The sequence below is a fragment of the Astatotilapia calliptera genome, chromosome 10 (genome assembly GCF_964374335.1).
Source record: "Astatotilapia calliptera chromosome 10, fAstCal68.1, whole genome shotgun sequence".
Taxonomy (NCBI): domain Eukaryota; kingdom Metazoa; phylum Chordata; class Actinopteri; order Cichliformes; family Cichlidae; genus Astatotilapia; species Astatotilapia calliptera.
Genome location: NC_137431.1, coordinates 21,159,445 through 21,298,297, shown reverse-complemented (window position 1 = coordinate 21,298,297; position 138,853 = coordinate 21,159,445). Strand labels below are relative to the sequence as shown.

Genomic DNA, 138,853 nt, shown 5'->3' with positions numbered 1-138,853 from the left:
GGGTGTAGACACGGATAAGAGTGTGTGTCGAGAGTATTCACACCTGCTTGACTGCGTTATTGTGGTTTCAAGGGGTCAGGTTGTATAACCTTGTACCAGAATGCCACGTTACTTTAGGGGCAAAAAAAAATCAGGAGACCACGGAGATCGCGGAAATTCGGTTTTGAAAAAACACAATAAAGTCGCCATTTTTTAGTATAATAATATAATAACAACTCATAACAACACATTATTTTTTTTATCCTGCTGCTAAACTAATTTCCCCTTGTGGGACAATAAAGAAATTGAGCTGTAAGATTTCTGTTACTATTCAATTCAATGTTGTTTTTTCAGAGGTATCCGTCCAGTTTCTGTGGGATGCTTCCTTCTGTTTGTTTTGTTCACGCCATTTGCATCAAACTAAATATTACTAATATCTCTCAGAGTCAACAAAACCCATCAGAGCTGTGATTTACAGCAGGGTGTACTCGATAAACTGCAGCAGTGTGAAGCTGTAATAGTCAGAGTGAATGATTTCGCTCATTATTGGTTGTTTGAATGAAATGCTCATAAATTGAAGTGAAGCACAAATTTTGTGTGCACGTGTGTGTCATTGCAGGAAGGGTGTGTGCTAGTCCACATCAAAGGGTCTTCGTGTGACATGTTCTGGGAACATTTTGATTATGGTTAAATAAAAACATTCAATAACAGGGGAAGGGGGGTGCAAATGCTGCCAAACTCAAGAAAGATTGCACGTCTGTCGTGCTACAATGCGGCACATTTCGGCGTGAGTGTGTGACAAATTGGTAGTTTTGTCCTGCTCTTGTCATATCTGATGATGTTAATGGTGTTGGCAGTGGTCGTGGGAAAGCGGGCAGGCTCTCGGTTTGTCACATTCCATTTCACAGCGAGTCCGGTTTTTGGCAAGAGGGGTGGTCTCCCCGCCAGGTGATCTGTGGGGTTGTTCAGTTCAGTCTTCATGGTTTCTTTCTTCACTCGGCCTTTTTGTTAACCCGCTGTGCACCTCATATCATCCTTATTGTCCCTGAGTCTAAATGTACTGTTCCTGTCTTCAAACAGCCGGGAAATAAAAACACTGTCGTGTTTGAGAGGATGTAGAGCAAGCCGCGATGCAGTGTACACTCCAAATAGATCCGGCCCCACTTTGCAGGGAGCTGAACTTGGTGTTTGTTCAACTGCTGCACTCCACAGATTAACTGAAGTTGATATTTAAGGAGTGATGTGGATTATTTTGGCAATATTTTGCTATATAAATCCAGCAGTGGATTTCACAAACTAGTGAGCAGCATAGAGTGAAGACACAGCTTGACTCGGTATCACTATCAGCAGCAGTGGTTATTTGTCAACAGTGGCAGTCAAAACAAAGCCATGTGTTGCTCATGAGGATAGAATAAGGAGCAGCAACAGGTTGTAATGAGGTTAGCAGGTTTGTTACTACTTCAAATAATCCTCTTAGTCCTTGGAAGCACTTGCGCCAATGCTAAGTCAAGTAACAGGACTATTATCCCTGAAGCCTGTTGTAACCGGACCGTTGTTGGCCAGAGCTGCTGCTGGTCATAGTCCCCCAGCATAAAGAGCCTTTTAGTTTGGTCCTCAAAAAACAACAACCGTGCTCAAGCTTAGTTTTAAAAAAGCGATAACAAACACAGAAGTGATCTTGGCAACAAGATTCACGCATCATCTTTGGCTTTCCAGGGAAATGCTTGTGTTTTCACTTTAATAGCAGGAGCATGGGGGGGGGGGGGGGGGGGGGAAGGGAGGAAAAAAACCCTGCTGGTTATAACGTTAGTCTTTCATACAGGCGTGTGTGGGCTAGTGGAACATGCAGAGGGTACATTTGTGAGCCACACCTCCACACAACCTGCCCCACTTGCACAAACGGGCACCCTCGTGAAAACCACAAGGGAAAGATTAGCAACAAGCTGACGTGACAGAGGTGGCATCCGGGGCTATGGTGGCTTGCTTTAATAAGACCACCCTTAATTATGCTCAAACAGTAAGAGCGCATGTGTATGTGTGTCCTAAAAAGAAAAAAAATCATTCCCTTTTGCACGGTTGCCATTGTCCCCACCGAAGGGTCCCGTGTAGCGTTGGGTGAACCCCCGAGGAGATCTAAGGCCGGTCGGGCACAGTAGTTTGGTAATAAATGTTTATTGACAGGACACCGAGCACCTTAGATCTCAGTTCCTGGTGTGCGAGTGGAAAATGCTGCTGGAATGTCACACCAAGTGGGGAGCGGGAGCATTTCCACCATGTACCAGTTTCCCATCAGTCTTCAGAGGGGAGAGTGTTTATTATGGCAGTCATCAGGTGCTCTCTGTGTTGTTTTTATTTCATTGTTTGACAGTGTTTTGAGTTTTTTCTCCCAACACTTAACTGTACCAGACAGGATATTCTCTTTTGAAATAGTAAGCCTAAAAAGGCTTTGATAGTCCGTTTCTGTTGTTTTTGCAGTATTAATAGAATATTGTCATTGTGCTGAAACATCGTGGGAGCTGGGGAAAAGGAAAAAGACTAAAATTGGATCATAATGCCGCCACAGCTGAATGTACATTGCTTTCATTTTTATGAAATTGTACACCTGAAATAAGTTCTCAAGGCAGAAAGATAAAGAAGCACAAGCCTCAAAAGTCCACTGTACATGCCGTAGTTCTCGATTCTCTTTTTTTCTCGAGTCATATTTTTGATTTTTTTCTTTTGAGCATCTGCAGTTTTTCAGAAGCTTCCCATTGATGTCTGGGTTTTGTTTTCTTTTTTTCTTTTCTTTTAGTTTCTAGTGGTCACGTTCTAAGTATGGATTCAATTTCACTCTGAGAACTTCACCCTAAGCAGTAGAGATTTTAATACATTCATGATGTGAGCAGGGGACCTTTTTCCTATTTTTATAAATGTATTTTATCCCTGAAGCTCATTGGACAGACGGTGGAGGACAAAAACACTTAAACAGCACTGCTCAAAATGGTACTGTGTGGCCCTCCGTCTTCAGTTTTTTACACACTTAATAGGCATTAAAGGGCGTTTTTGATGTGGCCGTCCTCGCTGTGCCGCTGATTCAGTCCGATCTTTGCCGCTGGGTTAGGATTTCACATCTCCTCCTCCTCTTTACAGACTGATCTGTGAAGTAACTGAAAGGCCTGACATGGGAAAGAATCGGGTGTCGTTGCAGTAATAGCCTCAGACGCGTAGCTTTTAACGTTGCTCCGCCCTCAAAATCCTGACTTCAGCCCTTCTCTTGGAGAACCTGCAGATCAGTTGCACACCAAGAAAGAATGTTTCATTGATTGTTCTTTATTATTTATTCTTGATTATTGTTTGTCAAATCTTATAGTTTAAAGGTGCGGCCTGTGGGCCCAGTGTTGGACTTAAATTTGTCAAACCCTGCCCTAATGAGTTGTGTGAGCTTTTAATCACCAAGAAGCTCAATGTTTTTGTATTTTCTGTTCTTTTGGATAAGTAGATATGCCTCATGATGCAATATCCTTCACCTTGGTCCAGTATATTATTTTGTTGAAATGTTAATGATTAACCATACAAGTATAGTATTTTGTTGATAAGATAAAAGTTTACAGCGTTCTTATTGCTCTGAGCATGTTTTTGCCTCGTGGACCTGCATGTGCGTACAAGACTGTTTACTGTAAATAACAGAGAGTGAGTACATCTAACATGTAAAGTTTAATATTTCTCTGTAATCTCAGTGACGCTGCAGAAACCAGGTCCAAGGGGAAAAAAAGGGTGTAAAAACAACACGACGACATGATGCATTGAGCCATTTTAGACAAAACAAATGTGTGATTGCTACTTCCTGCAAGTCACACTCTGTCGTTCTGTCGCACACCCTTCTCGATTTGCAAATCTCTGGTCTCCGTGTAGCTTTTCTGTGGACATCTGACAGCTTTAACCCCACAAAGTGACACTTTACTTCTGAAAAGCTTGCATGAGTTAGCAGCACGACAGTGAGTCCTGGCTGCTGGCGATCAGTTTTATTTTGTTTTTAATCTCAGCAAGAGCTGCAAGACTGACATTTAGCATTTTGTTAGTGCTGCGTAAAGCCAAAACCAGTCTAACCAGTTTTTAAGCACATGGATTTCTCTCTTCTGCTTTCCATTTGGAGTAAAAGACATCTTATTTAGATAATCAAATTACTACTACTACTGCTGCTACTACTAATACAACTACTTTTACAAAGCAAGACTTCAGACTCAAACGGCAGTATGAGAACTTTGAATAATCTAAATAAGACTGAATGTAGTCAAGCAACATTTTGTGGGAGTGTTCAGGGTGTTGCTTGTACACACAGTGTATGTACCGACCAAAAGGTTGTTGAACCGCAGGCCTCGACCATCACTCACTTTTTTGACATGTACACGTGTCAGTAACCCCAGATTTTTAGTTACATTCACTCAGTTATTGACGTCATTCCTGCTTCTGCCAATAAAAACGTGTCCAGTCCCCCTCAGACAAACAGAAAAACAGTGTCTGTTTAGGTTACATGTTGCATAAAGTGTCCTTGGCGTGTTATGAAGCTGCTTTTGTGTGTCAAAGAAACTAGTGTAATGGTTATCTTTCACCCTGTGAGATCTTGGCAAACCAACCCACAACTGGCACAAAATGTGTTGCTGCTGTCCTTCGGGGTGGTTCATTGTGTTATTTTTCTCAATCAGATCACTGATAATGCATGTAACAGTGAAAACAGTGTATTACATTCTGATTAGTGAAACGGCACTGTCACGAGGTTGTGTTGGAACCTATGTAGTTGTAGTCCTCCGTTTGACCAACCCCCATCACCACTGCACACACTTTCCCAGGCGTTTCCCCGTCTAGCTCTAGCTGCTAGTTGACTCCTGGTATTTTCTCGCAGTAAGGGAGTGGTGAGGAATAAGGTTAGGTGTTGTATCAAAAGAATTTATTATTTTTTGGGGTGTGCACCATGGAAGGTTTATTTGTCCAGGCAAACTTGAGATTTGATTAAAGCCTAACAGTATAACGCTCGGATTTCTTTTGTCTTCATGGTTCCTTTGCGTCCCACTGTGTCTCGTGATGTGTAACTGTGCTTTAAAAGGTGGTAGTATTCCAGTGCAGTTTGCAACATCTCCGGGGCTACCTCGGTTCACTTGAAACACACCTAAAAACCTGCCGAGACATTGCATATGATACAATTTATTTTTGTAGCCCAGCTGGGAGCGATTGTGTTGCAAGATTTGATATATTCTCCGCCAGTTTGAACACTTTCCTGGAAAAAAAACAAAACAACTTTGCTACTTGGAAAAAGCGAGGTTTTCATAATCCCTCTGCAGCATGCCAAGCACAAGAAGCTGTAAGAAGCGTAAGCTCTGGCTCGTACTGAATAGCGCCCTGTTTTGAGCTCTTGTTTTCTTGTGTTTCCTCACAGGTAATCTGCTGCTGCTAAATTCTGTGACCACAGCCTTTGCTACTTCCTGATCTCTGTGTTGAAGCGACTGTGGCCTGGCTGATACGAACACAAAGGGAGCAATACTTGACGAGTAACTTACCCATCCATCTGTCCAAACTTCTCCCGTACCTGCCGGTCACACGTGTTCTGTTTAAGCTGTGTCAATCACACACACACGCACTCACACTAGAAGGATTTAAAACGCATAGCCTGCTTCTGCGCCCACACACAGTCACAGCAAACATGGCCAGCCATCTGTCCACCTTTGGCAAAATCCTGCTGCGTCGCAGGAAACTAGACTTGTCAAGTGTAGAGACCCAGTTCGCCCGCTGCTTGTCCACCCTGGACCTCATTGCCTTGGGAGTGGGCTCCACGCTGGGTGCTGGTGTCTACGTCCTCGCCGGTGAGGTCGCGCGAGAGAAGGCGGGACCCGCCATCGTGCTCTGCTTCCTCATCGCCGCTCTGTCCTCCATGCTGGCCGGCCTGTGCTACGCCGAATTTGGCGCCCGTGTCCCTAAGACGGGCTCCGCATACCTGTACAGCTACGTGACAGTCGGAGAAATCTGGGCCTTCATAACAGGATGGAATCTCATCTTGTCTTATGTCATAGGTGAGCCTCAGTTTCACTAGACTGAGATGTGCCGTAGAAATCCACACATTAGGAGTCATATCTTGTCACCATATTCTTAAATAATCTCTGGTATTTTTTTTTCCTTCTTTTAGGTACAGCCAGTGTGGCCCGGGCTTGGAGTTCAACCTTTGACAACCTGGTGGAACAAAAGATCTCGGGCTTCTTTAAAGCCTCCATGGCAATGACGGTGCCAGGCAAGGTGCTGGCAGAGTACCCGGACCTGTTCGCCCTCATCCTGGTGCTGCTGCTCACTGGTGAGTCTGCTTATTCTTAGTGCTATGAGGGGATAACTTGCTCAATAATAAGGACATTTTTGGGATATAAAAAAACTTGAGCAGTCCAATAACGGGCTATCCGCCTTCATTTTAACTGCTTTAAACTCATGAAGCTGTTTGAGCATCAGACCCTTACTGTTAGTAGCATTTTAATGCATACAAGTGTGTTTGTTCTTCCAAAGATGACCCACTGAAACCTCCAATATCGAGTACTTTTCTCATTTAAAATTAGGAAGTAGCCGATTGCGATCATTGCATCCAAATCATTGCACAACAGACAACAGTTTTCACACTAACATCACAGCTAGTGTGGCCTGCCAGTAGCAGTGTTAGAATGAATTGGTGTCGCTGACTGATGGTTTGTTGGAAGTGAAGTATGAAAATGTCCACCCACGTAGCAGGATGTGTTGTTGAAGCTTCTCTCTCTTGTCTCCGTCTACTTCTTGCCCTCAGGACTTCTGGCCTTTGGTGTGAGTGAGTCGGCTCTCGTGAACAAAATCTTCACTGGGATCAATCTGGTGGTTTTGGGGTTCGTTATTATCTCCGGGTTCGTTAAAGGGGACACTAATAACTGGCACCTCACAGAGAACGACTACAGGGAATTCATAAACAGCACCAATGGCAGCAGGGAGCTGAAGTGAGTGTTTGATGGCTGATTTACTTCTCTGATCCAATCCTCTTTTATTGTTTAACTTCATGTTTCTCCTCATCTGCCTCCCAGGTTGAAGGAGCAATACGGCACTGGTGGGTTTGCCCCATTTGGACTTAGCGGAGTTTTGTCCGGTGCAGCCACGTGCTTCTATGCCTTTGTGGGCTTTGACTGCATTGCCACAACAAGTAAGTAGTTTTGATGGTTATGAAGAGTGTTGCGTTACATAAAACTTTTCCTTTGTAAGGCCAGGAACTCTGGTGTGTGGGGAAAACCCCGCCCTTGGATAGTACACGCTAACATAATCAGCTTTTGTCAAGACGTTCAAGGGTTATTTAGGCGCGCCAGTGGGATCCCGCTCATCTTTCTCTTGCTTTGTGTTCCCTCAGGCGAAGAGGCAAAGAACCCCATGCGCTCCATACCTATTGGCATCGTGGCCTCGCTGCTCATCTGCTTTTTCGCCTACTTCGGCGTGTCTGCCGCTCTCACCATGATGATGCCGTACTACCAGCTGAACACTCAGAGTCCTCTGCCCGAGGCCTTCAGCTTTGTCGGCTGGGGTCCTGCTCGATACATCGTGGCTGTCGGTTCTCTCTGTGCTCTGTCCACCAGGTGAGGAAGGCATAACCCAAAACATCTAACATGTTTATGTTCACATGACTGTAAAATGTTAATGCAAACTTCCAATCCTCCCCCAGCCTCTTGGGCTCCATGTTCCCTATGCCCCGTGTTATTTACGCCATGGCAGAGGACGGGCTGCTGTTCCGATTTCTGTCTAAGATGAGCGCTCGCACAAAGACCCCTGTCCTGGCTACCATTGTTTCTGGTATTATTGCAGGTAAGATAAAGATACAACTTTCAGAGACATTTATGTTTGGGCATATTTCTCTTCATGTTTTGGACACGCAGATTTGTTTGTTTTGTTTCTTTGTTTGCTGTATCAATGTACAGATACTGCTGGTATCAATCTCCTGTTACCAGTAGTATCTGTTGCTAGTTTTCCAAGTTCACAGAGCTTCCTGCTGCCTCAGCTCTGTCTAGCAGCCTATCTCACAGGCTGACATGTCAAGATCAATACTAGTTTTGCAAATACTGATATTTTTGGTGCTTGCAGCTGTCTAAGATCTGGTCTTACTTCTCCTTCCAGCTCTGATGGCCTTTCTGTTCGACCTGGCAGCTCTGGTGGACCTCATGTCCATTGGAACCCTTTTGGCGTACTCTTTAGTGGCCATCTGCGTCCTCATTCTCAGGTAAGCACCTTTATTCTCCACCATCAAATTCACACAGAGGCTTGTGAAGTGGTAATCATGTGTTAAATACTCTGTAGCAGCTGATGCACTAATGCCATTGGCAAGCACCCATAAGTTTAAAAGCACAGTTATATCATAATCCGTGTCGATCCAAAGAACAAGGGTGAAGGCAAGGAAGCTTTACTGGCTCTCACTTGGCTGTGGGCTCATTTTCATAGTAGCAATAAACAGGAAGCAATATATTTAAAGTAACAGAAGCAGTTGTGTGTGACGTCTATGTTAAGTCTCTCATTCATGTTTCTAGGTATCAGCCAGGTACCCTAAATTCACCCAGCCAGCTGGAGAAGCTTATGGAGGAATCGGAGAAGATGCCTGTGAGTGGAGGGGAGAGTGGCGATGAATATGACATGGAGATGGATCAGAGGCCACTAAAAGAGACATTCAGCTTCAAGCTGCTCTTCTGCCCAAGTGGAAAGATCCCCACAGTCCTGTCTGGGAACATTGTCTACGCTACAACTGCTGTCATCTGTAAGTGTGTGAGCGAGAAGGCTAAAACAATAAAGTGTGATGAAATATATGCTTTCCTTTGGAGTTTTAGGGTGGTTTCACACCTGCTGTGTTCAGTCCATTAATGTGATCCAAACCTACTACCTAACAGAACGCCCCATAGCCACATATGCTTTGTATTCTCAATGCGGGAAGGTGCTACAGATATCTAAAAGTCTGTGCGGTCTAGCAGCTAGCTGTGAAATGAACATAAAGTTCTCCATGTTGTCTCATAGTCCGGAGCACGGACGCAATGAGCTGTCTGAACACTCACGTGGTTTGTAGTGATGCATTTTGGTTCGCTTGGAGTTTGCTGAGAATTCCTCTGTGTGAAAACAAACTAAATCGCATGGGAAAGCTACAAGCTTACAAACTCATCATCTGATTTAGATCAGAATAAACTAGGTGAAGTAACCGGTGTAAGTAACTTCATCTTCTGCTCTCCCTGCAGCGATTTTGATGACTGTCCTGTGCGTCATCCTGGCCAACTGTTTGCCGGAGCTGCTCGCTGGATATTCGGGTGTGGTGGTGCCGTGCGTTATTTTAGTTGTGCTCTGTGCCGTCTGCGTGATCATCATCTGGAGGCAGCCGGAGAGCAAAGAGGCGCTCACCTTCAAGGTAACTTTCCATTTTTTTGAAGCACAGGACGTTGTTGTTTCTGAGACTGACTGGACACCTTATCTGAGAAAGTGTCTTAAGTTTGGCCTCTGTCTCTTTAAGGTTCCTCTTCTTCCCTGGTTGCCCCTGTTCAGTGTTTTCGTCAACATCTACCTCATGATGCAGCTGGACTTGGGTACATGGTGCCGCTTCACCGTCTGGATGGCTTTGGGTACGTTCGAGCGCTACACATCCTGTCCTTCCTTCTGTTGCCTCACATTAATGTGCCCGTTTTATAACTTCCATCCGCCTCTTCTTCTTCTTCCCCCTTCAGGTTTTGCCATTTACTTCTTCTATGGCATTACAAACAGCAACGAAAGCGGCAACAAGCCACTCCCACGCAAATACGAGCTCCCCGTGGAGAACAATGCCCCAATTTACAAGGGTGCCCCCAACAGTGACGTGGAAGCAGGCAGTAGCCCTTGATGCAGACTGGCACAGACCTGGGGGAGCGTTGCAGAACTTCCACACTCATGTTTGGCCATGTGGTTACCGCCAAATGTTGCAGTGTAGGCGGCTTGGAACGCTGCCCTGGGTTTGAAGGAGGAGAGGCAAGAAAATGCGACACACATCTTACCTCTGATTTTTAGAGGCTGATTTAACTTGATGGTTAGACACGCGGAGCCACTTCTCACTACGTGCCCGTTCTAACCCATTTCTCCTTAGCCATAGCCCTCTGGAGACATTTCGCTGCCTATGAGAAAATGCTTCGAATTGACCCAACAAACATCTATGAGTTCATGTTTTCAGTTATCAGAAGCTGTAAACTGGAAGAATGTTACACTTCTCATGTTTGCTTCCTTTTCCGTTACTCCAACCCCCCCATCCGGCCACAAAGAACCACAGTGTAAATCACTATGACTTAAGCCAGTCAGTTTACAACTGTCAGCTACACTTCACGTTTTCTTTTCCTTTTTTTTTCCCTTTTTAGAAAGAAAAAATAAGCAGAAGGTGCAGACGCATCTGTCCGTTAACCATCTTTCTGTAGAGTTCACCTTCCCTGCTTGTTTGCATCGGTGCATTTAGGTCAGCAGCACGCGACGGATGCCATCTTACTCACTGTGCAGCTTTAAGGAGTTTGTAAAGACACTACCGCCCTTGTTTGCTCCAACCCCAACTCCCAGAGACCCACCTTACAGCATGTGTACACGAAATCATTGTGGAATCGGTTAAATGCGCCCGTTTTATGTTATTTTAGAAATTTTGGGGGGGGGGGGGCGGTTGCATGTAGACTGCATTTTTGCACATTTTGAGGCCTTTGATTTGAACCTGGTAAATACAGGTTGTAAACAAAGAAAGTAAAGTCAAGATAACAAAGGAAAGCAGGAGTTGTGAGATTTTTGTTTTGTCTTTCCTTCTGTTTTCTGGTATTTAGAGGAGGATACCCCATCATCTATCTGTTTGGTTACAAATGTCTATTTTCCCACCCAAGAGCTTTTTCCAATGCCATGGAAAGCTCTCTATGAATTTTAAATGATCCGCGTAGACTTCCTGACAGAACTGCACCTGTGTGCCTCTTACCTTCGTCGTCCGATCCTGTGATGGACAGATACTGCGAGTATTTTGGTGTCTGGGAGCTGGGGTTGTTTTCTGATAAAGGACCCATATCCAATCACTACTATAACACATTTTTTTATTTTTTTTATTTTGTCACCTTTCTTTTGCTTTCTACTTCCTTGTGAAAAATAAGTATTCTTGTTTCCTTTTTTTCACAAAGGTTCTTGTTTAGTTTCAATTGAAACTTGTTCTTGGCAGCTTTGTCTGTTGAGTACTCATCACATTTATTATTTTAAACTTTAATTTTACTGCATTTTTTTTCTTCCTTGGTATAAAATGTTAATATTTAAATGTTTCTAGTATTGTTTGCTTTCTCTTTTTTTTTTCCCTTTTCATATAAACTTTAATCAGTCAGTCTGCTTTTTAGATGTTAACGTATTTTAATCATTACATGTACAGTTTAGAGTGCCGTTCCCTGGGGGCTTTGTTTTATTTTGTTTGGTTGGGTTTTTTTGTTTGTCTTTGTTGAAAAAATGTCGTCAATCGTCACATGATTTTAATTGTACTTGCTGACCAAATGATCTAGTTTTTGGGACCCGCGCGTTTTCCAGAAGCAAGGAGTGACCCCTTAAAGCTGGTCTATAAATTATTTTTCAAACCTATCTTTGCCCATGTCAATAGTCAGTAACTTATTGTCAAAAGTATTTGTTTGTTGTTGTTTTTTTGGGGGGGGGTCCTAGTAAAGTGCTTTACTGTAGAGTGTACAGTATTTGTTTAAAACTGTATCTTTATTTGTATAATGCTGTAAATTATATGAATTGTTTCTCTAAAATATGACCAATTATAATTTGATACGGTGAGGGTTTGGAATGACACTTGAAGGCATTTTACGAATATTTGATGCTTGTGCTGCTGGAAGCCACATGGAGGGGAAAAAAATCCCTACTTTCTTCAGATAAGATGGTCCCAGCGGACGCTTTCCCATAAGACATGACAGAACTTGAAAATTAGTGGAGAGGGGAGTAGATTTGGATTTTTAGATGTTATTGAAGTATAAACTGGTGCCTGGAAAAATAAAAACCCATCTGTCAGCCTGTGGAAGGCGCTGCGGCTGCTAAGAGAGTCAGTACTTTCAGTGTAAACCCCGCTCTACATTTTAATGCTGCTTGCCGGAAATTCATTACCGGGAGTATTTTGTGACGCGGCCGTGCCTCGCGTCACTCTGTTCTTTACAGCCAGCTTCTGTGCCTTTCACAAAAGGAAAAACAATCATCCCCTCTCTCACTGCTGGATCATTAACAGCAGCAAAATATTTCTTTTATATCCTGTACATATCGCTGCCATGTATAAATGTAGCTGTATTTTCAGTGTTTGTTTGTTTTCGTTTTTAAAAAAAATAAAAGTGATTGATGATCACACCTGATTTAACGTCTCTGTCTTGTGCACTTCTTGGTTTTCGTAGAAAGATGTCCGTGTGAGTTGGCTGTGTTGGAGGCAACTGAAGCACATTTTTGTTTTTTTCCATGAGTCATCGGTGACTCGCGTAACTATGTCAACAATGCAGTCTTTATGAGTTATGCCAGGTGCCAACCCTTTTTAGGCAGTTTGACCAGCTTGGTAACTTTAGCCAATTAAATTCTTACTCTGTTAAATTCTCACTTTCGGCTCAAAAAGTTTAGACGGTTTGGTAAGAATTACCTCGTTGCATCATTAGATAATCACTGCAACCAAAAGAATTGACAATAAGACATTAACTGGACACTTTATTAGATACACCTCACTAGTATCAGGTTAGATCCCCTTTTACCTTCAGCACTGTCATAAGTATTCATGACATGGATTCAGCAGGTGGTGAGCACTGTTGTCTCACAGAAAGAAGGTCCTGGATTCAAATCCACCACCTCTCTGGGGTGTTTCTGTGAGGAGCTTCCTTGTTCTCACCGCACTTCAAAGACAATTTGCATTACCAAAACCAATTTGAGATGGTCTGAGCTTTGCTACGTGGTGCTTTGTAGCCATCAGACGCCAATAAATACTTACGCAGTATTGTTGCCTTGCAAACATCAGAGAAAACTGAAATATTAGGTATGATAATTCTGACAAGAAAAGCGAGGAATAAATAAAATGTAGAATAAATTCAAACTAGTTAGATACATCTAAAAATGAACACCAGGAAAAGATGCTTATAAAGGACAACAGTGAAATGAGACAGAAAAGGCTCATAAAAATATGTCTTTAAGAAGGATTTGTAAGAATGATGTATGACAGTGAGCTCATCACCTCAATAGTGAGATTGGGTTGGCTGTAGGTCAGGAAGTGGGCTCTGTATATGTGATACCCCGCTACTCCCGTCTGCATTTCAAAGTATGAACTCTAGTCCATCTGTGTGAGTGTGTGTGTACGACGTGCTTGGGTATAGAAATGGGTGAACGAGGCTTGTAGTAAAAACTGGATAAGCTTTGAGTGCTCAGAGTAAAGAAGCAGTCCATGTACCTAAGAATGGTCACCCTTGGTTCTCAGTTAAGACTGTGGGATGGCCAGCAGAGCCTCAGCTGAGCTTATGACTCGAAATACACTTTAAGAGTCAACTATAAAATATTTAATTAAATTCTAAAATTAACATTAACAGATAACCAATGAAGAAAAGCTAAAATGGGAATTAATAACCATTAATTCTGTTTTATCCATATTTAGGTGCAGGAAGCTCTGTGCCATGCTGAATTTAATGTCTTGGATACAGTCATTCAGTGCACTGACTTTAAGATTTTTACTGTGGTTAAAAGAAATGTATGAGTGAAAATGCTGTGCTATGCCCGCGGATGACATATACCAAGCTTCTTCCCGCAGGCGATACGGTCTCTCAATCACACCACCACACAGTCCTGACCCACACATACAGTTCTTACACACACACTGGACATTCTGGACATTGTTTTCACTTCATTACTTAAATCACGCTGCTGTTATTGTGTGTATATTTATTTATATTTCTTCATACATTCTTATATAGTTCTATATTGTGTATTTTGTTGTACAGTTATTTTATTTTCAACTTTAATTTATATATTTTATCTTATTCTTTCCCAGTTAAATTTACCCTTCATTCTAATTTGTGTTGTACAGTTATTTCCTTTTTAACCTTAATTTATATTCTATTCCTTCCTAGTAAAATTTACCCTTTTTAATTTTTCATATTTATTTCCTATCTTATTCATAGCCTTTTCCTTTTTTGTTTTCTTTAGGTCACGAGCAGTTGTCCAAGCATTTCACTGCATATCGTACTGTGTATGACTGTGTACGTGACAAATAAAAATTTGAATTTGAATTTTGAATTTGAAACCAAGGGTAACATGTACAAAGAAAGATGCCTGAGGACAGACCCCTGAGGTACCCCACACTTAACTTCCATTGATGGTGACATCACGTCCAAGTGACTACAGTAAAAGACCTTTCCTGTGAATAAGAATAAATCCACCTTAATATTGAACCAGAAATTTGAGATGCTTCAGAGAAATACAGCGATCCACAGTGTCAAACGCAGCACTCAAATCTAATAACACTAAAAGACAACTAATCAGCAGATCATTCAGCTCTCTGATTCCTTTCTGTTTAAAAAAGCAATCAACTGTTCAGCACCGATCATTTCTGATCTGTTGATCACATTTCTCCAGAAAAGGGTCCATGGTTGACATGAGCGGTTATTTGTGATACTGTTGCCATCCTACCAGCTTTAATAGCTCTCTGGCCGTTCTCCTCTGACCTTTGCTACTTAAAAAGGCATGCTCTCCCAGAGAGCTACCACTTACTGGACATTTCCTTTTCTTTGGATCATTCTCTGTAAACCCTAGAAATGGAAAATCCCAGCAAACTAGGAGATTCTGAAACACCAGCCTGTCTTTCTTCCCCATTCTGGTGTTCAGTTTCAACTTCAGCGGGTTGCCTTGAGCATGTCTACGTGCAAGTTGCTGCCACATGATTGGGCGATTGTTATCAAGCAACAAGAACAGGTGTACTTAATAAAGTTTCCAGTGAGTCGTCCTTACTTTAAGAGATTTAAATGCGACATTTTCCATCTTTTACTCCCCGGGAGGAATGTTTCGTTTTATTGCTTTGAAGTTGTGATAGATGTAGGGTTGCACTTACATTTTCCATACGACTGAATTTGAAAATCACAACAAAAATGTGGATTTTAACTTCTTTGTTTGTCTCACCTTCGGTAACAGGCTGAAAAAGAAAGAAAAAGGAACACATTTTGGAGAAGGAAGAGTCTTTTTTAAAATCTCTACACTATAAAAATGCATAAGAGCTGCTCCCTCCTCTCTTCTCGACACACTAAGGCTGCGCTCTAGTGGTCGCACACTGCAATGTGCCAATCTGGAAACAGTACAGCTATGAACCACTGTGGCAAAGCTGTGTGTAAGCTTGAAAACCTGCACAACAGCGAATCTCCAAAGAAAAACCTTTTCACTTCCAGGCATTTATTTCCAATGACGATCGAGGTGTATATAATGCCACAACAACATCAAACGACCAACCTTGTCAGGATTTGGTTACAAATAAATTATTCACACGTTTAGTGTAATGTGATATAAATGTGTTTCCCGCCACCTTACACTTCAGACGTCAGAGCTCAAAGGAATAACACACAGCTGAATGTATATGAAAGCCTGTTCGATGGTTAATGCCACCAAAAAAGTTAAATCTGTCAGTTTTTTTCCTTTGTGCTGTGTTTCACATGCAGTTTTGTTTTATTTTTCACATCTCTCATCCATTCTGCTCCTACAGTGAAACAGTTACCTACAATATATCAAAGATTAAAAGGAAAAAGCCCTTTCTGTCTTTGGAAATTTTCAATTAAATGGACTGAGTGTATAAATGAATTTTAAACAGACTCCAAAGACTCGTACTGAGTAAGTACTGAATGAATTAAGAAGCAGTTCATAGGAAGAAATAGTGTTAAATGTATGTGTCAAACAATAATATTGAAGGAATCTAAAAATAAAATAACTATAAATGTTACTTTATCCATTTCAAATGTATGTTCATTATCTCATTACACTGATTTTTTCCCAATAATATCCCTTTTCATTACTCACGGATGTACACGCTGCATGCATGATGAAACAGACACGGCTCAATGGTCTGGTTTTTTTCCATCCAGATGGTTGCTTGTTTTTTTCCACTGTATTCTAATACACGCGAGTCACACAGTGAGGTGAGCCGCACAGGCTGTGGGCTAGTCTGTTTCCTGTGTTTATTCACAGCACAAACCTCTGGGCGTTTGTTTAAGAGGGATGCTGTGAAAGCTACAGAGACGCCGTGAAATAAAATCTAATGTGGGATAAACTTAGATAAATTGGATTTTAAGGTCCCATCACTCAAAGTGTTTGGTGTCATTTTTCTGTCACAGGAACCAATTTCTGTTAAGCTTTAGCTGTCTGACAGATGGCCTCACGTTTGTCTCTTGAACATTTGGGTAACAGAGGAGTGCATAGTCGTCTCAAAGACTGCAAGGCGCCTGGTCCTGCAGCTTCAAAAAAAGAAAGAAGCACAGATCATCACCCCTCCACCACCGTGCTTCACAGCTGCTAAGAGTTGTTTGTGCTCACATGCTGTGGTTGGTTTGCTCAAAATGTGGAGCTGTGTATTATGGCCAAACATCACCACTTTGGTCTCGCCTGTAAAGGACATTGTCCCAGAAGTCTTGTGGTTTGTTCGGGTGCAGCTTTGCAAACTGAAGCTGTGCTGCCATGTTGTTTATAGTGAGACGAAGCTTTCTGCTGGAAACCCTTCCAAACAAACTATACTTGTTCAGTCTTTTTCTAAGCTTACTTTCATGAATTTTAACATTGATTTTTTTCTCTGAGCATTGTACAGTCTGACCCTGGGGTAGATTTGCTGTGGTCTCCATTCACCTAAATGTTTTGCACTTGTGAAAACATTCAGGTGGGATGACAGACTTCAAATTGTTTGTAATGCTCACAAGGAGGCCATCTGATTGTTGGACTTTTCTCTGTTTTCTCTGTATTATTGTCCTTACCTTATAAAATAAAGCACCTTGAGGCAACTGTTGTTGTGATTTGGTGCTATATCAATGAAATTGAATTGGAGTGATCTTATAACTCTTTCCAGGGCAGCAACAAGTGATTTTATAAGTTCATTGCTGATGCTTTTTGTCCTTGGCATTGTATTACCTTGTACCTGAATGCTCCAGATCTGCAAACTATCAAAACATGTGCTTTAATAGTGGTGCTTATACCAGCTGATGACCAATTAATCAGGGCATTTTAATGAGAACTCCTTGCTGCTACTTACCTTGTTATTCCTGTGGAAGCAGTAAATGTGTACTTTGCTTTTCCACACACTGCGTCTGCATTTTTGTTTAATGTTTGCTGATAAATAAATGTTTTTGGATTACCTGAGGTTGATTTTTTTGTTAGTTTTAGCCTCATTTTAGGGGCTTTAAGGGACTAGTTGATTTTTTAGTAACATCCTGACACACAAAACCTTAGAAATGAAAGGAAGCTTCACTTTCTTTTTACTGTGACTTTATATTTATTTCAAATTGAACACTATGGGGATCTATACAAAAGGCTTTTGGACAGTTTCTCACCTGTTCTCACCAGTAACCCAACACGGAGCAGTAAACGTGAACTGAGAACTTGCCATATCGATCAAGTCGTCAAGGCTAAAATAAGCAGCTACAGTAACGTTTTTCTTCCAGCAAAGAACAAATGTACCATTAATCATTTTCACAGTGCAAACTCGTTCCTCCGCGTTCAGGTGAACAAACGAGACATCTGAAACTTTGGTTCGCTTGGAGTTCACCGACCTCCACCTTCTTTATGCGTTAAGCCACTCAGATTTGTAGTGCAGGCGTACAATCAGTCGGCGAGGCTGCTGCCTCTTTCTGCCTCCTCTCTCCAGCCGAATATAGTCCACAACGGGCTGCGGTATATTCAGAGGCATTTCCAGAAAAAAGGAAGAGGCGTGGCTCAGTCGTGGCATCGCTGATTCATCAAATTAAAGTCACACAAGAGTATAAATACACTACACTGATAGTCTTTTATACATGTGCAGCTAGAGAAACGGAACTGGCCACTGGAGTATAACTGTACACATCAGGAAAGGCCAAAGGTGGAGTAAAGCTTAAGTGTCGGTAGCAGCTGCAAAGACAGCAGGATGACTAGAGTTACACGCATGCACACAGAAAGATGAAGTGGCAGGATGCTTCTTGTGCTTCTACACCTGTTGGGAACATCAACAAAGTGCCCCAAGTTTGAGCCTTAAACAGGCAATTGAATGTTAAAATAACGTCTATATGAATAAGTATGTAACTGAGCAGGGGAAACATTAAAGTCCCCTAAAACTGGCCTGAGAGCAGCCATGGCAAAAAAGATCTTGTACATATGGAGTCCACTGAAGTATTACCACCTCTCACCCTAACGTGCTGCAGCCGAATCAGCAGTAGCACTGCCGGCTGCTCTTGGTGACCTCCTCAGAGGAGTGGACGGTGTTGGGAACAAATCCGCTCTTGACGCCCTCCCAGCCGTCCTGGATCTTGATGTCCCCGTTGCGCACCAGCTCAAAGATGTCCTTCGTCAGATCCACAAACGCCTGGAGGAGGAATCACGAGCAGGCTCAGCAACAGAGATTATGTTTTATTCTGATCATTAATTCTTAAAATAACTGCAAAAATGTCAATATATGCTGCTTATAGCATATTAGGATTATGCATCTTTAAGTCTAAGAGAACCAACATTTTCATGAGGAGTTTTGCATTGAATATTTCAAATTGTTGTCACTTATTTCACCATCACTGCTTACTTTTAATAAAAGTACCTCTTTTTGTTTTAGACACCCTGCATGCAGACGGCAGAGAGAGACAGTCTTCTTCGTGCTCCTGTAGTTATTTATACCACCCATATTATTGTTGCAAAGCAGAACCTTTCTTATAATATCCCACTTTTTCAATTAAAAAAAAGATGAACTACATATGGAATAAAAACAAACAAAAACTACACCTTCTCCACATTGATGGCCTCCCGTGCAGAGGTCTCCACATAGCGCATCCCGTAGGCCCCCGCCAGCTTCTCCGCCTCCTGCTGAGTCACCTGACGCTGGGCTTCCAGGTCACACTTGTGGCCGACCAGCAGGAAGATGATGCTGTGCGGCTGGACGTGGCTCTGCGCCTCCTCCAGCCAGTTGTGGACGTTTTGAAAGGAGCGGCGGTTTGTGATGTCAAAGAGCAAGAGGCCACCCACTGAGTTGCGGTAGTAGGCTCTGGTGATTGACCTGCACAGAAAGAGGTGTGCAGGAATGCAGACGTGAATAACTGGCAGAAGACCACACCCACAGTGGAAAAAAAGGGTCCCCTACAAATGAACAAGTTGCATCTGTTTGAGTAGTTTTTGCTAAAAAAAAAACTACCGTTATACAATTTGTACCGATTTTTTGTTCTTTTCTTTCTTTTGCAGATGAATACAGGTGAACCTCTGTCCGTCCTTATTTCTGACACATTTGGTCACTGTCATGGCGGAAGACCCATCCATGACCCATCTTTGGTGTTTTGGCTGAGAGAAGGAGGTTCTCATCCAAGATTCTGGTCTTTAAATCAGTGACGTTGTCCTGTACCCTTAGCAGAAAAATGTTTCCACCTCTGTGCTTGCTAGTGGGGATGGTATTCTTTGAATCATACTCAACATCTCTCTTCATCCAAACACGAAGGGTAACGTTGATGCCAAAGACCACCTGATCACATCACTTTCTCCTAAGCCTTCTCTCAATCATTTGTTCACCGGCAAACTTAGCACGGGCCTGTAAACGTGACTTCTAAAGCAAATTTTTGTGAGGCTGCAAAAGGTCAGTCCATCATGACACAGTTCAGCGACATGCAAACCAATTATATAACATTCATTGAATGTGTTTTATCTGGATTTTGTATTGATATTCTGTGTCTCGACATTAAAAACTACAATAAAAATTAGAGACTGTTCATTTCTTTGTAAGTGAAAAAACTCACAAATTCAGCAGGGGATCAACTAATTATTTCCCCCATTTTTTTTTAATGTTTTCTTTTAAAAATACACTCTGATTTCCATGTTTACACAATATCAGCATGAATCAAAAAGCTGGCAGCTGGGAAGGTAGGCCATACTGTTATATACAACTCTTTCCAGCTTCTTCAACATGTGATTAGCATCAGGTTGAAAAAAATCTACTTTTTAATATTTTATTTGTATTTTGTGGACTGTTTTCATTTGGCTGCAAGTTTTAATATTTTATATCATTTAATTTACATATTTAAAAGTGACCCCTTTAAAAAAAAACATAGTCATGACTTCATGAATTGTTTTTTTTCCCCATGATTGCCAAATCATTAAAAATGTGAATTCTGAACCCAGTAAAGGATTAGACTGGAGATATTCTGGGTTTTTGGTTTGTTTGGTTTTTGTTTGTTTGTTTGTTTGTTTGTTTTTTAATTATTATTTTTCTTTCCAAACATGCAGAGCTACCCGCTGTGGCGACCACTTTTTGAATAAGGGAGCTGCCAAAAGTAGATTATTTTTATTTCGAGACCAGCAAAAGACCCAAACCAGCCTCAGGGAAACACAAGCTGGTGTACTGCCTGTGCCAGTCCTGAGCTGGATTAATGGAAGTGTTGCATCAGGAGGGGCAACCGGCATAAGATTTGTGCCAAATAAAACATGCGGATCCATCTGCTGCGGCGACCCCTTTGGGAAATAAAGGAGCAGCTGAAAGTCCCCCCCCCCCACTGTGATCCAATCCAACCAAAAGAGCAAAGTTTGTGGCTTCCCTATCCTCTCTCTGACTCTTATTAAGATATTAAAATGATCACAAATATAAACTTTAATTTTCAAATGAGGTTAAACAGCTTAATTACCCATCTGGTTGAGATAGTTTTCACCTAACAAACTTTTAGTTTAGTGTTAACAGCAGATGGACAGAGAACTCATGCAGTAATGTTAATGAAGGAAAATGTCAAAACATGTCATCTTAACGTGGCCTAACTGAGCTTTAATGCCCATCTGACGGAAGCATGTGTAGTGTGTGCTTTTGAAGTATGAGGAGAGTCTTGTTTATAGTCCAAAATCTAGTTTTTGTGGACACATGAGAAAGAAATCAGGAGTCTGTCTTTACCTGAACCTCTCCTGTCCTGCCGTGTCCCAGATCTGAAGTTTGATTCTTTTCCCCGGCTCGATCTCCACAAGACGGGAGAAGAAGTCCACCCCGACGGTCGGGTCTGACACCTGTGCGAAGCGGCCCTCAGTGAACCTCCGGATCAGGCATGACTTGCCGACTGTGGAGTCTCCGATGACTATCAGACGAAACTGGTAAAGCCATATAGTCTCCATTTCTCATTGAAATAAGTTCTGCAAGACAAAAAAAACCCCACTCACTTAGTCAGGGTCACCCACAGTAAGCCCAATACTGAGACTAAAACGAGACTCTTAAAAAGATGAAATGAGAATCCTCTCCTCACAAAACCAAATATTTTACATCATCTAATGGAAGGATTTTTGTAAATATAAAATCTAAAACATCAATTAAAATCCTGCTGTTCATGTCTTCAAATTTGGATCCTTCAAAGGGGATGGAAACAGCTGTAGATTAAACATCAGACTTTAAAGCTTCCACAAGCCTCTCCGTCTTTTTCAGAAAAAGAAGATCTGCTTAAATGAGTTTAAACAGATCAAACATTACATTTAATCCAGAGATTGTGCTGACTAGAAGGATATTTTTTGGGATTATGGCTTTCCTCTAAACATGGGAATAATAGGCTCATAGCGTCTCAGCAGTGGCCATGTGATTTACAGATGGGTGATCTAATTTGAAAGAGGGAGGGGGAGGCCACTCCTCTCCAACTCAATAAACAGTGGCATAGTCAGCCCCCATGTGGATAGCAGAGTGGTTGTTATAGAGCAATAACACACAATGAGGCCTTGAATAAAGCCAGAATTCAGGTTTAATATAGTTGCTTAAAAATCACCATAGATAGGAAGAAGGCGTCCTGTGCTACTAATGATGCAACGAACAAACTATATGGTTCTTTATTTAATTTTTTTTGTTTTGATCACAAGGCCCAACCCTCTTAGCTCAATGAGCATTCTCTACTTAGTTAATTATTTTTCTGGACAACAATTAAATCAAACAACTAATAAAGTGTGACCTACCTCAATTTCAGAGCTCAGTACTTGAAAAAAAGAAACCCCATATTGATGATTATGTTTCCAAAAAAGAAGAAAAAAATGACCCCTAATCTAGAACTGGTTCTGTTGTTGCTTACAGAAAACCCCAGGCGGTAACATACAGAGCATTAGCAGGGCCTCCGGTGCAGCATCGCTTTGTGAGCCGGTTTAAAGGGTGAAAACGGGGTGAGCGGTGTTTGGCCCGACAGGTGATCCGATCTGCTGGCTCATTACAGCGGGGCTGTTGATATTTCCGCGATGATCCGCTGATGAAATGGCAGCAGAACACAGCAGCAGCAGCATCGCACTCACGTCTCTTCCTCGCCCTCATCAGTACCATTACCGTAATGGCGCGCACAGCAGCGCAGCAGCAGATTCCCGGGGCGATGCATTCACGTGCTATACGGAAGAAAAAAAAAACGGTAAATAAGAAACGAACACACATGAGATTGTTTCATATCAGTACTTACTACTTACAAAAATATATTTATAATTTTTTCCCCTAGACCTCCAGGGTGACAGCGAATGATCAGCCAGTGGAAAACAACTAAACTTATTCTATTTGCTCTTGTACTATAAGTACAATATTTGCTGGAGTATTTTCATTTTAACCTACTATGTACTTCTATAAAGAAAATGTATTTTCTTTTGTTAAACTGCATTTCAGTACACTAAAAATAAGTATATGCAGTATAACCACTATTACTCTTCTGCACATGTCCAAAAATTGCCTCCTTAACTTTGCCTCCTCTTCTCTCCAGAGCACACCTCCACCTCTCCAGCCTCGCTTCCACCCTCTTCCTACTCTCACTACAGATTACAATGTTGTCTGCAAAACATCATAGTCCACCCCCACCCTGAACCCATCTGACTTTCCCACCAGTCCACCACCACTCTCCTCATACATGACCTGCACCACCCTCACATACCTCTGTTATCCCTGACTTCATCATGAAGTACCACATTCCAACTCCTTCTGTACTTCTCATATCAACACTCACAAAACAAAAATGGCACCTGCAGTGCTCTTTCTCAGCATGGAGCACTGATCGTTCTTAGGTAAAGACTAAAGCGCATTTGCACGTTTTATTTGATCTTATTCATTGATATTGAAAACTCCATTCAGTTCAGAAGTAAAGTCCAACACATTAGCCTGAAATCAAGTTTGGATTCTTTGATTTGCATTTGGTTTTCGGGTCCATTACAATAACGGTGCTGTCTGACTTTAGCCATGATGGACACTCCGTGCAATCACGATGTAGGGCTACAGAAATGATTTAGTCATGAAAACATTTATTGCTGCTTTTTAAATAGTAAAACAATCTAATATTTGCGAACTTCAGCTTAAATCGATCATTTTTTTCTAATTGAAAACATCCAAAGACGTCATCGATCCATTTTACACAACTTTCTGACATTTAAATGACAGATATTAATTTGTTATTTGCAGAGTCGCTTTATTCGAATATTTTAAAGACATCAGATGGAATTTAAAATGAAGCTTATGTTTACGAGGAGTGTGTGAACGCACCATGAGTTTTCTGCTGAAGTTTGCAGTTTGCTCTGAAGTAAGCGAACTCACGCTGTCCTTATTTTATTTAGACTGTTGGACTCCGGTGATAGCAGACGAGTGCGACCGCTTCTCGACGATAGAAGATCACGTGATAATATTTCGGTTCGCAGCAGGACGGAAGGGAATGCCTTTACTGTAGCTGCTCTGTGGTTTTGATGTGTCTCAGCATCCTTCGGAAAGTTTTCATAATATCACCGAGCCTGCAGCCATGCAGCAGGAGCTTCTTTTCAAAGTCCTGGTCATCGGAGACTTAGGAGTAGGGAAGACGTCCATAATCAAGCGGTATGTGCATCAGATCTTCTCCCAGCACTACCGAGCCACCATTGGGGTGGACTTCGCCCTGAAGGTGTTGCAGTGGGACAGTAACACTGTGATCCGGCTACAGCTGTGGGATATTGCAGGTCTGTCAAACTTTAACGACCCACTGGTTTAAGGCTTATATATATCAGGTGATACAACGGTGTTTGTGAGTGTGTGTGTGTGTGTGTGTGTGTGTGTGTGTGTGTGTGTGTGTGTGTGTGTGTGTGTGTGTGTGTGTGTGTGTGTTGGGGTTTTTGGGAACAAGAACCATTTGTTTCACCATCAGCAGCCGTGAAAGCTGCTTCTGGAAGGAAAGGCGCTTTGCAAATTCACTTGAGAGGATATTTAGAGGAGAGTTAGAACATAAATATCTTCATCTTAATCTAACTCAAGTCTTTTTGTAGTGTCATAAATAAGAGGATAGCACTTTTTTTATTTAAGAAGTGAAAGGCAGAAGAAAAACAAAGAAAAGAAAAGCAGATTTTCCACCCAGTAAGTGTGTGTGTGTGTGTGTGTGTGTGTGTTGGATGCCTGGGTCACTCCCTGCCGTTTGGTGCCTGGTTGAGGAATGTAGATCCCATGCTCATAATATCAGGCACATGATGGCAGTTGCTGGAGACTAAACACACACACAGAGCTCCATAACTGGCACTCATAAACCATGACGTGACTTGATTTAATTTGATGGACTTGAAAGCAGTCTTTGTATGTGCGTGTGTCTGATTGATGGTGTCTCATCCCAGGACAGGAGCGGTATGGGAACATGACTCGTGTCTATTACCGGGAGGCGGTGGGAGCACTGGTGGTGTTTGACGTGACGAGGGCCTCCACGTTCGACGCCGTGCTGAAGTGGAAGGATGACCTAGACTCCAAGGTCAGATGGCTGAACCTGCAGAAGCATAAAGCTGGGCTTTTCTGGCTTCACCGTCATTCTCTCTGTCTTTTTTTTTTTACCCACACGTGACTGATCGCATGGTGGTTAGTGCTGTTGCCTGAGTTCAATTCCACCATCGGGTCGGGGTCTTTTTGTGTGGAGTTTGCATGTTCTCCCTGTATTTGCGTGGGTTCTCTCTGGGTACTCCGGCTTCTGCCCACAGTCCAAAGACATGCACTTTGTGTGGATAGGTTAATTGAAAAATCTAAATTGCCCATAGGTGTGAATGTGCGAGTGAATGCGAATGGTTGTTTGTCTCTGTGTGTTAGCCCTGCGACAGACTGGCGACCTGTCCAGGGTGTACCTCGCCTCTCGCCCTATGACAGCTGGGATAGGCTCTAGCACCCCCATGACCCTGAAAAGGATAAGCGGAAGCAAATGGATGGATGGATGGTTGGTGACTGATCGCAACTAAAGAGAGAGAAAGAGTTTTTGGCCCCTCCATTCATCTGTTTTCTTAAATGTTTATGCAGTTCGGGGTCACGGAGGGGCTGGAGCCTATCCCAGCTGTCACTGGATGAAGGGCAGAGTGCACCCTGCACAGCTTGCCAGTCTATCACAGCACCCCACTGACTCAAAACCTCTGTTATTTTCTTTGCAGTATTTCAGTGTTTTTTCTCCTTCTCACAGGGATCCAGCAGCATTTCCCATAAAAGGCAAAAACCTCAGGTTGCTACATTTACCCACATGTTTTCTCCTTTTTACCCCTGCATCACTTCTAGTGTTGTTTTTGGGATCTTGCATTGGGAGCTATAGTTGCATTAGTGCAGTGAAAGTTGGAAAAAAAAGCCCAACAGATCACAATCGTGCTCTTGGTTGATATTCAGGTTGAAGGGTCCTCATTTTTATACAACAGAGGAGCAAACAAAGCAGAGCAGAGGCGACTCAGCAGATGATCTGAAAGACGATTTTGGGCAAATTTAAATCAGGTTTTTGCTTTTTTTTATGGGAGTAGTCATGCACATTTATGATTTCCTTTTGTATATGTGGAAAATTATCAGTCATTGTTCAAATGTAGATTAATGCCACAGGCTTTTGAAAAACCTTGCACTTTGATGTGCATGAAATGGCAGAAAATGAAGAAGCAGAACTTGAAAGGGAAATAAAATGTACAACTTATGTTTTGCAGACTGTTGCATGAAAAGCGCGTAAAGGGGAGCATTTTTGGACAGAGACATCATAAAAGATGTGAGAGGATTTCAGAGGGTGAACACGCACCTCTGAAAAAGCTTCCTGACACTTTAAAGCAGACAAAAACCACTCCATGATGAGAACAAGCGAAAATTAGCACTCTAGTCTCTTCAGCTCGTATAGTTGTCAGTAATACTTTGTTATTGGTTTGCTTTTGTGATAAAATGTCTTTACAGAGAGACTACAGGGCACACTGATATTTTTCTGTTTGTGTGCTTTAAGGTAAGACAGGGCCATTTAACAATTTATTTAAAAAATAATGTGATCCAGCTCAACTTTCTTCTGTCCAAAGGTGACACTGAACCATGGGAGGCCAGTTCCAGCTGTACTCTTGGCCAACAAGTCAGACCAGCTGGTTTCCCAGCAGCCCAAACTCGACGTCTTTTGTAGGGAGAACGGCTTCGTCGGATGGTTTGAGACTTCTGCAAAGGTGTGAGAGAGGAGACCCACGTGGCTTTTGATGCAATCTCTGCAACAAGCTGTAGATTTTCTTAGACAGATCGTTGAGTACACCAAAGATTTCTGTGCAAATTGTTAAAGCTTAGAGGTCTTTCTTTGACTACCCAAATGATAACTCTGTGCCATACAAGCAAGGCCCAAAATCGGGTTATATTTGCATATTTGGGGGGAAACTGGAGCAGTGTTATTTCAACAGAAGCTTCCTGTAAAAACAAACGATTCAAAAAATGTTTCATTCAAAGTCAGACAAGTTTATTTGCCGTCCTCTTGGGAGGCAAACAGAGGAATTCCAGCACTCTGGTGTGAACTAGACTCTTCTTTTTCTTCTCATTTAATGCCTTTCCAATGAGTTACACACAAGAGTGTGAGGTAAAGGCTGCGATGTAGTTACTGTACACAAAGGTTCATGTACATAAAGGGTGACTGACATGTGGGCAGTTTGAAAGAGAGCTGTAGATGTGTGACAAATGAAAGGAAAAGCCTGGACCGTTAAAGCCCTCAGTGAGGGGCTCTGATACAAAGTTATGCTGTGGGGGGCGTTTGGGTCCACAAATCAACACAACGCTGTCCTGATTGCCTTCATCCTACAATGAAACATGCTGCTCACACTTAGAAATCAAATAATATGACATCAGTCCCCTGCCAAGCATGCATTCCTAGTCCCAAAGAGTCTAGCTCTGCTCTAAATTAATGCGGTAATAGTAATTTTTTTTCTTGGCTAAATCACTATAGTAACCTATGGAGAATGCTTAACCTGGCCAGGAGCAATTTATGTGCAGCGTTTCAGTTTAAAATCAGCTGAAAGCGTCACATTTTCACTGATTCCAGTGCGCTTTAGGCGTTGTACAGATTCTGGGCTGAAGGAAAAAGGTTTATAAGTTGTACCTTACACCACTAAATGAGGCCCAGCTGTAAAGTCGAGTCGCATTCTCACAGGATTTTGCTGGCATTCAGTCGGTGATGCAGAAAATGAATGTTTACGCTCGGGCGTAGATGTGCCGCTATGTCTGATTTAAACTGCTGCGATGGCAGCTACTAGAACCCAAAATAGTAAACATTTATATTTGTTGGCTATTTATTTCTGAGAATACCTGTTAAACCAATGCAATTAATTGACTGCATCACTCTGAATAACCGCTGGTGTTTCAGAGCTTTAAGGTGCTGCCGTCACATTAGAAGTGAACGGCAGCACAGAGCGGTAATATAAATATAATAGAGTGAGATATTTTACCCCTTTGTGCGCTTTTGATGCTGGTTAATTCACAACATAAAGATAGCCTTATTTGCAGCAATGTTGCATTTTATTGCTATATTCTCTATAATTTTTAGAGATCACCTGTTCCTCTGATAATGTCTCTGATTGGAGGAGGCAGTGCTGAATTGCTCCACTGGAATAGGCTCTCTTACAGTATGTGAGGCTGAAGCAGAAAAACTGGGTTAACAGAGAAGGCGGGTAACCACTGCCATAATACTCGTTATCTCTGACTGGGAAAAGCCTGGATATTGAACTTTATTCACCGTAAACCTCTCAAAAAAATCTTTGGAGAACAACAAAATCAGATTGCTAAGAGAAGTAGCGATCCAGCTGTCATCAATCCAGCTGCCTACTCTAAGGTTGACCTAGATGTGTCAGACGGCTGCCCCTCCCTGAGCCTGGTTCTGCTGGAGGTTTCTTCCTGTTAAAGGGAGTTTTTCCTTCCCACTGTCGCCAAAGTGCTTGCATCTGGTTGTTGGGGTTTTCTCTATATTATTGTAGGGTCTTGACCTTACAATACAAAACAACTGCAAGCAACTGTTGTTGTGATTTAGTGCTATATAAATAAAACTGAATTGAATGTGTTGTCACTATATGAAAAGTAAGGAAAATTACAGCTTCTATAGGACTCATTCTGAGTTTAATATGAATGTGCGTCCATGGCAATCAATTCAGCTTCTCTTGAGATATTAAAATCTGTGTGTGTCCGCTGCACCGGTGTGGCTGTAAAGATTTCATCACAGCTGTCTTACTTTTTCTATTTTTTTTCTCACTCAGGAAAACACAAACATTGAGGAGGCAGCCCGCTGCTTGGTAGAGCACATTCTGAGAAACGAGGAGAGTCTAGTGACAGAGCGAGAACCTGGTTCGCTCATCCTGTCCGGATGCGCCACGACATCAAAGCAGCATCTTGGCTGCTCCTCGTGTTCAAAATGGTAATGTCTGACATCAACAGGCGACCAAGACGGGAAGGCCACGAGAAATGTTTGACTCAGGGACCGCTTTAAGAAAAATTCTGTCTCAGAGTGATAGATTTGATTTTAAAAACATCTTAAAAGTGTTTAAAGTCTTTGAAGTTCTGTGGGTATCAAAATGTGATTTTTATTACTTTATTTCTTTATCCATTTTTTTTGTCCCTCCACACAAACTTTAACAATCTTAGAAATCAAAACACTAAAAAAAAGAAAAAAAAAGTTGGTACATGCAGTTTTTATTATTGGCACTTTCTCGCTTCTTTAACTTGCTTTGAATCGACAGTGTGACACTGATATTTGAACTGACGGCTCTCTGTGGCACTTTCGTTCTGACGCTGATGTAACATGAAAAATAATTCCAAACTTTGATTTTTTTTTTTGCCTGCAGTGTGAACACAGACACGAAAACATGAATCTTCCTTGCGTTATTTGCACTTTTCCTCGGCCTACGTTTCTATCTGTGTTTAATCGCTCACTAAAAATGTCAACGTCATGAATACTGCATTGTGAGCTTGAGATACATAAAAGCAGCTGCTCAGCTTTGGATAACATATAGACTGGGAATTGGGAAAACAGCCTGACTCAGGGAGGGGCTTCATACTGTTCAACTCTGCTGCTTGAAGCACTAATACTGACCTCAACTCAGCTGGGACGAGAAGTCATATACAGTCTCTTTGCGTATGACTCGGTAGCATTAGCAGTTTATAGCAAGCACACTGTGTTGGCTATGTTTTTTTAATAGGATTTTCAAGAACCTACATCACTCTCTTTTGTATATGGATTTGAGTGAACATTTAATATTGGGTGGGCCACATGTGAGCGCCACACTCTTGGCTTCAGAAATAACTGCTGTATGGGAATGAAATCTCTTTGCAACAGCTATCGCCACCTAGTGGCTTCAGATAGAAGGCAGGTTTAAGATACTTTCCTACTGACTTAATTTTTCCAACCCCAAAATTAGCTCAATGTTTTATATTGCCTATGGGGGCATTTGGTCTAATATCCACTGCCAAGCCAATGGATGTGGTGCATCAACAGTGCCTCTATGATAAGGCCCAGATATTTGAGGAGATAAGCCCAGAGCAGAGGTGGGCAATTAATTTTCCCACAGGAATCACATGAGAAGCTGGAACTGCTATGGAGGGCCACACCAATCAGCTTGTTGAGATATGAAATTAATACTGAGCAGAATTCAGCTCATCTTATTGGTGTGGGTGCAGTTTATCATGTGGCCCCTGTGGGAAAATTAATTGCCCACTGGTGGCCTAGAGGAATAATAATAATAATAACAATCATAACAAAGAATTTAGCCAACAATAACACTAAGTGGGATTTTTTTTGCTTTGCACCAATCTCGTTGAATATATTTTCCTTCTACACTGCATCGTGAGCTGATGAAGTGGAAAATCTGTTCTGGCACAGTGCTGAAGAAACTAAACAAGAATCCTTTGCAGTCAGGAACAAACAGAGAAGTATCGGGGACCCTGGAGGGGAGACAGTTTAGCAGATATGGCCACTAAAAAGACCATTCAATTAGCTGATAAGATACTAAAGACTGTTTCTGAATTCATTAATTAGAAACAGCTGTAAGAATAAAACAATTAAGACATCTGCGGGTCCTCCAGTGCTCTGCCTCTTCCTGATATACTGACGGATATTCAGTCAGCTGCTAATTTACATGTGTTGTCTGTATTTTAAATGTGGTTTCAGTGAAGAATCTCATTTTTGAAGTATTTCACTCTTAACTTTCACCATAAACTCTTGGCTCTGTTGTTCAAATGGGACATTTTCTTCAGCTTTAAAATCAACTTCTTGTCAGTCCAATAAAAAAATGTGGTATGTGCTCCTCCACATCTGCACAGACGCTTTTGTTGAGCTTGTCTTGTGTGTTATTTGAAGGTCCATGTTTTCAAATTAGGCATCTGTTTTATATTTTTCTTCACTGCCTTTGATGTGCAATAGCACTTAAGCCCTTAAGAATAGAGGCATTTGTCTGCACCCTCTGTGGACCAGACTATGTGTATATAGACATGTACTTCTGCATATGTTTTAAATGATGATCATTCAGGATTTTTGCCTCAACTACATGTCACTTAAATCAACACTCCTTCAAATGAACAATAATACTGAAAGAATTATCCAATTATTCTGTAGCTATTCATACAATGCATTTAGCTTTACTTTAAAGCACGTTTCTCTTCCTACAGCTGCATGCTTCTGAGGATTTACAGTTGTTCTCTTGATGTCATTCTGAAATGAATAATCTTTAGGTTCTAGTTTGTTGGCAGGGAAAATTTGAGGTTGTTACTTTGCATTTTAAGGAAATGTTGATCAATATGTTTCAGTATTTTAGGCATTTTTTATACCAAGGTAAATAACTGAGCAGCAGATTAACTTTAAGATTGTGTATTTGTTGTACGGCTGTAGTCAAACGTTTACATTCAGCAATCATGGGCATGAATGTCATGGTAATTTGGGACTTTTAATGATTTCTTTGACCTGTTCTGTCCATGGTACAATGATTATGCAAGCATCCTCTACCAGACACTTTTGGTAGCCGTCAACGAGCTTCTGGCATAACTCTGGCGAGATATTTGACCACTCTTCTTGACAGAATTTGCAGACCTCGTTTAAATTGCTTGTTTTCCTGGCACAGGACTGGTCCATAGATTTTCTATTGGTGTGAGGTCGGGGCTTTGGGAAAGTCATTCAAGAAGGGATCATTGTCCTCAATTTGAAGCTGATCATTGTGATCATGTTGGAAAATTCGGAGGTAGCTCCCCTTCTCCATTAAACCATCCACTTTGCGCAGTGTACCTGTACCACTGGCAGCTAAGCAGCCCCAGAGAATTATGCTACCACCACCAGCTTGACAGCTGGTGCATTGTTCTTAGGTTTGAAATCCTCACCTCCTTTACTCCTCCAAACATACCTCTTTGTCATTGTGACCAAATAGCTCAACCTTGGTCTCCTCTGACCATCAAACTTTTTTCCAGAGGACGTTTGATTTGTCCATGTGAGCAGCTGAAAATTCAAATAGAGCTTGAAGGTGTAATTTTGGAGCAGGCACTTGCCTTGCTTGGTGCCTTCTCAGTCCAGTGATGTAAAACACACTTCACTGTGGACTGCGGCACTGCTGTTCCACAAGTTTCCAGCTCACAGTAAGCTTGCTAGTTCCTGGTTGAGGGTGACAGTTTGTGTCTTCTTCCAGATCCTGGCAAAGTGGAGATGGTGACACATAAAAACAACTTTTACTTATGTACAGTAGTTTGAACCAATGATTTTTGAATCCACAGAAATTAAAATAAATTGACAAAACAGGGACAGAGGTTCCTGCAGGGTTTAAATTTTAGCAGTGTGAATATTTTGTGGTCTAGAGAATATCTTCTAAAGCTTTCTGGATAACACAAGGAAATATGTTTTAAGCTATTTAAGTAATACCCTCCTGTGAGTTATTTTACCATTATGAGAACACTGTTTCATTCCAGGAACTACATTTCACTGTAACGGTGAAAAGATATTAAAGCAAAAACGATTACTTAAAGCCCCCTCATAGTATTAAGTTAAAAACTGGAGGTGGAATATTGGTGGGGAATTATTTACAATAAACGTCACCATCTGGTTTTCCTGGGATTTAAAAGCACAAACTAAAACACACGGGGTCAGAGGCACCTTTTCATAGGAGGTGTTACAGGAATAAAACATCTTTTTGTGTGTTGTTATTATTAGTGGTTTTTCCTCACTATGTGTCTACATTTCATTGGACAGCAGATAATCAGCGCGAGTTTGCACATCACACTCTTGTGCTGTCCGTATGCACTAAGGTGATAAACCAGCTGATGCTTTTCTCTCCTTGAAAAGCCTTCTGCTTTAAGATGCCCTCCCCGGACTCGAGAAGTGGTCCAATCGCCCTCGTTTCTCAGTCACCTGATTCATGTGCTGCCATTTTACACACAAGTTTGACTGACAAAATAAATAAATAAATCAGAATTGGCCTATCGGAAACCTCAGCAGAGAAATACACCCTTTTGTAAAGAAGATTAAAAAGACTGGGGATAAAAATCACAGCGGCTGAGGTTTCATGCAGCCAGCGCGGGGTGCTGTGTGCGAATCAGAGAGGCGCTTGCAGTCGGATCTGTGCACACGTTCAGAGGCGATACCGGGTGAAGAAGGAAAAGGGGAGGGAAAGGACAATGCTACAGCCCGTGTCTTTGAAAAATTAGTCTTCAGTCATGGTGATGCCGCATAGATTTCATAATCATCGCCGGCCGTCTTTCTATCACTGACATTGCTTTTTTGTGATTCAGCGCTCTGGCACGGACTCTGCGCCGGCATTTCACCCTCAGCAGCGTCTATTTCAGGGATACTGTAGATTATATTAATACACTGACCAGCTTTGGATGCAGGCCGCTCTGACAGGCTACACCGATTTTCTTCTTTTTTACAAGCAGGTTGATTATTTCTGCAGCTGGGCCACCCTGTTGCCCTGCGCTGGATTTTTGGATGCTTCTCTGGATGTGTGACCGTTTAACGCTTTATTTGGCCGCCGCATGAATTCTCCCACCGGATCCTGGTCCGTGTACGCTGCTGTCCTCCACCACCACCACCTGCTCCTCCTCTTCTCCCTCCTCTGGCCGATTCTCACAGAGGGCACTACCCTCCTCCTCCTCCTCTTCCCTGCCGCTAAAGACATTTTGATCGTCCTCCCCGGTTCCCCCCACCCGGACTCGACCATCACTCCTCCGCCTGCCTCCTCATCCTCCTCCTCCACCACCACCACCGCCGCCTCCTCCTCCTCCGTAACATGTCGGGACAGTCTTTGACCGACCGGATCGCCGCCGCACAGCACAGCATGACCGGGTCTGCCATCAGCAAAGCCGTCTGCAAGGCCACGACGCACGAAGTCAGCGGACCCAAGAAGAAACACCTTGACTGTAGGTTAAGCATACCATCACTGCTTACTGTATAGATAGGCAGCCTGCATGCATGCATGCATCAAGCGACCAGCATCTTTTTCCTCACAAAGGGTAGCTTGTATAAACAGCATTACGCTCCCCCCTCCCACCACCTCTCTCTCTCTCATCCGGCCCGCTTATGTTCACAGCTTCTTTAATTAGGCACCGTTACATTCCATTAGATTAAAACGTGATTTACGCAGCAGCCGAGCGCACACAGGCTCCACCACTGACCATCAGAGCAAGCGGAGATCTTCTTCGTCTCTCTTTTTTTTAATATAAGGCGAGAGGGGGGCAAGCCAGGCATTATCTGTGCATGTCATTCAGGGGAAATAGGCCACTCTGGTATAAGCTAATCATATTGCAACCAGTGTAGGCCTATCCATTATTAATGCCACTATCAGGAGCAGCAGCAGCACTGCTGGAGACTCTTCAGTACAGAATGTGCGTTATTGTGCAACATTTTTCTGCCATGCATTCTCGCTGATAAATGCGCTGCTGGTCAGTCCTAAAGGTGCTGAGGACCCTGTCAAGGTTTTAGGAAGAGCAGTGCACTTTTTCCACTCCCCAGCTAATTGTCTATGCAATCAGTAGCAATGATGCACACAGTGATAAAGAGGATTTCTCACATGTGGATTGCATCAGTGATTATTAGGTGGCTGTTAGGTTAGGTGGCTTTTCTGCCTCACTATAATTACTTGACATGATCAATAGAGAGCATGGGTGATCAATGGCACTGCCAGTCACACTCACATGCAGGCAGACAGACAGCAAGACAGCGAATCTGGAGGAAATGTGGATAAATCAGTCAGAGAGAGACCATGAGGCAAGTGGCCAAACAGCCAGTCATCCAGCTACACACCCACCCACCCAGTCAGTCGGTCGCCTGGCAAGTTTGGCAGTGGATTGGTCAGTCATGTCCACAGCAGAGGGTATCATTGTGGATTTTGGGCTCCCTTACAAGATATGCCACCAGGCATTTCAGTGTAATATATCTAAAGAGGGCTGCCTCACTAAAAAAAAAAAAAAGAAGAAGAAGAAGAAGCAGGAAACACCCAGTGGGGGCTCAGAAGCAGGTTTCTCTGAGCATTTACGATGAAGGAGCCCTTTTGTGACTCTAGAGCAGGGGTGGGCAATTCCAGGCCTCGAGGGCCGGTGTCCTGCAGGTTTTAGATCTCACCTTGGGTCAGCACACCTGAATCACACGATTAGTTCGTTACCAGGCCTCTGGAGAACTTCAAGACATGTTGAGGAGCTAATTTAGCCATTTAAATCAGCTGTGTTGGTTCAAGGACACATCTAAAACCTGCAGGGACACTGGCCCTCGAGGCCTGGAGTTGCCCACCCCTGCTCTAGAGTAATTCCTGCTGCTTTGATTTCATATTAATCTTACCTCGATGGTGGCAGGCGCTCAGTGTTAATTATTAAGTTTTTTAGAGGCTGATGTTTTACGCTATACACAGTTTCACACATCCTTGGAAAAATAAGTAGAAGAGAATCAAACCTACTGTAGGCTCCACGTTCAGTATCGCCGCAAGTGCATCAACAGACTGGCACCGGTGCTCGTTTGTTATTGTGCTCGCCACAGACGCCCCAGTTTTATGAGAACATTGGACTCCTGCAGATATTAAACGACAGAAGGTCATCCACCTTCAGCGCCTGCCACGAGTGGGTGTATCTCAGAAACTAGTAAATGTCACTTAACTCAAGGGTGAGAGCAGAAAATCTTAAAATAGAACCGGAGCATTTACATGACAAATGTCCATCTGTCAAGTGGATTATAAAACAGTTTTTGTCACGACTCACAAGGGCAGAGAAGTTTCTCTCAGAGTCGGTCAGTTTATTCTGGTGAAGGTGGTTTATTCTCCTTTTCCACATTGATACGACTCCTTTGTAGATTTGATTCACTCTCATGGATGTGTGAATCACATTTTTTAGTTAAATAAGCAATTTTGTACTGAAGCCATTCAGATGCAGCTGTTCTAATAGATGCCGCAATAAAATACTTTCTATTTCCAGCTAGAGAGCCTCTCTAAGCCAACATCCAGCACTCTCTCTCATCCGCATTAGGGCACACTTTTAAGGTTAAGGAGGCGATCCAGGAAGGAAGTGTGTTTGTCATCAGGCGGTCAGTGGGCCTGAGCCTTAATTTGACTGAGAGGACCTTGGTGGGGAAGTGAATAAAGAATGCAAAGAAAAGGCAGTGAACACAACTGCTCTCAAGGAGCTTCTGATGAGTCAGCTGTACAGGACTGCGTGCAATCACAGGTCTCTTTGTTCAACCATCAATGCATCTGAGACTCTTTTCTAACCAAACCTGCGTGGTAAACTCAGGTTATGAGAAAACGGCGGACATTTGGTTTGTATTTTCAGATAATGCAAAGCTTATTATAAAAGCTCTCTGCATGGAGGACACGAGCGAGTGGAGCAAACTCGGTGTGGCTAAAAGAATACAGAGCTGCCGGGAAGAAACTGTTCAGATTGGAAAGAAAGAATCTGTTAAAATAATCTGAGGTTAGTTTGATAAGCAGAGTTAAAATACACTCTAGTTGTTATTGAGCCACCACAGCAGGCACAGCATAGAATAAATGCTACGCACAATAAATCTATTCAGAGTGACCAAACCCAGGCCTCCTTTTTTTCCCCCCCTCTTACGGGGTCATGACCTTGCCGCTGTGGTAGGTGACTTCAGTGGCAAATGTTCATCTTTGATGACCCACAGCAAATAATGAGCATGACACACACACAAACACAGGGTAATGACATAGTAGAAGAGTAATCAGGCTAAAAATTACCTTCTGCCCCCAGAGCACAGTCAGCAGTGGTATTCACTGTATGATTTCTTTGCTTGTGCGTCACTGCTGAAATGCTGTAGCGTCACGTTGTAGATTTATTCAAAAAGAAGCTAATTGTGTCGAGAATAATTATCTGCCTTTTTTGCTCCGATGTTCTTCGCTTTTGGCCTCTCGGCTGGATTCAGTGAAAGGCAGCAGCGAGAAAGAGGAAGAAGTGACGACAGATGAGCAAAAATACAACGGATGACGGGGCTCAGCCGCACAGGCGGTCAAACAGAAGAGTAATATACATGAATCCCCCCCCCCTCCCCGCCACGCAAGGCTTTAAAACACATGGGAGGGAAAAAAAAGTTTTTATTGCATTTTAAAGTAAATCTCTCTTTATGAGCTCAAATCCCTTCAGTCATGCATACTTTAAAACTCTGCTCTTACATTTGATCCTAACCAGTATTACAGGTGTCTTAAATTTAGCGCCGTGTTGTCGTGTAATCGTGCAAACCTTTGCACGCTTGCAGCATAAATCTCACTTCTTTTTGTGTTCTTTATCTGCATTTTTTTTTCCTGTGTGGATTTCGGCTTATCGATAATCCCAGCTGGCAATCGTGCAATCAATACTTCATCATCATCATTGTCATCATCATCACATCCCTCTGGCTATTTGCACAGCCACACATCGATGGTTAAATCCCAGCTGATGAATTGTCACCCAAAGGAACAAATAGATTGGGACATGGAAATGTAGTAATTACCCTACTAAAAGTTAAATATCTCTAAACCTCCAGTGAATTAGTTAGTGGTTACTCACAGGCAGTGTAAAACTGAACACCTTTTGACCTTGTCTGCTGTTTAGTTACAGCTTGATATAGATGTTTGGGTTTTTTTATATTTATTTATTTCTGAATTTCCTAGGATCATCCTTCAAGCTCTGCTTTTGAGCTCAGCTACCTCTAAATATGAGGCAAATATGTGGTTATTTTTCCACTCTGTTGCCTCATCTTACATCGTTTTTATTCAAGTGTCACATAAAACTACTAGAAGCTCTAGTCCTTGCAGTTTAAAAGCCCATGAACATAAAAGCAAACATACAGGGTTTCAGAGAAATGGTCCTAATTTAGACATGGAATGCAAGAGGCACACATTAAGGATTTTAAAGGAGGAATTGAGGATTTTATTGTTGCGTATATATACATATATCTATTCAATATGCGTTAGTTTGGGAATTGTTTCTTGTGCCAATTTTATTGCTTCCTGTGCATGTTACATTTTCTGCTTTCAGATGTAGGGAGTGGACAGACCTTTGGCTTATATTTGGCCCTAAAGCAGGAGACCAAATGTCATGACATTAATGCAGCAGAGTTGAGAGTCTGACAGTCTTGGCTGCGTTCGTAATTCATTGTAGGCCAAGCTGGATGAGGTGACAACCTATAATCAATACTTTTACACTTATTATTGGCTGTGCTGTTCCTGCTGAGGCTTTCGCAGTCGAAACTAAAATAAAATAAGACCAAGCTGAGTTGGATCGAAACATCAGCTGCCGCTGGTCGCTGTTGCTTAGGGTGTGTTTCGACATGCAGTCAATGGTTAGTCAGGGTGCGAACCGGGACTCTTTGGTATCCAGCGTTTCAGTGGCTGCAGAAAACCTCATCAAGCTTTCAAAACAAAACACTGATAACCTCTGATCCTGCAAAAAAAAAAGAAAGAAAAAAAGAAGCAGATCTCAGAAACCAAACAGCTTTCTCAGTATCTCAGCACACAGATGCTCCCCCGTCTGCCTGTGACTACACTGGTTTTCTCTGATTGCACAAGGGACTCTTTAATTTAGTTCCTTTCATTATAATTGTGCGACACACTTTTGTTGCTGGTGTCTTGTTACCAAATTCAAGTGAAACCGCGGATCGTCCTGATTTCACACTTCTCATCTCATCTGGTAACATTTTAGATTCATTTCTTCTGTCTGTTTATCACTTTTGGTCCCAGTGTGTGTTTTACCAGGATTAGCTGAGACCCTGTTACCAGCTGGCCTTTAAGCAGCCTGCACAATCTGACTTTTAACAGCATCACTGAGAATTTGATGCAGATTGTTTATCCAGGAAAAAAATCTCCAGCTTGCTGATAAATGTCACTGAGCAAATAGCATGAGCTATATATTATGAATGCACTCTGTATAGTGTGTTTATAAAAAAAGGTTTTTTTACTGTAGAAATGCCCCAAGTCAAGATAAGAAAATCTGTCCCTGAAGATTTTAACAACCTTTCGTTTACAGTAATTGAACATTTCAGAATCACATAAGTGGATCTGTAGGCTATGCAGTCTGTAATGCACTGTGTAAAACATGTTTGCACCATTTTACTAGAAGCCTGCAAGTCTTTGTGCTTCAACAGATGCCAAACATACTTTGCATTTTGCTTCTGAGCCCAGTTCCTTAAAGAATGTAGGGCAACATTCCTGCAACCCATCCCAGCAACACTTCTTATCTCTATTTAATTATTTTTGTTGTATCTACAAGACTGAGCACAAACAAAAACCCCACTCCTCTGTTTCCCTGCCAGTTCTCAGATGTGAACACGCACATGCGAGCACACACTCGACCTGTCGTTTGCCAGACCTTTGAGTCTGACATACAGCACCGAGCTGTTTTTCCCCCTTTTTTAAAACGTGTTCCACATTTGCTTTAAACGGCCAATTTACATTCTAGATGCGACTCTCGGATGTTAACTGTTGGGAGGGTGGGGGTCATCTGTTTTAGTCCATCATCGCTAACAAAGATGCTCGGGAAGAAAACTCACAGTCAATATTCATCATCACTCCATTCATCTGACAGTTTTTTTTTCCTAAATAAAATATGTGTCGCTTAAGTTCATTACGCGGGAATGGAATCGACCTTGCAATGTACCTTTCCATCTTCTGAGTTGATATTTTATTGATATTTTTGTAGAGGAGGCTGGCAGCGTTGCTGAATTACAGTCTCAGATGTGCATTTGGAGATACATCCATCTATAGAGACTATATCATTCATCGATATCATTAATCCATCATTTGTTCATTGAGGCGAGATAAATGCACCGGTCAATATGACTTCAGTCTGTGTGATTGTTCACTCCATCAGCAACTGTTGCTTTTATTCACAATGACTTACAGTAAGTGAACAGGCGGGGTTGGAGTTTATTTGTGTGTTCCTTCACCTTGCTTTCACACTTTTCTCCAGATTGTTTCATGGGTCATCTTTTTTTTGTCTCCTCCAGACCTGATCCACTGCACCAATGAGCTGAACGTCAGCATCCCCCACCTGGCAGACACACTGCTGGAGCGCACAACTAGCAACAGCTGGATTGTGGTTTTTAAAGCGCTCATCACCACACACCACCTCATGATGTACGGCAATGAGGTGAGTCAACCCGCATCGACGTATGGATGCCCGGGGAAATTCGGAGGATGTCTGTCCCCTCTGATCTTGTGACAACAGGAAAATTATTTGTCATCCTGACAAAAAACGCTTGTTTTAAAGAGATCTAAAACGCACTATGGTGCTTCTAAAATGATCCGTCTCACTGTTTTTTTGAGGTCAACATTTCCTGAGTGGTGGGACGTGACTTGAAAGGCCAAAATGACTCTGCCGAAGCTCTAAATAAAAATGTAGAAAAGCTTATTCATCTATTTATCAGTATTGCTCTTCCAATAGAAAAAGGCACCAAATAACCTCTCATTACCAGTGACTCCTGTGTGTGTTATCAATTAACTACACAAATTGTCACTAGGCAGCAAAAGATGACGATCAAACCATTTCCTGTACAGTCTAATACTCTGTGAATGAGCACGAGAGAGACTCTGAGCTTGCTGGTGTTTTGATCGATCCTAAATACTTTGTAGAGATTTCTCTCCAACGCACCCTCAGTGAGATTCTTTGAAACCGTGTCTTCCATGTGTCCAGCAAGGACAGATGAAATACTCGGCTGACATTTCAATGGCCAGTATGACAAATCGCAGCGCTCCACTGCGCACCCTGCGAGAGCAGCGACCAAAAAACATCAAACATGTTAAAAGATGAGCTTCTGAGACTAGATAGAAGTGCCGTGGCAACGATTACTCCGGGGACGATGACCCTTTCAGAGCATGTGAGCAACAAAGCTTTCAGTGACATGAGCAGTGACATGATGTTTTAAAAATTTGTCAGGGTTGTTTAAATTGGGCGTTTTTAGCCTGGCTTTTTCCTCACTGGTTTTCACCCTGGCCAGAAAGACTGCGTGTTTACAGGCCTCTGAATTGGCATCAAAGCTTGCTTAACGTGATCTGATCCTTTTAAAAAGTGGATGCTGGAATGGGTTTTGCTGCAAATGGGATATCAGTTAAGGAAAGAAGGGGTTGTTTTGTATTGGTAGTGAGGGCAGATTGTGAACGCTAGATCAAGGAAAAGTCGTATGAATCAGCTCTTAATGTTAAAACACCACAGCGAGCTGACTGACCTGATCCACCCTGGCAACCACGACTCAAATAAACCAAACAAATACATGTAGCTTTTTCCAGAGGCTGCCTTTTTTCTCCATTGAGCTCTTAATTGTCTGCCTGCTTTCAGTTGTTACAGGAAAGTTAATCTGCTTCTTTTCACCCTGGGTAACTCAACCTAGACAAACTACATCAAGCCTGGACATGTTTATGAATGCTGATACAGTTTTCAAGGATGTCAGTGTGTCTGTTTCATACAGTTTCAGGAAGATTATTTCACTGTTTCCTTCTTGGCTGTGAAATTAGTAAAAGGCAAAAAAAAAAGTAGGGCAAGAGCTTTCAAATAAAGACGGGGCAAACGGTCAGTGAAACAAGTAAGAAAGTGAGTTACACAGTGATAGCTAATATACCCAAGTTTGGTAACACTGGCTACTATAAGATGCTAGTCAAACCCGTAGACTGTATATTAGACTTTGTTGTAGACACAGTGATGTCACCCACTGGCTTTAATGTTTGCCGTTTTCAATTTCTAGCACCAAATCACAACAACTGTGGCTTCAAGGTGATTTTTTATTGTAAGGTCAAGACCCTACAATAATGCAAAGACAACAGGAAAAAAAACCCAACAATAATATGATGCGACAGCGGGAAGAAAAAACTTCCTTTTAACAGGAAGAAACCTTGACAGAACCAGGCTCAGCGAGAGGCGGCCATCTACTGCGACCGGTTAGGGGTGAGGGGAGGAAGACAGGACAAAGACACACTGTGGAAGAGAGCCAGAGATGAATAATAACTGATGATTAAATGGTGGTGTAATTTTTGCAGCCTTAAATCTGCTTTTGTGTTGCAGATGTTGTGTTTTTTTTTTAGATCAGATGCAACTTTGAACAAGCGCCAATTGCTAAGTTAGCAGCTAATGCTGACTAGCTTAGAATTTGGCCATGTGCAGGTTAGAGAGTGCACTGCTGATAGCAACCACTGGTTACTAATGAGAAATGTGTTATCCCTGACCATTTGGTGAGCAGTTGCTGGAGATTGTTAGTTGAAATTTGGAGCAAAGAGGTATACAGGGGTTATGAACGCTTTGGGCAACAAGCGTTGGGCATTGACAGCAATTTACACTATATCTATAAACACTCGACAATTACTCACTGAGTGGTGGAGAAGCCTTAAAGCATAGCAGTAAAATATGTGCAAAATATATGGGCAAATGTTGAAGCCTGCTAGCAAACAAAGCAATCACAAGAAGGTTTTTGGTGCAGCACCACGAGGTGGCTGTAGCTCAGAAGGTAGAACAAGATAATTGAAAGGTTGGTGGTTCAATCTCTGGCAGCTCCAGTGTTAGCTAGAAAGCACTTAGGTGCAGAAAAAAATACCTTTTATTAATGGATGAATAAAGCATATTGTATAAAGTGCTTGGAGTGCTCCAGTACAGTAGAAAAGCCCTCTATAAGGACCAGTCCTTTTAGCATTTACCCTCTTTGCAAACCACTTGCCAACTGCTCAGGGAATACGGTTTTCCTAGACCTGCATGACTGAGGCCTTAGCAAAGTGCATACACAAAATGCCAGGCCTGTGGTGCTTTTTCAAATTCTTCTTCCGAGTTTCCGTGGTGACATGAACAAAAGTCTGTCACAGATACAAACTTTGGTGACCTTTAAATTACGTACGAGCAACGTATGTGGATTGAGACATGTGAAACAAACACAAATGGAGAATATAACGTCACATTTGCAGGGAGGTGGTGAATATGAAAATCAAAAGAATCGTGATTTATAATAAATCTTTTAAAAAAACATATAGATGCTAAAAATCGCTGCACGTGTGACGATGTTTGTGCAAGGTTTCATTCATATATAATTATAGGTAGGGTAGATACACAAATATATACATATGCTATGATCTTTACAGTAAGATGCCACAGATATTCTAATTATTGATAACATATAAATACAATAACACTAGATTTTAATTCACTGAAAACACACAGAAAGCACAGATAATATTACAGTGCACAGTAATATTATTTGTCACACTACTGCATTAAAAAGGCACCGAAACAATAAACAGAGTTCAACTGGAAGGTACATTTTATTACTTTTAAATGTAACTTTGCAAAAAGAAGAACTTTTTTTGTCAAACGTTACCTGTGTCACCCAAGCCAGCACAATTACCCTCTGAAAAATGCAGATAAAGCTGCAACATTTGTGTACATACAGGCTGCCCATGTGGCAGTTTGGCCTTGACTTGAAACTGTCAGGCCACAGAAAGAGAGAAATCACTAACTCATTCTTCTGTTCTTTTTCCTTCAGAGATTGATGCAGTACCTTGCCTCCAGGAATACACTCTTCAACCTCAACAACTTTCTAGATAAGGCTGCACTACAAGGTGATTTAATGCCATTTGGCTCTTTGTAGACTCAGCAGTGCTGTACATCTAACAAAATGACTTTATGTCGGACTCTCGCTGCCTCTGTAGCGCTATCAATAAGCTGCTGCTCAGACGGACCAAATCTGAAAAACCTACCGATGACTGTACCCTTTGTTTGTTACAAAGGGTGCGGAAAATTAAAAAAACATGCTTGGTGACTTTTTAATTATATATACAAAAGGAAAACAAGATAAATAAATAAAGTAAGGTAATGCATGAGCACTGGAAATGCGGGTTGGTCGCAAAGAAGCGACTATATTTTTAATTAAAATAAGTGTAGCTTCTTAATCTAATGTGAAAATTGGTCAAGCTGATCAATCTCTAACTGCAGCACCCTCTCTCTGCCCTACAGGGTATAACATGTCAACCTTCATCAGACGCTACAGCCGCTACCTGAATGAAAAAGCCATGTCTTACAGACTAGCAGCGGTGGACTTCACAAAAATGAAGAGAGGGTAGGATACTCTTGCTTGTAACACTTTGCCTGTTGTTTATCCTCTGCTTTACCTGTATAGTAGAAACAGTAAATATATTTTCTATTTTTCCTTAAATGTACATTTATGTTAACAAGTAGTCATTGCAGCCCCAAGTGGCAAATGCATGTCTTGTAAAAACAGTGTGTTCAAAATGGTTTCTATTTTTGTGTCAAGTGGTCTTGTGCCTATGTTTGAGATGAGCAACACAACAGTTTTGTTTGCATATGGGCAGCCAATCAGAAGACAGTAGGACCTTAAAGAGACAGAGCTAAAAGGGCACAGAGAGTAGATGAACTGAGCCTTTGAGTAATAAAAGCTTAGAGTCGCTGTTAGTGATATTCTAGAACAATGTTGAGCAAGAAATTGAACAGCCTTTGATGCTAAAATGCTGTATTAGAGTCAGTATATCATAACTGCAATCTTAAAACATTGTAATTATAAGCTAGTGGTCATAACAGACCAAACAAAGGAAAACAATTACAAGTATTGAACCAACAAAGGATGATTGTGAGGTTGGTTTAGGACATGCGTGAGGACATTTTTACATTTTTCAGTGGGGAGGTCAGAGTGGGATTACATCAGGGTTAGATGAGGTCAGGCAGGACCTTCAGTGGATTATAGTGTTTGCAGATGATAGTGTGACCTGTAGTGAGAGTAGGGAGGAGTTGGAAGAGAGCCTGGAGAAGTGGAGGTATGCTCCAGAGAGAAGAGGAAGAAGAGGAGGGAACAGTTGTAAAGTATGGTTTAGAGATGCCACTAACAAAAAGACCAGAGGCAGAGATGAAGATGCTCAGATTTTCACTGAGAGTGACCAAAATGGACCAGATCAGAAATGAATACATCAGCGAGACAGCTCAGGACGACCAGTTCGGAGATAAAGTTAGAGAAGCGAGGCAGAGACTGTTTGACACGTGCAAAGGAGGGCTAGTGGATATGTTTGATGCTGAAAATGAAGCTGGCCAGGTAAGACAAAAAGAGGAAGACCACAGAGGAGGAAGTTACATACTCTTGATTTTCAGTACATCACTTCCTCTACAGGCTTGATGAGTTCTGCGTGTGTTCTCCTGTGTGATTCTTAGGGCTGATGGTGTGATGCGCACCATGAACACAGAGAAGCTGATTAAGACTTTGCCCATCATTCAGAACCAGCTGGATGCACTGCTGGATTTCCAGGTAAACATCTGCCTTAATCGCTCCAAACCCTTTAATGTAAGCAATTGTAGCTGTCACTTCAATATCTCATCTCTCGTTCGTTCCTCCTATCGTCCAGCCAAACTCCAACGAGCTGACGAACGGAGTGATCAACACAGCCTTCATGTTGCTGTTTAAAGACTCCATACGGTTGTTTGCCGCTTATAACGAAGGCGTCATCAACATGTTGGGTACGCACGACACGGCAGATCCTGAGTTCATCTATCTTTAGTTCGTTCTATATTTATGTGGTAATTTTCCTCTGATGTCAAGATCACAAGACTGTGACTCCATCCAACTCCACTTAATCCTTCTTTAGAGAAAATCAATTTTTCCTCCCACTGTCTTCCAGAGTTAAATTAAGGGCCACTGTGTAATGATCAACTTCTTTTCTTCCATTAATTATTAAGGCAGTGAGGTGTGAGGGTCTGATAAGAGACCATCAGACTCTATGATTTTATTGTAAGTGGGAGTCTTAATGAAAATTAATTTCATCCTGCATGGACAAGAATTGGACAGGCCTAACAGGGAAAATCAGTACCAGATAGATTTTTAAAAGTTGTTTTTTACAGTATACACTGCTGCAGGTCAAAGTAAATTCTGTTTTTGAGCTGTTTCTCGTCTTCTGGCACGCAGAGAAATACTTTGACATGAAGAAGAACCAGTGCAAAGAAGCTTTGGAGATCTACAAGACCTTCCTCAACAGGATGACCAAACTGTCCGAGTTTCTCAAAGTGGCGGAGGTAACGTCCGTTTGTCCTGCCGCTCTTCGATGGAGTTAAACACCTGTAAAGACGATGGGAATATCTATTTGGAGCGAATCTCAACGGCCTTCCTTCCTCTCTGATTTTATATAAATATATTAAATGCTCCTTTCTCATTTCGTCCTGTCACTCAGGAGAAATTTAATCTGCAGAAAAGCGCACTTGAACCTGTTGAGATTTGCTCCAGACTTCTGTTACCCCAGGAACTGATTTACGGTCAGTCTTCTCAGACCTAAACTGACCGCAGATCAGCCTCCGGGAGCTTCTTCTCTTTAATCTTCCAAGTCTCTTTTTTGCACTAGATCTTCTCCTGTTTCTGTCCCTCTCTTGCCCTGGCCTAGGGAGGGGTTTACTTCAAGGCAGTCATTAACGCCAGACTCTTATAGGCTATCAGAGAGACACTCATGTAGAGCTTCCAGTTGAGAGACCCCTCGTGTGCTGCCTGTTCACATGCCTGCACTGCATGCCCAAGCAAGCTCTTTTTCTATCACTATCTCTTTCTCTTGTTCTAATAGCTTAATTTCCACCCTATTTCTTTTTTTTGTTTTGTTAATAAATAGAAGTTTCTTTTATTTTTAAATGGCTGTTACTCCGTTAACAGCTCTTGCTGGGCTTCACAATAAATATAAACAGTTTTATGATCTGTAGACTGCGCAGAGTAATCGTGTACATCTTCAAAAGCTGCCTCGCTGCTTGGTTTCGTTCCCATTTGGAAGAAGGTTTGGGATGCAGCCACTTGATCCCAAAGAAAGAGAGAAAAAAAAGGAAAAAGAAAGAAAGACTAACGTTGACTTTAAGGACCCATTCATTTTACCTGTCTAACAAAATGTGTTTGTCTGTTTGTGTGTCATCTGTGCTCCCCCTCCCCTTCTTCTTTCTGTTCAAAGTCAACATTAGTTGAGTGTCTTCCTTTTGGATGTTTCTTATCTTGCAGTCACATGACCTGTTGTCTGCCCTCTGTGCCCTGCCTGTCTAAACAGTCGTTGTGCTCAGCTTTCATTTCCAACCAGATCTCATCGTGTGTGTATTTATAAGTGTGTGTGTGTACATGTACTGTGTGCGTGTATATATATATACATATATATAGGTGTTTGTATGCGTGTGCATGCGCCTTCCTCCTCTGTTGTCTTTTCTTTGTTTTCCTTTACAGCCACTGCATGAAGTAATGAATGCTTGGGTTTGATTCTTCTTTCTCCCTCCTCCTCCTCTTCCTCTTCTTCCTTCAACACGCCTCTTCCCTTTATTTTTTATTACTATGTGGTCTATTGGGTTTCTTTCTTTCTTTCTTTTTTTGGTTATTCCCTGATTTATTGTTACATTTGGTTTTATTTTTATTTTGCCTCCCTCCTCCCTCCCCCTATCCCTCCTTCCTTTTTTTGTGACACAGCGAGTTGGGATAGATCAGGGCGACAGCCCCGATCTCACACAGGTCAGTCTACATCTCATCTCAATCAGTCAATCAACCAGTCAGTCAACCAGTGTATTAAATCCGTCAAAGTCAGTCCCATAATGCTTCATTCTAAACGCTCCCGTTCCCTACTCACCCTACAGACCTGCCCACACTGCAGCTGCCCCGTTCTCCTCCTCTCTTCTTCACTCTCCTTAACTCCTTCACTTTGTCTCCTTTTCTGTCTGAATCGAGAATAGAGAGGACACATGCAACTAGCCTGAAAGCAGCATTCCCCCCCCCCCCCCCCCCCCCCCCCCGACAATTTTTAGTCCTGTTTTCCTATCTGAATCCTTGCAGAACAAATTTTACTCTAAGGTAAGATTTTTTTAAATCAGTTTTTATGCAGCACAGCCACAAAAGTTTTCAGTCTCTCTCTCTCTCTTTTTTCAGATTAATTTTAGACTGGGGCATATAATATGTCAGAATTTTTTCTGGCAGTCTTTCAGGCATTTTCCCAGTGTAAATATCAAAGCTTGTCTGTTGACTCAAAGGCTTATCATACAAAAAAAAGTCAGCACAACTTTATGAAATAGGCTTTTGTCCATCTAAGCAGTGTTCACATCACTTTCTGAACAGATTATGTCCCTTTGTATTATTAGCTGTGGGGAGAGCAGCGAATGGTTTTTGTTAAATAGGTTTCTGCAAATATGACTTGGATAGGTGTACATAATGCCATCATAAGTACTGCATACTATGCTATGGTCCTTGAATACAGCTTATCCTTTTCATTGGATTTTAACAATGTGACAAAAAAAACTTAAATGGAAAAAAGTTGTTTTTTCTTTTTCTTTTCTACATTTATGTCGTGTTTGTAGTGCTTATGAAGACCTTATATGCCCTTATTCAACAACATAGTGAACCATGCCTTTACTAAGCTCTAGATATGTGTCTGTTTTAATTTTAAACTTTTAGCATATTCTAGATTTCTCTGAAGAAGGATGCCCAGAATTCGCATTTTACTCTCTTTCCCCCTTAAAATAAGTATATGAGAAATCTTTTCTTTGCCTGTTGTGTTTGCCTTGTGTTCTCTGGTGCTGAAATGTAAAGCTCTGGGTGAAAACTGTGGTATCACATGTGGTCCAAATGAACCCATCCATCCTTTTTGTTTTCCAGTAATGAGTGCAGGCCAGCTGTTCGATGTGTATACCTGGTTTTTTCACCAGATGTTTACATTTGACTGAGTTAACTTCCTTGGCTTCCAGCGGGACACAGTTTTGGTGCTTAGCTCCAGTGATTACTTCCTCAGCCAATCAAACCACTAACACATGAATCTCACTGTGGAATCCACAAGTTAACTCTTAAATTTTGGATAGTGATTTTCTTTCTGTGTATGCGTGTGTAAGTGTGTGTGTTTACGAGAGCATTTGTGCACTGCTGGCCTCTGCATGGGCTCGTTAGATGGTTCACAGACGTGTTTGTTGTGTTTCGACTCTGGAGCCCCGCAGCGATGATGCTCTGCTCTGTCCCGACCTGTCAGTCCTGCTGTGGACTCGCTTGCATGATCCAAAGCTAACATGTGCATGCTGGCCAACCAAACCTGATGAAACCAAATGAAAAAAACAAAAAAACAGAACAAAGAGCTGTCATAGAGTAGATAGTGAATTTGAGGGTGATGTCTAAATTTTGCTGCTGCTTTGTGTGTGTGAGAGAGAGATGAAATGAGAAGTGAGGAGAGGAGGGAAAAGCGAGCTAAGTGCCCCAATTTGCCTACTTGCCCATGGTTGTAATCTGCTGAACCCCACCCCCCTCAGGCTCCCAGTTCTCTCCTGGAGGCTCTGGAGCAGCATCTAGCTTCTCTGGAAGGCAGGAAGCTCAAGGACCTCTCCACCGCCAGCAGGTATGATCAGATCACAGACAGGCACCTCAGGCCTGCTGCATCACTCACTTAATGCTACTTTTAAAACTATTATTTCTGCTACAGCTGTTCTTTCCCTTACTGCTACCAGCATTAGCACTACAGCAACCATGGTGTACTGCTGATCTGCCACCATGAATTTTACTACTGCCAGATTTTTACAGTTTCTCTTATAGCAAACATAAAACTTGCATTTTACCTACATGCATCATATGCTGTTGCTTAAATGATACTTACAATCAAATTTTACTCAAAGTTCGTTTCTGATCACTACTTTGAAACATTTCAACCGTGGGTCATGCTGATGGTGCCCAGATAACTAAATGGGTTTTTTTTTTAGCTTTACATGGTGTTGTTAAAAAGTATCAAAGAGTAAAGTAAAGAATATCCCCCCCAAAAAGAAAAAGAAATTTAAAGAGACCTGTAAACCCTGTGTGTGTTTGCGGGTGTGTGTCTTACCTTAAGATCCAGCACCTTGTCCAGTGCAGTGTCATCTCTCTCCAGCACGGGGATCTCTCTCAGCCGCATGGAAGACAAGACGGAGGACAACCGACTGCAGCAACACAAGGTGAGTCAAACCTGTCCACATACTGTGGACAGGTTTGCACAGTTCATACATACCACGTGCCAGAACTATTGCAGGGATTCAACCACAATATGATTGCCTGTGCTTTTAGGTTCTTTTGTCTTCTATGCTAGTGAAACACTCTGAAATCCGTTCACGTGTGTGAACCATGTAGACCTCGGTGTCTTAAGACTTTCTGCCCTCCACACTGTTGTTAAAGTTGAATAGACAAGTGCATTAATTCTGCAGTACAGTGAAATACGCTGTTTCTCTGTAGTGTACAGAGATGCACACAGAATAGAAATGAACTCTCAGTCTACATACTGCACTCCTGCAGTGGAGTTTATTCTCAAACAAACCATCCTGGCCTTTCATTTGATAGTAACAATTTAAAGGAAGATTAACCCTTGAAATACACACTCACTGGATGCTTTGTTATTTATATCTAATAAAATTCTCATTAATGAAACTATTAAACTGGGCAATAATATGGCAGCAACTCATTTAGATGAGTTAAAGAATGTAGACATGGTCAAGATAACCTGCTGAAGTTCAAACCAAGCATCAGAATGGGGAAGAAAGGTGAGGAGACTTTGCATGTAGCATGGTTGTTAGTGCCAGACGGGCACTTTCCCACACAACCATCTCTAGGGTTACAGAGAAAATATCCAGCAAGATGCAGTTCTCTGGGAGAAAATGCCTCGTTGATGTCAGAAGAGAATGACCAGACTGCTTCAAGCTGATAGGAAGACAACAGTAATTAAAAAAAAAAAAAACACTCGTTACAACCATGGTATGCAGAAGAGCATAACACATCCAGCTTTGAGGACAACCTTAATCGCTTTTGGACAAAAGAAGATATGATCTGATCTGGTCTCATAAAACCATGGATCCATCCTGCCTATATGGATGGTTCAGGTTGGTGGTGGTGTAAGGATGTGGGGGATGTTTTCTTGGCATACCCCTTGATACCACTGGGTATTGTTTAAACACCACAGCCTGCCTGAGTATTTATGACTGCAGTGTACCCATCTTTTGATGGCTGTTCCCACCAGCAACTCTAACTGGCTTCTTGAACATGACAATGAGTTCACTGCACTCAAATGGCCTCCGTAGTAACCAGATCTCAATCCAATAGAGCACCTTTGGTATGTGGTGGAACAAGTAATACTAGATGTGCAGCTGACAAATCTGCTACCATGTCAACATAGACAAAATCCTTTGAGGAAAATCGCCAGCACCTTGTTGAATCGCTGCTAATAAGGATTAAGGAAGCTCTGAAGGCAAAAACAAAAAAAGAGTCTGACATAGTACTAGCAAAGTGAACCTTGTGTGTATTATACTAACCATAATCATCTACATTGTGTTGATGTATTCTGTCTAGGAGGACGGTCACAAAGTGATCGACATTCAGACACCTAACGTGTCACCCAGCACCCAATCAGTGGGCAGTGCCAACAGCAGTGGAGGGGCCACAGATCTCTTCTCTAACTCACCTATTGTACCCGTCAACAACCAGTGAGTGTATTGTCTGCGCTTATATATAGTTTCTACAAAGAAAAAAAGTGCCTCCTATCTATACTGCTAAAAAGAGTGTTTTTTGTATTAGTTAAATGTCACAAGTCTATTTCCTTGATCTTATCCTGATATTTTGTCCAGTTACCCTACGTCTTTAGATGAAAGCCTTTAGCCTTTACATTTTTAGAATAAAGTGAGGAAAAAAACTGTGCTTTCCACTCCATTTTCCTTCCTGCAGTGTGCCAAACCTGACTAGTGAGCTGTTCACCCTGCAGCCTAACTTCACCCCAATCCAGACCACACACACTGTGCCCAACAACAACAACGCCTGGGGAGGTAGGACCACGCACGCACACGCACGCACGCACATGTACACATAATCATGTTAACGTACAATGAAGCATGAGAGTAAATTCCCACTCACTACCTCACACACACACACACACATACAAACAAGCACACGCTTAAAGCATGTTATGCTTTGACAATGACAGCTAGCTTCTTCATGCTTTTTGACTCATTTCTTCTCTTTTCACGTTACCATGGTTACCTGTGGACATCAGGTGACTTGCTAAAGCCATCCCCACCCACTCAAATTCACAGTCCTGGAGCCCCGTTGCACTCTGGGAAGATGCTGCCCAATGATTTGGACTCATCCTTAGCCAACCTTGTTGGGAGTGAGTACAAAATGTGCAAATTTTCTCTTCACATTTTCCCTGTTAACCAGTCTTGCTGTGTCTCCCTTTCAACTGATGCTATGTTTATTTTTGTTTTATTTCTTCTCCCAGACCTGCAGTTTGGGGGGACGCCAGCTAAAAAGTGAGTGGGTTTGCCTTACATCAAAAGCCGAGCCGCAGGCAGACGACTGCTGTCGGATCTCTCACGCTGTTCAATGATTTTTGCATCCTCTGTGCACCTGCAAATGCACGTGTTAGATCGTGTGTGTTTTTGTGCATCAGGCCAGAGCTCCAGTGGAGTCAGCTGGTAGAGAAGAAGCCGACGGGTGGTAGTGGCTGGCAATCGAAGACCATGTGCACCAGCACCAACTGGACTCACACCACCCATCCCATGGCACCTGCACCCATGCCCGTTCCTCAAATGGTAAAATAAATGCTACAATTACTTTTTAATTGCCTGCGAGAGTTTGTGCTTGCGTCATCAAGGTCCTGTGGTTGCACTTACACTTCCTCTGACACTTTTTTCCCCCACTTCTGCTGCTTGATTAGATGTCTTCTCAAGACAGTATGGGTGTGAAGGTTTCTGCTTTATTAACAGTTTCTCCAGTCTCCACTTAGTATGGTTGGTTAATTTGGGATTAAAATATAATTTCACATATAAATTTCTGTAAACCAAAGCTAGCTATAAGTGGATGAGGGATCCTAGGTGAATTTCTAAATGGATGGGCTTGCTCCAGCGCGATGGCCAAGAAACTGAAAAGGTTTCTGGCTTCCATGCTGTTTAGTCAGTTGCTTTATCGCTCATTAGTGTTTCCCTACTGGCCGGTAGACTTTACAATGTGATAAGGTAATAAAAACAAAACAGATTTTTCTAGGCGCTTCTGAGCTTTTAAAACTGGAACCCCAAAGCCTCAGCTTTTTTAAGATAATGATAAAAACTGACATTGCGCACAGTTGGATTTTTCTCCCAAAAGTCTTTATAGATGTCTAATAATTGTGGTCATGTGAAAGAGACCAAGTGACCACTGAGAAGATTGGCAGTGAGGCTGTATCCAGCTCTTTCAATGCATCAGTACTTTTGAAGGAGCTCCCAAATGTGTCTGTGCCTTTTGTGCTCCATGCCAACTATCTACACGTCTCTTTAATTCAGTCTGGTTTCATCCTTTTAATTTTGGACTGATTGACCTCTCAACTCAAACTGCTCATTTTCTCGGCAAATGGTTTGGAAAGATGGTGGCACGCCTTGAATGGAAAGTAGATGATTTTAACATGAGGAAAGTGCAAAAAATTCCGCTTTATCTTCTCTGCCTGTTTGGAGAAAGAGAACGGGCATGGCTGTGATTGTGGTATGCGGAACTATTTTAGAGGTCTTTAACTGTTTTTCTTTTCTCTCTTTCCTTTAACTCGACAGAATGGGATGATCTATACTGGCTATGTAAGTTTCTTCAGCCCCCTTTCCTTCACTCCTCGTTTTGTCCACGACATCCTCCAGAACTGCACTGCTTTGCTTTCTTAATCATTTTCCTTATTGTACTGTCTTAGAACTGCCCTTTTATCCCTTGTGGTGTCATCTCGATTCAGTGTTGTTAAACGTTAAAGCTGATTTTGTTTAACAAGATCTTGTAAAAGCCGAATGAATGGGAATATTTATTTGGCATAAAAAAACAAAAAATGACTTTCTTTGAGGTACATCTTTGACAGATTAGAAATTAATTGCCCTAACAGAATTAGCGTTAATTTTAATTTATTTCTTTTGGTCACTATTAAAAAGTATTGTGCATTACGCCCCTCCCTGTTTTTCTGTACAGGCTCCAGCACCAGTGGCTTTTCCTATGACGACACCCCAAGTGCCTGTGTATGGAATGGTAAAGAACAACTTCCAGTCTTATCGTGGTCTTACAGTCAGAGATTTTTAATTTATCCAATAAATACTGTTTATTTTTATTGTTTTGTCTCGGTTCACGTTGCTCTGTTTACTCCCCACCTGTTTCGCTCCCTCATACTCTTCTCCTTCCCTGCCTGCTCTCACCTGTGCTCTGAGAAGCTCCCTCCTCAGATGAATCATCAGATGGGGGGCGTTCCCATGATGCCCCCACAGCATGTCATGTATAACCAGCCTGTCCTGAGACCCACCAATCCTTTTGGACCCATCCCAGGAACACAGGTAACATCAGCCCTCACAAAAACAAGCAGAAATGTTAATGAACATGCCAGAGATCGTGGGGACAAGAGCATAGCATATGGGCACTAATGGGATCATCTCAAGTAGTGCAATGGTTGTACGCAGTTGTGTTGCACAAAGACCAGAGCGTTCTCACTCCCGAGGCGTAACATGTCGACGTTTTGTCACGTCCCGCGGCGTTCCTGAGGAACGCGAAAGGAGACCTTCGACGTTCTTATGGTACGCGGCGGGTTATGGCTGGAATCCAGTGCAATGACGCTCCCGCGGTAGTAGACGTTCCAGCCCTGTATTCCAGCCCTAAACCTAACCTTATCCCTAGCCCTGACCATAACCTTATTCCTGACCTTAACCAGATGATGATGTTAAATAGCGTGTTTCTAAGCGATTTGAAGAAAAAGAGCAAACATCTGTAGGTTCAGTCCATTCGGTTCTCTTATTTCCTCTTTTTCCGAGGTCGTCATTTAGGAACGTGGTGGGTAGCCGAAAACGTAATATGGTGACGATTTGTCACCTAGCGTAAAATGTTACGCTTTGGGAGTGAGAACGGGTACAAAGACACAAGTTTAGTAGTTTTGCCTCTGTACACCACCACAGTGGATTTTAAATCAACCAATCATGATGTGATTGAAGTGTAGACTTTCAGCTTTAATTCAAGGGGTTTAACAGAAAAATTTGACAAACTTTTTTAGGAATTGCAGCAAGTTTTATAGATATTCTCACATTTTCAGAGGCTTCGCATTAATTGGACAGTTTACTGTTTCATGACCGGTTATGCCTACTTCTCTGTTCTTGGACAAGCTTTGAAGACACGATATCTGAAGATGATTCAAAGTGTTGATTTTTCACTGCACTTTAAATATGAGGCCCAAGGAGATGTCAGTGCAAGTGAGGGACATCATCATTAGGGTCACTAGTGTTTAGTGATGATGTAACTGCAGATAGAAGTAGTAGTATGAATTCTAAAGTGCACAAAGCTATACTTTCTCTATACTCTCTCAGATTGCAGATCTGACTTCCCAGTGCAAATGATCCATAGCATACTGCAAGAGCCACCCAAGAGTTTCTCAATGCAAAGAAATGGGAAATTCCTCAACAGTGAAGTCAGTCACCAATGAAGTATATCCTATATATACACAGCATCCCAGCTGTTTTGTGGCTACATCGATGTAGTTAAACGAGCAGGCTGGGGCCGCTGGTTAGCTTGGCATAAAGTGATGCCCCCACAATCCCACAACTTGGCATCAAATAAGAGAGAAAAGTGATTTTCTTTAGGGTTATTGGTGTGCTGTTTTTCTTTTTCTTTGTTTGTATTCTTTTTTACTTTTGTTTCTGCTCTTAATGCTAAGGTAAGCTATCCAACTTCTGTTCACATGCAAATCACATGTCAGAAAATAAGTGCAGTTGTCAAGCTGTGCATTCCTTTGTAAACCATAAATCAAACATGCAGCTTGTCTGGGTGCTTTTTTTGTATTTTTCTTTCTCCTTACACTTGACCAATTACAGATAATCTGACACCACGCAGAGCAATTTTGAAAGCAGTCACAATACAGTAGGGGAAAAAACTGCCTTGTTGAAGCAGCAGCAGCAATGCTATTACAAACATGACCAATAAAAAAACAAAATGTTTAGTAGGTAATAAGGAGGGTGTGTGGATGGAGAAACTGCCCAAACTAAATCATCTGCAAATATTGGACAGCTCTAACATTTATGGTCTTCAGTGCGTAGCTTCTGAGAAAAGCAGATTATTGAAGCAGAAACAGATAAAGGAGAAAACTGGGAAGTAATAGGAGCTATTTAAATGATTTGAGCACATTAACGGGCTGCATTGCACATCTTAAACCGATGTGTACCAGCACAGAAACAACACGGGCAGAATATTGCTTTGGTACAAACACTGAATCTGTGCCTCTTCAAGTCCTCGGGAATAACAGAGGCCACTCGTTCATAGCTGTTTCTCTAGGGGTGATTAGCAATGTTCAAGTAGTGGCTCCATCAAGAATCTCAATGATGAGTCATGTTGTCAGGTAATTTAAAAATTGACCAGGAAGTGTGAAGAAGAAAAAAACAAGTTCACTGCGAGCAATCATCAGCTGCAAAGGTTACAAGACTCACAGGAGCACAAACAATCAAGTATATTTTGACCAATTATTCAAAACATAACAGAGTAATATAATTGTTTACTGAACAATCACCGCTCCGAGGTGCTGTTTTCTTGGCACTGCGGCAGCTAATACGCTTGTCAATAGATGCCTGAACACTTGATGAGCTGTTTTGTTGAACTAAATTACTCTTGCATGTCTCTCACCCCCCCACCACCCCGTCCTCTGCAGATGCACTTCATGTAGGGGATGATGTTGTAACCATGGCAGCAAAGCTGGGAGAGAGAAGGCGAGAGGAAAGAGACAGAGAGAAAGAGTCGGCAGCGAACGCAAATCCAGAACCAAAATCCAGCGCAGGGGAAAGAAAGAAGAGGGCAGAGAGGAAGAAAAAGGGGAGGGGAGAGGACGAAGGAGAGAGGAGGACCAGAGGATGGATAGAAGATGAAACGCTGATGTCAGTTTCCATGTCACCTGACCCTCTAATCTCCTCTCCTCTCTCCATGTGGCTACTGATCTCTCTGTCTTTGAATCTATAGTGCTGGGGCACCAGAGGCTCTGCATTAGTCCCATTCATCCTCTGCTTGATTTGCCAGTTCAAATGGCAATTACGACCTGTGATGACACTATGAGGACTGACAGCTCGTTGGAAGTGCAGAAGCTCTTTTGCCATTTCCCCCCCGCCCCTCACCCCATCATACTGATAATTTCCTGTATAAAGGCTTACCCGCATCTCTCTCCATCCCTCAGCTGAATCAAACTTGGAGGACACGCGTCTCTTTCTCTGATTGGATCGTTTGCTGGCACTTTACTCTATGTGACCTTTGCCAAGGGTGTATTTCTGTGTAGGTGATTTTTAGCATCTTGTTCCGATTGGTTCCCGGTAACGTGTCATCCATCCGTCACCTGATGTCAGAAGTTATTGATTTGAATGCGTGCGTGTGTGTTCGTGTGTCTGCGCGTGCGTGCGTTCCTTTTTCTACATTTCAGCGTGCTGCATCCACGTATCCATTTGAGTCTTTTTATGAGCTCCATTTGTTCTTAATTGCCAATTTCACAGAGAGAATCGGGCGTAAAACAATTGGCACGCTTGTGTGATTGTGGATGGACGTGGAGCTGTGTAGGGTGTGCTACAGCGTGTGTTTCTCTTTTGGTACCTGATGTCATTAATGTGTTGCCAGGTACCAACATGTTACTGCACTGGAATTAACTGATGAAAGCACTGAGCCAGACCCAGGCATCACATTTGGATGTAAACAAACCTCCGCTACTTGGGGACGTGATGTACACACTGTGTTTCGTTTCGTTTTTTGGGGGGTTTTGCCCTCTTCTACAGGCGTGCAATATCATGCAATCTCATTATACACCCATTTGTAGCCCGGTTAGAAGCCTTTTTCTGCTGTAGTGTCAGAGTTCCTGTATGTCCACATGAGATTTCTGTACAAAATACTGTTGATTTTTTTTTCTCGTTTTCTGAGCTGTTCTGATAACAACTGAACTGCTCTAAAAGTTGTGAAAAATGCACTGAGAGCCACACAGGAGGTGAGTTGACATTAGGTGAATTTCAATCTAGCAATCAGTAATGGTCGAACTCCCAGCTGTATGATATCCTCCCTGTCCTGAGCATTTGTCCTGTCCAAAATTAATCTCCTGTCAAGTCCTTATCACCCCCACCCTACCCACCCCAAAAGATAATAAAATTTAAAAAAAAAAATGGATGAGGGTAGAAGTCTCACCTCCACTGGGAGGATTTAAAGAGAGCCACTGAGAAGCGAGTTATTAATGTAGAGTGGAACGTTTATGGACAGGACAGCTAAAGGTCAGTCTGGAGCATCAAGTGAACGACAGCAGTGGAAAGCAGCTGAGCGTAATGTCTGTCGATCGCGGCCCGAGCAAAGCCCGCAGCGACGGCGCGCAGATTAATTCGGACAGCCAGAGACAGGGAGGCTCTAATGAGACATTAAATGTTAATGTGGATTTTCTAGGAGATCCAAGGTCGAGTTAGACTCACAGTCAGATGATATATATAAAAATATATATAGCACAAACCTTCAAAGAGGGGACAATGCTCTGCTGCACAAAAACCTAAAATCATTGCTGGGATGTACAGTCGAAAGGGGCAATAATCAATTGGGTATGAAGTCGTTTTTTTTATTGGTTGTGTCCGTTCTATGTACATGTACTGTATGTGTGTTTGTGTGCACATGCCTTCCCATAGAGATAAACAGGGTCATGTTCCTCGGTTAGAGGTTACACATCTCTATCGAGCTGGTAGCTTGTACTAACTTAGCAATGAGTGTTTTTGTGACCGTGTCTGTACAACATCACATCATTTTAAGGTGGCTCTAGGTTCACTCATCTGCTGCAAAACGCAAAAAACGGGGGGGGGGGGAAAGAAACCCCCGAGTCATCAGATGTGGAATCAGTCAAAGTGAGTCTGAAGCAAACTTCTCCAAAGAGCTGGAAGTGCACATGCTGGTGATTTCTAACAAAAAGAAAGAAAGAAAAAGAATCGCAACTGTAACTGCTGGCTATGTAAAAACCAGTCTCACCGCAGCTACAACTTTACTACCAGCAGAGAGAGATTTGTGCTAGGAATCACCGGGCAGGCAGATGTTCTCTTTGAGGTTTCACTTTTGAATGAACATAAATGTAAGAGGTCAGCTGAGATTTGGGTATTTCCTTCGGGAAAATGTCGCGCCATTACTCCTTGTTGCAGTTATTTGTCGTTCTCCGTCAGATGAATGAGCTTTTCATTGTGCACTTCACTCCCACCAACAGAGCTCGATCCATCCTGGGCCAACCTCTGACTGTTACTGTGTCCTCTGTATATAGGTAATGCTGTTCATGTGTTTTTAGACGTGCTCTCTCTCTCTGTAAAGTGATCGAAGCCCCATTGGATGACGTACTGTACGTGGGACAATTTATTGCTGTATCTGTGTTTGAATGGTTGTACTTTGAAGGTGTCATCATCCAGCGATGGGCGGGGTGGGTTAGGGTTGATGTTTGTGATGTTTGTGTCCATCTGGAGGAGTAAGGGTGGGGTCGGGAGGGCTGGGGTTTATGGGGGTAAACTATCACAACTGGTCTATACCAAGAGTGTCTTCATCAAGGAAGTGGACAGGACAGGGTCTGTCCTCTTCAAAACAGGAACATTTTTTGCACCAAAGTCATCATCAAAGCGCAGCTTCTTCTTATTCAAAGTCACTACGGATGGATGATATCAGAACTCAAAGGAATTTTTTCGTTCTTTTACTTTTAGAGACAAAGAAACTGTCTTTTTTTTGCATGATTAAGTGTCGTCTTTTTATTGGCTTGTGTGCCCGGTAAAAGCATGACCATTGTGTGAACTCTCACTTACCGGTGTGTTTGGAAAACGTTAAGGAAATTTCTCCATGAGATTTTTTACTTACCTCTTGACATGAACACTCATTGACATTCATAAATCAACTGTTTTACAATGTAGGGGTCCGTAACTGTTTGAAGGCTGCCTCGCATGCAGAAATGCAACTTGCAAGTAACCCATCAAACTTCAAACACAGTTACCATATCTGCATCTCTGTAAAACATCATGGATGTCAATGTCGATTATCACCTAGCTAGCTAGACATTGCAGTCTTGTAAAATCGCTCTTTATTAAAGCGTTGCTATTTTCAATAAGTGTGTTTGAATGCTTGCTCCTTTTTCATACTATGCCAGCAGCATCATGAGAGGTCGTGATTGAAAGTCCAAGTACTGTAATATGTGTTTGGTCTGGTCCACATCGTGTGGTGTTCTTTATGTGTTTGCCCAGTCTCGTCCTGCCTGTTGTCATAAACTAGACTTATCAGTTCTTAATCATACCCTAAAGCACAGACCGGTTTCCTCTTAAGCCAGTCTTAAGTCCATGAGATGCTTCAAGTGTGTTTTGAACAATTTTGGAAAACTAGGACCAGAAATGTACAGATGTGGGGGTTGGGATTTGAGATCAATGGCATCATTTTCAGCCCAACTGTGTTAGTGCAGATGGGTAAATTAAGAATCTGTAGCATTACCCACATCTCTTGGTCATGTCTTTTTTTCCCCTTCTAAGAATAGTTCATTAATATTATATTCTTCCTCACATTCCCTCTACCTCGCTATGGTAGATTAAGGGACACAGCATGAAGCCTTTGAGCCAAACTAATTGTAGTATTTTATCTGTGGTGGGACTTTCTAAAGCCCAATGAAATAAGATTTGAAAGGCAAAGCTTTAGGAGAAAATTATTTGCCGTCACATCTTACCTTTCCATACAATACAATAAAAAGAACCTCCACTTTCAGTGTACACATTTACCTACACTAATGGTGCACAATGGATGTAGAAGGTTAACACAATGTTTCAAAAGTGGATGCTTATATTAAACATGGGTTTCATAAAAATGAAGTGAGTGGCCAAGTCCCCCCACCTCTCTTAGATTGGAATAGTCACACAGACAATATCCATGCAATAATTGCAAGAAAATTCTTTTTTTTTTTTCTGAAACTGGAATGTTTATTGAACCTTCTGACAATTTTTTAAAAATCAATTTGCATTTGAGTTGGTATAATTTCTACTATGTCCATAATTTCTGTCCAATTTATTGCGCCATTTCATTCAGCTTTTTCAGGAAAAAAAACAAAACACACGGATTCAGAAGTCACAAAAACCCATGTATCAAATAGGCATTATAGGGTTAATCTGGTCACCGCAGGAACAGCCAAATTGCTGTTCAAACCATCTGTTTGGAAAGGACAGCCAATCAGAATAAGACAGCTTTAAAAGGAAATGAGCTAAAAAGGTTTGTTTTAGACCCAGGATGGACAGAGGCTTGAACTGAACTGCGAATTGTGCTAAGCTACCCTAGAAAAGAATGAATATACAGAAATGAAAAATAAACACTATAGGTCACCTCTAAAGAGTATGTTTAACAATGCCCAGAATGGAAAAGTCCCCAATTAAATTATTTACTGACTGCACACTCAACAGGAAACAAGTGTTTGTATTCATTAGTGAAGCTACTTCATAAACTAATCTGGCTGATGGAGGCATTTATTACCAGAGTAGAAACTGCTGCATATCCATACCATTATTCCAATGAATGGTGCATGATGTCTCTGCAGTTTCACCTTCACTGTTCCACCTTTGCCCATTTACGTACACAGGCCTACTCCTCATGTTACCTCAGTATATTAGTGTATACTGCTTTCACTACACCCATGCAGTACTGTAGTGTCCATTTGTAAACTTAATTGCTGTTGAGGGCATGAAACTCAGTGAGTATCCATGAAAAGGTCTTGTTTGCAGGTGGAAGTCCGATACCTTCAACTACTTCTTTTGTATATTAAAAACGACTCAATTATCAGGTTTGGATTGTTATCAGAGTATTGGTTTTTATTTGAAAAAGCATAGATTGATGTTTTTGGAAAAAAACTGAATAAAATGTCATCTGATGCTGAGCCCTGAAAGTTTAAATGGCAAAACCCACCAAGCTTTCTGCATCTTCAAATATTCACACAGAGATTGTTTCATTCAGTTGAAATTCATTTTATTGATAATTAAACATTTGAAAGAACATAGGACAAAATGTAATTTAAAACAACATGGTCGCATCCGTGTTCATCGTCATTCATACAAGTTGAATGCGGCATCAAAAATCGTTTTCAGATGGGGGGAGTCGAGCGTTGAACCAGCAACCGATCCTGAGCCAGGTTATTCAACTCTGAAGTGGAGGCCCTACCACTGTGCTCTTACGCAAGGCACTTAACCCCCGAAGAGGCCGCAGGGGCGCTTTTAGAAAAACTAAGACAACCCATCGATCTAAATGTCCCCGACTCTGGCTGTGGTGCTCTTCGGTGATAGGCTGAAACAGGACGTACTTACAACAACATGCCTGCTGCAGAGTGTGTTCAGATTTAGACTAAAGGGGGCACAGATGTCCTTAAAAACTTGTGTGAGAGTGGTCACATTAGGAGCAGGAATGTATGAGCAGAGAAAACTTGAGGGGAGGAGGGAGGGGAAATGTAAGGATTTGAACAGGAAAATAAAAATAAAAAATAAATAAAAATCTCCCATTTAAAAAAAAGAAGAAAAAAAAAAAAGAAAAGAAAAAAAACCCCCAAAACCCCAAACAAACATTAATAAGAAGAGAAAAAAGATGGGTGAGTTGTTTCAAAAAATAAAAAAAATTCCAAAATCCGGACAAATCTGAATCCCTGAAGGCAAGTGAGATGTAAGAAGTATGGACACAGGAGCATCTGTACGGCGTGTGTGTGCTGGTGAGTGTGTAGGCGTGTTTCGGGGAGGGGTCTGAGTGTGTGGTCTGAGTGTTTACCTTAGTGGGGAGACCCCCCATCGTCCACAGCAGTTTCAGGCCTAACGCTGCTTTTTTCCCCCATTCCACGCTACAGCTGCGTGTGCCGTACGTCCAGGGCAAGGGCTCAGTTTGGCTCCCTCCCACTCTAGCTGCAATAATCAGCAAGAGGAAGAAGGTGGCTGGAGCAGCAGCAACAACAAGGCAAGCAACTAACAGTTCACATGGAGAAGGTGGAATAATGTGGAAATGTAGAGAGGCTATGTGTCACTGAAAAATAATCGCAGCACTATCAGTTCACGTGCTGAATGAGAAGTAATGCGAGTAGCTAATGTGTGGTACAATCACATCGGAGCAACTATTGAGAGTCATGAAATGCAAGAAGAATCAGGTGTGCATTAGTATTATTTGCACTGCATCGCACGTGTTGTCTGTTATAAATTATATGAACTAACCCAGTTATAAGGTGAAAGTTGTCTAGGTGTGATTTGGATGCTGAGAAAGCCTGTGTGTGCTTCTGGTGAGATCAGAAGAGAAAAGGAAAGGTCTTCGTGCCTTCTCACTTCTGCCCGGGAAAAATCAGTGGCCTCTACAAAATCCAAAACGACTTTCGTATCACCATCAGCACTGAGAACATCACCTGAAGTCTGCTCAGCTTAAAACCCTTCGATACACACACACACACACACACACACAGTTGCTTTCTCTTTTTACTTCACTCGCCAATGCCACTACAACTCACCATCACTCACTACATGCTACAGCACAACTGTAATCCCTCCCTGCCATACAAACGGCTGCCTCTTTTTACGAGTCTGGTACAACTGAACTGTCCAACTACACCAGGTCTCCAACTGTTTAGAAAGAAATACAATCACTATGTTTTTATTAACAGTCAATATTCCTACCAAATGTTGGTTGGCATCTTTTTAAATATTTACATTTGTACCAAATTGTAGATTTTCTTTCCGTCTAAATCACAACTATCCATGAGACCAAAGGTGTGACAGAAGCTGATGAGACTTCCAAAAAAAAAAAAAAAAAAAAAAAAAAAGGAAACTAATGGAAGATGTCAAAAAATAAAAAAATAAAGAGGAAAGAAAAATTAAAAGTTGAATTTTAATTGCTCAAATTCTATTAGCTCCATTGGCCATGCATCGCTTGCTGACATTCCTCCTGGCTCTTATAAATTCTCATATATACAAAACCAACAAAAAAAACCCCCAAAACTATTGAACAACTGAATGTTGCTTATAATCAGAGAAAGATGTGGATGCATTGAACACAAAACAAGAACTAAGTGTGAATAACTACTAAATTACGTGAAGACTGTTCTGACATTTAAAGGCAAAACCGACCTTTAAAGCAAAAACTGACAGGACATATTCAGTTCCTGAGGTTGGAACATATTTTTGTTTGCACAGACCTCAAGATTTACAGAAAGCCAAGAGGGGAAGAAAAGTAAGGTAAATTATAATCATCTACCTCAACTGAAATCATGCACTCTTGTGGGTCTACTCTGCTTTAATCGATACTGCCCAAAATAGCAAAACTATGAAACATCAAGCAGGTTATTCACACACTGCTTATATCCATCAAAAACCAGTCCAACTCTTGTATGTTAGGAGGATGGTCTAGAAATTTACCTCAAAGTCACTCCTCTCACCCTGCAAATGAGTAAGCTCAGGAAATGTTTTCATGTGAACAGCCCCCATTCTTTTATTTTTTTAAGACTACACCGTCAGCTAAAACCCCTTTCAGACACAGCAATCTCACTAGGTCTACCTAGTAAGACTTACATATTTCTTTTAATATGGTGCATGTCTGGATGCATGCTGTCACATGTGCGTCAAAAACAATAATCAAGTGTATGTGTTTGCTTTATTCAGTCCAGAAGACAGGATGATGTCTCTGAGCTTGTGTGGGAGAAGCTGCTCAGTCAGCAGCCCACACACTCAAAAGCAGAGAAACCCTGCTGGTACTGACGATGAAGGAGAGAACAAATGTTCTCAAGTGAAACTACATCTACAGAGTGATGCTTACAATGCCCAATGACACCAGTGAGATAGGTCTTTTGGATATATTGAAAGCTGTTTGTGTGCCTGAACGAAGCCGTGAGAAGAATTCATGTATAATCCAAGTGCTGTCTATCTACAAGACTGATGTTTTCTATCCCATGTCTGAAAGGGGCTTAAGTGAAACCAGCCTGATACATTATTTGAGATGCCATCTGGTCAATTTAACAACACAATTTCAATCTGTACGGGATCAAATTTCCTCAGTAAATGAAACAATCAATTTGATTAACCACTCAAACTTCCTTTTACCTCATCTCTGCTTTCCATCTTCAAACACCATATTACATGTAGAGGTTGTGCGTCTGATCAAAACAGGTTTATTGTTACGAAAGCATCGCTACAAATGACTTCAGACTAAGCCTCGTTACATACTCTACAAAAGCCACAACAAATATGCAAGCACAACTGTTTGTACTTTGTTATTGTTGGAGATGTGCTGAGTCAACTTTGTGTTCTTCATAGCAGACTGCAGTTTGAGGTGCTGTCTAACTGAACAACATTATACAAAGAGATGTTTCTTCAACACCCTGACAGATATACAAAAGGGGACAAAATTATAGAAACAATTAGTATAAAGCAATACAGCTCAACAGCACATTAAATTGCAGCCAACCCAAAGTTGGCCGTCATGAATGAACATCATGGGCCTGTAGAGAAATTAGTGTTTTATAAAAACAATAACAAAGCCATACAGTCCCAGTTGGACAGGATATGTTTCCATGGATAAAACCGGTTTATAATTTACTTATCTGTACTTTGTATTTTTGTCTGCAATATACGATGAGTTGCCAGACTGCACATTTCATGCAGCAACAATCTTTTATGTAGAGTACATAAAATGGCTTCGCCTGACACCGAACAGAAAGCTCTTCTGAAGTGACGAAAACCCACCTTCTGAGTCCAACCTTGTTTGAGGCAAAATTTAAGCTTTAACATTCAACAAGGAACCAGCTGTGCCTCTATATCACATCTAACAGGAACTATTAATGCTTAACAGCACTCCAGTATCAGCTGCCTCCCTCATCTCCACTACTCCAGAGACCTTGCTAGCTCATAATCATCCACTTAACTGAGTAATCATCCATTGAGAGACTAGTTGGTCAAGATGGAGAAACAGGGGAGAATCACAACCTTGCCCACTCTCTTGTTTTTCGCCTTTAAACTGTCCCTTATGTATGCTCGCTGACGTACACACACACACACAAACACATACACGCGCACACACACAATCACACATCTGCCATGTGTAAAGGAGCGTGTGGGAGGGGGGTGGGACTATCGATAAGGGGGTTCTGGCGTGTGGTAAGGGTAATCGTGGCGCGGGGGCATGGGTTGCCCGTGTGCGGGTGTCTGCTCATACGGTGTGGAGGTGGAGTAGCTTCCCGCTCCGTAAGCTCCCGATGAATCATATGCTCCCGGTGCCCCGTAGCCTCCAGATGTGTCATAGCCCGCTGAGGCGTCGTAGCTTCCAGAGGAGGCATCGTAGCTCCCGGATGAAGCGTCGTAGCTCCCCGATGAGGCGTCATAACTTCCCGAAGTGTCGTACGTTCCTGGTGCTGCATAGGAATCCGATGCGGCATATGTCGGGAGTGCTGTATATGTCCCTGGTGGTGCAGGGGTTGTGGTGGAAGCAGGTGCCTGTGTGGTTGCCGGTGGAGGCGGAGGTGGTGGTGGAGGATTGGTGTAGGCATACTGGAGGTACTGGTACTGTTGCTGGTACTGTTGATACTGTTGGTACTGATGCATTTGTTGGTAGTATTCTGTATATGACCTTGAGTCAAAATTAGAGTTGAAGAAAAGGTAAGAAATAAGCAGGAAAAAAAAGGCACACAAATCTCAATAATATGACCATGTTATATTATCATAAACTGGTTTAAGCTTAATTTTCTTCTATCACTATCTGCTCTTTAAATGTTATGTGTACCTCGCAACAGGATCCGCTCCTTCAGGAGTTGTGGTGGTGGTGGCAGCGACGGGGTCTTCAGGTGCTCCAGGTGGTGTTGGAAGCAGGGCACGTCGTTTGGGGCGTATCTGAGCAAATGAACCCGGAACAGGGTCAGGGAGGAGAGGAGCTCGATTTCCTCGTATTGGGCTGCGGTCCCGCTCATTATCTGAAGGTGCTGCCTTTCTCCCTGCCTGCTGCTCTGCCAGAACCTTGAGTCATAAAAAAACAAAAAAAAACAAAAAAACAACACAGATAAGATGACCGTTTCTGAAACACAATAATAGACACACAAGCACACAAGACATTTTTACTCCAAAGTTAACAGACCTTCTGTCCCTCCTGAAAGAACTTGGCTCTCGCTGCTTCGAAAAGTGTTGTTGGATCTGGTACAGTCTGGGGCTCCACCTCTTCCTCAACTGCGGCCGCTGCAGAATTGTGATTTGCCAGCTCATGAAACACCTGGTCAGCTACAGATCCATACACTTGGCTGGCAAGAGCTCCATATATGACTCCATCTGCACCTTTAGAACTGGTGATCCCTTTCAGAGCAGCGTAGGTGGGGTCAAAGGATGTGGTGTTGTAGAAAGAGTTATGGACACTTTGTTGAACCTGCAACAAAAGAAAATTCTTAAATCTAGTCCGTCTAAACTCTATGGTGCAATATAGGGAGTTCAAATTAAAGTTCATAAAAGGCTTGACTGACAATAAAGTTTCCTAAAAAGTTGTGATATTCATTACTTTGAAAAACAAAGAGCAGAAGGCTTTCAAATGGCAGTGGACATCCTGGTGGAGAATATACTTACTTGTATGGGTAATCCAGCTGCAGCAGCTGCAGCTGCAGCAAGCACAGCTGCTTGACTCTGATGATGCTCTAGTGACGGAGGCGGTCGTGGAAGAAGACCCTCTCTGCCACCTGCTGAAAACATGATTACAACATAAGCTGCATTTCATTTCTTGGAAAACAAATTGCCCTTTCATCATCACCTGCTGTTACAGCACCTGTGGGGTTAGCTGAATTTCCAGCTGTCATAATCTGGTTTATCAGAGGTTGGGCTTTGGACAGCTCTACAGCCAACTGACGCCCCTTGAACATGGTCCCATTGAGTGCCTCAATAGCCGCCAAGGCTTCCTCCTTCCTCTCCATATGCACGAATGCATAGCCGACATTTGAGCATAACCTTGCTGTAGTTTACAGGAAAGAGAAAGGTCAACATTAGTCTGAGGCTGATTTTTACAATGAAATGTGTGCATCCCATATTTTATGTCACATCAACTTGAAAGATTGGACCACGATGCAAACCAGAAAAGTCACTTGCTCAGAGTTTAAAGTCCCCAAATCTGTTCTTATTCAAACCAGCTCAAGTTAATTAAATCCTGATGCAAATTTCTCTCACACACAATCTTTACAGATTACAAGGCTTTATACGTTACCTTTGACTTTATCACAGTCTAAAACTCTTCCGAAGGTTGAGAACAGCCCATGCAAGTCATCTGCTGAACATGTAGCGCTGAGGTTCCCCACAAACACTTTAGTGGAGTTGGGTGGGCGTGCTCGTGACTCTTCGACTACCAGGGGTCTGCCCCGGTACTCTTTGCCATCAAGATGTCGTATCGCCCTGTTAACGTAAGAACAGCTAAATCATAAACACATTCAAAACCACAGATGAGACTATCAGTAATAACATTTAACTGCAATATACGGTCACTGCCTACTTCCCTAAGCACACCTATTCAAAGGCTCATTAATGCAAATATCCAATCAGCTAGTCACATGGCAACAACTAAAGGCATTTACATATGTAGTCTTGGTGAAAACTACCTGCTGAGGTTCAAACTGAACATCAGAATGAGTAAGAACGGCAATTTCACTTTGAATATGGAACACCAACTTCCTGCTATCCAAGACCAGGAAACTGGTGCTACAATTTGCACAGGCTCGCCAAAATTGGACAATAGAAGACTGGACAACAACTGCCTGGTCTCATGATTAAGTCAACATTCATATGGTAAATATTTATTCTGAATGTGACCATCAGTTCACTGTACTTAAATGTCCTTCAGTCACTAGATCTTGACCCAAAATAGCACCTTTGGGATGTGCTGGAAGAGCAGACTCACATTATAGGTGTGCAGGCAGGACAAATCTGCAATGACCAGATGATTTCACATCAATATGAACCAAAATCTTTGATGAGACCCTGTTGAATCTATGCCATGAAGAATTAATGGAGTTCTTTATGGAAGAGATCAAATACCAGCATAACAAATACTGCTGCAGCCTTTCCTTGTTTTACTAACTGCACTTTAATAGGAAGTAAACAGCTACTGTAATTAGTCAGACCACAACAGTGTTTGGTGAGAGAATGGTCCTGTTCCTGTTTTCTTTTTAGTATCTTAGTTTTTCAGATACTGCAGCCTGTTGCTTCTTTCATACCTTTATAAACTTTGTTACTTTTATTGTTTGACCTAGGTCTTCCAATTTCTAATAATAATGAAAGAGACAATTCTTGTATCTGAACTGTTTGTCTCCACTCAGACATTTTTTTAAGGTGTCTGCAAACTGTAAACTATTGCATGTGTTTTAGGCTTCTACTGTATTAGACTAGTATTAAGCAGGTAAGTGAAGCTAAGCAAATGGTCAAATTAAGCTTCTATGCATGGATCTTGGGATTTATAATTAGTCATTACTTTTATAATTAGTCATTACTTTTAAACAGTCAAAGCACTGGAAAGGTCAAATATGTATATACTTGTTACTTTTAACCTTTAATTTATATTGTATAACTCATTGATATGATTGTTGTACTGTAACAAATATGTAGCTCCCAGAGTGGACTCATTTCTGTGAGTTGTTTTAACACTATAACAAAAACATCATTTATTTACAATGCAGATAGTGCTTACCAACTGTATCGTTTAAGAGGTTCAGAATATGTACTACAATACCAAAAAATCAAACTGAAAGAGAATGACATGTCATGTAGACTAAATCTGACTAAACTCTCAAACATTAAAACTAAAGACATTTCAACTTGTTTCAATTTATTTAACTAAAGTCTAGTTTATGACATGTTGTTTTTTTGTTTTTTTTTAAACGTTTAGTTTTACTTAAGTATAACAACCTTGATGATAAAATAAATGAACGTTTCTGGTTTTGGAATAGATAGATTCTATCTATCATATGATGTTCCTAACTCACAATAGGATTTTGAAGGCCACTGTGCACATTAGTGCAACTGGTCAGAACAAAGTTAAGTAAAGAGACAAAGAGCAATGCATGGCAGATGTCTGTGCAATACTCTATTTAAGAGTCTGCTGATAAGCCATAATTATTTTGGGGGTTAGCTTTACTTTACTACACATACTGAACATCACTAATACAAATGTTGCATTTCTGACGCATGTTTAAAAACGACAAAGCTGGACTACTTTAAATGACTAAATACAATGAACTCAGTCTGCTCTTATACTTTGAGAAAAGAATGTATGTTTTCATGTAAACTACATGACTCCTTTTGACATGATTTCCGAGATGTACAACAACATTTAGGAAAGCAAAACACTAATTATATCTAATAACAGTGATGGCCAGTGTATCAATTATACCTGTCTGCTGCCCCCTCTCCCTTCAGGGTAACGAAAGCATACTGTCTCAGCAACGAGCAGGTGTTGATCTCTCCATATGGACCAAAGAGCTTGTTCAGTTCTTCGTGCGTAGCATCTATAGGAAGGTTCCCTACAAACAACTTCACGTTCTCACCGCTCATCTCTGTAAAAACCAGGCATCTGCAAGAGAACAAACATGACGCGGGGAACATACGGTCATTTGTGATTTGAGCAACGGTAACAGGCTAGCTAGACGATTAGTAGATCTCAACAGGAAATTTGCTGTCTTGAAAAAATCTCGAAAGGCCTATCAAAGCTGATTGATCCCCCCCCCCCCCCCCCCCCACACACACACACACAATCTGGCGTTATTACCAGGCGGGGTTTTTTTTTTTATAGCTATTTGCGTATTCGCCGGATTGCCACTTGGCAGTCGCCGCAGCGACGCCAGGAGGTATTATTAGCTAAGCTAATAAAACCGTTAAGTTGGGCGGCGAAAATGCCTCCAGATTAAAGTGTGTAAAATGCCTAGGTTAGCCGCAGAATGGCAAAAGACGAAAAATAGCTACATGTAACTGTTTATATAGCATACTATAAGCACCGTTACACGACCAGCAGCACGCTAAAACTCCAGACACTCCTGGCCATCTTGTTGAGCATTAGCTAATGTTAGCTACACCAGCTAACGCTAACGTAGAGGGTTTTATCTGAGTGGTAGCAAACGTCTACCAAAGCTAAAGCCAGGTCTCTGTTACCAGTTATCGTAAAAAAATAACTAAGCCCGTCTAGTTTTCATATTTGAACAAAAATTTTGAATTATGCCAGCAAAGTACACAGAAGCCTTACCCAACGCGGTCCTGGAGCTGTCGTATTTAAACCTCACATCCGTATCCGGTTTCCTGAGGCAGGGTTGCACACATGGAGGGCGCAGTTTCACCAAGACGGTCACTTTACTGGCAAGCCACTATTTTACTTGCATATCTTCGCGCTAATGTGCTAAAGTAGACTGTAGCACTAACAAAATGGATGAACGGAGGCTATGGGTTCTGTAACTACAGGACTTTAAACCAATTAACCCCTGTTTAACTGCTCTTCTAAAACGACTTGTTACTATTATCTGTACTAAAAAGTAATACAAAAATAAGACATAACTCAAGTCTTATGTGGATCTAGAACACGTGAGTCTGACGTCATGATGACTTGACTTGACTCCAGGTGAGATCAGGTGGGTTAGGAGGAGGAGCAAAAGAAGGCATCTTCAGATCGGAGAGCACGCGTCATGACAGGCCAGAGTGAAAGAGAAGTAAACTTCCTATCGTAGTAAAAAAAAAAAAAAAAAGCTGGTGGAAGAACACGAAGCATGCCATCATAAAGTGGATCCGGAGGTGAAAAAGGAAGGAGAAGAATCGGAGCAGAGAGGTAGTAAAACAGTTTGAGTTGGTTGTTTAAAAATAAGATGAGCGTGCTGTGACACACAATTACATGACTGTAGCGCTAGAAGCCTGCGTGCAGCGCAGTTTGCGGAGGAAATGTGCAAGTTTTAGAGGAATGTACTTCGTGCGGGTCCAGACAAGTTGACATGTATAGGCTGCGGTCAGATTCAGCCCATTGATGCGTTCGTATTAAGAAAGATAAGTGTGTCAGTTTGACATTTGCTCCTTTTTTACTTAACATCTAATGACTGTTGTGACGTTTGTGTTTGCTGTCGGTGTGTCTGTAATTTAAAGATCTTCACCATAGGTTGCTATTTTATTTAAGCTCTGTCTGAGCTGCTGTGCTTTACCAAGTCTGGACTTGCCGGTCCAATCCAGTCAGATTTATGGTACAAGTGTGTGTCTGTTTGTGTGCAGCAGTCTCACCCGTCTTTCTGTCATTACTGGGATCCAGAAGGATGCCATAACCACGTGTAGCATTATGAGACTGCATGGAGATTTGGAGCACATTAACTATGTTGTTGTATGCATATGTGTTTAGATGGCACAGCAAGAAGAACCCCTGTACGATTTCCCAGAGCCCACCCAAGTATCGGAGCACAAGCTGAGGGGTCAGGGTTCCCTGAAAAACATCAGTGTACTGGATCGTCTCCTGCTTACAGTGCCCGTCTGGCTTCAGCTATCAATCAACCCAGCCACAGCACTGCACATACTGCAGAGGGAACCTCCCGGGGTCTGAGACACAGACATAACACACATCCACATTTCCTCTCCTACCTTTTCTTATGCACTCCCAGTTGCGTTCAGTAATCACTTGTGTTGTCTTGCAGACGTTCCTGGTGCGAAAGTCTCGCACGTCCCAAAGAAACGTGCTCTGTGTGCGTTTGACAGATGACAGCGTGCCATCGTTTGTTCAGCAGTTTGGTATCAGAGAGGAGCAAGGCAGTAAGAGCATTACCTCAACACTTGGTAGTCTTTGGAAGAGTCCACTCACATTTTAGGAAAGCATCTTAACGTTTAATAGAGTGCTGTGAAAAAGTTATTTAGCTTCTTCCTTATTTCTTTTATTCTTGTTGCATATGTGCCATACTTATGTTAGATCATCGAGCAAATGTTAATATTAGACAAAGTAAATACAAAATGCAGTTTTTGATTAGATAATTTCATTAATTAAGGCATCAAAGATGGGAAGGAAGTGTTTGGATTCAGCCATATTAGAGTTTTCAAGTTTGAATGGTCTGCCATCGTATGACATTTTTGCCCAGTCACTTTCTTATTGATGAATCATGAACACTGAGGCAAGTGACGCCTGCAGGTCTGTAGATGTTGTTCTTTTGTGACCTCTTGGATGAGTCGTCGATGTGCTCTTGGAGTAATTTTAGTCAGCTGGCCACTCCTGGGAAGGTTCACCACTGTTTACTCCATATGTGGATAATGGCTCTCACTGTGGTTTGGTGGAGTCTCAAAGCACCAAACAAAGTCGCTGATACAAGTCAGTGACTTTGTTTCTCAGCTTTTCTTGAGTGTCTTTATATCATGGCATGATCTGTTGCTTTTTGAGATCTTTCAGCCCACATCACTTTGTCAGACAGGTTCGATTTAATTTATTTCCTGATCCAGCAGGTTGGGCAGTAATCATGCCTGGGAGTGGCTTGTAACATTGAGCAAAAAAAAAAAAAAGTGGTTAATCACAGTTAATTTCTCATTTAACAAGGAGAAGCAACAACACCGTACTCGTGTGCTGGATATAAATGTAAATCTGCATTTTCTTTAATTATATTCTTTTGGCTAGGTATTATATACACCATTTGCTTGTTTTTACTTTATTATTTATTGCAACAAATAAAAATTAAAAAATACAGGCACACAGACCATGATGAGTGCAGTGTTGTCAGCAATTCTATGAGTCTTATTTAACCTAGCTTTAAAATCTTTTCATTCTGAAGATGCTGTAATTAAATATCAGACAGCTTTAAATCTACAACTACACACTATCATTTCTGTACTATTACACAGTACTTACACATAAATACTAGAATTCAGATAAAAGCAAAGATGCCTTTCATTGTCTTCTTTTAAAGTAAAACTCCAGGCCAAAGACCCAATATTCTACTCAATAATTCCTCAGATAAGCTGTATTATTAATACCAGCCAGCGTTCCCTCGCACTAAACATCCCTGACATTTGAATTTTCTTCATCCGCAGCTCTGTCTCTGGAGACTTCAGCCATCAGCTTTCCAGACCTTCCAAGACTAATTTCCTTTTACTGTGTTAGCAGGTAAAATGTTGCCTTCCTCATTCTCAGTTTCCTTAGTGGTTCTTTGGTATAATTTTGATTCTTTAACCTTGCTCAAGTCCTATTACGTTGTCATCACTTCTTCCTCTTTTTCCACGTGAATCCATTCCAATATCTGTTTATGTGCAAGAACTAATGCAGATCTTTTTAATCTCTGCGGCGCATGTTTCTTTTCAGAGATGTGCTACCATTCCCTCTGGAGCTTCCTGACGCAATAGCGAGGGCATCATCGCACAAAGAGCTCGAGTCTATCTCACACATGGGAATAGGTTGGTCATTTCATTTTTTTCCCCCAATAGAAGATTTTGTAAGCATGCTCAACTTCAAATACTTTGATCTTCCAGGATTTATTTAAGCACATCATTAATTATGTCTCAGCCGCAGGTTAGCAAGCAGCCACTGGGGGAAGTTTGTGTGTAGGTGCATCTTTTCTGTCCTCTGCTTACTTAATTCTTTTATGTATAAAATGTGAATTTAATAAAAAATAAATAAATCAATAGTAAATTACTGTCACAATGATGTTGAATTTATGCAGCTTATAAAATGTAAACTTTACTCAATAAATCACTGTTCGCATTAGAATCACAGTAAAATTTGGTTATGATGAACTTATTAAAATAACCAAAACATTTTTTTGTTGTGTAGAGTTTTGGAATTCCCACCTAAATGTCCGTGGGCCACGGGAGACACCTAAGCCCCGAAAAGCTAAGGAGAAGAAACGAGATGTTGCAACCTCCGCCCTGCCTAAGTCTGCACTGCAGTCAAGCTCTCCAGCTCCGTCTGACTCAGCTCCACAGCCAGACTCAGACAACCAGCATAAATCTGCACCTGACTCAGATGCTGCCGCCCAGAAATCGTCTCTAAATTCCACCTTGTTCCACGAGTTTTGCCCGATCACCACGCGTAGTCCCTTAGAGCTGGACTGTGGCTCTGGGCTGGGCGCTCTCTGTTTCATCAACCCTCTTTTCCTGCAGTCTCAGAGCACTTTATCCAGACGGCGCATGTTCAAGCACAGCCTCAAAGTCCGGGTTTCAACAGAGACATCGACCATGCTGTCGCCCCCGCTTGCTCCACCACCTCCGCCACCTTTAATGCCAAAAACCAAGGGGAGGTGTAAAGCCCAGAAGAGCGGACAGGAAACACTCGAGCTGAGAAAAGGCCAAACTGCTCAAGACGGCCATACCCAGCCGGTGACGCAAAACGATCCCAGCGGTGGTCAACCGCAGCCTTCATCAGCAATTCCTCAGATCCAGCCAGGGATGCAGGAGCAGCAGATGGAAGCACGCCAAAGTAAAGAGGGAGTGAAAGAAGAGGAGGCTACTGCCCAGCCACCAGCAATAAAGGAGCATCTCCCAGCTGACTCAGACTACATGAAACCCTGTCCAATAATCAGTTTCCCCAATTGTGCCTCACTGTCGTCTAAGCCACCTCCTCTTTTCCCCAAAATTTTTCAATCCCTCTCTCCTCGTGACTCTCCCAGTGCTTCTCCCTCTCTTTCCCCTTATCAGTCCCCATCTGTATCTCCCAAGATGCACATTTCTCTCTCCCCTAATGACTCACCCAGCCTTTCTCCCTCCCATTCGCCTTATCAGTCCCCATCTCTTTCTCCTAAGGTCCCCTACTCTCTCTCTCCCTTCATCTCCCAACCCTTCTCTCCGTTGATAGAGCTGGCCAGCGATACATACTCCACTCCTTCAACACCGGATCAGTTGAGATCAGACAGTGAAGCTGAAGAGAAGGAGGAAGCACAAGTGATCGAAAACAAGGATGGAGAATACAAAGATCAGCACAAAGATGGAAAAGGTTGACTTGGTGTTACAAACGAATGCTGCTTCTGTAAACGATAGGGAGAGCTGCAGTACTGAAGAAACAGCAGAAACTCCTGATTAGGGCTGGGTATCGTCACTGATGTTTAGAATCGATTCGATCCACGATTCGATTCAATTCAATTCAATTTGAATCTGGGAAATTTTGCCTCAGACAGTCAGAAATATTATAATTCAGATCAGTACATTGACATATTTTTGTATCTATTAAAAGGGAAGCTGACACTTTCCAGACTTTATCAAAAGGTGTGAGCGTCACAGCAGAGGCCTTTGTGTCAAAGTAGCTGAAGATAAAACACAGAAAAACATGAAGGTGATTTTCCTGGCCTAGGATTTTATAAAAATATTCCACAGTACATCAAAAACGAAAAAACCATTAATCAACATATGAACATTACCTCTAAAGTTACAGCGGTTTTATTAGAGACACGGCGTTTTGCATTTTGTATAATTTTAAAAAGTTTAAATTTGTTCAGAAGCCTATTGAACGGCAGAAATTAGGTTCTCTTTTCGGAAGTAAGTAAAAGGGGAAAAAAAAAAAAAAAAACATCGGCCGACAGCGCTGTAAACAACGGTAGACTTGTGCGCAACAAGCAAGCGAATAATGCAGAAAACAGATTTCGGGGATAGACGGGAAACTGTTCTTGAAGTACACTGAGAAAGAGAGAGAGAGAGAGCTGTGCATGAAGTGTGATTTTTATCGTGGTGGAAGCAAAACAGCAAAAGTCAGAGGGAATTCATGACGATGTTTATATAAAGCGTAGTTTGGATCTTCTTTTGCTGCTGGTTCGGTCAATATTGTTTGGAGAGAGATCAAACTAACAGCTTTAGAATCAGCGCAAAAAGGGCGTAAACACAAAGCGCGGACCCGCCGAAACATCAGAAGCAGCGAGCTGTCGGCTTTCAGCCTCGACCGTGTCCGTGCCGTCGGTGAGAAAGGCGACATCTCACCGATTCTGATCCGTCGGCGGGTCCGCGCTTTGTGTTTACGTCTTTGTACAGAAGCCGTGTACCTGCTCTCATTTACTGTTTTAGATGTTTGGTGGTGGTTGAAATTTTGTGAGGTTTCACCTGAGATTCTGGAATTTTGGGCAAAATACATTTATATAAAAAAATCGATTCAGGATTTTAATGAATGATATCACGTTATCCAAGCCAGAATTGATTTTAATCAATGAATTGATTATTAAAACCCACCCCTACTCCTGATACATCCGACAAACAGGGCGATGGTACAAAAGCATCTAACGAGCAAACAGCTTAAACTGCCTTTTAATTACTAATCCCTGGGATTACTTCAGAATGCCAGTAGTTTCTTCAGGGTGACTCTTTATTGTTAACGTGTAGTAAAAGTGAGTTTATGAAAATGAAACCTGCTATGATTCTGGAAGGAAAGAAAAAATACCACCCAGATCTTATCAAATTGTTTTTTTTATTTGTTCAGATTCAACATCAAAAATACTTACTAGTCCAACTCACCAGAAAGAGGAATAACACTAATCCAATATGCCTTAATACCAAACTGGGCAAAAAAAAAAAACCCCATGAAGTATTACTTTGCCTTACAGTCAACATTAAGTTGTCACTGGAGCTAGTTAACAGTCCTAAACCTCTCAAGTCATTAACACCGAAATGGGCATAAAACTAAAAAGGACCAGCTGTGAAGACTGTAAAATCTGTAGCCATGAGTTGACTGTAAAAAAGTATTCACTTCAATCACTTTGAGTTACCATAAAGATTTGTAAAAGCATCTTTTCAATGCTTTAACTGTTTTTAAGTGTCAGGGTTACATTGGTTTAGTTCTTACTTCATTAGAAAAGTGTTTGCCAAAGACATCTGCAAGAGTGATGAGCTATTAATAATCATCTCACTCACACCGTGTCTGACAATTGTCATCAGAAACAGACGTGACACGGAACCAGAGTGCTTAAGAATCAGTTGGTGCTTGAAAAGTTGTGGCTGCTCTGGTTCTATGGCTTTATTGGATGTAAGAAAGAATCATTCTGCTATTGCATACAGTTGCAAAGAAAGAAAAAAAGAAGAAAAATCAGATTTCTGTTGGTACTTTTTGGAAATTGCAAAGCAGATTCTCCCTCCCTCCACATATCAACACCAGCAGGGAGCGTCTTGTTTGCTCAGCTCCAGCAGGCCGGACTCCAGCTGCTCTGCATCGTCTTGGAAGCGCTCGGTAAAGGAACGAATCAAACCTGCTGCGCTGCCTTCGTATTCCACCAGCTCAACACTATCCCCTGGAAATCAAACACACACAGACTGAATGATTAACTCTGGCAGAACAGAGCTAATTCACTTGTTTGTATGCTTGTATAACTGTTTTCTGTCACAACAAGTTGAACAGTTAATATATTTTTAATGCCATTTGATTTGATATACCTTTATTAGTCCCACAAGGGGACATTTCATAAGGCTGCCGACCTATTGCACGCAATGGCGCCGCCATCTTACCCTCCGACCATAAGACAGGTCAGAGAGGTATATTTGTACAATTGTTAATATTTCTATGCGAGGATGAAGCAGTGCCATTACAGATTTGACACGTAGTCTTTAAGCAAACTCCAAAAAGGTATTTTTGGAAGCTTCCAAATAAAACTTGGATATAGAGAAGCGTAATCATCCTTTCCATTCATTACCTCACAACACTATATTAATCAGATTTAACATTTTAGGATCTGTAAAATCACATACATTATGATTTCTCCTTTTTTCAACTGAAAATAATGTAGACATTGAACTCAATCAAGTCAATATGTTTTATCCAACCAGATAAGTTTATATCACAAGTTTTTTGCTGCAAAATGAGATTGACTCTGTCACCATAAGACCATCTATCAGTCTGTAATTGAAAGGGGAGATAAGCTGCCAAATGTATTCAACCTGTGTCTGATAAATCAGTCCAAGTCAGACTGCGAATGTTTGCAGAACACTTGCCTTCTATCAGCCAACCTGTGCAATTGCCTTGCGATCAGTTGCAATTGGTAACAGAATGTCCAAAAGAATCACATTCTGAGCCCTCTTGTTTGCAGTATTCCAATAGTGTTTTAAAATTGACACCTTACCATGCAAATTGTCATTTCGTTTCCCCCGATCCCAACCCTAATCATCACATGCTTATGAATAGTTTTATAGAAGTGAAAACAGCTAGACCGGTTATCAAACATAAATAAATAAATCAGACAGCACCCTGTTAAAACAGAGTCATTTCCATACCGCTGATTCTTGTGTTGGCTTGAACAAACATCTTGCGAGCCTCCTTCCTCAGCAGCACCGTCTCGCGCAGGCGCAAAAAGTTGTGAGCGCCAGTGTCGCTTACAGTGGAGTACTTGTCATAGAAAGCCCTGCCTCCTTCCACGTCTGCCGTCGACTTAAAGACCTACAAATCAGTTTACAAACTGTGGATTCAGCTTAACAGCATACTGAATGAAATCAACAGAAAGACGACAATAAAGCTTAGATGATGGCTTAGAGTAAACTTAGGTGGAAAGTTTGGATCAATCTAGTTGCAAAACAGGTTACAAAAGCTTGACTCATTTCATTGTTTTGTTCAACCCTCAAACTAAAATCCTAACTATAAGTTACTGCAAAAGTAAATAATACACAAATTCACATTTGCCATGGTGCACCCAATTAAGTTTTAATATATATTTTTTTAAACATAAAACACTCAACTGCTAATCAAAATTGTTGCTGCTTAATTTAGTGGTGCATGTAGCTGTCAAATCGATTCTAGTGAATTATTCTATTTTGCATCCATTGATTGGAGAAGTATTGATTACCTGCAGTTTACAAAGGAACCTATGGATGGCGTTCTTGCCCACGGTGGGGATCTTGCTTCGGTCCAGTGTAATTTGTGCATCGGGCTTGCCATCTTCTCCCGTTACTTCCTCCAGGCCCACCAGGCCCTCTCCAGCCTCCAGCAGCACGCGTAGGATGACGAATCGAGCCTGCATGTGAGCCTGACACAAACACATAACGCCACATATAGTTGACGTACTGTCTAACAAACAAACTGAAATTTACCATCAACTTATTTATAAAAATGACACAGACGTATCGAGCTGAGGCTGTAAGAAACACATAGTCAACGTTCTGTATGCTTGATTGTAGAAACTGTTCAGCTAATACTTTGCAACTTTGAAGAAGAAGTGAAAAGAGGCCACTAGTAAGAGGAAAACTGCTCAGTGAGCAGACACATTACCTGTCTCCAGCGCTTGCTCTCAGGTGTGTAGAACTCCAGGCCCAGCAGTCCCGCTCTCACCATGCTGAGCCAGTTTATGTACACCACATCATCTGCATCCTGACCCTCATGGCCAAAAATACTGGCAGAGAAACACATGGATGTAAACGCACCGACCCCACAGAGAATCAGCCACACTCTTGGACATACATAATGACCACTACCTCCAACCCACTTTTATATATTTAACAAAAAAACCATCCATGTCCAAAAACTGGAGTAAGACTGAAAAATAACTGTAAAAGTGGACTGAAGAGCTGCTTAAAGTTTCCAAACATCCAAATAAAATGGGCACTATTTCACTTGGCTCTGGAGTTTGTTTTTTTTAATATTCATTACATATTTAAATAGATTGAAAGCCTTTGTTTTTGTTCCCAAAAGATTCTTGGATTCCCACAAATATTTTTCCAGCTGCAAAAATCTGTCAGTTTATGGAAATTTGAGGGAGACTTTTGAATCCAAATGTGACTTTTATTTTCTTATTTATACAGTTTATTTGATCTCCTTTTTATTTTTACTTTATGTGCAATATTTGCTTCTCTACATGAAATATTGAGGAGATGCTGAGCCTAAGAATTTCACTGCTGGGAGTGATTGTTACCTGTAGATGCCAATAAGAAAACTTTTTGGTTAAGGTGGGATGTGTAAGTTAGTTTAACATATATAATACATATTTATTACAAGATACAGTGTGCAGGACATACCTGAGCACTTGTTTGTTGAGGCACAAATAGAGTCCGACACACTCAGCGCGGCATTCTTCATAAGAAGAAGCAATCGTGGAGAACTTACTGTCCCAGGTCTCGCTGCCCCGATACCAGCTGGACACCTGAAACGCATGTTCACACATTAAGTCTCTCTTTTATTCAGCAACTGAAAACTAAAGCATGAAAATGGCCATTAGATTTTAAAACCAAACAGAAAGGTGCACACAAAAACAAACTCACCGGTTCACCGGTCTCTGGGTTGATCACCTTACTTTGGTCAAAGTTAAACTTGCCCATGTCATCCTATGGATGGAGATTGAGGACACACAAACTAGATTTATTCACTGATTTTTTTAAATTGTCCAGAAAAAAAAAAAATCATTAAATGAAACATTTTACAAAGAGGAACGGGCTATATCTGCTGCTCTTAACACACCACAGGAAGTAAACAGACCTGGACAAACAGCTTTCCGCTCCCGTGACCCAGAAGCTCGTGAAGTCCAACCTGCACTTCGAACGACGGGCCCTTCCATTTGATAAACAAATCCTGGAGAAAACAGAAGGATCAGGAGAATGTATTATTACACAGGTGTGTGAATGGAAAACAGAGATGGTGTTTAAGAGAATCAGAAAAATGTGTAAAATACCTTGTCACCCTCCCCCAGGAAGGTCAGTTTTTCCTTTTGCGTTGCATAGGCTACAGCCAGCACGTTACCAAGCGACACGTTTTTAAAGCCCTCTGTCTGTCTGATGTCATCGTCTATATACAAACAAACAAACAAAAACAAACAAACAAACAAGCTCAATGCTGTAATCAAGCTGGACTCAGCTGTTTGACAGTGTCAGAGATTTCTGCGCACGTACAGTTGGGGATGTTGATGCCAGCTGGTATTCCACTCCCAGCGAAGGTGAGAACGTCCAGTGAGGTGAAGTCCGGTTTAAGGAACGTATCCTTCTCAAACTCCTGCGGCCAAGGCAACTCAGGAAGCAAGACTTCTGCTGAACTCACCAGTTTGGCGAAACGCTCACTCATCGCCTTGTTCACAACGGCCACAAAACCTAAAACAGCATGACGCAATAAACTTAGGAAATCAAATCCACCACGTAATTTTTTAATGCTCATTTCCAGGTCTGTATTTTTATTTTTCGACTCTACTGGAGTAGTTTTGCATGACTCACAGCTTAAATTGTTATTCATCCGTCCCTTGGTGCACACACTCAGATTTTCCACCGTTTCAAACAAGCTTTTTTAGCTCCCTTCCCCCTCCCTTTAACACAAATTTTTGCTGATCGGCATGTGCCTGAAATAACCATATAAGGGATCGCCACTCTCACTGACATCACACAGAGCCAAGAGTAGGTTGGGAGAGAAAAAAAAATCCTTATCAGTCTCACACTGATAAGGATTCATGGACACTTGGACATATGTTGCCCAAATTAGATCCAGCATTTCAACAGTAGTACTAAACAACGTCCTTTACAATGCGTGTTCATTTAAAGACCACAGGCTGCAATTACTAATGGGGCAAAACACAGAAATGTATCCAGGGGAGATGCTAAGTCCATCTACTTAAGTAAGCTCAGCCAACCAGCAGGAAATAAAACCCGAAGAGACCCATAAGATCACAGCTTGCACAACAATAGTCATGACAGTATCGCTCTTCTTCATCAGCTTGGCACTTACCTTCAAACTCTCCTCTGGAGCCAAATGGGTCTCTGTAGCTCTCGATGAAACCTATATAACTGAGAGGAAGCAAGACCGGGGAGGAAATGAAGGGATAATAAGGAGTAGAGTGAAGAGCGGTATTCATTCACAGTGCAAAGGTCAGAATGAGTTTTAAGGGGAAGTAAATAGGCAGGAAATATAATAAATCAATTTCACTGAGCAGCAGAATTTAAACGGTGCTAAAATAGTCCCTCTCTAAAATTCATCGGGATCTCATAAACGTACTGTGCTGCTGATTAGTGGACTCACCTCTCCACAATTGGCCCCTTGTCTTTAATCCAGTAGCGCGAACCCTCTTTATGTGCGTCAATGGAGCCTAAGGTGAAGCTGCGTGTGTACTCTTCAAGCATCTTCCTCTGGTTCTCATTGGCAGCATAGGCCTGCAAGACATTCACAAACAAATTCTCTTTTAACAGGGGTTGGGCAGGGCACTTTGTCACACTTGCAACTAGTGCAAAATGCTGCGGTACAACCTTTAACTGGCAGAAGGAAATTTGACCACATCACTCCGATTTTGGCCTCTCTACAGTGGCTTCTAATTGAATTTAGGATCCGTTTTAAAGTCCTTTTATTGGTTTTTAAATCTCTAAATGGTCTGGCACCTGTTTATTTGTCTGACTAATGAAGCCCCATGTCCCCATTCGTTCCCTTCGGTCAGCTGAGCAGTTGTTGCTTTCGGTCCCAAAGTCACGGCTGAAACTTAGAGGAGACCGAGCGTTCTCTGTTGCAGCGCCGATGCTTTGGAATAATCTTCCTCTCCATATTAGACAACTACATCAGTGCCAGTTTTTAAGTCCTTATTAAAAACCTATTTTTATTCCCTGGCTTTTAACTCTGTGGGTAACTGACATTTTTATTAATTTTATTGCTACGTCTGGTTTCTGCTATTTTATTACTATATTTATATTTGTATTGTACAACACTTTGGTTTACCAGGTGTGTTTTTAAAGTGCTATATAAATAAATGATGATGATGATGATGATGAACGAAACAAAACTTATTTTGTAACTAGAACTCTGACAGAAACATTTTTTGGTTCACTCAATCTTCTCGTAAAGACAATTACTGATATTTTACTAACCCAACTTTATGTTTTAGATTTAAATGATAAAACTGGTATTCATGTAAGCTCCACTGCATTCTTAGCCGTCTCACCTGTGCTTTTTCAAGATAATAGCAGACTTTTTCCATGACACGGCTATAGTCTCCCCTCTTCACAGTGAACTCTTTGTCTTCAAAGCTGAAGCTGCCACAGCAGGACTCGCACTCCCCATCCACTGCGCAGTCTGTGAACCAATTATTTATTTATTTTCATTAATATATATTGAAATACTTTTTGCATGCCATTTTGTTTTGGCTTTTTTAACTGCAGTTTGACCTTTTTGCACAGCTGAAGCCAAGCGGACCTCATAGCAGGCTTTCCCTCCGTCTTCCTTCTTAAACAGACGCGTGTTGTAGGCAGACAGTTTCTAGAAACAAGCGACAAGAATAAACTGAGTAAGACTCAAAGGCAGATTAAAAACACATTTATCATAAGAAGGAGATTAAAAGAGATAAAAGAAACAATAAAATATTTATTTTAGATGTGAATTTGCTTACTTTTGAGTCGAGGAACTTCTGAGCCAGCTCAGCATCCTCCAGGCAGCAGTTTCCTGAGAAATAGGTGGTAATTCCCTGAAGCAAACAAAAACAAATTGAGTCAATGAGCCATGCATCCTCTCACAGGGAACAAGCATATTTACTGCTCTCCTAAAAAGCAAATAAAATCTCAGAATTAAGGGGGGGAAAAGAAGAAGAAGTCAAAATAAAACCAAAGAGAACGAAACTTTTGCAGCTGAGGCCAAAACCATTTGTCACATTTCTCCCATCTATGAAAACCACTGGCTATTTAATCAAAATTGTTAACCAGCCAGCCTGCACTTGGCTTTAAATGATTAAAAGATCCCACCTTGTCGCCCAGCCCCAGCTGTTTCTGTCTGTTTTCCAGCGAGTAGAGGAGACAGGAGCAGCTGTCCCACAGAGCCTCCATCTCAGCCGGCTGCTCCTGAAAGGCCTGGCTGGCCCAAACCAGCGCTTTCAGCTTGTCCTAGTGTACATGCCACAGATGCAGACAGATAAACACATCAGATTACACTATATCAGGCACACTTGTTCTGAACACCACTGATATCTTTCAGGTTTCTAAAGTTACATTTCGTTAGCTTCGTGTTTACACTCTACGAAGCTGCTTTTACAGTTGTCCTCAACCTATAATCTGGTTAAAAAGTATCTAAACTAGATTGACAACTCTTACTACAGGCCTGTTTTACCTTAGGCAGATTTGGGATGAACTTTGTGTCTCCAAAAGACTTGTAGTTGCCCATGTTTGCATACAGACCTGCTGCATACACCAGAAAGGCCTGAATATCATAAACGAGAAAACATCGAAGAAACATTTTTATATGGCTGCAGCCGTTTGTGGATGAAAGCTTGTTTTAGAAAGAAATGAAACGGCAGAGAGACGGCGAGGCCGTGTACCTGATACTCCTCAGAGCTGAGCCCAGCTGCTGTGGCGACCTGTTCCAGCTGTGCAGGCGTCTGCTTCCTGAAGATTCTCTGCAGCAAGACAAAGATGTTTGCAGACTCGGGGGACGTCTGCAGCAGTACTACCAGACCGCCATACCTAAGACAAACGTTCAAACAGATGTATTTACATTTGTTATTTTTAAAACCAGCAGGACGGCAAATTTTAAATAACCTGAAGTCTTTTGTTGTTTCAAGAAGGTGAAACATGTAATTTCAGAGTGTTGACATTCTCACATTTTTGCATTAGTAACATACCAAGATGCGCGTGACAGGTAGTGGGCGTACATCTTCTCCTGAGGTGAAAGCAAACGAAAGGCCTCGCTGCAGTCGAGTGCGGAGATTCCAATGTCATTTGGGAGGTAGTACTGGGAGTCCACCATCTTGAGTCTGAACGTTACACTCGTGCTGTATTAAAATAGCAGGAAAGGAAAGTGGGGAACATGTTAGGAGGAAATGTGGGACAGCAAGATAAGTGGTGCTTCAAGTTAGAACCTACAACTTTCTTCTTTTTTTTTTTGTTTAAACCGTGGGTATTTGCACACCTGTCTCTGTCAGGCAGGACATGCAGTGTAGAACAGCTTGTGTACGATACAAACACACTGATATTTACTTGCAACAGTCCTACAGATACTAGAATGACTTCTATGTATAATTATTTTAAGAGTCTTTTTAAGAGTTGGGTTTGCCAGCTTCTTGTCCTTCCTCTTTTGGTTGGTCCCTTTAGGGGTCACCAGGTCATCTCACCTAATATCTAGCATCCTCCTCTACCACACCAATCCTTTTACTTCTTCTGTTGTTGTCTTCTTTTTCTCCTCCCTTTGCAGCTCCATATTCAACATCCTTTGTCCATTATATCCACTATCCCTCCTCTGCGCATGTCCGAAACATCTCAGCCTTGTCTCTCTAACTTTGTCTCCTAACTGGTGACTGTTAGCTCATTTCTGAACTTATCCATCCTGAGAGGTGAGGGTGGGGTGGTGGATAGGTGTGGAAAGGGGGGGAGACAAAGGGGATGGCTGTGTGTCTTTATGTAAAACTGATGTCTGTGTGTCCCCTTCCATTTTAATATCCATCTGATTTTCACTCATACTCCTCTTTTTACACATCATACGCTCACACACCAACACATACACCGAACGTTTCTCTTTCAATGCAGAGGGCACATGGTTGCCATTGAGATCTGTAGCCTTGGGTCTTCAGGCCCCCAAAAACTTCTCTTTGGCTTGTTGGTTGCGTTATTGCAGTTTCTTGCCATCATTATCAAGTACATTATCATGACACGCGTGCACATTTGAGCAACCCACTGTGCTTTTCTACATGTGCTCTGTCACCTCTTTAGTTCTCTTATTTTCTCCCCCTCTCTTTTTTCTTTCCGTCTTTTCCCCTACCTGTTAGCTCTGACATTGATATATTTTGGAACTGCTGTGAAAAATAATAGTATTAATAATAATAATTAATAAATAGATAAAGGAAGAAGAAAAATGAACAAGCAGCCTATAGAGCCGGGGTGGGGGAACTCCAGGCCTTGATCCAACACAGCTGATTTAAATGGCTAAATTACCTCCTCAACATGCCTTGAAGTTCTCCAGAGGCCTGGTAATGAACTAATCATTTGACTCAGGTGTGTTGACCCAGGGTCCTATCTAACACAGCACGACACAGGCCCTTGAGGCCTGGAGTTCCCCAACCCTGCTATAGAGAGTCTACAGAGCTCCTCAAGCAAACATGTTTGTCACAACAGTATATTTAGATCATAAATGTAATTGCAAAAGCTGCCAGACCGGACAGGCTTAAAAAAAAAAAAAAAAAAAACATACCAGGTCTCACTCTTGCACATCTTCCCTTTCAGTTTTGCTGCTATCCTTTTGTCACAAATTATTCCAGGCACTCATCTCCACCACTCCAAGCTCAACCCTGCCTGCACTTGCTTCTTGACCCCGCTTGTGCACAGTTCGTCCCTTTAACATCTTTACTGCCTCTACTTCATGCATCTTCACTGTTAAAAGTGCTTCCTTCTTATTCACACACACATGTATTCTTGTCTTGCTTCAAAGACTTTCATTACTCTTGTCTCCAGAACATACTTCCACCTGCTCTATATTCTCACTGCAGCCCCCAAAGCTGGAGACTCCCATCTGATCTCATCTGTCAGCCTGTCCATCAATGCTGCAAATAAGAAAGGGCTCAGATCTCTGATGTAATTCTACCCCCACCTTAAAATCATCTGTCACCCCTACCACACCTCACTTACCTCATGTCCTTCACCACCCTCACATTCTTGTCTGCCACTCCTGAATTCTTATCTAGTACTATAGTTGCTCTCTTGGTACCCTAATATACTCAGATTTTCAGTTTGCAATAAAACACAAAAGGACTTCACCTAATGATTTTAGTTCCCAAATAAGTTTTTAATGATTCTTAGAAATTAACACTAATTCTTTAATAGATTGCCCTGTTTACATATTTTTTTTAATATACTTCAATTGGGAGCTGTAGTGGTTAAAATAGAGCATAGTGCAGTGGCAAGTAAATTAAGATAAGATAAGCTTTATTGACATTGTAAGCACAAGCGTACAAAGAAACTGGAATTACATGAATTGAAGTGTGGTTATATTTCATATAAATATATTTCGGAGAAGCAGTAAAGAGAGAAGCTTTTGTGACAACAGGCGCTGATCGTCCAGTGAACCTTGACTTGCAGGACCGTGGCACAGATTCAAAATCAGTTAATATTACTCGAGCCTGTTTTATTTTCCGTTTCACTTTCCCCCCCAAAAACTACAGTAACTGATATGAAGAGTCTACACACGAAAATAAATCCTGATTGTGTCTCTTTTAAAATCAGCAATCTACTATCACCAACACAACGATAGTACGTGTCTGAATTAAGTATGAATACAGAGGCTACAGCTAACTGAATAACGTTAGCTTCCTGAGTGCATGCTAAGACGGCTGCATTTAATAAAGACTCGGCGACTTCTGTAAACAAAATAATTAATCACAAAATGTGCAAGTCATTAATCGGTATGACTGTCTGCTAACTGATACACAAGTGAGATAAATATAAATAAAGGTAAAAGTCAACTCAAAAACTCGTTACCTTGATTCCGTTATAGCGCTGAGCGAATGTCAAATTGCAGTCTCACGCTGCACACTTCCTATATTCATTCAACGAGAGAATCAGCCCTCAGCCAATCAGAGGTTGTATATCGTGGCCGATGGAAACTTTAGCCAATCACTGAGCAGCTATGCCGAGCTTTTTAACGCGTTTCACATTGTGAATTTGAACAAGATTAAGTTTGAAGAACACCGCCGTTAACCACAGCAGGAAGGTTCAGGAAATGCTAACAAGAAACAGAGACTATAGCAGTCAGATAAGTGTGTATATGTACCAAAGTCTTCGAAAAGGTAGAGCACATGACGAGGTGGCCGAGTGGTTAAGGCGATGGACTGCTAATCCATTGTGCTCTGCACGCGTGGGTTCGAATCCCATCCTCGTCGGTCTCATTTTACAAGCACGAAAAATTTTGAACATTGTTCGTCCCTGATACATTCTCCCTTAATGCTGCTAAACATGAGTTATTCAGTCGCACAACCGGAACATCGAAGGGTCAGAATCCTACAAACTCGTTGGGCTATCACTCAACAGCGCCTCCTGCCCTTCCTGACAGCCCTACACCATCTCCTCCTCCTCATTTCTGGCCCTGATATTGAAAATTTGGCTTAGGAAAAATCAGCAGTCTTTCAGCTGCTCAGCACACAGAGCTATAAAACCACAACCACACATTCTTTCCTTTCATCTTCATTTAAACCAACACAAAGCACACAAAGTTTTTTCAGTTTTAAAGGTTTTTATTGAATTCTAAAAAAACAAACAAACAAAAACAAAACAAAACAAAAAATGATGGCAGACTACATTATTTACAAAAGCTGTGCAAGAGGACAAAAATGAAAAGTTTTCTTGATGAGTGGATAGCAGTTTTAGACAAATCTTAACAGACATTTGCATTTTAAGGACATCCGTGCGTGTTTGATTATTTTTGGTTTCATGCTTGGGTTTTCACTTCCCTCCTCTCAGGAGGTGTTGTGGGGAGTATCCAGCGATAGCAGTCTGAAAAGCGAAGGCTCTTGTCCACAGCACAGCTGGTGCAGTAAACAATCCCCAGAGCTAGCATTACTACCAGGAACACACACAGGGGCACCAGGAGGGCCACGAGCAGCCAGCTCTTGTCGTGCTTCCGTTGACCTTCAGCAGACTCTGCTTCTACCGTAGCTTTTACGCTAGCTTCTTCTGCACCTTCCATGTTAGCTTCCTCTGAATTTGAACCATTTGCAGTGTCCTCTGCCACACCTGGACCAGAGTCTCTACTTCCTGCATCAGCATCCACGCCATTATTAATTTCATTGTCTATGTTGCCTTTTTGCGTCGGGGACGGGGATGTCTGATATCCCCTGGGTGACAGGGTGTCCCACTGGTTTAGGTGATTTCCTGACCTGTGAGACCCATCGGGGGGAAGTCCTTCAGGGGCCTCTGTCACCCAGTCAGCATCAAAGTTGGTGTCAACTTCAAAGTTTGGGTCAGGAGTGAATGAAGAGGACCAGGGAATATCATGGTCAAAGATGGCTACATGAACAGAGTTACCCGGGTCGGGGGTCAGAGTAGAATACTCTTCGTCTTCAAGCGAAGGCTGGCAGGTGTGTCTGTCTAACTGCAGGTCGTAGCCATTGTCGCAGAAACACTCGTAATCTCCGATGAGGTTGAGACAGTGCTGTTGGCAGGACGACCCCCTTGCACACTCATCTATATCTACACACTCTCCTTCGCTGCCCACCTCATAGCCAGCACCACACACGCACCTGAAGGACCCCACTGTGTTTTCACACACACCCTCACAGCTGCCATCATCGAGGCATTCATCCACATCCACACACTCGCCCTCGTCGTCTGGCTGATACCCTGAAAGGCAGGTGCAGTGGAAGGTACCTGGGATGTTGACACAGAGCTGGGGACACGGTCCTTGCTGACATTCATCTACATCGGAACACCTGCGGCCATCTGGAGCCATTTGATAGCCTGGGGGGCATGTGCACCGAAGACCCCGTTGGGTCTCCATGCAGTTATACTCACACCCCATCTCCACACAGGCCGGGTTGATGTGAGGCAAGTCGGTGGGACCTGCAGAGTCAGATAGCTCAGGTGGGTTGGTTTGGCTCAGCGTGTCAGGCTTGCAGCTGTATCCATCCTTATCTACTGTGAAGCCCTCAGAGCAGTAACAGTAGTAATCTGTGTCTGTGTTCTGGCAGTGCTGCTCACATCCGTGGTTCTTGCTACACCAGTCTTGGCTCTGTGGTTCCTCAATGGGTGGACAAAGTGGAGAATCGGTGGACCAGCCCACTGTTTCGTCGTCTCTCTGGATGCACAGAGCGGTCATCTCAGTAGGATCCGGATTTGCGCCGTCTGCAGGGCATTGCACGGTGGCCACAGACCCAAATGGCACATGAGTCAGCAGACTGCTGACAAGGTAAAATGGGGTGGTGTAAACAGGTGGACCTCTACCCTCATCTTCAAGAGGTGGACACATGCCTTTGTAGTTGTACTGGCAAACATAGCCATTCAGTGGAACCGAGCAGGAGCCGTCAAGCCACTGGAAGTCTTCTTCGCTCTCACGCCCGCTCTCAGATGTGTGAACAATCATGGAAACGCAGCGATAGACTCCACAAGTTGATGGGGAGTATTCTTTGAGCCAGTCGGTGAACTGGACATTCTGGTCTCCTGTTGTAAAACACAAAGACAAAGATTAAAAAAATAAAATAAAATATGCAAGTTTACTGTGTATTTGAGTTTTGAGAGCTACTTGACACATTTAAAGGATGACCTTTATCATAAATAAAGATCCCATATTTACAGTCTACATGTGCTGATATTGTCATATTTGGAAAATGTTCTGTGCAGTCATTAATTGCATTCAAATGTGTATATGTGTGTGTGTTTGTGTGTTTTAAATTTGCCCCTAGGAGTCGCCAAAGTCAAAACAAAGTCTGACTCACAGGCACTTAAAAAAACAACAACGCCACAGCAAAATAATGTTGTATTCTACCCCCCACAAGAGTGGAGGTGGGGGGTGGGCCCAACAAAATGATGGGGAGGTTTGCCTCTAAGCTGTTCTGTTAACAAGCAGGCTGCAGAAATGCCTGCAATATATATTTAAGGAGTTTGTTTACTCTCTCAGGAATGTGCTGCAGTGGTACAACCTAGCACAACCGTAAACACTGAATCCAAGGTTAACTGTATCATATGGAAACATCTGAGTGCACACAGATGTACATTTACAACATTCATGGCCAGTTCCTCCACAGTAAATAAACTGTTTGCAACAAACTAGGCAGAAAAGTCTGCATCTGCAGTTACCTTAACGGGGGTGAAGTCTTAGTATCTAGTTACCACTATATGGAAAAGAGAGCAAACATGGCTTTGTCCTTTAAATTATGACTGAAGAATAATAAAAACGGTTGCATTTCTCTTTGGATTTGATTTGCAACAGAAGAACAAAGCAGACACTTTGAGTGATGATAAAAAGCGTTTGTTTTTTAAGTGGGTGAGGTTTCCATAATGACTAAATCAGACTGAGGGGTAGCAGTGAGGTCAAAAAAATGGATTCCACATTGTCTACTGCACCAGCTGTGTCTGTGAAACAAAAGTAGTTCATCTAAATACCGTCCAGCCAGACTGGCCGAGGTATCAAAGTCTGACAGAGAGATTATAGAGGAACATATAGCGTGACACCTGTAGGTTATAATTAAAAAAAAACCTAAACATATCAACATCAAAGTCTATTCAAACACTATTAAAATGGTGAATGGATGTCAATGTTATAAAGAGCGAAAGCTCAAATTTCAAAAAAGATGAGACTTTGCCTGTGACCCAGACGAATCCTCTGAGCGGTCGGGTGGATGAACACTGACGTGGAGGTCTGTGCAACCCAATCCAGAGGTAAAGCTTTGACTCAGATCCCTGTGTCTCGATGGCTGACAGCAGCTCGTGGACGACAGCCGCAGCTTCTTGGTTATAAATCGTCGCCAAGGTCCCTCCGCGCTCCCGGCAGCTGCGCCCAGCCTCCCTGAACGTCTTCTTCTGGAGGAAGACAGCGTAACATCCTTCTTGGTAACAGACTCCATCGCTCTCCATAAGCGGAACTTTCTCTGCTGGCTTCTCCCTCTCTGCTTCCCTCAGCCTCTGAGCTCGGCTTCCAGGAGCCAGACAGACCGTCAGCAGCCACAGCACGCACAGAAGACTCATCCTGCTGCAACTGCTGCTGCTTCTGATGATTGTTTGCATCCTCCAAGACATGAAGTTTAAACTACACCAACATCTAAATGAGACAGCCAACCTTACTGTCAAAATAAATACTCCAGTAATGCAGCTGGTTTCTTTTCTGCCCTGTTATTGAAACTCACCTGAGCCAAACTGAGCTTCTATTGTTAGTTTTACAAATTACCGCTTTCCACTCCAGACTTAACTTTTTTTAAAAGAAATAAATACATAATTTGGTCTAAAGGAGCTATTTGAAGCTATTTTTCTTTGCCTTATTTTATCTGGGATGGGCAGATTCTTCAAAAATTAAGGAACTGCAGTGTAAAATAAATCCATTCAAACTGCCAATCCTGCTGCCTCAGATTTTATAAGAGCTTACTACAAAATAGATTGAACTGAAAGTCCGATAGAATTAACCCCAGAATGTCCAATTTAGTCCAGTAGAGTCCAAAAAACAGTCCAGTGAGTTACCAGTAGAGTCCAGAATTTAAAAAAAATGATTGAATGGGTCCATCTATCCTTGAGCTAAGTCCAAAATAGATAAAGTTGATCCTTGTATGAATTTAGGTGAATTTCTGGGACAGAAATCCTGCACTGCATCTGATCCTGCTCAGGCTTTCAAGCCTCTGCAAAGTTCTGAGAGAACCTTAGGAGAAGAGAAAGATGGGGGTGGGGGGTTGGGGTGTAAAGGCGGAGAGGCTACGTAGAGGAAAAAGCAGAGGGGGCTGGTAAAGTATGTGAGACTATGAGGGAATAGTTGAGGGGATGATGGGTTAGTGGGGCTTGGGAGGTGGGGAGCAGGGTTGGTATTGAAAACCCTCAGAGTGTGTTATGAAAACCATACGGCACCATTCTGTCCCCCATCTTGCCAATGGCTTTGGACACACGTATGCAGTCTCACACAGCCTTTAAGCCCTGCACTGCATCCACAGGATGGAAAGTGTCTCCAGCATTGTGAGATGCAGAATTTGTCCCTCTTCTTCTGACTCTTTCCCCCACCTGCCAGATTTTCTTCCTCTCAGTCTGTCATCATCTTTTTCATTTCTCTCTTCGCTTCTATTTTCTTTTTTACTCTTTTCTCATTTTCTTCCATTTCCCTCCCTCCTGTCTTTCCCCCGTCTTTCTACCAAGTCCATACCAGCTGGAAGACTTTACAGTCCAATGGAAACATTTGAGTGTGGAACAGAGGTCTACCTGTTGGACTGTTTGTTGGGTTCATTGCTGTTATAAAATAACTTTGAATGTGCACAGATGTTTAAGAGAATGAGTAGGTGTCCTTGTGTGTGTGATTTTGTGTGTATGTACGGGTGTATGTGTGTGTGGTTGCCACTCGGGGGCATATGGAGGAGAGGAAACAGGAAATGCCAGATGTGCATCAGCTTGACCTCTCAGTAACTGGGGAGCAGGAGTGACTTGAGGGGGTACCTCCCGTCACATGATCTGGACGTGATGAGTGGCATGTCTGGAAGCAAAGTCAAACACTGAGATGGAATTTTTCCAAAGAAAAATATGATCTTTCTATTTTTCCATGAGTTTATGTAAAGAGCAAAGCCAAAGAACACTAAATGAAGCCGACAGCTGCAATTTGAAGATTCAGGTACTGAAGGGAAGGCTGCTGATGGGCACAAACAGCTATCAGCTGAAAGTCCACCATGCACAAGACTGTTGAACTGCTGAAAGCTAAAACACTGTATGGATGCTCATCGTGTTTCTTTGTGGGAAGCTTGACCTGCCACATGTCAATTACAAGCAGCTTTATGTCATTGCTTCACTCTCCAACTTTCCTCTTGGTCTGGCGTAAAAAGGCTTTTTGATACAAATTTAAACATGAAAGCATGATTTCACCTCTGTAGCCTCTTAACAAAGGATGATGGGATGGAAAAGTCACACTGCATTCAAAGTTGAACTTATTAGCTACACATTGTGTGGCTAATCCAAGCCACACATCCAAGCTCGTGTTTTCCCAGTGTACAGCAGATGAGTCGGCTGGCTGTGCTGTGATTGTGTTGGCAGGCAGACCATACACAATCTTACTATTCAGCAGTCTTTTCCAGTTATGTAACAACCACTGGAACTTGGGGGAGAACAAACATAAAACCTCAGGATCCTGGAGAACCTAAAGAGCCTTTCGATCTTGTTCCCCACCTCCCTTTCCTCCTTTTCAACATCCCTCATCCTGCTCCTGTCTCCCCACTTCTCCTGCTTTTCTTGGACTACCCCAACACTCAGCTGTTTCTCCCTTTCCTTATTATTCTTTCATTCCCCGTGTCTCTCCTTTATTTTTCTTTGAATTCTTTTGCTTTCCCCCCTCTCCTTCTTCTCCTCAGGTTTAGCTATTTGAGCAACCAGATCAGCAATCTTTTCTCCAGAACCCCAGTTTTCACCCCAAACTTCTGTTTATTCAATCATGGAGCCTGATTAGCCCCGCCCCCTGGCCTTATAGCCCCGCCCCAGAGACAGATTCCAGAATTGTAATTGACAGAACAGACAAAACCTCTCCTTTCCATAGCCCTGCACTCCCAATCCCCCCTCTTCACATTAATCTAAACACAGTGTGTCCAAGACGTCTAATGGAACATACAGAGCTCTTGATTTAATATGTGCCGCCCCCTAGGTCACAGCTTACTTTCTACCTCCTTGACTCCGAGCCGCTTGCCACATATCATTACTGGCTCTGATACATTCTCAGATTCTGGATTCCAAGCAGCTGAACTGTACCTTCCAGCTCCAAAACCTCTCCATTTCATTTTAACCACTAATTCATTTTTTAACAGCCCGGTAGATGTTCTTGATCTGATGTTCTTCTGTGGCCACTAAACCTTATATGTCTTATATGTATTACACACTTTGGGCTCTTTTTTCCATACGGAAAAGAACACGTGACATGAATTTTAATAGACTGCAAGAAGCTCACATCTCCCCTCAGCAGGTAAAATTTTCACCAAATTCCTAATAAACAAATGCAAATGCCAGCTGAAGCTAAATGCAGTGCCAGTGTTGATGCTTGCACACGAGCACAATGAAAGAAAGACAGAAATCTTACTTTTGTGAACATGAGTGTCTGCACCAAATTCCATTCCAGTCTGAGTTTGTTTCACTTAAAAATCACAGATGTGAAGCTCACGACAAACAAAGGGATTGCCAAAGTCAGCACAGTTCATGCGGTTGAACCTGTGAACTTTGACCTTCCAGGGATAAGCCAAGACTTCTGGGGACCATAAATATATGGACACTAAATCATGGAATGGAATCCAGTAGTTGTTTGGCTTGAAACACTTAAAAACAATTAAACAGTTACTTCACCTTCACTAGGATCCCCTTTTTTTAAATGTGAAATATTCTCTCAGATGAAAGGACGAGCCCAAAAAGTGTTATTTTGAACTCGCTGGACTAAACTGTGTCTGTTCTCCCAGAAGGCTGTTGGATGGATCAGTGAGTCAGTAGGATAAATCTGGGCAGATACATTGAAAGAGCCCCAGATGCTTTAGCGGAGCTGCTCAGTGTCAAACAGATCACCCTGCAGTTATACTGAGGAACTTTCAGGTGTGAGTGTGAGAGCAAGGCATTCCTGGCAGAAGAGAGCTCTGCTGGAAATGCCTTCACCCACATGGATTTTTACATTTAAGGACTGGTTGCTTTTGCACAAGAATCGGTCAGTAAATGGAACATAGAGTGCTGTATATAGAAACGTTTAATTCTTATGTTGTGACATAATTGAAATATATAAAAACGCAAGGCTTTAAATGCTAATAGAGGCTTTTTGGGACTAAACAAATTAGTTATGCCTCTGTTCCTGAGCTCGTCTGATGCCAGTGAAACTGTTTAGTTATTTCCTCATGGTCTTGGGTCACGGGAGTACAGAATCGCACCACTCAGGCCTGTTGCAGCATCTGTGCCATATCAAGTAGAGCAGGACACGTCACGTTGTTCATTTTTCCCAACCGCTGGTGTTTTAACACACACACACACACACACACACACACACACTGAAACAATTAGCAGTGGCCTTGTGGTTAAATAATAGACTGTAGGCATTCCTGGTAATTTCAGTGGAGGAAAAAGAGGATACTTTTATCCACTTCTTCTACAACGTCCACATGCTTCATCTTTCACAGCAGACACAGATGCCCTCCATCCACACCCACACTGTCAACAAATCTATACCACAAACGTCTGAACCGACCTGGGTTGCTCTCCAGTTGTTAAATCGAGAGGAGATCAATTCCCGTTGGTTATAGTCTTCAATTACTGGATGCATCGGCTAAAAATGTATGGACGGCTGCAAGTCAGTAAATAAGCATTGAAGCTATGTCAAAGCAGTGAAGGTGTCTCATTTGATTTTTAACCTTTACGTATTAATAGTTAAATCATCACACAGTGCAAACATCGCCTCAACTACAAGCTGAAAATGCAAAAAAGTTCCTTCATTACTTGCTTACATGAAAAACAAGATAAAACATTCTCCACCAAACTCTGCAGGTAAAAAAAAGAAGCTTAGCATAGCGAAATAAAAAGGAACATGAGTAGCAAAGGATAAGGAGGCAATGATTTATGTATTATTAACTGCAATAGGAGTCAGCTGCATGTACAGAATCACACATGTATAAACAAACCTCAGACAAACAGCGAGTCAAGGTTTAAAAACTGCTGAGAGGCAGAATGGGAGGACAGAAAACTGGGAGAGGATAATTCCTGAAAGATTATTTCTTTACCAGATGACAGGCTCAGCTTTTCCATAGACACACGCATGCACACATGGACGACACTTCTCTGCTCTGCATTTCACGATACAGTAATATTTCTCCAGGGAGGGAGCATTCGTGTGTGCGCGCGTGTGTGTGTTTGTAATGGCAAAACCATCAACTGCGAAAAGAAAGGAGAGGACACAAAAGGAGAAACAAAGAGACAGACGGGCGTCTGATGTGTAGAACGGTCATGTGTCTGACTCATTTCTGCACCGTTTAATATCCTGGAAACTTCACATTTTGCACACATCCACGTCCCTCATTTGATCCGGGCTCATTTTCCTACTCTTTTTCTCCCAAAAAACAGCTTTTCTACAGTAAATAAGAAAAAAAGAAGTCTAAACAAAGTAAATCACTCCCTAAAACAATGCAAAAATATGCATTTTCCCTCTGCTGTCTTTGTTTAATACTCCCAGCAATGAAGCAGGTTCCACCTTTTTCTTTCAGAAGCTTCTTACAAAAACCTGCTGCCAAGTTTGAGTCAGTGCAGCAATGTCCCACAAATTTAGTAGACCTTGTTGAGCTGGAAAGATGCCAAGGATCACTGAGTTGAAATGTAGGAAAGCGAAGCAGGGAAGGAGCATGCTGACAAATGAGCAGTCTATCCCTGAATAAATAAAGATCTGGGGGAAAAAAAGCTTTTTTAATCCTTTTAAATCTGAAATATTCAATCCATCCAAGCGTGACACCCGCGGCTGACGCTACAACGTGAAAAGGAGATGCTTGTATATCATACATCATGAGCCGTGTGTCATTTTCAGGTGCAGACAGCTGCAGTCGGATAAAGCTACAAAACTGCCCAGCGCCAAACACTAAAGGTGAAGCTGCAATGCTGTGGTATCGGCGACAGGATGAGATTGACTTATGAAGTGATTTTGGTTTGGAAAAATGTGTAAGAGTGAAGGTAGGGCGTATTTTTGTTCTATCTCTTTTCTGTGTTTCATTTTGAAGATGATCCCTAGTCCCCATCTTAGCCAGCAGCACTTTGAAACCAGTGTTACTTGCCCAGCTGAAACGTTAGTCAGGGTTCAAATCTGTTAATATTGTAGGTGCAGTATACTGTTGCCTTATGTGCACGATTTAATGCCAATTTGAGAATGAATTTGGATGCAAAAGCATTTTGAATGCTCAGTGTAGTTAAACGTGGCCTTAATACTTAAGTCAGTATGTTTTTGGATAGAGATGCATTTTTTTTGGAGTTTTGCCTCTATACACCACCACAGGTGATTTTAAATCAAACAATATAGATGTGATTGAAGTCAGATTTTTATTTATTTTATTTTTTAAAGCTTTCATTCAAGGGGTTTAACAAATGTATTGCATTTACCGTCCCCCCATTTAAGAGGGTTGAAAAGTAATTGGGTTACCATTGAAAAATATCCCATTTCTTTTCTTTAAAAAACTCTTGGGTTGCTTTGAGCCAGTATCTATTTCACCATGAAGCGCTGTCGAATCAGTTTTTGCAGCATTTGGATGAATCTGAGCAGAGTGTACAGCCTTGAACGCTTCAGTATTAATCCTGCTATTTCTACCAGGAGTCACTTCATCAAAAAAAAACCTCCACTAGTTACCTGGTTTCACTGAAAGCCATATATTATCATATCATAACATTACCTCCTCATGCCTGACACACTGTTTCTCTCCTTCTACTAACATTTCTCTTGCCATCGTTCTGGTAGAAGTTATACTTTGTTTCATCTGTCTAATATTTTTTTTTCTGAACTGTGCAGGCTCTTTTAGAGACTTCACCTCTACCTCCCAGAGAATCTTCTTACATTAGATATTGTAAAGTTGTTTTCCTTAACCATGGAAATAATTCTGTCATCATCCACTTTCATCTTCTGTGGTCTTTCAGGTCTGTTGGTGTTGCTGAGAGAACCAGTGCATTCATTCTTTTTAGAAATGTAACAGACTTTTGATTTGGCCACTTCAAAAGTTACAAATTAAACAGTTTGAAACAACTTCCAGTGTTACGTGTGCTACATTTATCATGAAAACAGGCCTCAGTGTGGCACGAACCTGCTTATGAGTCAACTGTCCAATTCATTTTGAGCTTCTGAAAATGGGGAACTGTACATAAAAAATGACTGTAATTCCTAAACAGCCAGTATAATATGTTTGTTAAAGCCTTTGAGTTAAAGCTGAAAGTCTGTGCTTCAATCACATGTTGATTGTTTGATTTAAAATCCACTGTGGTGGTGTGCAGAGGAACACTACAAAAATCTGATCTTTTTTTGCTGCAGGAGCGTCTGTACATGTGGTTAAACAGGCAGCCCGTATGCCAAAGGCTGTTTGTGTTCATATCTGCCACAGACCATCTCCTGCGTGTCATTTCCCCCACTTTTCTCCTTTTCCATCTAATAAAGGCTTAAAGAAAACCTTACCAGTTGAAATGGGATTCAAAAAAAACTTTAGTCAAGACCAGAGTTTACTGACTGAAGAACAGCTAAGATATGCATGTAGTACATGTGCAGAAACATGCGTGACTTTACCCCCACTGTTTTAATTTGTAAACATCTGTCTGACTCATAAATCTTAATTGTCCAATGCAACCTTTAACCATTTCCACAGACCCTGAATGACCTCCTCTCCCTCATCTCTGCTACTTCACATTTTCAGTTTCCCTGGGGAAATACTTTAAGCTTCTTCCCGCTCCACTTTTCCTTTACATTTCTCCTCTTTCCTTTTCTCTGCCCACTCCAACCATTTTCCCTCACTTCTTTCTGTATTTACTGCTACAGCCTGACTGTCATAGCCTTATTTGTCCTAATAGCACACGTTTTAGTTGTGCCTCTCACTTTGGTTCCCTTTGTGTATTTTCTGGCAACATCGTCTGTGTTTGTGTCTGTCTCCATCGCTCTGTCTGCATGTGTTTTTTTTCTCAGCCATGCACACACACACACACACACACACACACACACACACACACACACACACACACACACACACACACACACACACACACACACACACACACACACACACACACACACACCTCTTTTTCTCCCTTTTAACCGGGGAAAGTTGTACTGGCATTGAGTTTCAATACAGTAGGAAATATTTTTAACCATGCAGGAAATGTCTAAACTGCTCTAATCATTCTGCTCTCATGCTGACCCACCCACGCATAGACATATATACACGCATAGATTTTTAGTTTTGTTAAAAAGAAAAAAAAACAGCAACTTTTTACATCACAAAATGAAATCCAGAGTAAAAGAAGGAGAGCTGGAGCGCATTTAACTTAATTCGATTTCATTCAGCAAACCGACCCTGGAGGGGGAGCCAGGCTGCAGATGGGAATGGGACCATAAAAGTACTGGTCTGTCAGCGGGAAGAGCAGCACCAGAAACAGCAGGCCTCCCATCAGATATGAGAAGAGCAGAGCTGAACTGTGAGGGTGTTGCAGGGCAGAGCGGATGTCAGGCAGGCCCTGACTGTTGCAAAATGAATGGCACAAAACTGGACCGACAACATGCCCTTAAAAAACAAAAAAAAACAAACAAAGATTTCAGATGAAATGGGTTGATTATCGTAGGCTAATGAGTGACCAAATTATCGTATAGATCACATATCTTACCAGTTCTCATGAATATAAAGGCAGTAAAAGCACCAAAAACAGTTGTGTACAAGAACTGCATCCCTGTGAGAGAAAAAAAGATGCGATCAAAGTGCTCAGTTTTAGTTTTATCAGTCCATGTCACATAAAGATGATCAAAATCAAGCTAAAAGAAATGAGTCACCTTGCTCTGATCATGACAACATGGTTTGCCTTTTCAGCTAACTGACCTGCCACCAGAAGGATGACACTCATGCTCTCTTTCCCAAGGCGTCGCTCCTCTATGACATGGTGGAAATGAGCTAAAATGAGGCAGTTGACATTAAAGGCAGTCAAACCAAATGTAATGTAACACTTGCAAACATAGATTTGGAAGAAAAAATGAGGCACAAAATGCAACATTTATTATTCTCTCCTTGGTGCAGAGGAAGGGTGGCGACTGGATTGGACAAAAGAGGGTGAATATGGAGCTGCCAGGCAGGAGGAAAAGAGGAAGATCACAGAGAGCGTTCATGGATGTAGGAACTGCTGGGAGAAGAAGAAGTCTCTCGAACTTGGTGTTAAAATTTAATCTGAAATAGTTCAAATATATGCAAATATGTTTTTTTTTTCTGTTTGAAAACTTTTTCACATACCAACTCCAAAGAACAGTGGAGCGGTGACGATAGCGCCTGTGGGTCCCGTGCAGGGCACCAACATAGGAAGCATGGCCCCTCTGAACACCAGCTCCTCTGTCACTGGTGCCACCACCTGGTTTCTGAGCCACACTGCGTCCCCCGCACACCGCCTCCATGACTGAACATCTGGGAGAAGTGCATGAAAGCACACATGTGCAGCTCTCTGATTCCAGTTAACCCAACATAACATTCAGTTATTATAGAGACAAACGTACCCAGTGCACACTGCATTTCCCCGGTGAAGCCTTTGGGGTTGTCTATAGCGGAGTGAACCAGTGGGCCGAGATAAAAAACCTGACGTGGGAGAGTAAAACCAGTTGTTTATAAAATCTAGAGGATGTAAATTAAAAAAAAAAGATTAAACTGGAAACTACAGGGTACATTTGTCAGTGTGTGGTTTAAACTCGCCCATGGGGATATTACTGCAGAACGTAGACATTTAATGGAAGTTGCAAAGCTAAGCTGAGGCCACGCTTAGCAGGAATGGAAATAAATCTCTGAAATGTCAAGCATGCCTCAGCTAAGCATAAATATATTGCTGTATGAGAGAAACGGGATCTACAGATTACTGTTTGAAGCTACTGAAAAACTCATTGACTATGGTTTTCTTCATTTCTGACAAATCTTATGTTAATGATGTAAATGTAAATAAATCCTGGGTTTTCATCTGTAAGTATTTAATGTGCGCTACATATAAAACTTCAGAGATATTTGTGCCCTCAGTTAAGCAATTTGAAATCAGTACTATTCTTTTCCATCTCTAATGAAGCAAAATGTTACAAATGTATGCTAAACAAAATTTATATTAATATTTTGAATGCAGAATCAAGTTAATCAGATATGGGATCCCCTGACTTACCATAGTAAGTAATAAAGGTAATATGGATGCAGCAACCAAACCGTCCATGCGAAGTCCCATCAACTCCCACACAGACACGTCCGCCTGAAGGGCAAAATGTGTTTTAGAAACCGTGAGAATGACGTTTAAACGAGTCACTGAAGTGAAACGAGTCACCGAACTTCATGTGGCCTTCAGATTAGCTCAAGAACAGTGTGGAGAGAGTTTCATTGAATGGGTTTCCATGGCCGAGCAGCTGCATCCAAGCCTCACATCACCAAGAATAATGCAAAGTGTCATATACAGTGGTGTTAAGCACTCCGCCACTGGACTCCAGAGCAATAGCGACGTGCTCTGTGGATGATGGACAATCCGATGGGTCTGGGTTTGGTGGTTGTCTGACTGCATTGCGCCAAGTGTAAAGTTTGGTGAAGGGGGGATTATAGTCTGGGGTTGTTTTTCAGTTGGGCTGAGCCCCTTAGTTCCAGTGAAAGGAACTCTTAATGCTTCAGCATATCAAGACATTTTCATGCTCCCAACTTTATAGGAAGAGTTTGGGGACGAGGGTGACTCCTTCCTGCTCCAACAGGACTGCGCACCAGTGCACAAAGCAAAGTCCATAATGACATGGATGAGCAAGCTTGGTGGGGAAAAACTTAACTGGCTTACACAGAGTCCTGACCTCAAACTGATGGAACACCTTTGGGATGGAAGAATGGTCAAAAATTCCCATAAACACTTCTTCTGTGGAAAGCCTTCCCAGAAAAGTTGAAGCTGTTATAGCTACATCATAGCAACATCACATTAAACCTTACGGATATTTCAAGTTCAAGTTGAGTTTGAAGGAAAAAAAGCAAATACTTTTGGGAATATTGTTCATAACATTTAATTTTAGATGAGCAGTAATCACAGATTTGATTTGATTGGTATAGATTACTGATGGAAAAGATCCTTTACAAAGGTAACAATCGGGACAAATAAACAAACAGATTCAGAATTGAACGATAGGTGGAGTTTAAATTGTCACAGAGTTGAGTTAAACTCATAGTGCTGAAACTTGTCGGGTCACAAGGTAAATCCTCCAGGGGAAATGTTACTATCTACAGTATACTCACCTTGACATCAGCCCAGTGTATCCATGTCTTCACAACTGCAGGTGACACTACAGAGACCAGCAGCACACTAGCACAGCGACGCTTTATCACACTGGGATGATCCCTGCACGCACAGTTTAAGTTTAGTTGTCTGGCCTAACAGCACTTCTCTCATGCCTGTTGGTGAGCTGTATACCTTGGTGAGCTGCTTCTCCAGACGTACAAACTGCCAACGTAGAGACCAGCCAAGAATAGGCAGCTCAGCAAACCCAGGAAACACCTCGGGTGGGTGTTCTCTACCTGCATGACAAACGTGAGGGTTTGCAATCACAACTTCAGCTGGTTCTCCAGCTAAGCGGCGGCTAACAAAGGAGTGCAGGTTCACCCCGCTTTGGATCGGCTCGATCCTGTCAGTTATTTCAGATTAGTGAGTCCTGGTGATTAGCTGATTAGCTCTAATGCTCTATGAAGTCCAGTAACTGCACGCAAAAAACAAGCTCATTCAGGTAAACGGTACGAGTGTAAACAAGACTACGTGCAAACAAACATAATACATAACAGTAAATATTCAGTTTTGGTTATGACTCAATATTTTTATACTAGGGTCAGAGATAAAAAAAACAAAAAAAAAACAGGTGAAGCTTAGCCTCTCCGTGCCAGTAGAAGTAGTTGTGTAATTGGAAAACAAACATGTAGCCATCATAGAACACGAAAAAGCTAGTTCCCTGACCGGGAATCGAACCCGGGCCGCGGCGGTGAGAGCGCCGAATCCTAACCACTAGACCACCAGGGACATGCTGGAGATCGTTATTCTGCACCTTACATCCAATCGCATACAGAAAACGATTTTCATGCTTCTATTAAGATCTTTTGGGGCTGCATCAGTTTACATTTGCTCTTTACTGTGTTCGTGCAGTAGTACTAAACAGTGGCTCTGACTTATAATTTCTTTTATTAAACTGATTTTTGTTAGCTGATTTATCAGTATCAGTCTACACGTCAAATAGATTATACAATGCCAAAAATATATAGTTAAGTGTATATATTCACATTTTAATTCATCAATATCTTTGGTTATATTGATAGTCTGCAGTCAGCAGGATTTACGAAGGTCTTATAAATAAAATAAAGAAATTACATGTTTTGTAAGAATCTTTATGACTCTGCGTTATTGTTCTTCTGTGTTCTACATTATAATCAATCCAATCGTTTTTGGCACTTAAAATATATTTATACAACTGTTATGTTATGGTTGTTGCTTCCCTCTTTGCCAGATCTCTTCTGAGAAAGACATTTTTTTTATGTTAATGAGAGTATCATATTCATAAATAAAGCATAAATAATTGCCAGAAACTGATTGCAGCTTCTACTCTGTGGCAGAAATGATCTTTCTGGCTTAAAGTGGCTCGATCCCATTCACAAGAGATATATTTGACATATGTTTTACATATTAAAGGCCAACAAGTCATTTACAACCGTTTAAATACCGCCAATCATAAATACTGGAAATCACTTATTGGCAGACGGTCAAAGCTGGCCCACTGGACAACTTTGGAAACTTTAAAGAAGAGCATACATTTTGGCCTTTTAACTAAAAGAAAAAGGTTGTTTTTTATGCATAAACAATAGCTTTCTGTTTTATAATTACAGGGCAGTCTGGGAAATAACTGTACACTGTTAAAACTGTTAAAATTACACTTTCCCCCCTTCTTATGTTAAGATATCTCAGAGATCACATGTGTAGTTAAGCTTCTCTACACTGGCCCAACCAACTTAACCCTAGTGGGCTGTATGTGGCCCATGATGTAAAATGAGTTTGACGTCTTTGGCTTAACAATTTAAGTAATTTCCTCACAGCTGGATTGCCAGTTGGAGATGCATTACCAAACCTCATTTGAGACACACCAAGCAAGGTAAAAACAGATATTTACCCTGAAGTGTTGTTAAATTTAGATTTCAGCTGTATTGATCACTATCCAGCAATGTCTGTTTTGTGATCACTGCAGCATCACATTAGGGGATATTTTTGTAGCGTCCAATGCCTTTATGCTATTATGTGCACAGGGTGATTTTAGCATGTTACGATTATACATTAGGATCATATTACAGTTACTGCCCTGGGTTACATAATCTATGAAGTGTGATGAAGACTAAGTGATGAAAACAGTCATGACAGATGAGCAACCAGCCGATATGTTTTTATTTTCATCATCACAAACATCCTCGATTCATTATACGCAGCTACAGTATGAATACATAGTGGTGCTGTGGAGCACAGTGCCACTTTATTAGCACACCTCCATAAGCATGCATGCAGTAGTCGACACAGAAATGGAAAGCACTTTGATTTCTGTGAATATTGCAGACGTGAGCAATCACATCCACAAAGACTGCAAGTTACCAAGGTGTAACTTTAGGCTGGAAACATCTTTGAGCTCCATGAGGCTGCAGGGGGTCATCCTGAATCTGAAAACACGTATCCTCCGCTAACAACATTGGGCATTCGAGTCCAGCTCATGACTTACCACATACTATTTTGATATCCAAAATGCTCGGGCGTGTTTATGGACTTTTTCCTCGGGGAAGTGACAAGTAGGGTGACATTACTAGAAACCTGCAGATTACAAACAACTGTAAACTAAACTTCCCCTCAAGGCTGCAAATATTTTGGCCTCGTTTTTCACAATGGAGGATAAGCCAGTGTTTGAATACTGAAAGTCACAGATTAGAAACAGAAACACACAAAAAGCAAATGTGCAATAGATGTAAAACAGTCAGATACATAATTTAAATAAATAAAAATAGGTGAAAAGAATCAATCAATACTTATATATTAAGACACACTTAAAATAATGAACACTTGAATTTCTTTTTTTTTTTTTATCAGAGAAGATGACATATGTTTTGCAGTGTCAAACTCAGAGCAGTCCTCAAGGCACTTTAAATACAAGAAAATACAGAGCCCCAGCATCCTTAAAAAACAGCTTTCTATTTTTAAAAAAAGTACTCTTTTGGGGCTTTGGAGTAAAAGCCGTTTGTGCTTGTCCTCACTCGTCTCACTGTAACACACATTTTTCTTTGTTGCTGTATTTTCTCCTCCTCATTTCGAGACCACGCTCCAGACGCTCATCCTCCTCCAAGGCCCTGCAAACACAAAAGCACGGTACGGTGCTGAGCTCATGGATATCTGCACCCCTCTATCATAGATAGGCATAAAGATCCAAATAACAAACTAATCTCTTTTGTTTTTTGGATGTATAATCTTCCTGTAACCCACTTTGTCTCTTTCACATAACCCTACATATACTGACCGTCTCTCCTTGGTGTCGATATCCCTGATGATCTCGTCCCTTTGGTTGACCAAAGACACCAGCTCCTGGAGGAGCAGCTGCTCCCTCTGCTGCTGAGCGGGTGACTTCTGCCAGTCTGCACAAAAAGCAGCACTCAAAAAGATCAAATTCATTGTGTTTTAATTTTTTTTTTACCATTTAGATTTGTATTATTATCTGTAAATCATTTTGACTGATATTGTACAGATTACTTGTTTCCACTACTTTAATGACCTTCAATAGCCATGATTACGCGCAGTTCTCTGGTCAGAAGGTCAAATCTCCTCTCCAGATCCTGCTCCTCTTGTCTATAGATGCAGTTAAGAACAAGTCGGTTTAAAACAAATGTAAAATATACGTATATGAGTATGTGTATACTGATATGTGGGAGGTCTTACAGCAGTTCCAGGTTGTCTTGTCTGCGGATCAGAGCGTTCTTCTTGTTTACCAGAGTGAACCACTCCTGGATCAGTCTCTCCTCTTCATCACGGTCACTTCCTGCAACAGCAGAGAAAAGACATGAAAGCTTGTGAATATTTGAATACAGATAAAGATAAAGATCATTAAACATAAAGATCCACATGCAAGATACTATTTAACAACAAAAAAAAAGTGTAAACTAGACAGAGCTGGATCTGGAATTTACTTCATTATAATCACAAGTAGAAGGCAGGTTAGCATCATGGCTGAGGAGGGTATTCATCTGCATGCAGGTCAGGAGATTTAAGGTTCGGTTCAATTTAGTTCATCTTTTTATGCATTTACATGTATATTTTTTGGCGTCTTATAGTGCCACCTTCCCCTCTTACAAGCACTCGGTGATGTTGGAGAGGAAGAACTCCCTTTTGACAAGAAGAGACCTCTAACACAGGCCTGCTCCTGAACTCCTTCAGTAAAATATATAAATCCTGTCCTTCTACTACTTCCTGCAAAATACTGCATTAATTCTAAGATTCATCTTCTTACTTTCAAGTCTCTCCATAACCCTGCACCTCTGTATTTCACCGATCTTCTGCACATTGTCACAGCTTGCTCTACTCCACTCTGGGATCCTCCACCTCCACCATCCTCTGTTAGACCCCAGTTAGAGCTTTCAGACGATTGTCAGCTCGTCTTTGAAACTTTTTCATTCTCTGATGTGTTTTTAATCGCCATATACTCGATTTTGTTATTTCATTGATTGTAAGATGTCCTTGAGTGCCCTGAAAGGTGCCTATTAATACAATATATTATTATTATTATTTTATTATTATTATTAACAGAACAATGTTCAGGGAGGGGCAGCCACCTGCTATGACCAGGGGATAGGGAAGAGAAAACAGGAGTAATCCAGTGATGACACATAACTGCAACCACTTAATCAATGCAAAAGTCCATTGGATTAAATCTGCTTAGTGAATTCTGCACCGTTCACTTCTTGCTTATCAGAGGTTTAATTAAGTGACTCACCTGTTTCCATGAGACTTCGCAGTCGTCTCTCCACCACTGCAGCTCTGCTGTCGATGTGCTTCTGTTCTGTCTCCAATGCTGCCAGCTCACTCAACACATACTGGCTGGTGTCCTGCAGAGACTGACCACAAGCCACCATCATACACGTACAAAGACACGCAGACGAATAGAGGCAAACACACACAACCACACACAAACATACAGAATGACGACAGAAAGCCACAAACAGAGGAAGAAAAGAGATCAACAGAAAGAGGGATGTCGGACAGCAGAAAGGGGAGGGGGACATACGAAGAGAAGCAGAAGAAGAGGGTCAAAAAGATTAGAGAGGTCAAAGGATGGAGAATATAAGATGTGAATGATGAACTGGACAGCTGTTATTCAGTACTTTTTGGAGCCATCAATTAATGATGATGTGAGAATCAAAATGATATAGAAATGAAATAAAGAACAGAAAAGGGGAAGAACACATGACTGACCATTGTTTCCTCGTCTTGTTTTGGAGGCTGGGGCTCATCTGCACGCTGAAACTCTGCAAGAATTGAAATACACAAATCAGAGTAGGGAAAAAAGTGAGGGAAAGAGTGCTAAAACAAATGCTTCAAATGTTAGAAAAGGCTTACTCTGCAGGCTCATACCTGTATTACTCGTGTTTTCTGTTGCAGAGTTAGACATTGTATTTTCATCCTGGAGAAGAAATATAAAACTTTCATATAGCTACAGTAAAGCAGATGTATAAAGTTAAACAGAGGTGAAAATGCAAAGTAAAAATTGAGAGTGTTTCACGTATTTTTTGGCCTGAAAAGTTTGTTTGCTGATGGAAATAATAAAGGAAGAAAGACAAAGTGTTACCTGAGCCGGCCCAGGCTTGACTACCTTTGTAAGAGACCGTGGGGGCGGGACTGGAGTTATGGACTCCTCCACTAAAAGCAGGACAGACAAATGATTACATGTTATATTTCTTTAATTGTTTTAAGGCCTCAGAAAACTTGGTACAGAGTATTTATCCATATGTACTTAATCCAGTAAAATGAAAAGCCAAAGAAAGAACTATCAAAGTGAAAGTAAAACATGTATCTGAATCTGCTCCATTGACACTTTGTGGATGTCTGTGATTACCAGGAGCCACAGCAGAAAATAATGCCCTAATGGTCATGACATATTAAATATTACTACATCGTGATTGAAGCACAGATGTACATGACATCACTTACTGGATGTCCTAACTGGATGCCGACCAGGCCAAACCATTGATAACAGCACAGGAAGGAAAAAGGCTGAGATGGTTTTCTCACATATGAACTCATCAGAACTTTTCCAACTTTGACAGAACACGCAGAGTTCATGCCAGACCTCATCGCTCATGAATCTATTTGAGATAACGTGTCTCCAGGGACATTCAGGAGTTTTAAATAAGAATAATAAATTTCACAGCTGTTCTACTGGGACTAATATTTATAGCCAAAATGAATATTAAACACATTTGCACTAAAAAGGCACATCTGGTATCTCTGGGAACCAACAAAAATCTTAAGTGAGGCATTGTGAACTTGATTTATTGATCTGTTTTCTGTGCCTCTTGTTGCCTTAGCTCTAACTTTGCTACTTCACATTCCTAAGTTACCCTGGGAAACACTAGTGTTTCCACCTTTGCTCCTTTCCTTTCTGCTCTCCTCGCTGTTTTTGCTCTTTTTTTTAACCCAGGTTTATGGTGTGAAAGGGCTTGCATAATAAAAAGTTTTTAACTATGCCTGCACAGTTTGTTATGGTAAGACAACAGAAACTGTAAAAGTTCCAAAAAGCCAAAGTGGGCAAAATTAACCTTATTTGGTGAATATATAATAAAATAATCATACAGAGGGAATAATACTAGTACCTTTAAGCTGTCGTTTAGCTCTTGGCGGCGGGACCACCAGCGTGCTGCTTCCTCCCTCTTCTAGACTCACTCCTTCATTTAGTCTGGCCATGCAGAAAGCAGCAGCGTCCACATTCGTGGGAGTCGGGCCGGTGAGAGCGACGCCGTAACTGGACTTACTGCTGTTGTGCTCTATCTGCAGCACGCTCAGCTCCTGGTTGGTGAAGTGTGAGCGGATCTGGCTGAGGTAGGTCATGACTATGAGCCTGTCAGGCACGGACAGAAGGACCATGTCTGACGGCTCCAGCAGGCGAGAGATTCCCAGCGCCTCGAAGCCATCAAACGCCTGATGTTGTTAGGAAACACAGGATTACAATGGGAGATGGCAACAATTGCCCTAGCAACACTCTTTTAATAGAACAGCAGAATATGTGCTCTGGAGCAAAGCCTGGAAAACTATCATTCAGGACCACTTTAAAAAATACAAGAACGTCTGGCTGCTTGTAAGCAAAATATAAAGAAATAAGGGGTGGGCTAAGAATTATACTTATTGCTCTGGGTGTTAATCGTCAAACATCTCTGACTATATTGCATGAAAAATATTGATCTAAAAGTTACCAGAACTATGTCATCATCCTTTCATGTGGCTGCAAAAACAAACTGATGGCACAGTGCACTAAACTAAAAACATTAAATCATGCTCACCTTTTTATTGTTGAGTTTGATATCATGAGGGTCCAACTGGTCAAAATCTCTAATGGCACAAAAGCAGGAACAGAAAAGTAGCTTACAACATTAAGATGAACAGTTTAGTTAATATTTATAATTTCTAAAGAGAATCTACTCAAAACTAGTAACTTTTGTGTAAAATGTCGTACATTTTGTCTGGATGGAAGTGGTGTAGGATGGCACAGAAGGCCAGCCCATTTCTCCAGGAAGTGCTGAAGTTTGTGACCTTTACCCCCTGGTACCCACTAGTGATGCTCTGACACCACTCGAGCAGCGATTGGCTGGAGTTCACCAGATCCTGGAGAAAGAGGGAAAGAAATGTTGTTTCTGTGCATCTACGCAAATGAAAAGCCAAATACGTATGATGAGTAAAGAAAAGTATAAAGATGAGTATTCATTAAATTTACCTCAGCTGTGTCGTCCTTCCCATCAGCCTCCTCCCGGACCACTGTAACAGGATCCAGGGTCCTGGGGTCAGAGGTCTCTTCTTCTGGTAAAGTAGGAAGACGAGATGATGTGATCTCACAGTGATGGACTGTGCTGGGCGAGTCGTCTAGTTGGAATGGTGGTTTCTTAACTACGTCATCAGGGAGGTCAGCCAGCTGGTGTTTTGGCCTAGGAAAAAAAAGATATATGATGTGAAAAAAGCTTAACTTAGAAGAAATGAAGGAGGTTATCGATGCCGTTTCATCATTGCCATGTGCAATTTTTCAGATTTGACATGCAAGCTTGCCATGATGATGATGATGAACTGAACAAACTCACGATGTTAAAAGAGCGTGATGGAAAACATACAGCAGTCGTGTGATTTGCATCAGGATTTGCAGCATGGTTGCCTCAATGCAGGCCTACGCTTTTGGCATTTTATGGGCATACACTCATTTTTAAGCATCTCAGTTTGCCTTTTTGGGTCACATCACCCATGTGTGACCTAAGCAAAAGCCTTAAGCCAGCTGGTTGTCATCAGAGCCTGATTTTGACAGATCTTGCAAGCCTCTTTCCTCACTGTCACTCAGCCAAGCATACATCAAACACCTGACACATTTTTTTAGTTTAAATAATCTTGCTGATTATGATGGCCTTGAACACACTCCCTTCTTTTTGTTGCAAGTTTTAGCGATTTGTAACAAAATGGGGTCTCATCCGGGATCTGCACCTAGGGCCTCTTTTCAGCGTTTCGGTGTAAAATACTCTTTGAACATAAAGTTGAAAAAAGTGACCTCTAGAACAGCCACATGCACTCATGTGTACAGATACACAGACTACACCAGAGCTTGTTTTTTGGGGTTCAGCCAAGTTCAGCCAAGAAAAGACAACATTAGATCTCAGCACACAAAGCTGTACTAAAACATTGTGCTTTATAAGCCAAGTCTCAAACGAGTTGGTCTAATAAAACAGGACAAGATAACAGCCTATCCTGACTTACGCATTTTCCTCTGCCTGTGGCTCTTCTGTTTCAGTTAGTGATATTTCCTGCAGGGCATCAAAGCTGGGAAAAACTAAGTGTTGATTGACAACAGTGAGATCTGTGGCGATGTCCAGTTGTTTTTTTGGCTGCTCAGTGTCACAGTCAATATCCCCCGGGGCCGGGATGAGTCGTTTCATATTGTGAATGCTGGACACCGGGGATGAGTCACCTGACATCAGGCGAATTTTAGCCAATAGGAACTTTTCCTCTTCTTGGAGTTGTTGGTCTTTGGAGTGACTCGTGCAAAGGTTGTTCATTTGTGCACTGTCACTCTTTTGGCTGTCACTGTCACTCTTGTTTAAACTGAAAGTCTTGGAGTTGTTCACATCTTCCTTAACCTTCATTTCAAGACTTGTGTGTGATTGTGTGACTGTATTTATTTCACTATCTACTTTAGTGACGCTCATGTCTGTGTATGTCTTAGTATGTTTTGTATCAGACTGTATGTTGGAAGTGCTTGGAGGGAGAGGCCAAGGAACCACTGACGACTGAACAAGTTCTCCCTCCTCATCAGCTGCTACCTCAAGGCTATGGCTAGTATTTGTAGCAACAGCTTTTCTCTGTCCTTTTAGCAGCTGTTTCTGTGATTCATTAAGTTGGGGAACGGGTTTATTCCTCACTGTCTGATTGACTGATATCCCCTGCTGAGACACAGACAGAGGGTTAGGATGTGGACTGTCTGTTAGACTGGTTAATGACTCAAGAACTTCTGGTTTATTTGGCTGACTGGGAGCAGGGCTCTGGTAAAGTGTTTGTTGGCTGAAAACAATTGAAGAGGACTTCTGGTTTACAGCTGGGGAAGGGTGGCCTGGTCTGAAGACAGAAAATCAAATTTCAGATCTCGTGTGTTTTTCACAAAACTCAAGAACCACAAACCTAGCCAGCATCCTTTTCATGCCCCATTCCCTTTCTTTGCAAACACACCTTCATTCATCTCAAGCAACCACATATTTACCCTTTCAAGATCACAAACGTCTAAAGATTCAAGGACAAACATTTTGATGAACTAAGGGTAGTGCATGGTGGATGTTAAAGCTCACTGTGCTTTTCCCACACTCAGCTATTTTTATGTCATTCCTTGGACATCTTGTTAGGAAAAGATTTTCACAGAGAGTCCCGGAGCATTAGTAGAACCAAGGCCTAGCAATGAGATTATACTAGTTTTGACTTTCTCTAGCCTCGAATGCATCACAGCATCTGAACATCAAAACAATCAATGCATCCACGCCACTTGACATTCTGTGAAGCTGCACTGATTACAGAACTATGTAAGTAGACGTGTCATATTCATGTAGACAGCAAAAATAACTCATGCAGTAGATGCACATACATCCATTGCATGCTTTTTTATTTTCATGCTTGCAAGATTTACTGCTACACATTTGTCTAAACAACAACTGAAAGCCTATGGTTAACTACTAAAAGTTCATATTTGCAATTTTTCCATAGATTTACAGGAGACTATCAATGGGCTACACTGACACTGAAACACTGAAAGATAACATAATCTTAACTTTGATTATTACCCTCCTCAGTTTACAGTAAATGGAAATAAAGAACTGTTCAACTGAGTAGAAGCGTGCTATGTAAGTACCAGTCGACTCCAATAAGCATGGAGTTTAGGTCACAGCGAATTAGGAAGCTGAGGAGAAGATGGGACATATAATAATAATTAATCCAGAACAACAATAATGGTCTAATGATGTTCTTTGGAAGGTTGCATGTATGATTCACAAGCAAATACATGACTCTTTCATAAGAAGGACATGCACGGCCAGGCCAAACGCTCAGTGGGGTTTAACTAACGTGATTTCCCCCGGAGTTAAAGAAAACACAGTCCAGAGATCCATTAGAAGCAACGAGCACAACTCTCTCTTTACTCACCTCTCTCCCTGTGGCTATTTATCTCTCCCATACCCCTTACTCACCCTGCTTCCCCTTCCATGTACAGCTCAGCCAGCCAGATGGATCCAAGATCTTCCTGTCCCCTCTCATATGATATTTCCTCAACATCATCCTCTCTCAGCCACTCTGGGATGGCTCCATGTTTAAGATAGGATTTGCCTTTTTTAAGTGATTTGAAGCCAGGATCATCCATGGTTTTCTTAACAATACAAACATAGTCCTCAGCTTTGCTGGTTTTAGTTTTGGCTGCAGGGGCAGAATCAGCCGGGCTGGTCAATACTTCAGCATTAGATATTACAGTGTTTGCTAGTTTAGGATCAGAACTGAATCCTGATTCCTCATTATTACCTTGTGACCTCTCATCATATGCAATATCCTCTAATTCTACCTCCCTCAGTGGCGGACAGTTGTTTTGTTGGCTGCTATCCACTTTCTGGTTGACTTTTTCTAAAGCAAGAACAGGAAGGGCCTCTGTCCTCCACTGTGGGGTTTCTCCATGGTTGTCCTCCTTTCCTTTTCCTTTCTTCTCTTTTTTCTTTACTTCCTCATTGACATCCTTTCTCTGTTGCTTTGTTTCGGGCTCTGTTTCCCTTTTCTCCTTATGCTCATTCCCTTGCCTTGTTTCGTCCACTCCATTCCTTTCTTCCTTTCCCTCTTTTATCCCTTCTCTCTCACTCATCCTCATCTCCTTTCTCCCTTTTTCCAACCTTTTTCTTGCCTCTTCTTTTTCCCTCTCCAACCTGTGTTTCTCTTTCTTTGCTTCCTCTTCCCTCTCCTTCCTGTCTCTCACTTGCTTCTCTGCCCTCTTGATGTTTTCCACCTTTTCTCTCTCCTCTCTCTCCCTGTTCCCTTCTCTTTCTTTCTCCTGTTCACTAGCAGCTCTTCTCAGAATTGCCACCAGATTGTGTGCCTCGTTTAAAGATGAGCACTCTTTTTTCTGAGTCTCAGAAACTTTTTCTTCTGCAGTCGCCTGACTCTCTGCTGTGTCAGAGAAGTCTGTGGGTGGCAAAATGTCCACATCAATGGGAATCGGTGGATCATTATCCGCCTCAGAGGAACACAAGATCTCTGGATCTACTTCATGTAAACATGGCTGGAGTTCATTATTTATAAGGTGGCATGGCTGTTTGATAGAGGGTTGCGGTTGACCTGCAAGAGTCGATCCTGATGTGTTCAGGATGGAGGCCACTGTCTCGTAGCTAAAGGGCAGATACGAACAACAGGAAAACTGTGAGACAGAGCTCACCCGAAAACGACCTGCTTCATGAGCTCTGAACACTGTGACAGAGGGTGAGACAACATGTTTGATTAAAAATAGTTCCTTCCCAGACTTTGTTTTGGTGCTTTTCCAAAATGCCGTGCAAAAGCACCCAAAAGAAACACTGTTTGCTACAGCGAGAGCAACTCTGCACAGCATACCGATTTTTCTCTTTGACGGGATTAGGAACAAGTGAAATACTTTCTGGTGGCACAGAGCTGAGAGCTCAGATCGGCCCACAGACAAGCCAGCAGCTACATATGCAAGATGAATCCTCAAAGAGCCACTCAATACTTAAAAACCACATTGGCAAAGCCAGCCCACCACATAATCAAAACAATCACAAAGATCCACTGGATGGTGCATTCTCCAGCGATGGATGCTTTTATATGCAGCCAGTTTAAATGCCACGAAAGCAGTTAATAAACATCAAAATGTTTCAGTACTTCACTGAAAGTTGCCACGCAGCAACTTTTTTAGAGATGAGGTAATAATGCATTAACGTGTAGGCTCTTACATAATGAGGTTAATGTATTAAATGTTTTACCTCGTCTAATATTTCTTCGGTCTGTTACACTACCACCCTTCATTTCTTTACATTTTGCTTCCAAGGAGCTAGAATTTTATTTTTTTTTGTGTGTGTAATTTTTAAAATCATGATGAGCAATAGTTAATAGTTCGTTTTTTAACATATCACAACACTGACCAATGAATCACTGCAGCATAAATAAGGATCCTAACTCGAGGGATGAACCAGTGTTAGTGTCTACCTCTCTGCACTGAATTATACTTGTTATTAATCTCTGGCTGTCTTCCACAGCATGTCTTTTGTCCTGTCTTCCCTCACTCATCCCAGCCAGTCATGGCAGATGGTCGTCCCTCCCTGAGCCTGGTACTGCCAGAGGTTTCTTTCTGTTAAAAGGGAGTTTTTCCTTTCCTCTGTTGCCAAAGTGCTTGCTCATATAGGGGGTCATATGATTGTTGGGTTTTTCTCTGTATGTATTATTGTAGAGTCTACCTTACAATATGAAGCGCCTTGAGGGAACAGTTGTTGTGATTTGGTGCTGTATAAATAAAATTGAATTGAATTAGACAACAAGAACCAATTTTAAATGGTATCTTTAGGGGCTTTGTTAATAGCAACCCGTTGCAATAAAAGCATATCTGGATAGAAAAACACACAGTAGAAGTCCACACAGTAGCACACACACACGGACACACACAGAGAGACTCACCCTCTGTATAACACCCCAACTACTGCTGACATGAAACCAGCAGGCGCCTCCCTCTGCTGCTCTGCAACACACACATCTGCCTCTGTGTGCGCACATTTCTCAGCACTACCAGACACACACACACACACACACACACACACACACACACACACACACACACACACACACACACACACACACACACACACACACAGGTCCATTATATACTTGTGTAAAGCTCTCATCAAACCGCTCCATTTGAAATACCACTGCAGCACTGACAGAGGTCAATATAAAGAAAACAGCTTCAGGTGAGGTTAGTTGCAGTTGCTGAGTAAGCACTTGATAGGCTGCAGCACCCAGAGGAACGTTAGCCATTAAAATGCGCATGTGGTGTCACGCCATGCAGCAAACACTGCAAGCAACCATCGCTGACTCACCCCCCTATTACACCTTCCTCCTCTTTCAGCTTCTCCTCCTTTGCTTCCTTGCTTTCACTACTTTCCATCCCTTTTTCCACTCCTATCTCGGTGGCGGTCTCCTCCACAGCTGCCCACAGCTGTTTTTCTGCCTCGCACACTGGGTCCTTATTGTTGATGAAATGCTCGTGACCACCAGGCACGGCATCGGCTGGTTTCTCCTCATCTGCTCCCTCCTGTTGTGGTTTTCCTGATGGATGAAGAACTTGTTCCGGCCGCAGTTCTGGTTTTGGTTTCGAGGGCTGAAGTGGCTCCAGCGCCAGAGTCACATGCTCTCCAGCTTCTTGGGGGGGAACCTCGACTGAGGGTGCTGATTCCACGCTGGGTCCCTCTGGCTCTTTAGGCTCCTTTTTAACTGCCGGTGCGCTGGGCTGAGAAGAGGGTGCGGCAATATGATGTTCATCTCCATCTTTTGCTTTAACTGGTTGGCTCTCTTGCCTAACAGGCGTGTGCACCTCAGCAGCATCCTCTCCGTGTGAGCTAGAAGAGAGGGAAAACCACATGAAGGATATATCCACTAATTGGCATTTCGTACAAACATGGTTAGGAAACCAAACAATTAGCGAGGCATGCGAAGCACAAACAAGAGGATTAAGCAGAGAAGCAGACAAAGATGTGCCCCCTAGTCTGTTCTTACCCTCTGCACAAAGGTTTTGTACCCTCCTCGGCAGAGATTTTTTCAGGTGTAACTTTCCCACTTCTCCCTTCTAGCACTTTCCATAGAGGAATCTCTGCATCAGACAGCCTCTGTTGAGGTGGCACCACCATCGAGACCTCTAATATAACTGCTTTATTCTGGGCTGTTGGCTGAACAGCAGGGCCAGGCAGAGTACATGTGGCAGAGACTTTCTTTTCTGGCACAACAATGTTTGACAGTGAACCCTCGCTTATGAGAGACAGTTGCCCAAGACTGGAGAGAAAGAGGAAAAGTGAATAATAGAAAGGAAAAACAGGAAGAAAAGGAGCAGAGGACAGTCATTATTAATTATAAAAAACAAACAGAAGTAGGGGTGAGCAATGACGGACAGCTGAGATATACCAGGGGCAAGACCACCGATATCAGTACCAGTTATTACAGCAGGATGCAAACCTCCACCAAAGCTGCTCACTCTCTGGGCAGTATGTACTTCTAAGGGAACAGTACTGTGTTTTGTATATATTCACTTTATTAAGCTGAATACCTTCAGCTTATTATAAAGCATTATACTATATATATTATATATATATTACATAAATTATATTTGTCTTCAAAGATGTAACACATTTTGGGATTAACTTAAATAAAAAGCAGATGTGAAATGTAAAAGTGAGGTCAGACGTCAAATGTGACCTGATATTTGGATGCAAACTATAATTTAAGTGTTATTTATAATCCCCAGTATCATTTCCTGAACGTTGCCAATACAAACAAAGGCAGCTTATTTGACCTTTCACAAGAGGTCAGAGGTCTAAAGTAACCTTATACTTAGAATCGCCATTGATCATTCCATATATGGATATATGTTGTCAGTACAAGCAGTGGCAGTAAGAAACATAGTTTTAAATAGATCTATATAGCATTATTATAAATTTGGCCATCAGATCAATATTTTGAACTTGAAAGTGAGATGATATTTTAAATGTTTATACAGTACTATGTTGACAACACATAGTACACTTGTAAGAATCATACATTATAAATTTTAAGCCTTTTGTTGACTTTCAACCAATAATTCATCTTTGTGTTTAAGTACAGAATAACACACATGGGAAAGCTACAAAAACATGACCTCCTTGGCAGAAGTATTAGGCGAGAGAGCAGAGAATCCTGAAAAAATCACCACAAAGTAATCAGACGGATTCAGCTTCACGCAGCTTTAAGTCGGAAATAAGTGATTTTTAAGATCATGAACTCAGTTTCAAGTTTTGAGTCTCTCTGATTTCATTTGCTGATTAAAGAAGAAGCCATCTGTGTTTACAGACCACACAAAGCGCAATCAGCACGCACAGAGTGAAATCACCACTTATTTCAGAACTATAACTCACCGCTCGCTGGAGTTTGGTTTCCGAACTGATGGAGGGGCATACTCTCTGTCTTGTGATTGGTTGGGAATTTGTGAGGGAAGCCGCTTGGATGCAGTGCTGCTTTTGACCAGCGGAGGGAAGTGAGGAGCAGGAAGTTTTGTTTGTGTCACATTTTTAAGAGCCGCGTTGGCGTGTTTGGTACCAGCAGGGGTCATGTGTGTGTTTAACTCAGAAATGGACAAGGAGGGAACTGTTTTCATCTTTTCTTTGTCTTCATCTGACTTGTTGGCCTCCAGACTGCAGACCGATGCTGCTCGAGCCTCCTTCTTCTTTCTTCTCTCCATCTCCTCCTCCTGCAGCTTCTGCTTTTGTTTTTCTTCATTCTTTTTCCTGTCTTCTTCCTCTTTCACTTTCATTTCAGCTTTCTCTTTCTCCTCTCTCTGCCTCTTCACCTCATCTTCCTTCTTTTTTCTCTCCTCCCCCTCCTTTTTCTTCTTCTCTGCCTCCTGTATTCTCAGCTCCTCTTGAAGTCGCCTTTTCTTTTCTTCTTTTTCCCTTTTGATTCTCTCCATTTCCTCCCTTTGTATCCTCTCCTTTTCTTTCTGCTCCTTTACGAGCCTCTCTCTCCTCTCCTCCTGCCTTCTCATCTCCTCTTGTAGTTGCCTCTTCTTTTCTTCTTCTTCCCTATTAATTCTATCCATTTCCTCCCTTTGTATCCTCTCCTTCTCTTTCTGCTCCTTTAAGAGCCTCTCTCTCCTCGCCTCCTCTTCACATCTTTTCTCTTCCTCTTCCTTTTTCTTCCTCTCCATCCTTTCTGTCTCCTTCTCTCTCTCCTCTTTGAGTCGTCTCTCCTTTTCTTCCGCTTCTCTCTTCTTTCTCTCCTCTGACTCTTTGAGTTTTTTCTCCTCCTCCTCCCTTTTTCTTCTCTCTTCCTCCTCTATTATTTTCTGCTGCTCCTTCTCTTTGGCCTCTTTCAAGCGTTTCTCCTCCACCTTTCTTTTTTCCTCTTCCTCTGCGAGCCTCTTTTTCTCTTCCTCCCTTCTTTTTCTTTGCTCCTCAACTGCTCTCCGCTCCTCTATCTTTTTCTCCTCCTCTTCCTTCATCTTTTTGATGAATCTTTCTCTTTCAAGTCTTCGCTCCTCCTCCCTCTGGAGTTTTTCCTTTTCCTCCTCCAGCTCCAGGAGTCTCATCTCTTCCTCTCTTTTTCTCCTCTCCTCCTCATCTCGCTTCCTCATCTCCTCTTCTACCCTCAATTTCTCCTGTTTCTCTTTCTTCTCCTTCAGGAGTCTCTCCTCCTCACGTTTCATCCTTTCTTTCTCCTTCTTGATCTCTTCCTCCTCCTGTAAGAGTCTCTTCTTCTCCTCTTCCAACAGTCTCTTCTTCTCTTCCTCATGTTTTCTCCTCTCTTCTTGCTTTAAGAACATGGCCTTTTGCTCTTCCTCTTTTCGCCTCCTTTCCTCCTCTTGTTTCTTTTGAATTTCTGCCTCCCTCTGCTTCTCCTGCTCCTTTGCGATTGCTGCTCCCTCTAATTGCTTTTCTCCGTACTTCTTTTCATTGGTTTTTTGTTCAAGACTGCAGAACAGATACACAATATACCTTAAGGCTTTATTTCTCTGTCTGCGTGTATCACCTTCATCATCACTTCACATTCTGCAACCTTAGCATTTGTTTTCGAAAATAATTATTCCTGATTGCATCCTTGAATATAAATACTCACCCTGGGGGACACCTTTTGATAGTATCGTGCTTAGAGTCATCCTCTTCCAGAAACAAACCCCTTGATTCTTGTCTCTGGTTAGGCGACTCAAAGATGACATCATCAAAGTCAGGCTCTGGCTCTGGCTTTGCCAAGGGCGGCTTTTCTGTGTTAATGGAGCTACTAATACTCTCACTGGAAGGCTTTTTAACATCAATTTGCTCTGGAACATTGGGCTGTTTAGGAGTTATAAATGCTGCCACGACAGTGGTGGAGGGCTGCTGGGGAGTGGCGCGCTCGCAGGAAGCAAAGGGCCAAGGAGGGGGTGGCGCTATGATCAGCTCTGAGCGGGTCTGGGGAGGACTAGGGACAGAAATATTGGAGGTCAGGCTCAACAGATAAGCAGTTGAGATTACAGAAAGCTGAGAGTGCAGACCAGACCAGGATATCAAGGCAACAGGAGGCAGAAATCAAAGCGCTTTGCAACTGTTGGCATATGTTAGCATCATGGAAGCACAATCACAAACAAGAAGCAACTGTGATGCGCTGGGGAAGTGCACACTGACAATTATTGTAGTCCTTCATCTAGTAACATGAACAGCAGACTGAAGCACTAATTTGGGGATAATTTGGATGATCGTTAGAGCTGATAAGCCAATGATCAATGCTCCTTATTAGGTTTTTATAGTTTGTTCCATTTTTGTTTGAAAATAGGACCAAACAATTGTAGGAGCGTTGCTGTCCAGCAGCTATGTTATCAGTGGTATTGAATAGTTAAATCTGGGTGTCTTAGATGGCTGTTTAGGGAAATATGCTTATTTGTTGTCTTGCAGCGTTCACAGATTTCCACTAAACATGAAGCCTCCACCAGCAGACGGTTACCTTTGTACAGCATCAAAGTCCAGACTGACACATCAGACTGAGTCGATGAGCTCTTCTAAAACTCGCTTATTAGGAGCTCATATCTTGTTTTTGTTGCCAATCCAGGTAAACTGTTTCCCCTGCTTCCAGTTTTTATGTGAGCATAACAGCTTGAGGTCATTTGATTAATACTTGAGGTCATCAATTGAATTTTTATGTTTAAATCTGCCAAAAAAAGATTTCCTTATTCCTTAAAACAGTATCGCAAATTCAAACATACAGCACATCTAAGACTGCCTTTAAAAACAAATCAAAAAGATTACAGGAAGACGAAAAAAAAGGAAGTGAGCCTTCTAACTTTTTGTCTTTGTTTCAATATGAACAAGTGTTGTCATCTTTGCTGTTTCTCCTGCACTCAGTTAGATCTGCTCCCAGTCCACAAGACACAGCGTAACCTTTGCGGTCTGACAGAATTTCCACTCACACAGCAGTTTCAGGCCAAACATATCTTCAGGGCACCAAACCTTGCAATCTAAATTTATCCCTTCATGTGATATCGTCCCATGACCTCACCTGATCCGCACTGGTCCGACTTTGTTTTCTGCGATGGTCACCTTTGAATCCTGGGCTGCTCTGACTGGCTGATTGGACATCTTGCTGTGTAAAGCTGTCCCTTTGTTTTTGGGGGAATCCTTGGATTGGTGCAGAGGGCTTGCGGATGCTTCTTTCACTGCTGAGGTCGTTTCCTCATCCACCTGAGCGAGGGGGAATGTTAAGCCTATACAGAATGAGAAGGAAAGATCAGAACATACTTTGCACAAAAGGAGGAAAGACTGTTTTTGCTTTAAACTGGATATTTTCAGATAGAAGAATGAGGAAAATGTCTTTGAAATGAGGATGATTTGCAGGCCAGTGTACCTGACCGACTGGAGCTGGTATGTGCTGGAGGAGCAGAAGGACGAGATACAGTGAGAGGTGAGGAGAAAAAGGCAGGCTTTGGTAGAGAAGAGGATTGAGTGGGTGAAGTACAGAGGATAGAAGCAGGACAGACTGGAGCCACTGGGTCACAGAGGGCATCAAGATCAGGACTAGTTAACAGAGGAACAGGGGCGATATCCCCATCAGCTCTAACAGAGTCAGATTTCAACTTTGCTCCGTGAGCACCTGGAAAATGAGAAGGAATGACAGGAAGGATGATTTCCAGGATGAAGACAGAGGAGAAACACTGAGAAATAACTACAGAACCTATGAAAGATCAGAAATAGGAAAAGCTGCCTTCAATTACCTGACTCTGAGCTAGAGGTGGGAGATTTTGGAAGAGGGGGTACGGATGAAAGAAGAGGGGCATCAGAAGAAAAAGGAGAGGGAGAAGTTGGGCGGGCGACTGACTTGACAATTTGAGGTCTGAAAATGTGAGAATGTCCTGCCAGAGGATAACACAAAATGTTTAAGTTATTAAACAGAGAACAGAGAGGATAAGCATTGCTTTTGTTAAGACTGTAAACACAGAGACAGACCAGAGGCTGAAGCAGAATCATCTGCAGTTTGAACCTCTGGGGGGCGCCACTGGTATGAAACAGGAGCTGAGGAGAAGAGAAGTGTGAACATAAGAGGAAGAAAGAAAGACTAAAGTTGGTATAAGGAAAGAGTGAGCTAACAACATTATTCCAGTTTAAAGACATATAGAAAAGAGTTATGTACAATATTTTATTTTATTCACTTTATAACTATGAAATCCTTAAAAATGCCTTCTCAGGTCTGTATCTGTATGTGTTTTTGCATGTAGTTTTACAGGGCCAAAAGCTTTTTTAATTCTTTTAATTTATTAAGCCACTTAAAAATGACCTATGAATCACTGAAGGATAAAAAGGGCACCTAACTCAAGGGATGGACCAGTGTTGTGTTTAAACAGAACAAACCTAGTAAATAAATGGTATCTTTAAATCTTTAGGCACTTTGTTGCTGGCTGCCTGTCGCAAAAACACATCTTTTCTTCATTCTTATCTCTTCAAATTGTTGTCTATATGAAGAGCTACTGTCAGAGTCAGTCAAGTATATATTTGTAATAGTACATGACAGATGGGTGGCTCATTTAAATATATAGATGTAACTAACGCCTGTACACGAGCCACATGGATTCAGTTACATGAAGGATTAAGCAAACAGCTAATATTCGACAGACAGAGCAGACTTTGAATGTTGACAGATGTTAAATGAAAAGAGGCAAACTATTTAAAAAATGAATATAAGAATGAGCATAAACAACTAATTTATTTTGCTCTGAGACAGTCACACAACATTCAGATGTTTCACTCAAAATTCTGAAATCATCACAAGCTGAACATGCATATAGCTTCCTCCCAACACAACACAACAGTCCATTCTCTGTTTCACTCTATCTGTTTCCATGGGCATGAAGCTAAATCATACATAAGTGGAAACGAAATCAGACGGTCACACATCATTCATCAGTTTGTCTGAAGCATGCAGCATGCCTACCAGCCAGCCTCTCATTACCTTTTGCAGGGCCTGACTGGAAGATTTTTGGCAGAGAGGGAGGCTGAGAGATGGTCCAGGTGAGTGGAGGGTGAGATGATGGAGGTTCAGAGGACAGGGTAGATTTTGTTGGGAAGGAAGATTTGATAGAAAGGGGCTGGGAGCCAGTGGATTTGGGTTTATGCGGGAGAGAAGTAGATACGGTTAGTGAAGACTTCTGTAAAGTGATGGAAGATGATGTTACAATGGGCTCAGGTGATGACGGTGAAGTGGAGGGAAGTTTGGGAGGTACAGAAGAAATGCTCGTGGGAGGTACACAGGCAGCCTTTGAGGACAGAGAAGAGAGTGTGTTTGAGTCTGCAGCACCTTCACTGCAACTGGATGAAGAATTCACAGGAACTGACACCAGTGAGGCAGGAGGTAAAGGAGACACAGATTCAGAGGATTTAGGAGATGGAGTGTGGGCGGGCACATCAGGCAGAGGAAGGACAGAAGGCATACTCTGGATTGAAGGAGCATCTGCTGTGATCTGGGAGCTTGGAGCTTTAGAGTCAGTCAGAGAAGAAGCTTCAGGAAGAACAGGATTGGCAGATTTCTTATGCTTGGACCTGGGTGATGGCTGAGGGGAGGGGCCAGGGGATGGCTGGATCTCTGACTGGACAGGAGTAGTGGACAAGGGATGTCGCGAGCGGCGTGGAGAAGGGCGGGGGGCAATTGGTAAAGGAGGCCGAGAGTGCACAGCGAGACTGGAAGGACCACCATCACTTCCACTGGCTGCATTAATACATGGAAGGATGGATAGAAGGATAGATTAATGAAAGTAGATTAGAAAAGAAAGAGTAAGAAAGAAAAGTGAATGAAATGTGCATATGAATATGATGCAATGGAATGGCAAACTAGGTTACTCTTGAGATAAGCCTATGGGTATTCCTTCTTAGGTGTGATACAAGAAGAAATAACCCAAAGTCCATTTATAAATCTTCATTTGGACAGTTGTGGTCACAAGTTAATATCTGACCATCATTGGCATGAACGTCATGATAATTTTGGGGGTTTAGTGATTTCTTTGAATTGTTCTTTTTCCAGGGTGGAATAATTGTGCAGTAAACATCTATAACGACTTTATTTAGGGTTTTCTCTAATTAACACAGGGTCAAAAGAATACATTCAGGCTCAAATACACCCCCACAATTATTTGGTTAAATGCTCCTCTTGACCTGATGATTTTGGTAGCCATCAACAAGCTTCTGGCATAATTCTGGCTGGAAGTTTTCAGCAGTCTTCTTAGCAGAATTGGCAGAGTTCATTTAAATTGGTTGGTTTCCTGGCACAGACCTGACTTTTAAGTGTAGTTCCCAAACCTTGTGGTAAAGTGAAAGAATTTAGAGGTCGTCCTCCTTCTTCATTATTTCATAAACGTTGTGTAATCTACCAGTAACACTGGCAGCAAAACAGCCCCAGAGCATGACGCTACCAACACCACCATGCTTGACAGCTGGTGCATTGTTCATAGGTTTGAAAGCCTCGCCTTTAGTACTCCAAACATACCTCTTGTCATTTTGGCGAAATAGTCTGATCAAAAACTTTTTTTCAGAAGATATTTGGCTTCTCCATGTGAGGAGCTGCAAATCAACTTTGGAGCAGAGGCTTCTTTCTTGCTCTGCACCCTCTCAGTTCATGGTGATGTAAAACTCACTTAACTATGGACAGTGACGCTGGTGTTCCAGCACTTCCTGGTTCATAGCAGGCCTGAGCCTTGATGGTTCCTGGTTGTTCCTGAACACCTCAACCACATTCCTCTCATCCGACAGTGACAGTTTGGATTTTCTTTAACACCTTGGCAAAATGTGCTTTTATACAATTATTTGAACTGATGATCTTGGAATTGTTGTTTAGAAGCTGTTCACAGCTTGTATAACTCTACAACCTACAGCTATGCTGCAAAGAGAAACTGCAAGTTGTAGTAAATCATGATCACTAAAGAAAAGCTAATAGGCACTGTCAAGCTAAAAGATACTGTAGAGCCTTCAGCACCACTTGTTGAAATATTTAATTGGAAGAACTCCTCTGCGTCTGAATGTCTCTCCAAATTCAAATACAACGTAGTTGCAGCAAATAAAAAAGAAAACCGTATGAAGCAACGCTAATGTCTGTTTGGACACAAAAACCTCAGCGTGTTCAATGCTGTCTCCGCGTAAACTTCAGTATATTGGTGGCAGTATTTTACCATCACATGATTCCTAATCGTGTTTAGTATGTGGACGAGAAATATGTGGTGTCCAAAGGACTGTCCATTCATGCAGTAAGGACCACAGACTAAATGACAGAAGTATGTGAAATACTGCAATATATATAAACTTAGCTAGCCAGTGAGAGACAGGCAGAGATGCAAACAGTAAGTGAGAGTAGCAAGGGGGGAGAAAGCGCTACCTGAGGATGGCAAAGTGGATGCCGTGGAGTGTCGCTTGTCAGGTGGAGGGGGAGCAGGGCGATTTGGACGGGTAAGAGTGTGTGGGACAACTGGAGCAGCAGAAAAAGGGCAGAGTGGAAAAACATACGGAAATAAGAACAGAAAAGGAAAGCAGAGGAAAAGGAAATGTCAAGAGGTCAAAAAACTGTGTTGGTGTAATCCTGCCTACCTGTGGCAGTCACAGACTTCTTATCTTCCTCTTCATCGCTCTCATTGAAGTCGTCCAGGTTGCCGATATCTGTGGGTTTGACGCTCATCAAGCTGGCAAGACTTTGCATGTCTTCATCACTGAAGAACAAGAAAAACACGCACCACAACCTCATTACCAACCCCACCAATAGGAAGCACTCTTTATGAAAAAAAAGTGTTTTCAAATGCTTTTACTCTTTAAGCTATGACTCATTTATTAAACTCAGGTTAAAAGTGCTATTGTCACACCTCCCTGATGTAGAACAGCAGTAAGAGTAAGTAAGTAGTGGTAACTTAAACTACTCACGTGGCTTTTCCCTCTCGAATAAAGACACATGAGAGGGACAGCTTGAGCGTGGCCTCCACAACTTTGACAGACAGTGGCTTCAGCTTCAGCGTCAGGTCAGTCTGGGTTAGCGTGGGGCTAGCAAACCGCTTCAGGTTGATGTCAGCGGATGCCAGCACCTTACGGTGACCTTTATTTTCCTGTAAATAACATAAACAAGTATTATACACCATATTCTTTGATTTCTACTTGGTGATTAAGCTGAGTCTGAATTTTATAACTGGATGTCTGAGCTATTTAGGTTTGGCTATTTTATTGGCAAACCTTTTGTTTATTTTTCTACTTATAAACAGTTTTAGTCAGGCATAGAGAGATACTTACACCCTCAATGACAAAGGTCCATTCTTTGTCTTCAAATTCATCAGCATTGGCATCCTGAGGGGATTATCATAAAAATACAGACTGTTTAGTGGGACATCCTCCTAAAATTGTATCCACATATCCACACATATGCCAGAGTCTTCAGGTGTACTACATAAACTCTATAAAGTCCTGTGAAAAACAGGAGTACATGCAGTACACTGTTACTGTGTCCAGGAGGGAAGGAATTATCTGGTTTTAATTCTAGGAGACGGTAAGTAGCAGCCAAGTGATACTTATCAAATTCACTTGATTAAATAATCACTAACACATGTGAGCACCTCAATAGAAGCTGGAGTTTGGGCAGTTTCCTGGTCTGAAAGACTGGACTTTGCAACGCTCAGAAAGCTACTTTCAGTTTTTTCCCTTATTCACAGGGAGTCACCAAAGTAGGTAACTCTGCATATTGAATGTGGCAGCATGGCTTAGCTTTGCAATGCTGTATCTTAAAAAACTACAAGACTTCTGGAACAATGAGATGATACCAGAATAGAGATGTTTAGCCATATTGCACAGCACCGAGTTTGACTGAAACTTCTGTCTGACAGCTACAGTCTGGCTAGAATTATGCAGTTTATCAAGCACAGCAACAAATCTCCAACAGAATGACTGAAAAAAAGTCAGAATTCAGATCTCATCTTGATTTAAATGCAGTGGCAGGACCTTAAGAGCGTTGTGGATAAACAAATGGAAACTTCTAGCAAAAAAAGAGTAGCCCAAATTCCTCCACAGCGATGTGAAACACTGATAATGTTACACAGAAAACAATTACTTCAAGTTATTTCTGTTAAAGATGGATTATAAGCTGATGATTCATGGACTGTACTTAGGACTGATTTGAGTCCTGTGGAAATGACCTTTTTCACATGACTGTATATTGAATTTATTTAAAAGATGGACTTAAAAGCAATTCCAGTCCAGCCAGCACTTAAACATGCATTCTTTTTAAAGGCCAGCAGAGAGCAGCCCCTTTAGCAAAAAGAAGACTGGTTGTTTGGAAGTCTATGGAATAATAAGCCTCTGTTCCCTTGTCTGTGACCTCAGTCAACACTTTCCTGCTGAGTTTATGGTCTTAGATGCTGGTCTTGAGTCTTATTTACTAAAACACATTTAAATTATAGTCCCTTTTGGAGATACAAAGGATGATAATGAAAGGTATATCCATCATGTTTGGCTTCAGAATGCCAAATTGTCAAAATGCTCAGTTCGAAGTTTTACAACAGGACTTTGTTAACCCATGTTTAATGTCATAGTGTCTATATTCATCCTTATATATACTTTTCCACACTTACTGACCGCTTTTCCCGCATATATATTCTACATCTCTTTTATTCTGAGCAATTAAACTCTTTATCTATATTACTTCCACACCTTAAATCGATTCGGAATCACCAAACACCCTAAAATGACTAGGCATGACTAGACAGTGGGAGGAGTACCTGCAGTACCCCCCACACAGGAACAGGGTCCAGAGTCACACAGCAGACCAGTTAGAACATTTGAAGCCAGAACCTTCTTGCTATGAGATAATGCGACTAACCACTAACTAACCATGGTGTTAACTTGACTCTAAGGAAAGCCTAAGTTTAAACTTTGGCTTAATAAAGTATTCTAAACTACTGAAGGATTAAAAAATGATCTTTCTAAAAGGGACTTTTCGTAACATTTAGGGCCACAGTAAACCATTCACACAAGGATTAACTTGTTCAAGCCACCCAGAAACAACTGCCCTGACCTTTGTTATATGTTTCCCTCATTTATTCAGGTTTTTCATTTACTTTGTTATTACATTGTAAATAGTACACTCTGTACACTGGGTGTTGGTACCTTGAAGAGAGTAACAGAGATGTCGATGTTTTCCGGGACAGGCCACACTACCATGCCTCTGTAGGGGTTCTTGATTCCAGGTTGCCAACTGTGGAGCTGCAGAAGAAATAACGCATTAACAGAGCTGTGAGGAGGTGTGTATGTGTTTATGTGTGCGGTGTTTTGGTGACTTCACCTTGGAACACATTCGTCTGTTCCTCCTGGTCCACACCACCCTCAGCTTGTCTGGTTGCCTAAAGAAACACGAACACACATCAAAACAGAAGTGCCATTTTCCCTCAGGCCATTGTACGTCAGTCATACCTAATACACTCTTTGCTCATAAGCAAGCGAGTTCTCAGAACAAAGTAGACACGATCCAAACTAGATAACACAAGTAAGAGATCTTGTGACTGCTGAATAATAATTCCTCTGTGCCAATGAAAGAACATGATGTGTGTTTATTTGTGAAGATGGTTGTCAGCAAATCTATGCAGGTCTGTGAAGATGTGATGCTGTGCATTTACGTGTTAAAGTGTTAGAGTACAACAAGTTACCACATGAAACATGTTACAAGTGTGTACCTGTCTTTTTGTAAATGTGTGTTTTATAACATCTGTTTCTGTGTTTCTATTGTATTTCTCAGCCCTCTGTGGCACAGGAAGTGAGACAGGAAGCTGCACAGTCATATGACCTAAATTTGTATGACTATAAGGCGTGCCTATGACAGGAAGAGAGGAGCCCCCATAACAGGACACAAGATACTAACAAATGCAGGCACCGATCCACATAATACCCCTTTGGGCCGCCACTAATACTACTACTAATAGTAGTAATAAATGTCAATAATAGTGTTATAACAATGTTATATATTATTCATATTTATTCCTTTGTCTGGGCCAGGGGAAATAATAATTCTGTATGTTGTCTTGCAGCACTTTACCGCACTATTTTTGAACATTTTTAAAAAGTGGACAACAAAAATATTGTAATAATACAGAGAAAACCCTAACAATCAGATGACACCCTATGAGCAAGCACTTGGTGTCAGTGGGAAGGAAAAGCTCCCTTTTAATAGGAAGAAATCTCTGGCAAAACCAGAATTATAGTGCATCATGGGAAGCCCTGAGCAACTTAGGTCTATTGTAAGTGTAAGTAAGGGAGGGTGCAGAGTTATTTGATCCAGTCATAACTATAAGGTTTATCAAAAAGGAAAGTTTTAAGCCTACTCTTAAAACTAGACAGGGCGTCTGTCTCCAGAATCCAAACTGGGAGCTGGTTCCACAGAAGAGGAGCCTGAAAGCTTAAGGCTCTGCCTCCCATTCTACTTTTAAAAATCCCGCAGTCTGAGAGCCAAGTGCTCTCTATGAGTCAAAGAGCACCGCTCTCACCGCTATGGAGGAATAACTCATAATACTCTTTAAATCTCATTGCTAAGCCCTACTACATTACATTTATACATGAAGTATTCCAATACATACAAAAACGACAGCAATAGTTTTTAGATGGTCCATGTGGTCTCACGTTTCAGTGCATCAGTGTTCAAGTATGGCTGAGAAGGCTTTGTGAGCACATGTGTTTGTGCGGTATGTGTGTCAGGGGGTCAGGGAGTGCCATCAGAAATAGCCTGGTAGGCACAGAGATGCAGAGGAGACGGAAAGAATACATTAAATAAAAATCAGAGACATTAACATTTGCTGAAAGGAAATATAATCTATAATACGAAGATGCGAAAAGATCTATTGGGCACAGTTACAATGGGCAGCGGTGGAGAGTTGACACTGGTTTTAAAGAAGCAAACAATGGTGGTGCAATACAGCTCAGTAACATGTGATTACTGCACACCACAGCTCAACAGACAATAGTTTTCTTATCCCACGACTGCTTAGATGAGTGGTAAACATGACTCGCCTCTGTGTTGAAATGTCCGCATGCAGCGCTAAGTGTTAGATATAAGCGTAGCTGTCTCTTCAGCAAACCTGCTCACTTACTCACCAACATCTCTCATGGTTTGGTCACATGAAGCGTTTCTAAGACATAAAAATAGTCTTGTTGCTAAGTCTTTTATTATGCCTGTGTCACTTCACCGCCTCTGTCAACATTAGTTCATTTTCTAAATGTTGTCTCCGGGTCCTTTTTAAATCCCCCCCCCCCCTGTATTTTTGCTTCTTTTATCCAACCTGATTGACCCTAACCTTTCTTTTACTTAAAATTGCCACCTTTGTTACTATTGAACATGTGTCTCAGTACAGAAAGTCGATGATCTTAAATAATAGGCTAACACCCCCTCAAACACAGACACATGCGCACAGAATATTTGTAGAGGGACCCACATGTGGCCAAAGAGTTCACTTCCTGTCAGTAACCTCAGAGTTTAATCACGTTCAAACATGTGTTGATCACCAACACATACATTGAGCACACATGACTGAAACTTTGGATGAATCTCTGGTGGTGTCCTCACTTCCTCTTTACTCCTCCCTTTCCTTCTCTGTCTGTGGTTATGACAGTGGAAGTTAAAGACTCTGATTTCATCACTCTGAATGTAGGATGTAAATCACTCAGTTGCCTTTATAGGTTTTACACCACAGATGTATACCTGTGTCTTTCTGCTGTTGATCAAACTCTTTAAACCTTTTTGAGCCACTCTGTTCTTTATTGAGGTCTGTGCTGGAAACCCAATTAATACATCATTTAATGTAATCTGAACAGATAAGAAGGTGCAGTGTGGTCCAAACTGACAACTGGGTGAAAGTTTAAAGATGTTGCTGAAGCTGTTAACAGAGGAGATTGCACTTGGGATTTTAAGATTATGATAATGTGTAATACCACTTCCAGTCACGTGAAAAAGAAAGTTTTCACAGTCCTCGTGCAGTTATGTGAAACGCTAAGTACACACAATGATTCAGTAGCTTGTAGAAAAACGTTTAGCATCAATGACTTAAACTGAGCTTTTCTCTGTATCTTTATTGGTCTCGTACATCATTATGGGGGATTTTTAGCTCACCTTTCTTTACAGTGTTGCTTCAGTTCATTGAGGTTTTTTGGCATTTGTTTATACGCAGCTCTCTTAAGGTCCGGCAGTAAATTCAATCAGGTTGACTTTGAATGGGCCGTTGCAACACATCGATTCTTTTCCTTTTCAGCCACTCTTGATAGATTTGCTGCTGTGCATGGGCTCATTGTTCTCTTGCATGACCCAGTTTGGGTCATGCAAGGACATGACAGGTGTGACAAGGACAGATAGCCTCATATGCAGGAGTTCATGGCTGATCCCATGTCTTCAAGGTCTCCAGGTCCTGTCGCTTCAAAACAAGCCCAAATCATCACACCTCCACCACCGTGCTTGGCAGGACTGCACAGAGTCCTGTGAAAACTTTCTGTTTCACATGACTGCATGGCAATAGTTTTACTTTCCTTTTTTTAATGCCAGTGCCTCACACTTTTGCTGACAAATTAACATTTCTTTTTGTATTTTTTTTAATCGCATTGTAGTGTCTTTTCTAAGTTTTTGTTTTATTTGCATCAACTCTTTTATTATCTCTCTTTTTTTAAGTAGCTGGCTTAGTTAGCTATAGTCTAAAAACCTTGCCCTTGACCCCTGAAGCTGACACTTTTGACTTATTTTGCTTTCCGTATATCAGTTTGAGTCATATAACGTTTCAGCTTCCAAAAGTTTTGTGTAACCTAACGAGCTTTAGCCTCATAAAATAGTTTATTTAAATCCCAGACATGAACTAACAACGATGAGCATGACTGGACACTATAGAGGGTCCTACATGCGCATGGTCACAGCAGTGGACATATCACGTCCACGCAGGCGGGGTGGGGAATCGAACCCGCACTGTCAGCTCAGCACATGGGGGACGCCCTCATCGTCCTCAATGTAGCGGAAAACACCCACGATATGAGATAAACATAGAAGTCCTAGAAGGCTTATTATAGCTAATAACAGGCTTCACACGGTATCAGGAGGCTACTCACATCTCCAACAATAAAAATCGTGAGCAAATAGATGCAGAAAAGCGCATTTACTTACCATTTTTTAGTACACTCCAAAACGAGTTCCTGGTAAGAAGCGATGAACTGAAACTTTGAAGCCTTTTTACCAACTCGCTGCAGTCTTTTCCACACCGAAGTCATAACTTCCAGCGGTTAAAATAAAACCTAAGAAAGAGGAAAACTGAAGAAGCCCTCCGCCTGACAATAATCCAACTTTGTCCGCTGCTTGTGCTCCTTATAAGGCTTTCTTCTTCCTTCTCTGCTGCTGCTGCTCCTGTTGCTTATAATGAACTTCACACAAGCTGTGACTTGCGCTCATTGGCACCGAGTTGAATCACACACTGACACACAACAAAAAGGACAGAAATGTCGCCATGTACCGAGAAGCAAGAGCCGAACACCGTGAACAGGCAGCTGAAGAGTCAGTAAAGAGGAACCGATTCCGCTCTGTCATTAACACAAGCTTCAAATTAATACGACAGCAGCCCGAAGTTTCAGTCAGACCACTGCAGGAGCTCTCACTGACTCTTTCTGCCAGTAATCCACACGTGGAGACGGCGCAGCTGACTCAAGCGTGGGGTTGTTGTAATATAGGTCTGCTTCCTTTAGAGTTAGTTAACCCTCCCTTTTTTCATGGGTGAAAGCAGCCAGCAACAGAGAGACAGGCAGAGTCAGACAGGATATGCAAAGACTGATGCAGTGGTATGCAAACTCCTTTATCTTGCTGCTTGTGTGGAGGCACTGAGGTGACAGTCCTCAGTTATACCTGCAGACTTTGATCCTAGCTATCTTGAACAGCCTTATCTGACATTTAACTTAATCAGCCGTTCATAATCTCATCTCCAGCAAGCTGAAAGCACACTGTGTCTTGAAATTGCGTTTTTCAAATTGGGTATATAACTGAAATCACTTTCTGAGTTTCGGCTGCGTCATCCAACGCTCACTCAGGAAAGTGTGGATCATGTAGTTAGAGGAATAGTTTCCACTGAGGAGAGCCAATAGACTACAGACCAGTGTGTGTTTGTGTGTGTATGCGTGTGTGTAAGATAGGTCAAGGCACAGGGATTTTCCTCAGTGAGAGCAGGAGTGTATTTATAGGATGGAGAACAGGGATTGATGGATGGACAGAGGCAGCTGGAGTAGAGGAGTGTGGGGCAGCAGCAGCAGGGGGGTAACTCTCTCATGACTCAGAGTTGGGCTAATGTTACTCTTTGGTTCGGTATTCAACACAGCATTATACCTCTCAGTACCTCTGCCCAATCCTACTCTAAACATGTACACAGACACACACATAACAGCCTGCGGTGTCATCTCATCCCCTCTTTTGTTAATTGGTGCTCTCTGCAGTCAGTAAAACGAATTTCTGTCTACTGTAAACACTTGCTGCTGTCTGGCCTCTTCTACTGTAGCACAAACATGTCATTTTTGTGTTGTCTCTTTTATTTTCATATCACTTTTGTTTCTCTTTGCCTATCTGGGTTATTTCCCAGCTGTAGGTACTGACCTCACAAGTCAGTGTATTGTAGCTCTGGTAGTATTATTCCCCTTTCCAGCTTTGCCTGCTGTCACCACCCCTTCTGATGTCTATTTGTTTTACTAATCACTGACTGTTGAATTTACAGTAACTGAGTCATATGATACCAATAGTGATAAAAAAGGCTTCTATGAGACGAGCAGTGAGCAGTGTGAAAATTTACATTTGCATTGAGCCTAAAAGGCCAAACCACAAAAACATTCTGGTGATGGATGAGATAGAGAGCATGAACACAGACACACACACGCACACACACAGAAATTCAGCCCAACTCTCATTTAGAGTGACAGAGAGGCATATTCTAACAATATCCACAACATGTGTTGATTATAAATAGAGAACAGCGTGAGACGTTCTTCTCAGACATCTCTCCAAAGCAAATGGTTTTCCCCATGCTGCAGCCATGTAGGATGACCTCAGAGAAGCAGGAGGAGAAGGTGGAGGACTGCAGGAGCTCTCTCTTGGCTGAAGGCAGCATGTCCCCTGTTGGTCATATTTGGCAATACCACCCCCTGGTTGTCTTTAACCGAATGCAGGAATACTGTTCATATCTGTGGCACACGCTGAAGTTATATTCCAAGACTTCAATGCAAAGTAGAAAGAAAAACCATGATGTGCAAAGTCACTTGTTAAACACAGACACTGACTTTCAAACGTTTAATGACAGCTTAATATATCTGCATTCACGACCTCTGAACAGGATTTCATCAGGATTTACTCAGGAATCATTTCCTATAATCTGAAGGTCGATTTTGTTATCGCTGGAGTCTCAAGAGGAAGCAAAATGGTTTGTCTTGTATGCATAATTTTAAAAAGCAGGTTGTTTTCCCCCATACACTGCTGTTGAAAACCTATGGTCATTTAACACCTTGAAGTGAAGTAAGTAAATCTTGAAGAAATCACAAACCTCCCTGATACTACTGTGTGAAGGATGAAACTCTAGGATTGCAACTCAGAGTCTCTAAAACCTCCCACTGTATCACACACAGTGGCAAACAGCTGATTAGGAACATGAAAGCATCCTGTTTGACATAAAAAAAAACAAGTAAGTTTCTTTGTATTAAACATGGACAGAGAAAAATGACAAAATCCTCATGAAACCACAAAATGCATGCCTGCATTCACATCTCTGTGAATGCAGGCATGCATTTTCAGAATCAAACAACAAGCACGTTGGAGCATGTAGATGGCACAAAATATGCCTGAACAGTGCTAACATCTGATCTTACTCGTCTCTCTTGATTTTCTTCTCCAGCAGTGGCTGTAAGTGCTCCTGCAGGACAGCGAGTGCAAGTTAGTGTATTTTTGCTTGGAGTAGCATAGAACTTTTGAATGAGTGTAAATTTTTACCAAGTTGCAAAGTTCTGGATCCCACATAGATTAGGGAACCTTTACACAATTCTCATATCAAGCATGCAGCACGACGAGAGAAAACGGACTTTACAACTTCATGTTTTCAGATAAATTCAACTAATCTAAGGTTAAATTTCAACCTGAGGTTTATAAGAGGAAGAAACGGCCACATAAGTTGTTATAAACTGTTTCAAACTTCCCCTCTGACATTACCAATCACATCAGGAGAATGGCAAATAAAGCTGTCATGGATATACACACACCAGTCAAAAGTTTGGACACAGCTTCTCATTTAATGGTTTTTCTTTATTTTTACTACTTTCTACATTGTAGACACATACTGAAAACATCAAATGCATGAAGCAAGATATATGGAGTCATGTAGCAAAAAAATAAATATATATGTTTTATATTTTAGATTCCTGAAAGTAGCCACCCTTTGCTTTGTTGACAGCCTTTGCCTTCTATCAATGAGCTTCATGATGTAGTCAGCTGAAATGGTTTTCGCTTCACAGGTCAGGGTTTATTTGTGAAATTTCTTGCCTTCTTGATGGGGTTGGGACCATCAGTTGTGTTGTGCAGAAGTCACAGCTGGTACACAGCTGACAGCTTTCTTTGACAACTGTTAGAATTCATATTATGGCAAAAACCAACCAGCTAAGTAAAGAGAAATGACAGCCCATCATTACTTTAAAAACTGAAGGTCAGTCAGTCCAGAAAATGGAAAAACTTGGAATGTGTCCCCAAGTTTAGTTGCAAAAACCATCAAGTGCTACGATGAAACTAGCACACATGATGACCGGCCCAGGAAATGAAGACCAAGAGTCACCTCTGCTGCTGAGGATAAATTCATCCACGTCACCAGCCTCAGAAATCGCAAGAGACAAGGAAGAAGAGAGAACTCTTGTGTGCTTCTTATCTTTCTCCACTTCCTTAGAGAATCCATTATCAGCATTCAAAGAGGGATTGAACAGAACAGAGAAGCGCCAAAGTAAAACATCTGTGCTTGCCACTTGAAAAAAATAAAATAAACAACTACAGCTCAAGTTTCATTTTGAGACGCTGTTATGGAGTCATTAGAATGACTGAGTGTTTTTGACAGGGCGTAGTAGTTTAAATTGGGTATAGGTGTGGATGCAAGGTAAAAGAAGCTCCGAAGTGCATAGAATAAACTGCTGTATAAATATTTGTGTGAAAAGATGAATGTGGCTTGCAAAACAGGTCATTTTTATTTTATTTTCTATAAAACCTCCTGTGTAAATCCTGTTATCTATAATGTTTACCAATATAAAAAAAAAAAAAAAAACAATCTGGAAGATGATCACTTTTGGACTGGATGCTTCCTCACCTGATGTGCAATTTCTCCAAGCCCCAGCAGCATCCCCTGCTGGAGGTCAGGATGTTGCAAGCCCTTGGGCAGCAGCAGCTTCAGTGATGAAAAGACACCACCCAGTGGACAGTCAGCTCCGTGGCACAAACTCTTCCATCACATCATCGGGAGACGCAATGGCACAGATAAAACATGGAAAACAAACCTTAAGTGGAAACAGTCCTTATTTCTGTTTTATTCTCACAGAAAATAGCTGCCCCATCGAACCACACTTTCCAAGTGCAAAGCAGACTAGATGTAATGTGGGAGTAACAAATGTGAAGTCAAGCTTTCAGACAGCATCCCTGCTTCACCCGACTGCAACAGCACCATGATTGTCCCGATTTTCAGATAAAGTGCACAACAGTGTTTTCTTTAACTGAAGCACTTCTCTAACTCCAGTTAAATCCAGCCTGCCACGCAATAAATCAAAACTTGCATGGAGATGATGCAAAAGCCATAAACATTTATTTTGAACTTGCTTCAACACATCATTCTCAAATTAAAACTATTTTGATGTGTTTCTGTGCCCCTGTAAATGACTTTAAACTCCCCTTTGTGTGTGGATGGTGTTGTGTATGGATCCAGCTTTTATGAAGCCCTCTTATGAAAAGAAACAAGCTGCAGAGCTCCTGAACAAGAAGTGCTTTATTGTGATACATTATTAGAAATCTTTTACTACCTTGATCAACACTGAAGCTGGCTTTTCCTCTATCAACATACAATTCAGAGTATATTTGCTCTCAGCTTTTTTCAAAGTATTATGTCTGACTCCCGAACTCTGCGCGCTCTCATAGACACATCGGCGAGCCACCTGACCGTCACCATTAGGCATCAAACACATATACAACAAAAACTTTCTACAATGACCATCTTTGCACTGCCACAATGGCAGAGACAACAGAAACAGCCAGAATGAGCAGCAGGCTTTGTGAGACAATACAGGGCCACATTAGAGGAATGACGCGTTTTGGCAAAAATACTGACTATAAATCTGAATGTAGTAAAAGATCCCTTATAACTCTTTTCCACCGACATGTGACTAGTGTGAAGCCAGTTCTGCCCAAGGAGGACCATCCCAAATTTCCACAGGTTTGACAATCGAGTGGTAAAGAGAGGAAGAAAGGGTCATTTCTAAGGGGAGATAACAACGCAGGACAGACTCTGTTGGCTGCTTCAGCAAATCACTGGTGAATATCTGGTGATAGCCCCTCTATCAGACACTGACATCAGTGGTTTCAACTCAGGGTCCAGCATTTGTGGTGCTGTATCAAAAAAAAGCTGGCTTTTTCTCAATGGAAATGCATAGAAACATGTGTTAACTGGCATTTATCTCTTTGCTCTATAGATTAAACCATATTAGAAGAATTTAATCACAGAATGGGTTAAATTAATTATGTTTTTAGATTAATATCAGCTCTAACTTCCAAAAGAGTGAAAAAACAGTCAAATTTGTAACATTTCTGCCAGCTATACAACTACATTAATCCAAGAGTAACCGGAGC

The 138,853-nt window shown here is 41.8% G+C and overlaps 11 protein-coding genes across 33 annotated transcripts in view; 4 read left to right on the top strand and 7 right to left on the bottom strand.

Annotated features, from left to right (window-relative positions):
• slc7a3a (solute carrier family 7 member 3a) overlaps positions 1–10,479 on the top strand; it is an 11,789-nt gene extending 1,310 nt beyond the window's left edge. The window contains exons 2-12 of the mRNA XM_026181743.2: positions 5,390–6,020; positions 6,134–6,295; positions 6,770–6,953; positions 7,038–7,153; positions 7,355–7,577; positions 7,664–7,803; positions 8,113–8,215; positions 8,520–8,743; positions 9,213–9,379; positions 9,482–9,590; positions 9,693–10,479. Coding sequence (XP_026037528.2) covers positions 5,654–6,020; positions 6,134–6,295; positions 6,770–6,953; positions 7,038–7,153; positions 7,355–7,577; positions 7,664–7,803; positions 8,113–8,215; positions 8,520–8,743; positions 9,213–9,379; positions 9,482–9,590; positions 9,693–9,844 — 1,947 coding nt within the window. The 5' untranslated portion in view covers positions 5,390–5,653 and the 3' untranslated portion in view covers positions 9,845–10,479. The remainder of the gene's footprint in view (positions 1–5,389; positions 6,021–6,133; positions 6,296–6,769; positions 6,954–7,037; positions 7,154–7,354; positions 7,578–7,663; positions 7,804–8,112; positions 8,216–8,519; positions 8,744–9,212; positions 9,380–9,481; positions 9,591–9,692) is intronic.
• A 6,967-nt stretch (positions 10,480–17,446) lies between these two features.
• On the bottom strand, positions 17,447–23,800 carry LOC113030111 (ras-related protein Rab-39B-like). 2 transcript variants are annotated; one of them, XM_080307215.1, is made up of 5 exons: positions 23,657–23,800; positions 22,248–22,524; positions 21,077–21,309; positions 18,940–19,210; positions 17,447–18,532 (listed from the first exon to the last, which is right to left on the bottom strand). In XM_080307215.1, exons 3-5 carry the CDS (start codon positions 21,289–21,291, stop codon positions 18,377–18,379), a joined length of 642 nt encoding a protein of 213 aa, XP_080163341.1. In that variant the 5' UTR covers positions 21,292–21,309; positions 22,248–22,524; positions 23,657–23,800; the 3' UTR covers positions 17,447–18,376. The 2 variants fall into 2 exon arrangements, with proteins under 2 accessions (XP_080163341.1, XP_026037032.1); XM_026181247.2 differs by lacking the exon at positions 23,657–23,800 and having other exon boundaries at positions 22,111–22,474.
• Positions 23,748–28,916, top strand: rab38c (RAB38c, member of RAS oncogene family). The gene is made up of 4 exons (XM_026181248.2): positions 23,748–24,099; positions 24,742–24,872; positions 26,416–26,553; positions 28,615–28,916. The coding sequence occupies exons 1-4, from the start codon at positions 23,907–23,909 to the stop codon at positions 28,774–28,776; spliced, it is 624 nt and encodes a 207-aa protein (XP_026037033.1). The 5' UTR covers positions 23,748–23,906; the 3' UTR covers positions 28,777–28,916.
• A 3,964-nt stretch (positions 28,917–32,880) lies between these two features.
• On the top strand, positions 32,881–56,602 carry LOC113030110 (phosphatidylinositol-binding clathrin assembly protein-like). Of its 5 annotated transcripts, none has more exons than XM_080307212.1 (19): positions 32,881–33,745; positions 39,804–39,946; positions 43,314–43,389; positions 43,784–43,886; positions 44,987–45,080; positions 45,178–45,289; positions 45,735–45,841; positions 47,250–47,291; positions 49,064–49,149; positions 49,672–49,735; positions 51,117–51,250; positions 51,489–51,586; positions 51,814–51,927; positions 52,039–52,069; positions 52,210–52,351; positions 53,339–53,362; positions 53,736–53,792; positions 53,972–54,091; positions 56,440–56,602. In XM_080307212.1, exons 1-19 carry the CDS (start codon positions 33,616–33,618, stop codon positions 56,452–56,454), a joined length of 1,692 nt encoding a protein of 563 aa, XP_080163338.1. In that variant the 5' UTR covers positions 32,881–33,615; the 3' UTR covers positions 56,455–56,602. The 5 variants fall into 5 exon arrangements, with proteins under 5 accessions (XP_080163338.1, XP_026037026.2, XP_080163339.1 ...); XM_026181241.2 differs by having other exon boundaries at positions 49,633–49,735; XM_080307213.1 differs by lacking the exon at positions 47,250–47,291.
• A 5,132-nt stretch (positions 56,603–61,734) lies between these two features.
• Positions 61,735–71,132, bottom strand: rbm14a (RNA binding motif protein 14a). Of its 3 annotated transcripts, XM_026182002.2 has the most exons (9): positions 70,992–71,132; positions 70,146–70,325; positions 67,971–68,155; positions 67,539–67,721; positions 67,343–67,455; positions 66,867–67,148; positions 66,519–66,748; positions 65,955–66,365; positions 61,735–62,668 (listed from the first exon to the last, which is right to left on the bottom strand). In XM_026182002.2, exons 2-9 carry the CDS (start codon positions 70,304–70,306, stop codon positions 62,665–62,667), a joined length of 1,569 nt encoding a protein of 522 aa, XP_026037787.1. In that variant the 5' UTR covers positions 70,307–70,325; positions 70,992–71,132; the 3' UTR covers positions 61,735–62,664. The 3 variants fall into 3 exon arrangements, with proteins under 3 accessions (XP_026037787.1, XP_026037786.1, XP_080163340.1); XM_026182001.2 differs by lacking the exon at positions 61,735–62,668 and having other exon boundaries at positions 65,718–66,365; positions 67,343–67,452; XM_080307214.1 differs by lacking the exons at positions 61,735–62,668; positions 70,992–71,132 and adding an exon at positions 70,747–70,765 and having other exon boundaries at positions 65,718–66,365; positions 67,343–67,452.
• Positions 71,133–71,405: 273 nt separating this feature from the next.
• On the top strand, positions 71,406–75,939 carry LOC113030496 (uncharacterized). The gene is made up of 6 exons (XM_026182003.2): positions 71,406–71,564; positions 72,120–72,311; positions 72,409–72,523; positions 73,784–73,856; positions 74,052–74,143; positions 74,520–75,939. Exons 2-6 carry the CDS (start codon positions 72,120–72,122, stop codon positions 75,680–75,682), a joined length of 1,635 nt encoding a protein of 544 aa, XP_026037788.1. The 5' UTR covers positions 71,406–71,564; the 3' UTR covers positions 75,683–75,939.
• A 1,724-nt stretch (positions 75,940–77,663) lies between these two features.
• Positions 77,664–88,506, bottom strand: dpp3 (dipeptidyl-peptidase 3). Of its 2 annotated transcripts, none has more exons than XM_080307210.1 (19): positions 88,344–88,506; positions 85,207–85,356; positions 84,904–85,048; positions 84,696–84,785; positions 84,335–84,472; positions 83,986–84,060; positions 83,765–83,855; positions 83,542–83,672; positions 82,635–82,765; positions 82,344–82,402; positions 81,524–81,718; positions 81,307–81,419; positions 81,114–81,206; positions 80,900–80,962; positions 80,657–80,781; positions 79,914–80,034; positions 79,492–79,671; positions 78,926–79,088; positions 77,664–77,949 (listed from the first exon to the last, which is right to left on the bottom strand). In XM_080307210.1, the coding sequence occupies exons 1-19, from the start codon at positions 88,502–88,504 to the stop codon at positions 77,807–77,809; spliced, it is 2,367 nt and encodes a 788-aa protein (XP_080163336.1). In that variant the 5' UTR covers positions 88,505–88,506; the 3' UTR covers positions 77,664–77,806. The 2 variants fall into 2 exon arrangements, with proteins under 2 accessions (XP_080163336.1, XP_026038302.2); XM_026182517.2 differs by lacking the exon at positions 88,344–88,506 and adding an exon at positions 88,052–88,192.
• Positions 88,507–88,782: 276 nt separating this feature from the next.
• On the bottom strand, positions 88,783–92,914 carry cd248b (CD248 molecule, endosialin b). Its single transcript, XM_026182026.2, has 2 exons — positions 91,867–92,914; positions 88,783–90,724 (listed from the first exon to the last, which is right to left on the bottom strand). Exons 1-2 carry the CDS (start codon positions 92,297–92,299, stop codon positions 88,998–89,000), a joined length of 2,160 nt encoding a protein of 719 aa, XP_026037811.2. The 5' UTR covers positions 92,300–92,914; the 3' UTR covers positions 88,783–88,997.
• Positions 92,915–100,154: 7,240 nt separating this feature from the next.
• On the bottom strand, positions 100,155–103,623 carry LOC113030719 (CAAX prenyl protease 2-like). Of its 4 annotated transcripts, none has more exons than XM_026182395.2 (8): positions 103,373–103,623; positions 103,198–103,300; positions 102,104–102,187; positions 101,460–101,538; positions 101,203–101,370; positions 100,798–100,869; positions 100,589–100,651; positions 100,155–100,488 (listed from the first exon to the last, which is right to left on the bottom strand). In XM_026182395.2, the coding sequence occupies exons 1-8, from the start codon at positions 103,480–103,482 to the stop codon at positions 100,268–100,270; spliced, it is 900 nt and encodes a 299-aa protein (XP_026038180.1). In that variant the 5' UTR covers positions 103,483–103,623; the 3' UTR covers positions 100,155–100,267. The 4 variants fall into 4 exon arrangements, with proteins under 4 accessions (XP_026038180.1, XP_026038181.1, XP_080163314.1 ...); XM_026182396.2 differs by having other exon boundaries at positions 100,798–100,848; XM_080307188.1 differs by having other exon boundaries at positions 100,247–100,488; positions 100,752–100,869.
• A 1,735-nt stretch (positions 103,624–105,358) lies between these two features.
• On the bottom strand, positions 105,359–133,826 carry LOC113030281 (uncharacterized). 12 transcript variants are annotated; one of them, XM_080307200.1, is made up of 32 exons: positions 133,130–133,826; positions 129,287–129,344; positions 129,112–129,207; positions 127,246–127,299; positions 126,886–127,064; positions 126,559–126,677; positions 126,350–126,439; positions 123,941–124,693; positions 122,941–123,006; positions 122,709–122,846; positions 122,342–122,587; positions 121,997–122,201; positions 120,584–120,925; positions 118,888–120,438; positions 117,500–117,772; positions 116,824–117,342; positions 116,405–116,509; positions 114,260–115,110; positions 113,935–114,157; positions 111,965–112,819; positions 110,946–111,153; positions 110,688–110,836; positions 110,515–110,563; positions 109,831–110,155; positions 108,807–108,877; positions 108,593–108,641; positions 108,434–108,486; positions 107,955–108,075; positions 106,904–107,003; positions 106,740–106,813; positions 106,488–106,602; positions 105,359–106,320 (listed from the first exon to the last, which is right to left on the bottom strand). In XM_080307200.1, exons 1-32 carry the CDS (start codon positions 133,231–133,233, stop codon positions 106,233–106,235), a joined length of 8,229 nt encoding a protein of 2,742 aa, XP_080163326.1. In that variant the 5' UTR covers positions 133,234–133,826; the 3' UTR covers positions 105,359–106,232. The 12 variants fall into 12 exon arrangements, with proteins under 12 accessions (XP_080163326.1, XP_080163324.1, XP_080163325.1 ...); XM_080307198.1 differs by having other exon boundaries at positions 113,935–115,110; XM_080307199.1 differs by having other exon boundaries at positions 107,955–108,066; positions 113,935–115,110.
• A 4,152-nt stretch (positions 133,827–137,978) lies between these two features.
• Positions 137,979–138,853, bottom strand: part of znrd2 (zinc ribbon domain containing 2) — a 5,478-nt gene continuing 4,603 nt past the window's right edge. Inside the window, exon 4 of the mRNA XM_026183037.2 lies at positions 137,979–138,853. This exon is cut by the window's right edge and continues 583 nt beyond it. The gene's annotated coding sequence lies outside the window, so the exon portion shown is untranslated.

What these genes read in the sequence shown, in the direction of transcription:
- LOC113030281 (XM_080307198.1), bottom strand. Translation starts at nt 133,233, where the DNA reads ATGACTTCGGTGTGGAAAAGACTGCAGCGAGTTGGTAAAAAGGCTTCA. An exon ending in GTCGGACCAGTGCGGATCAG is followed by an intron (nt 120,926 to 121,996) that starts GTGAGGTCATGG and finishes TTCTGTCCCTAG; the next exon opens with TCCTCCCCAGACCCGCTCAG. An exon ending in GGAAGGACGACACAGCTGAG is followed by an intron (nt 110,837 to 110,945) that starts GTAAATTTAATG and finishes CTCTTTCTCCAG; the next exon opens with GATCTGGTGAACTCCAGCCA.
- LOC113030111 (XM_080307215.1), bottom strand. Translation starts at nt 21,291, where the DNA reads ATGGAGACTATATGGCTTTACCAGTTTCGTCTGATAGTCATCGGAGAC. An exon ending in GCAGGACAGGAGAGGTTCAG is followed by an intron (nt 19,211 to 21,076) that starts GTAAAGACAGAC and finishes CTTTCTGTGCAG; the next exon opens with GTCAATCACCAGAGCCTACT. An exon ending in AGGCCATCAATGTGGAGAAG is followed by an intron (nt 18,533 to 18,939) that starts GTGTAGTTTTTG and finishes TTCCTCCTCCAG; the next exon opens with GCGTTTGTGGATCTGACGAA.
- rab38c (XM_026181248.2), top strand. Translation starts at nt 23,907, where the DNA reads ATGCAGCAGGAGCTTCTTTTCAAAGTCCTGGTCATCGGAGACTTAGGA. An exon ending in ACAGCTGTGGGATATTGCAG is followed by an intron (nt 24,100 to 24,741) that starts GTCTGTCAAACT and finishes GTCTCATCCCAG; the next exon opens with GACAGGAGCGGTATGGGAAC. An exon ending in AGGATGACCTAGACTCCAAG is followed by an intron (nt 24,873 to 26,415) that starts GTCAGATGGCTG and finishes TTCTGTCCAAAG; the next exon opens with GTGACACTGAACCATGGGAG.
- LOC113030719 (XM_026182395.2), bottom strand. Translation starts at nt 103,482, where the DNA reads ATGCAGGTAGAGAACACCCACCCGAGGTGTTTCCTGGGTTTGCTGAGC. An exon ending in TACCTTTATTACTTACTATG is followed by an intron (nt 101,539 to 102,103) that starts GTAAGTCAGGGG and finishes CTCCCACGTCAG; the next exon opens with GTTTTTTATCTCGGCCCACT. An exon ending in CTTTATATTCATGAGAACTG is followed by an intron (nt 100,489 to 100,588) that starts GTAAGATATGTG and finishes TTGTTTTTTAAG; the next exon opens with GGCATGTTGTCGGTCCAGTT.
- LOC113030496 (XM_026182003.2), top strand. Translation starts at nt 72,120, where the DNA reads ATGGCACAGCAAGAAGAACCCCTGTACGATTTCCCAGAGCCCACCCAA. An exon ending in TGCAGAGGGAACCTCCCGGG is followed by an intron (nt 72,312 to 72,408) that starts GTCTGAGACACA and finishes GTTGTCTTGCAG; the next exon opens with ACGTTCCTGGTGCGAAAGTC. An exon ending in TATCAGAGAGGAGCAAGGCA is followed by an intron (nt 72,524 to 73,783) that starts GTAAGAGCATTA and finishes CTTCATCCGCAG; the next exon opens with CTCTGTCTCTGGAGACTTCA.
- rbm14a (XM_026182001.2), bottom strand. Translation starts at nt 70,306, where the DNA reads ATGAGCGGTGAGAACGTGAAGTTGTTTGTAGGGAACCTTCCTATAGAT. An exon ending in AGACTGTGATAAAGTCAAAG is followed by an intron (nt 67,722 to 67,970) that starts GTAACGTATAAA and finishes TGTAAACTACAG; the next exon opens with CAAGGTTATGCTCAAATGTC. An exon ending in GGAGCGGATCCTGTTGCGAG is followed by an intron (nt 66,366 to 66,518) that starts GTACACATAACA and finishes TTTTGACTCAAG; the next exon opens with GTCATATACAGAATACTACC.
- cd248b (XM_026182026.2), bottom strand. Translation starts at nt 92,299, where the DNA reads ATGTCTTGGAGGATGCAAACAATCATCAGAAGCAGCAGCAGTTGCAGC. An exon ending in AGGATTCGTCTGGGTCACAG is followed by an intron (nt 90,725 to 91,866) that starts GCAAAGTCTCAT and finishes GTTTTACAACAG; the next exon opens with GAGACCAGAATGTCCAGTTC.
- LOC113030110 (XM_026181241.2), top strand. Translation starts at nt 33,616, where the DNA reads ATGTCGGGACAGTCTTTGACCGACCGGATCGCCGCCGCACAGCACAGC. An exon ending in ATGCACTGCTGGATTTCCAG is followed by an intron (nt 45,081 to 45,177) that starts GTAAACATCTGC and finishes CCTATCGTCCAG; the next exon opens with CCAAACTCCAACGAGCTGAC. An exon ending in ATTGTACCCGTCAACAACCA is followed by an intron (nt 51,251 to 51,488) that starts GTGAGTGTATTG and finishes TCCTTCCTGCAG; the next exon opens with TGTGCCAAACCTGACTAGTG.
- dpp3 (XM_080307210.1), bottom strand. Translation starts at nt 88,504, where the DNA reads ATGTATCAGGGACGAACAATGTTCAAAATTTTTCGTGCTTGTAAAATG. An exon ending in TGGCATCAACATCCCCAACT is followed by an intron (nt 81,420 to 81,523) that starts GTACGTGCGCAG and finishes GTTTGTATATAG; the next exon opens with ACGATGACATCAGACAGACA. An exon ending in ACCCAGAGACCGGTGAACCG is followed by an intron (nt 80,782 to 80,899) that starts GTGAGTTTGTTT and finishes CATGCGTTTCAG; the next exon opens with GTGTCCAGCTGGTATCGGGG.